Source organism: Lissotriton helveticus, chromosome 7, assembly GCF_964261635.1.
Source record: "Lissotriton helveticus chromosome 7, aLisHel1.1, whole genome shotgun sequence".
Lineage (NCBI taxonomy): Eukaryota > Metazoa > Chordata > Amphibia > Caudata > Salamandridae > Lissotriton > Lissotriton helveticus.
Window position 1 is genome coordinate 205,895,530 of NC_136068.1, and position 144,179 is coordinate 206,039,708.

The 144,179-nt window shown below is 45.0% G+C and overlaps 1 protein-coding gene across 4 annotated transcripts; it reads right to left on the reverse strand.

Moving 5' to 3' along the window:
• Positions 1-43,563: 43,563 nt before the first annotated feature.
• TP53RK (TP53 regulating kinase) lies at positions 43,564-80,278 on the reverse strand. 4 transcript variants are annotated; one of them, XM_078651953.1, is made up of 3 exons: positions 80,189-80,278; positions 58,433-58,685; positions 43,564-44,341 (listed from the first exon to the last, which is right to left on the reverse strand). In XM_078651953.1, exons 2-3 carry the CDS (start codon positions 58,665-58,667, stop codon positions 43,863-43,865), a joined length of 714 nt encoding a protein of 237 aa, XP_078508079.1. In that variant the 5' UTR covers positions 58,668-58,685; positions 80,189-80,278; the 3' UTR covers positions 43,564-43,862. The 4 variants fall into 4 exon arrangements, with proteins under 4 accessions (XP_078508079.1, XP_078508078.1, XP_078508077.1 ...); XM_078651952.1 differs by having other exon boundaries at positions 80,193-80,266; XM_078651951.1 differs by lacking the exon at positions 80,189-80,278 and adding an exon at positions 80,160-80,178.
• Positions 80,279-144,179: the final 63,901 nt, after the last annotated feature.

A 144,179-nucleotide genomic window follows, 5' to 3' on the forward strand; every position in this document is an offset into this window, starting at 1 on the left:
TTCGACTGCGACAGAGCGGTGGTGGGTACAATATGATGAGTTCTAGCAACCCAGCTCTGGTGGCAGTCAGAAAACCCTAGATGCGCCAGCCAACAAAGAAGTTATGAGCTGGGAGCTGGGGCCGTCCAGCAGACCCTATAGAGGCATTTCATTAAATGTTGGAGGTGTCAATTCAAAATGTACCAGATTTTTGGGTGGTCGGGCAAAGTGGTGGGCGGTGGGTCAGGGGGCCCCCTCCATGTACTTTGCAGGGGGGCCCCCTCAGGTTTCGTTACGCCACTGCACAGCACACATACTCTCCAGTACTTTTACCTCCATGCATTGGGCCATGACAGACACACATGCAGCCTGTGTGCACTGTTCAATACTGGACCTTTTCTGTATTGTACTAGGGTGTGCTGTTTGCAAACACACACACTGCCAGCACACACTCATCATGTGCAAGCTGCACAACACTTCACCTTTCATGTATTGTACTTCACTCAAGCACACATCTATCCCGCACATGCTTCCATTGCGCATGCACTGCACAGCATTACATATTTCATGTAATGTATTCCTCAGAGGTATACATACAGCACATGCACTAATCCCACATGTACTGCTCTATCCCTGTACTGTACCCTTCCCGGGAACACATACATCCAGTGTAGAGCCGCCACTCCTGCGCTGCGCAGCACTTCACATCTACCTGATATCGGCCCAGGGTGAGCTAAGCAGCAGGGGAACTTTTCAAAAGGTGAGTGAGCCCATAGGCCTTACTCCAGTGACACAGGCTAACAAGCATTTGGGTAGCCCAATAGGAACTTATAAGTGTTTAGCCATGCAACAGTTGATGTTGTTGCACCAAGGATATTGTGCTGGATAACTAAACACTTATAAGGTCCCAAAGGCGAGACCTATTGGCTAAGCCACTGCTTGTTTTATAAGGTTGCACTGCTGCCCATGCTTTAAAAAATGTATGGTTACACAAACCTGTACGAAAGGGCAGTCTAAAATGTGACAGTTTCTTATACTGTAATGCATTTCTTCTTTTTACGACGAGCGGAAATGGAAATCATTTCATGAAAATATTGTTAAAATTGGACAACGGAAAAAGAATTTCTTCTCAAGGCCCATGACTGCAACTGAGTAGAAATGCCTGGCGCCCTGTATTAATCTCCCTGCAATGCTAGAGTAAGCTTACAGGATTGTGGACTCTTAGATTTCATTAATTTTCCAACATGAAAATATCATCAAATTGAGAGCCTAGGGCCTGGCGTCTAAATCCCCACACACATGATTGAAGACCGCAGGTAGAAATGCCAGCACCCCGCGCGCTTTGTTACTCTGCACAAACATTCCAGGGCACACACAACTCATGCTGGGAAGTTAACCATGGCTTGTACGCTATTTCTCTGTCGCTTTTAATTTTGAGTGCGACTGTGGTTTTCTTTGAGGTTTTATCTGAATGGCGCGGCTCTACCTTGTTTGAAAGTAAATTGATGCTCTCAAAGCCAATTCATTTTACGTTTGAGATCACAATTTCAACAGCACGGAGTCTGTATCTTTGTAAACATTTTTTTTTTGCTTTTGGCAATCATGTTTAAGTTGAGCCTGCTGGGTAGCTGGCAGGAAGTGTTTCTACTGCCCAGCATGTGACTCACTGGTCCCGCTTGAAAGAATTGCATAAGAGACATGTACTGGCAACTAATTTTGACAAGTGCAGAACTTCACGCTATATTGGAAAATTCACGGCAGACACAGATTTAAGATTTTTCTGAAGTCTGATTGAAAACCTATTTTTATGCAAGGCTTCCATAGGATGTTTTCTGATGTAGCAACAGCTGATAACGCAACTGGTTATCCACTGTTGCAACATGCAAGCTGGCCTTCCAGGCCATGCTGACAGGGTTCCCTGAGAGCCCGTCAACACTGTGCTGGTTGTCTACTTTGACTGAAAGCAGAAAGCACAGCTGCCGGAGTGGAAAGGAAGGCATAGATGGTGGTGCGGGTTGGTTAAGGATGGCAGGTAATGTATTTTTTTCGCATTTGGGAGCTTGAGAGGCCATATTGTGTATGTTATGTTATGTTATGTTATTTATATTTTTATAGCGCACAGCTGCCCCAGCAAAGGGGCGTCCTGGCGCTTTGACAGGCACTATAACATAACACACAATAAAAGAAAGGGGCAACTATTCGGACACGGGAAACAAGAAGGTTTTAATCGCCTGCCTAAAGGCGAGCAGGTCTCCCTCATTGCCCATCTATATTTCTATAGGATGCTGTGCTTGTCACTGTATTAAAAAAGTACTGAAAATTCCTGTTACTCCCTGTAGCTGACCAAAGAAGCCAGAACTGGCAAAGTCAACATGCATGTGTGTATATGGTATTTCTATAGCACAAATGTAACCAAAAGGCAGCGGTGTGCTGACAAAGTCAACAGTGGCGGCTGGTGCGATTTTAAAGTGGTGAGGCGTAAAACTTGTGGTGGAGCGCACTGTGGCAAGAGTGCATAGCGCGCGAGCCTGAATGACTTAAGGGGGTCAGAGGGTCCTACCCTGGAACATCTTTGAAAAAAAGAGTAGGCAAATGGTGCATTTTCAAGCAAATTTGAGAAAGCAAGAAGATTAATAAAGCCAATGTGAAAGTGCCAATCCTGTATCAGGGCCTTCCGCTCCAAAACAGATTGAAGAGAGCTTATGTACCTACTGCACATTCTGTTAACCTGAGTGCTTGTTGAACCCTCTCTGCCCTCTCACCCCGATCTCTTGCTCATGGCTAGTCCACCGTCTACTTTTTCTTTATGCTCTAATTTCACAATAGAGCAGGCCTTCACCGACTGTAAACAAAGTACGTCAAATTCCTTTTCTAATCTCATTTTACATTGTAAAGCACCCTGCAATCTTACTCATCTTGAAAACTTTGCAATTCTTGCACATGGGAGAAGATGTGACCTAGCTATAGGTGCTGAATAGGCAACTGGGGAACCAAGTATGAATCCAACCCCAGTTCAGCAGCTTGTTATTGTGGGCAAATTATGTAAACCTCCCCGTGCCTGAAAACTTGTAACAGCTGGTATGCAGGATTATGCTTTTCAGAGGTGCGTGCCAGCAGAGCGGGGCCGAGCTTCAGAAACATAACTTTTCTTGTAGATAGAATTCTCTTTCTATCTACCAGAATAGTTGTTTCTGAAGCTAGGACCTAGCTGCTCTGCTGGCACGCACCTCTGAAAAGCATACACACACACGCTGAGTACCAGCAGGGACCAGCTTCACAAACATAACTTTTCTTGTACATAGAATTTCTATCTACAAGAAGTTATGTTTCTGAAGCTAGGCCCTGCTGGCACGCAGCGTGTATGCTTTTCAGCGGTGCGCAGCGTGCCAGCAGAGAAGGGCCTATCTTCAGAAACATTACTTTTCTTGTAGATGGAAATGATGCAGGCACTCACCTCTAGGGTGCGTGCTAGCAGGGCCCAGCTCCAGAACATTTCTGAGTTTCTGCATCAGTCTGCGTTCCCGCTATATAAACACTAACACTCTTTGAAGTGCAGAGTCACTCTGCACTTCAAAGAGTGTTAATTTTTGCCTACTTGCAACTATTCTATGACCCTGCTCTGACCCTCACAGCAGGCTCAGAGAATAGCTACAAGTATACAACAAAGGTCCTGTTAAAAAAATTACACTGCAACAGAAAGCAATTACAGACAAAACTGAAAGCACTCAGCAGGTGCAAAAGTTCAATCTTATCATTAGTAACCATTCCCTGTAGTGCTTCCTGAGGGGCCCCCTCAGAGTTCAGTTGCCTACTTGCAACTATTCTATGACCCTGCTCCGACCCTCACAGCAGGCTCAGAGAATAGCTACAAGTAGGCCACAAAGGTCCTGTGAAAAAAAATTGCACTGCAACAGAAAGCAAATTACAGATAAGGAAGCAGGTGCCAGCCAGACTGGAAGTTTAAATTCAGTGACACATTAATCAACCCCAAATTAATTCATGTCAGTTGATGCAGGGCAGGTGTGCTTGCTTTTTTTCACCCCCATAATCTACAGTGATAAACCAACCAGAGAGTGGCAGTGATGTACCAGAGGGTGGCAGGGGTGTACCAGAGGGTGGCAGTGGTGAAACAGACGGTGCTGTGAACCTGTGATGATGAACCAGATGTAGAAACAACATAGTCGCGGCCGTTGCGAGCCGACAAGTAAGTTCGCAATTGCGAACTGGTACACAACCCTCGCGAACTGGCAGAAATCCTTGCGAACACAAAAAAAACCCAAAAAATCCGCAAATTCGCGAGAGTTCGCGGATTTTGCGGATTGCGAATCCGTAAATACGCAAGTTCGCGGATTGCCAATTCGCAAAATCCACCCATGCTTATTCACAACTGCACACACACACAAACACATCCATTCACAACACTCACTACCAAACATTTATATATACACTTTCGCATGCACCAAACATTAATTTAATTTTAAACACACACTTACCTGCAGCTCTGCCTCGGAGGCCCCAGGAGGCTTGGGACGGCTGCCTTTCAGTGGGATGCAGCAGCCCCTACGTCATCACAGAGTGGGATGGGGTCAGTGAGACTGCTGACCACACCCCACTCTGTGATGAAGGGTCACTGATTGACACTCGGCCCTGGGCGCTTCAGGGCTTAAAATTGAAGTGTCCAGGTGCGAGGTAATGAGTGACACTTCCCCTTGTCACTAAGGGGAGGATCTCAGGGACCTTTGCTGAGCTGAGGTGGTCACGCCCACAGGAGCTGTGATTTCCTCAGCCCTGCAAAGTTCAGCTCAGGCAGCCAGGAGCCTGCGCATTTAGCGCATGTCTGGCTCCTGGCTGCTTGAGCTGTAAATAAAGTGTCTGTCAGGCTGACCTTTGTTCAGCCTGCTAGACACTGTTTGTGAGGGGCAAAAGTGTAGAAGGGTGTGGCCCCTCAGCCCCAATGGACCGGCTGCGTCTGAGTGACACTACTGGTGTAGCCCACTGTCCAGGAAACGTTAGACTGACTTAATCTGCCACAGCGTACAGCTGGGGTATATGTAAGAGTATTTACTTCAACAAGCAGCTCTATTGATTTTTCAGTTCATTCTATAATTAGCTGCTGGGGGCATTCTTCTTCTTCTCCTACTTGATATCGCCGCAACTGTTGTCCTGCCTTGGCGCCCTAGCACCCAGCACCCTCACCGTGACCAAGGACTACAAGTCCCGACGGGACCTGCAGCTGGAAGCCGACGCCGCCCACGTTGATCCTGCGCCCGGTGGCGCATAAGAAGCAGCGAGGGCTCCGGTGGAGCGGGAGCCCTTAGCTGCTGGGGCATTCTTCTTCTTCTCCTACCTGAAATCGCCGCAACTGTTGTCCTGCCTTGGCGCCCTAGCGCCCAGCACCCTCTCCACGACCAAGGACTACAAGTCCCGGCGGGACCTGCGGCCGGAAGCCGACGCCACCCGCGTTGATCCTGCGCCCGGTGGCGCATAAGGAGCAGCGAGGGCTCCGGTGGAGCGGGAGCCCTTAGCTGTTGGGGACATTCTTCTTCTTCTCCAACCTGAAATCGCCGCAACTGTTGTCCTGCCTTGGCACCCTAGCGCCCAGCACCTTCACCGCGACCAAGGACTACAAGTCCCGGTGGGACCTGCGGCCGGAAGCCGACGCTGCACACGTTGATCCTGCGCCCGGTGGCGCATAAGAAGCAGCGAGGACTCCCGCGTCGCGGGATGTGCGCGGGCGGCGCCGGGAGAAGCCCGGGACAAGGGCGGGGCCGTCTGCTGCCGTCAGAGGCCAAAGGAGGCCGGGCTGGGCCCATCCCTTAACATCCCATCCACGACCTGGAACTATACTGTTCAGATATCCTTAATACCGTGGGGACTGGCCTAATAAAATGTCTACTGGCCACACTGGATAAGCGCTGCATGGGACACAGTTATAAGTATGAGCAAAAGAAAGAAGTCTCACGCTGAGAGCAAGGGTTTACATGATTTACAAACCGGGGGTCAATCATCATTACTTTCATATTTGGTGGGAGCCATGGGTGTGTTAGAAAAGCAGATAACTAATGTGGAAGAGACCCTAGGGAAAGAGCCAGAAAACCTGGATGTAAAACCCACAACACACACACAATCGCAGGATGTACCCTTGAGAGAAAACAACACCCAGGCTAGAGTAAAAAATGGGTGTGTACAACAGCCGTTAATGGTGATTGAAGCGAGTTCTTCTGATGAAGAAGTAGAGGCTCAACCCCCGAATAAACGCTCCAAGAATCCCGTAACCTTTGAGGGTGGCGATAATAACTTAATTACAAATACTAGCACCATCTATATAAGCCCCCCGAAGGAGCCTCTTAACAGAAAAAGGTCCAAGGTGAAACATTCTGTGGTACAAATGGCCGCACGCAGAAATAATAAAAATCCTGGTAAAACTAACCATGCTCCGCAAACAGAGCGTAATATCACCGCAATTGAAAATCTCCTGAAGGGTTTAGATAGCCTTCGTAGCACCCTGGTCGAGGCCTTACAGTCCTTGGCCAATAGAGTAACTAGCTTGGAGGAAACGGTCAAAGGGAGTAATCATATAATAAAAACAGATAAAGTTAATCAGGCCGGACCAGGCACCGATATGAAAAACACACGCAATTCACACCCTATTGCCAATCCACCCCTGGTAAATCCAACATTTCCTCCAGGGGACCCAATGAAAATTAACCATAGATCCAAGAACCGTAGAACTCCATCATCATTACACTCCAATCCACTAAATCCATTAACTTCGGGACCTGCCCACAACGTTTTGGAAAGACCCGTCTCTATCTTAAATGGCCAAACCAACCAGAACACCATGGTCATGAAGGATCGCTTAGATTTACCCCCTGCCGCCACCCCTTATGTGGTGGTACTGGCTAATCTGCCTATATTAGTACAGGCAAAGCATGAAAGCTGGATGGAACTCAGAAACAAATCCCTACACTGGTTGGGCAATCAAACTGGGCTAAAAAATGAACTGTTCAGCCGCTTTAAAATGGCAAGAAGGGTAGCGTGGGTGGGTAGGGAAAATAAGACCTCCCCCGGTGATTGCATTGTCTTAACCTTTAGTGATCCCAGACTTGTCCACGACATTCTATTCCGTGCTACATATACCCCCACACATCATAATTCTATAAGCATCAACCCACTGGGGGCTTTCTACCCCCATATCAACTCATAGGCGGGACCCCTAAATACTATCAGAGTAGTACTTCACAAGCCACACATATACAAAGGTGGAATATCCCATTATTAAATTGTTATGAGGTCCTATCAGGCATGGACGACCAGGATTGATAGGGGAAGAACAGAAAGGTGGAGCAAACCCATGAGTTGATCAATTCGCCACCAATAGAACAACATTGGGAACAGGGGCTGGGCCTTATAATGACCCCAGAGATAAACATTACTGATTACGCTCCGCCCGACTCAACCGAGACTACTGACCGAAACAAAATGCTCACATATAACAAAATTGAAAACCAAAGCACAAAGACGTAAGGTAGCACCCCTGTCAATAATAGGACTACCATCTATCGAGGGCATTAAAGATGGCGTCATTACTGAGATTGGGGCTAGGGCCCCGCAAAAGAGCTGAAACCCAACAACAATATTTTATGTTGGAACGTTGCAGGGCTGGCAGATAAAATAACTCACCCCCCCATGGCTGGATAATGTAACCAAGTATAGTATACTCTGCCTCCAGGAAGCATGGTCTATAAACAACCTACATATTTTGGGTTACCAAACTTTTAATACATTGGCAACCGCTAGCATACAAGGCAGAAATAAGGGGGGGTTGTGCACATATATCTCAACTACGGGCGGGATTAAAGTAGTCAAGTTTTTTACAATGGAGTATTACCAAATCATACTAATTAACTGGGGAGAAATAAAAAATATGACATTAGTAAATTTCTATAACAATATTCCGACATTATTATTGGAAACTGTTATAAATAACCTCATGTCGAACTTACTTAATTTGGAGGAACAGATGGCTGGAGAGATGGTCCTGCTGTGGGTAGGCGATTTTAATTGCACCTTATGCCCTCTTGGTGCCGCCGGTATCTGTGATTTAGGAGATAATAAGGAGGATGATCCAACCCACTTCACCCACTCTAAATTGGGGGATTTGTTAAACAACTTGATCTTCCACTTTAATTTGTCATATGCAATTGAATTATGCTCACCTACCATACCTTTCCAGCCCACCTTCAATGGGAGAGGGTGCAATTCGATTATCGATTTCACCCTCTTACCTTCGAGGTACTCGGGGCTAGTACTAACCTGGGGAATACTCAATACCACCCTTAGTGATCATTATCCAATTGCGATTGCCATAAAACTCAAGGTCATCGAACAAAAATCGATGAATAATCCACCATACAATCCACCAATAAGGCTGGCTAGCAGAAATGGATATTGTATCAAATGGGATAAAGTGGAGCCTGTTGCTTTCCTTCAAATCCTAGTTAAAAATACCTACGAGGATATACAAATCTGCCTCTTGGAAAAAGAGGAACCCCACATAGTTATTGATTCCTTTATTAAAATCTTAGCGGAATCAAAAACATTGTTAACTAGGGGTATACCACCAGGGTACGAATAAAGGCCACGGCTGGTTTGACGAGGGTTGCACCAAGGCACTAACTACCCTGAAAAATGCCTTATATGCCTCCCCGAGATCCACTGAACTAATTAAGCGAGCCAGAAAATCCTACTGTACCACCTTAACCAGAAGGAAAAAACAATTAAAGAAAGAGGCATGGCTGGCACTCCACGAAGCATCTCTAAGAAAAGATAACATAGCTTTTTGAAAAGCGGTGAACGCTCCGTTCCTACAAAGTAAAGAAGCTGATGTAATTGACCTTGTAATTACAGGAGAAACCTGGGTCAAACACTTTAAAGGTCTATATGACAAGGTTAATGTAGCGGAGCCTGGAACTACAATTGAAAATGATTTAGGCGATACTGCCGTATACAATCCACCTAGTGCTTTTCCTTTGGGCATCGTATTTGAATGCGAGGAGGTTATCACGGCAATAAAAGAAAGCCCCTCAGGAAAAGCACCCGGCCCGGATTGTGTTCCCATAGATGATTACAAATCTGAGCTTGACCTATGGGCACCCTTCTCACAAATGTATTAAACTCCTCCAACAGCTCTGGATTTATTCCAACCTGGCCAGAGGCAATCGTGGTACCGATTTTTAAAAAAGGGGACAGGAACGATCCCACCTGTTACCGCCCGATATCGCTACTCGATGCATTGATGAAGGTGGCCGGGCGGATAATTTTCAACAGGATCCAGGAATGGGCGGAGGAACATGATGTCATCTCTAATTTACAATATGGCTTCCAGGCGGGCAAAGGTACAATGGAACAGGGCCTCAACTTGGCTCTAGTAATAGCCAAATATACGCAGGCAAAAAAGGAAACCTCTTTGTTACCTTTGTGGACTTAAGCTCCGCCTTTGATTGTGTGGACCATGAGAGGCTATGGTTGATACTTAGCGACATTGGCATACACACACAAATTCTTTTATTCATTAAAGAACTTTATAGGGGCCATGCGCCAGAGTCTGATACGGTAGGAAGGGCGAGTGCTCAGAGAAGTTTGAGATGCGAAGAGGTGTGAGACAGGGGTGCATTTTGGCACCCCTGCTTTTCACCCTATATATTAATTCCATTGGCCAACATCTTAGTGAAATCCAGCATGATCACCCAATAATAAGGGGGATACCAGTACCAATACTCTTATACGCGGATGACACCGCAATAATGTCTCGGACCAGGGTTGGCCTGCAAAGGGCTGTAGTTAAATTTACTGACTACATGAGGGGCAGAGGTCTAAAAGTAAATGTCTCTAAAACTTACACTATGTCCTGTGGAACTAGGACTAGAAGTACATCGTGCCCAATTTTCCTGGATGGGAACAAAATCGAGAGCACCGACAGATTTTCCTACCTAGGAATTAACTTTGATAGAAAGGGCACATGGCAGGCAGCTGTGACTGCAAGGTATCTAGCTTTCTCTAGGGCCACAGGAGCATTGACCAACTTTGCTGAAAAACTGGGAGGCAGACCGGTTGGAGAACTTCTACAGATATATAAATCAAAATGTGTATCCACCGGCACTTATGGAGCAGGTCTCTGGGGGATTGAACATGCAGAAAATATTCAACTTTGTGAGAACCAATATATTCGCTATTTATTAGCAGCCCCCAAATCTATAGCCACTTATGCTTCTCACAATGAAGTGGGCCTCCCATATATTTCTGATATTATTAAAACCTCCCCCATACTACTGTGGCACAAAGTATGGGTAACACCTGAGACAAGTTTAAATAGAGACGTCATCAAAGACTGCCTTAAGTTAGATAGAGTGGCCAAGATAAAATGGTTTAACTACATAGAACAAATGCTCACTGACATTAGGCAACCGGAATTATTTGCAAACCCTGCAAGCATGGAAGCCGTGCCTAGAAACACACTGAAAAAATTGGCCCTTGAGCATTTAGATAATAAAAGGTGGCTTCGAGAAAAATCAAAATGCACAGTTATTGAGAATCAGCTAATTACCATCAGCAGCGGGGTTCAGCAGTATTTATTACTGGAACCAAGCTCCTTTGCTCGCATGCTGTTGACCCGCTTCCGCACGGACACTTTTTACAAATTGGTTACCTTCCCACTATGTAATGATTGGACAAGGGAAAGAGTAATCTGTCCGTGTGATGACACCTCATATCAATCTAATATACACTGTGTATTGTTTTGCAAGTTTTATCTGACCCCGAGGGCGAGATTCTTGAAACCTATATTAAAGGCCTGGGGCTTATGCTCCTACAGAGTGGCCGTATCCTCTTATTTAAAACTTGTTATAAGGTTCAGGAACACGATGTAATACATATGGCCACTGCCTTCCATTAGGATCAGAATAATCCTGGAAAGTCTGTATATAGTGTATAAAGAGATTGTTATCATCTTAGACTTAACATATATATATAAATGTCTAACCTCTTTACCTTTGATACTGGCTATATAAATTGTACCGAGTGGAGTAACTCTTGGAAACAACCGGCCTTGTATGAATTGTATTATAGCACCTCTTCCTTCTTTTATATTATCAAACTAGCAGCCCGCCCTGACATTGTCCGGGGGCAATGAGGCTTCTGGGCCAACCGCCCGCCCAGGCCCTGGCCCGCACCGGGCCCCGCCCTAGCCGGTACTAATGCCAATGAGCTCTATCATTGACTTCAAAGAGCACAGCTAGGAAAAAACATTGCCACTATATGCAGCAAATCTAAGCTGACAGGATAAAGCGGGGAAAAAAGCGCGCGCAGCTCGCGGGTCGCTCTGACGCAGTGTCCTGGAATGGCGGGTCGGGACTGCAGTGCGCGCCTCAATCGCCCCACATGCCTATTCACTTGTGTTTGAAGCCGCCGTTCTTCAGGGCAAACCTCCTGCCCCTCCCCCTCCCGCCCCGACATTTTACGTGTCCCTTTGCCTTACCTGAGCCGCCACTCCTCCCCGCGTTCCTGACTTCACCGCCGCTCCTCACCGCTCGTCACCGCTCCTCCCCGCCTGTCCGCCGCTCCTCCTCGTCATCACGCACGTCGCGGCCAGCACTACGTCGCAGCCGGCGCTACTTCCAGGGGACTACTTTTTTTTTAAGTTACATTTTTAAATTTACGTTTAATTTTTATTTTATATAGCCTATGTCCATCTGCACACCCTGAAAATTTCAACGATGTATCGGGTGTGTGGATTGGCACTGTGGTTCCCGAGTTTACCTGGCTCAAAGGTTTGTGTTCTCTCTTTATAATAGTAGTATAGATTTTACCTGTATAAATCTTTTTTTTAACGTGTTTTTAAATGAATGCTTTTATGATTTTGTATTTTTAAATCGAATAAAGCTAAATTGAACTGAAATGCGACTGGGGTTTCTGCTTTTAAAATGCATAGGAGCTAGGGTGTTTTTGGTTGGAGAATGACAAAGAGAAAAAAGTTTATAATTTAAGCAAGCATGTCAAAAGGTCATGATTGATGTAATGCTTTTTCAATTGGTGTGTGCCCCAGGAAGAATGTATTTATTCAACACTGTCAAACATTCACAGGGAGATCGCTGACTGCATATACTGTGTCGAACTTAGTTATGGTTTGTTTTCATGAAGTTTTATTAAATCGGTTTAGCAATTATATAAAATATATCAAAATATTTGTATTGTCTAATGTTAATTTTTCATATTGAAAAATATTTTGTTGGCTGCATGCCTAGCAGAACTTATAAATAATTAATTACACGTTGGCTTCTTTGTGCAAATCAGAGTGAGTATGGCTTCTTGCAAACTTATCCCATATTGCTTCCTCTTGATTCATAAAATGCACGTGATTTCGGAGTAGAAAAATATTATATGTGTGCCTATTTCTATCATTTAACCTGGTGTCTTAGTCATATACATAACAAAACATACAGACTTTTGTTATTGAACATTAGTAACCTTTGGTCAATTAAAATGTATTTCGCCAGTTCCATAAAGTTTTTATTTTTTTAACTTCACCATATTGCAAAGCTGGTACAGAAATGGCACACGACTCCCTTCACCCAACTTTAAAAAGTACATTTTGCAGATGAAAAGCGAGCAAATCCAAACTTTTGCATGGAAATTTTCCAGCAAAAACTCCTTTGTGGGATTTCTCAAGCAGAATTTTGGCAAAGGCACAAACTGTCACCAAAATAAAATCTGCCAGGCTGTGCCACGGTTTTACATTTTTCATGAAAATACAAACGCATGTAGGGCTGAAACATGTTGATATGTGGCCTCAGAAAAGTCCTAGATTAAAAAATTGTGAAAGAATTTCCATTATACCTCCTCATTCACAGCTGTCTTTAAGTACACAGGGTCTCAGTTGTGTAAGTCAGCGGTCAAGTCAAAGATGTCATGTTTGCAGAAAATAGCCAGAATGTCTGCCCACGACCACTGTGTGTCATCAGTGATGCTGTGTTTTCTATCACAACGTGATCTGGTCCATGCAACTTACTATTTTATTTTTTTAAGTTCTAGTTATTATGGTTTGACTGGTGCTTTGACACCGTATAAAGGATTTAAATGACAGCTCAGAATACACTATACTTTACAACTGGAACTTAGGGGTCCATTACGATGTCGGGCGGATTGCCTCCGCCAGGCTGGCGGTGGCCACCGCCGGCCTGGCAGAGGCAATCCGCCCAACATCGCAAGCCAAAATCCCCCCCCCCCCCCGCCATATTAGGATGGCGGGGGGTATGGCGGCGGTGAAAAACACCGCCTGCCTGTTTACCGCCCCGGTCGCCTTGCGGCCGGGGCGGAAAACGAGTAATATGGTGGCGGTGTCTGTTAGACACCGCCCGCCATATTACTATGTGCATTTTTCAATGCCTTTCCGTGGCGGCAATGCCCCACGGAAAGGCATGCAGTGTTCACTCTGGGGGCCTCCTGAGGGCCCCCAGAGTGAAGGCCAAAGGGGGGTGGCACACGGGGGAGTACCTGTGGTACCCCCTGCATTTACATGATCGAAGCGGCAGGCACCGTGCGGTGCCTGCCGCTTCGATCATTTAAATGTGTGCATTTTTTTTTAACATTATGGCGGGCGGTGCAGTGAGCACCGCCCGCCACAATGTTAAATTGAGGAATGCGCCCGCCACTGTGGCGGGCGCATCCTAATACCAATGTCGAGACCCCCGCACTTTAGGCGGGCGGTCACGATAGCCGATAGGGTGGCGGGCGGGCAAAGCATAGTGTTTGAGTACTTTGTACAAATATTTTACTACAACAGCTTAAACACCATATATTGTAAGGAGAAAGTAAGCTCGTATAATACAGCAACGAACTAGCACATTCAGACAAACTTAGTAGTTTAATGGTTGAGAAATAATAACCAGAAAAGAATATATAATGAATGTAATCACGTGCAGAACAGCAACTGAATGTCAAGGGCCTACACCCCTTGCTAGGCGAACACCACCCACAATTACGAAAGCCCCAAATCTTTGAGTCTGGTTTGATAACAACTTGACCTTTGATACTCAAATTTAGAAAGTGTTGACATCCTACCTTCTCCTTTCCCAAACTTTATGCAACATCTTTCCTTTCATTGGTAAAGAGAAGTGGCATAGCAAGGGGGGGCGGTGGTGGCAGTCTGCATCGGGCAGCACAAGTTTTGGGGGCAGCAGCACCCCTCATCCCCCACCTTTTCTATGCTTTTGCGGCAATCACAAGAATATCGCCAGCACCCCCTACCCCCCATCACCCCGCTCTTATGGCTGCCGCAGGGTGGCGAAGGCAGTGACATCCAAGGGTGGCAAAGTGGCTAGCTACGCCACTGGCCCAAAAACAACTAAAAATACTACAGAGCAACCAATACATTGCTGTTTGCTTAGTTTTTGGTCCATAGACGTATGACCATGCATCGGTGGCTCATTGTGCGCTACACAGTTGCCAGTGGCGTAGCAGGGGGAGGGTAGACCACCCAGGGCAGCACCAATTTTGGGGGCAAGGGCCATCTTGCTCTCTTACCTGCTGTCTCAGTGGTGGCAAGTGACCCCCCACCTACATTGCGACCGTCGTGGGGCGGCAATCGCCACCGATTGTCGCTAGCAAAACCCTGTTCTTCAATGGGCCGCCACGGGTGGCAAAAGCAGGGACCGACACGGGTGGTCATAGGGCTAGCTACGCCACTGATGTTGCCAATCAAACAGAGGATCCATCCTATACAGCTGTTTCAATGCAACAGGCTGTTTCACACACTGAAGTTTCTTTCTAATCATTGTTCGGTATACCTGGTCTTTTTTTTAAACTCTGGATCTCACGCCCTGATGAAGACCCAATGATTCAAGAAAGCAAGCTGTGGAGGGAAATCCTTCAGAGTCTTGAGATCCTGACTCTTGAATGCTGTGCCGCTTCAGCTTTAGTAATTTCTTAATATGCTTTTTACCAAAAAGAAATCACACTGAAGACATTCCATTTCTATTAACCTGTTCTCTGCCACATTATTTTTTTCTCTTGTTGTTTCAGTTACCTGTCTCTGTGCGAGTGGTTTCTATTTTCATTTTTAGCCCCGTGATACCTTCGGGAACTGTGCACTTTCTAAATAAATGTAATAATACCTGTTTTGCTATGAGAGACTATATTAAAAGAAATATACTACATACGAATCTTACTGTGGTCTCCAGAAAGCCCACAAAATAGTGTTAAGCAGGATGGAGCATTCACAGATTGGTTTAAGTGAAGCAGGGACCTGGCGAAGGACTGAGGACTCTTTTGTGTTTAATGATGTGTTAAGTGCTGTGGGCTCCAGTGAAGGAAAGTGCATTTCTCTGCAGTCCTCAAACAGTTTTTCTGCAGATGATTAACGGCAGCACATTATGGCGCTGAGTCCCCCGTGAGGAACTGAGGATTCCCTTGTGACCAACAAGAAACTGAACTCCCTACAGGTCACAAAAGATGCCGAGTTGCCACACATGGCGATGTTTCATTTAGGGAATAGTTTCCCTTTTGTGGCCTATCTAACGCTTCTTTCCTCAGTCATGGGGAGGACTTCTCTAATGCTCTTGCTTTTTTGGGGGCACCACCGATGGTCTTAACACTACAGCAGATGAGCAGAATCAGATTTTTATGAGTGCAATAGCGTCAAGATCTTGGATGAGGGCATATACGGACGTTGCACTAGAAACTACAGTCCTGCAGTTCAGATAAATAGCTTTGATGTGAAGTGTAGGAGATAGACAACTAGGTTGAGATGAGGTGGCGTCTAGTCTCAAGGTAGTTGTGGAAATTTGCCTTTTAATGAGCACACCAGTGCAGGGGTCACCCTTCTCTGTCAACGAGTCCAAAGACCAACAAAATAGAGATTTGCACTGAAGCTGGAATTCAAATAACAGGTTCATTAATCACTCATGAGTGGGACCATGTCCACACAGCACTCTCAAGTGCTGGAGGAAGTAGTACATTGAAGTCACAGAACACAGGCCTTATATACAGCTTTTTCTGCACTGGTAAGCATGTGGATACAAATAGAAGGTACAGGCCTACACAGGAATAATTACAGACAAACATGGGCAGATGGGAGATCACTTAGTCAGCAAAGTGGGAGGGGAACAGAACTGTTTACAACAGCAGAAAATGATTGACAGTTGAGTCTGAGCCCAGGTGTTCTGGCAGCTACAAACTCTTAGCATGCACATTGCTTTTAGCTGAGTTAGGAAGTCAACTAAAATAGACAGTACAGGCAGGGTGAAATGACGAAAGAATTATGAAGGAAACCTAAATGGATACCACAGCTAAAATGGCTGCAGCTTATGCCAAGTAAACTATTACACGTGTTCCACATAGTGGTAAAAGAATATGTTGGGATGTGTGATCCCTGAGTATTTAGGTCTGTGTTGTGCTATAGAGGTAAAGTGCATGGAAGAAACCTCTGACTCATTGGACTTGGTGTGCATGTCGGGCTCTTCAAGAACAGTTGTGTTGAGTGGAGTGTAATGGGACATTAATAGACCAGTACCTAGGATGGGACGGCTTTGTTTGAGAAAGGTGACTAATGAGCTTTCAAGACTTTGTATCACCTTATGCAGATGATATACCTTTGGTTTGATATCACGCAGGTCATTTTGGGAAGTGAATTAGTAGGTTTGAGCTCTGGTCAGTAGAAAGTGATTTTAATGAAGTATGAGGCGAATAATTGCCACTCACATGTGAATCATATCTAGGGGCGATTGAGTCCCTCTGGAAGAGATAGTAAGTGTACTTTTGCTTTGATGCAGCGGAAGTGGACCATGAGGTTCATTGAAAATGGAGGATACGTCAAGGAGAGATGGTGGCAACTGGAAGGGCTATGTGCTCCTTGGCAGTAATTCAGTCTGTGTGACTGTAGGAGTAATTTTATTACTGGTTATGGTCTTGTCTACCTTAATTTATGCTGTCTGGTTTCATCCACAAAAGGAACTTTAGGTGATATTGTGAAGATTGGGCAGTGGAGTAGGGCAAGGTAGTGATTTTGTAGTCCATAGATATGCTAGGCATGGTAGCAGTGTAAACATACCTGGCAGTTGTAGAAATGTTTAGGGCATTCAAGAAATGAAACAACATGGCGAAGACATGGAGTTTGTTTTTGAGGACACCGTCATGAACTCATTTTCATACAGGGTGATGTGAAGCTCATTTTCTGGTTATGATGACTGGAGATAGGAAACTTACTTCCCTTAACGTGCTTTTATGTTTTGTAAAGTTAAGAAAAAGCATAGTGTGTCAGTGATGGAGGATATGTCCTTCATAAAAAGAAAACAGCTTCTCAGCATTAATGGAGCTCTATCTAAGGCTATGGTGTTTGTCACTGATTAAAGTTTCTGAGTTTGCCATCAGGGCTCGCTGTCTGTGATATTTGAACACGCCAGTGGAGAATGGCATAAGTGAGGTGTTGTTAGATGTATCCTGGAGTCTGATCTATTATGAAGCTGACTTTACTTTAGGTTTAGTAGGTATAATGAGATCACCCAAAAATTGATAGGCTATTGATCTTGAGAAGCAAATATGCACCAGCTGCAATAACCAACTGTGGGTTATCGCTTCATACAGACAGAATAGGCAGTAATAAAATATTACGCCATAGCTTGCACATCAGTATGACCACAAATTCGTTGGAAAGTCATTCTTGACGCAAAACCATCACGAGTGTCACACTTATTTGCAAAATCACCGTTAAATGTATTACAATCACTTGGCAATGCTAAATCACATTAAGGTACACAATGACTCTTCATTTGGATTCAATAGGTGTGTGCAAACACTTTTAAGAGTACAAATATTCCTCTATTCCATAGTACAGATTCTTCTTTTCACCATCTATGAACGACAATACAAGGCACTCTTTAGGAAGACTGACTATACACCCAATAGCCAGTAGCTAGTAATGAAACTGAATCAGTAACAGCCGGTGCAGGTAAGAGTGGTGGTGCAGTGGGGTGTGATCTGGGCGGGCTGTGGGGGGAGTCGACAGACGACAACGAGGGAAAATAAAATTTGAAAAAAGAAAACCACTTACCTTGCGCTTGCCGCGTCGCCGACAGGGCCTGCAACGGAATTACTTTTCAAGTATACGCTGGGGAAGGGGTGGAGGAGTGAGGGGGGGCTTACACTAACAAACTGAAGAGCAAAGGAGGTTGAAAGAAAGTGTTTGGTTTTGGTGTAGATGGCGTGCTCTGGCAGACATCTAAAGCTATCGGCAACCTGGCCTAAAAACGTGCCACTGCTAGAGTGAAGGCAGTGCTTTCTAAACATAGGAATCATTCTTTGATCGACATTTCTAGATCTCTTTTGCACTTTGTTTACATCTGAACTAAAAAAAATCCTCTAGGATTTTTCACATCTTTGCATCCATGGACTCACTGCGCGTTTCATGCACTTTGATTAGCATGCACCTAACTCTATTGATCTTGTCATATTGCTTTCAGTGAATGCTGTGCTTGCGTAGTTCCTTTGTCATCATTTTGCTCATGTTACTGCTTAGGTGTAGTTCTGCTGCTTTTTGATGAGCACCTCTCAATTTTAATAGTTAATTGCTCTTCTTTTTATAATGCCCTCTGTAATGCCCTCTGTATCCTGCATAATCATTTTTTTCAAATCCTAAAACAGTTTTTTTTAAATGTTTCATGGTCTGTATATTTCTTATTTTCAAATATGTTTTTACCTATTTTCCAATGTTCTTCTCAGGCTCAAAAATAAGATTGAGTGATTCTGAGCAAAGTGCTTAATGGCCCTGTGCCTAAAATTGTAAATTTGTGTTTTATCATGTAAAGAAGTATATTTTTGGTTCTTGAGCCCATAAGGCGCACAGGCGATGGTGCCACTGCCTCACATGCCATATGGTTCTGTGCCTAAAGGTTGTTCTCCCACTACAATAAATGGTCTCGGTGAAACGCTTTTTGGAGCCAAGTTTGGGTTACGTGAGGGAAACTGGTTGATGTGAAGGCTGGGTGTACGCAGAATAAATGACCTTCCGGGTGCAGTGTTTAATTGGGAGATCTGGCATAAACTGGGGTTTCAATTGGATTATGCATGAATACATTTACTGTTGCATGTTGTATATTCATACTCTGTTTTAACAACAAGCCTGTCCTAATAAAGTGCCTTTTCTGCTCCAACAGACTTGTGGGTGTAGTTTTGTATTGCACTGATGAAATGGCTCCACTTTTTTCGTTGCCGATATTTTGGCAGAAATCTCCATAGACACCAGAGGTTGTTGTTTATAGTAAGGAGTGTGCTAGGGTGTGAGAAGGAGCCACAACACAACTTTTTTATTGTATTTATTTTTTTATCCAGACTCCCAGAGAGATGAAATAAAAAACATTCTCGATGTCATCGTCCAAGCAGAAATACACTAACTCCGAGGCAGACACTTCTTTAACCCGCCCCATTCAAAATTAATATAACCAGTTATTTCGTTTTTGTCAAAGAATACTTCACATAAAATTAAAAGATATCATTGATTTATTAATTGTACATTTAGTTCTGCGTAGCGAATTCTGCGTAGAGATTTTGTAGGGTTTAATTTAACGTCTCACGTTCCCCTTACTCGAATCCTAGGGATAGAGCGGCACCTGGCGTTCAGTCTGTGCCTTCCTGTTTTGAAATGGGACACTTTCTAATTTCGATAATGTTTCGAGAAACATGTACTTCTGCAGAGTAATTTGCCCAAACAAGTTAATTTTGGGTTAACCATCAGGCAACCAACCAGGCGTCCTGGACTTGACAGGGCCAGCTGTCTCAGCAGATTTCAGGAAATTAAGCTCATGTCCCGGTATTTAGAGAGGGTCGGCTGAAAACGGAGGAATGTATCTTTCTTTTTATGTCTTGCAAAGCAGGGATGGTTAGAAGCTATTCAATTAAAAAAAGCAATTTAATTAACAGGCATGGTACTGGTTTTAAAAATGGCATTTTTATTTATGTTCCTACTGACTTTTCTGTAATTCTCTGCTAAGGAGCAGTCAATCTGTGCTCTGGTTTGAAGTAAAATTGTAGTACTTCTTCTACATTTGGGCAATATCCATTTTTTTGGCTTTAACATTTTGGTCGCCCTATTTAATCCTCAAGTCGAGCCAAGACTGAATAGAGCTTCTTTATATGTCTTTAGTAGTGTAAATGCCAAAAAATGTGATTCAGATTTTAACATATGATGCTCATACTGATTCACATTAATTAATTCTTAAAATAAAACACTTTTGCCTTCATTAATAACTGCCCAGTTCATTCTGATAACTGCTGTTGCTGCACATATCTCAATTATTCGTTTTAAGATAAACAACAACAGTGGAACCTGCCGATATTTATAGGGGAAAATAGCCGATACTGACCAGAAAATGTAGGTTTTGATTAGGTAAACATCAAAATCTGCCTGTTATTCCCTAGAATATTTTATTTTGGGGGGGTGTTTTATAAACCGCCTTGCGGTAGCCTTAAAATGCTTTATGACAGAACACATTGAGGCGAGTTAAGGACTGTGATCTTGGATGGCCTGTGCAAATCAGCGAGCTGCAATTATAAATTCATCTGACAGAAGTCCTAGACCTCGATGGTGATAGAGATTGTGAAGCCTTGGATAGCATTAAAGGAGTCTAAGGAGCCTGGGGTGATGTTGCTAGTGTATGCAAGCGTGCCCATCCAGGCGAGAGTCTGGGTGACCTTGCTAGTGTTAGCAAGCAACCATGACCATCCAGGCGAGAGTCTGAGGTAACCTTGCTAGGGTAAGCAAGCGTGACCATCCAGGCGAGAGTCTGGGTGGCCTTGCTAGGGTAAGCAAGCGTGAACATCGAGGAGAGAGTCCCGGATGACCTTGCTAGTGTAAGCAAGCGTGACCATCCAGGCGAGAGCCTGGGTGACCTTGCTAGGGTAAGCAAGATTGACCATCCAAGCAAGAGTCAGGAGTGACCTTGCTAGTGTTAGCAAGCAACCATGACCATCCAGGCGAGAGTCTGAGGTAATCTTGCTAGGGTAAGCAAGCATGACCATCCAGGCGAGAGTCTGGGTGGCCTTGCTAGGGTAAGCAAGCATGACCATCCAGACAAGAGTCCGGGGTGACCTTGCTAGGGTAAGCAAGCGTGACCATCCAGGAGAGAGTCTGGGGTGGTCTTTCTAGGGTAAGCAAGCGTGACCATCCAGGCGAGAGTTTGGGGTTACCTTGCTAGGATTAGCAAGTGTGAACATCCAGGAGAGAGTCCGGTGTGACCTTGCTAGGGTGAGCAAGCAAGACCATCCAGGCGAGAGTGCGGGGTGACCTTGCTAGGGTAAGCAAGCGTGACCATCCAGGAGAGAGTCTGGGGTGGTCTTTCTAGGGTAAGCAAGCGTGACCATCCAGGCGAGAGTCTGGGGTGACCTTGCTAGGATAAGCAAGCGTGAACATCCAGGAGAGAGTCAAGAATTACCTTTCTAGGGTAAGCAAGCGTGACTCTCCAGGCGAGAGTCTGGGGTGACCTTGCTAGGGTAAGCAAGCATGACCATCCAAGTGAGAGTCCGGAGTGACCTTGCTAGGGTGAGTAAGCATGACCATCCAGGCTAGAGTCTGAACCTGACCATTGAGGTGAGGAGACATTGAGGCTGGTGCAGGGATTGGACTAGCCATAGGTTTACTAGAAGATGTGAATTTTTTTTTTTATCACATTTTAGGAAACAGGGGCAGATGTATCAAATGATTTTTGTCGCAAATGCTGCGATTCGCAAAATAGCAGCGTTTGTGACATAAAAATCGGAAAATGCGATGTATTATTGAAATCGCATTGCATCGCATTTAAGGAATCGCAAATTGCGATTCCTTAAATGTTATGTATGAAGCATCCAAGTTGTGCGATTCCTAATTAAGAAATCGCAAATTACCACCAACTTGATGTTGGTGGTAATTTGTGATTTCTTTCACAAATGCACTTTTTGCCATTTGTGAAGGTGCCATGTGGCGCACATACATGCCCTTAGGGAATGTATGTGCACCATATGCGCACACATGTAAATTTCAGGGGTGCATCAGGGTGTCCTTATGACAACCTTGCACCCTTGAAATTATTCTCAATTTGCGATTAGCAAATTGAGAATAACTTCCCATTCATTCCTATGGGCCTCCTGGCCCATAGAAATGAATGAGAAATTATTCCTTAATTGCAAATTCGCAATTTGCTATTCGCAAATAAGGAATATTAAGAAATCGCTAAAAAATAGTGATTTTTAGATACATACCATTTTGCAATTCTCAAATAGCGATTCTCAAAAAATCTCTATTTGAGAATCGCAAATAGGTATTTTGATACATCTGCCCCATAGTGACTTGAAAATAAGACAGACAGACTTGTAGATTGTCAACTCCATCACTGTTGACCACTCCAGGGACTTCCAAGCCAGCCTGATTTGGCCATAATGTTTGAAGACAAATAGAACAGTTGCAGGAAGCTTCTGGACACTGGAACTTACAGAGCGATTTGTAGGTGAGAACAGCATAGAACCCATTACAATAGTGCGAGAGATACCCACCACTAAAATTAGTGCAATCTTTTAAGAGAAATAGGGCCTGGTAAAACACCTCTTACAAGACATAGGTGGTGGAAAGCCGATTTAAGACCAGTGTTTATTCGGACTGTGATGGAGAGATCGCTGTCAAATACCATAGGATTAAGGGATTTTTCTATTGAAAATTGGGGAGTCTCCAGTTAATCTGGACAGGACAAAAAGAGAGGATCTGGGTTGACAGGTCACATGAGCAGGGTTTCTGTTTTCTTAGCATTGAAGCAGAACCATTTTTTACATCCATAGTGTAACTTATTTTGGGAAATATGACAACTTTTTAAGTTTACCAAAATAACCTTCTTGCTTCAGGTGGAGCGAGCTGTTTTCACCATATGCAAATTGTAGGCACACTCATGAGAATCCAGTGTGTTGGCAAGGTATTCCATTTGGCTCTGACAAAAGCTAATGTATACTCACTGGATTATGCCCTGCATGGAATGCAGTCAGATGGATTTTTGGATTTATTATTGCAGCAACCTCCTACCTGGGTTTGACAAAGATTTCCTGTGACCCATTTGTCCATCATCGTGATATTTGGATTGCAAGAGAAAATTGAGGGCATAAAGCTTAGTTCCAACTTTAGTTTACATGTGTGCTAGGATATCCACAAGCAATTTAAGGGGGAGTGAGAGTTAGTAAGCAATTGAGTGTTGGTCTCGGGTTCAAATTGCTCCTTGAAAGTGCATTGCCCTTAGATCAAAGGCTTGTTAGTTTGTACAAAACTGACTTACAATGAGGAAGTTGACTAAACTATGGTATGGCCAAGATGACCGTTAGATGCCTTTTATTGTGTGGCTGAGGGATCATGAAGAACAATAAGTCATGGCTGTGTCCTCCTGTGTATGTTGGGACAGTGACCAATTGGAAGAACCAGTAGAATAAACGCCTTCAACAAAGTTCGAACTGTCTGAGTTTGATAAGTCATCTGCCCAAATATGCAGGTAGCCAATTAAAAAAAGCACCATCTGAGATGGAAAGCATGTTGTGTGTACAGCAGGTATTTGATGGAATTATAAGATGGACCAAGTTTCTCTTTCAGAATGATTGTGTTACGATAAACCATGGCCCCCGCGCCATCAATTTCTCACTTCCAAGTCTAGTCAGTATATTACAATTTACAGAAGATTAATAGAAGGAGGTTGATAATAGCAGGTAAAAACATAAAGTTGGGTTGCAATAATGTCCAAAAAATGAAAAGAATTATTTAGGATTGGATTTTGGAAAACAGCATCAAGGAGTGTGTTATATCCTACTTACTAGTATAACATGTACTCTAGCCCTGCTGCCTCTAGCTGCTCAGCCAGGGGCTGGCTGGAGTCTAGATTGATGTAACCTGAACTAGAGACTGGATAAAGAAGATTTAAATATAGATCCTGGCTCATGGTGTTTTACTACATAGGACACAACAGAGTGTGTCCAATGAATCTCGGAGGAAAAAATGGAAACCATGTTCAATATTAGGGAAGGTGCTGGAAGTAATATTGGGGGAATCCCAGAAGCTGCAAAGGTTAAGGAATTGAGGAGGGAAGTAAATGGATGAGGGGAGGATTAAGAGGAGACATTTAAATATGCTATGTCTCATGAAAGTCTCGTCTGCATTGATTGACATTTTCTCGCAAACTAAGAAGGGGGAATGCAGATGAAACACTGAGTCCAGGCTCAATAGGAAAAGGCATGGTTAGAACTCTTCAGTGTTTTCAGTAACATCACTAATGGATCTGTTGGCAACAACGTGCCACATGTTTATAGAAAAGTGTGCAATAGAGTAAAACAAAATCTACAATTCCTGCAGTGTAATTTTATCTGGAATAAGGAGGGAATATTTTAAGGGGTAAACATCTGGCCACAGCTCAATTCTTTGCAGTGTGTTACCACCAGACTCTCCCTTTTCCATATCTGGGATTCTCAAATGACTTGCAGCACAAAAGGATTCTTTGTAAGAAGGCACAAGCCTCATGCTTTATTAATGTTAATGGAGATGGAATTGGCTTGTGATTCTCTCTGAACAGTTGTGAATACTGGGACAGAGGCCTGAACGGAAGAGCAGTCATTCCAGCTTTCTCATTCACAATGTGCTGGCACTGTAATGCCTGTCCTTTAAAGAGACAGGATTTACAATGGCATTGCGCCAGAATATCAACCAGAAAATAGAGTGGGGCTAAAATCATATAGGCTTAAGTACAGAGAACTAAATTATCATGAAGGAAATGATATATAGGTAAGTATAGGTTTACTATAATTATCTTCACATCTACGTGAACGATTATATACACATCTTCTAGGTACATAGATGTGGAGTTAAGAATAGTGAATCTATACTTACCTATATACACTTACCTATTCAATATTTTGGTTACAGGATATTTTTTCAATACCAGAAGAAGTGTCAGACTGGGAATGTGACACCGAAGAGAGCATCACCAGTTGGTTGGGGCACCATCTGCACCATCTGATGTCCCCAGCCTGCACAGCCATAGGGTAAGCTCGAAAATATTAACAACTTACATTTTGCGAATGTTTACCACCTGGTCTTGGTAAGTGCTAAACATATCATGGTTTGGGACAGCAGAAAGGGATACAAAGCATTTGCGCATACCACTGAGAGCCCCAAGGAAGGGATGTCGCTTTGGCAGGGAATATCCTTCGAATTGCAAGTGTGCTTTACAGTTCATAATGGTAATTAAGATTGAGAAACACTTGTGCTTTGTGAATTGGGACACTGCATTTGCAAAGTCGATAGCATTTGCCTTTGTAAATACAAAGGGGCATATTTTGATGTCCCTATCGCCACCATGACATCACTTTTTCTGACGTTGTGGAGGCGATAGAGGCTTCGCCTATGTTACATGGCAGCGTTAGGCTACTAAACGTAGATTAACGCAACCTTGTAAATAAGGCACCCTTTCATGCTATACTTAGTGTGAAAGGGACGGAGCATGGGTGTTGTGGTTTGCGTTCCACAGCAACCCCCATTGATTTTGATGCTGCCCCATATTTACGAGGGTGGCATAAATATGGGGCAGCGCCAAACTTAAGACTGGCGCAACGAGAAGAAATGTTTAATTTCTCCTCGTTTTTGCTGTTTCCATGTGTGCTACGTTGTGCAGCACACAAAGAACCAACAAAAGGCTACTGATTGTTTATGTGCAGGAAGGTGTCCATTCCTGCACATAAACAATCATTAAAAAAATGACTTTTTCCAACTTCTATGTGTGCTGCATTAAGCAGCACACATAGAAGTGACAAAACGCCATTTCAGATTGTTTATGTGCAGGAAGGGACACCTTCCTGCACATAAACATTCTTCCCCTTTTTAATTTATTGTACCTAGTGGTTATAAGTATACTTGCGCACGCTGTTTTTAAAAAGTTATGTTTTTTATGCAAACATTTTAATTAATCATGCAATAAACAATTTTCCCCTGCAATACAGGCACCCTTGCACTATGGTGCAAGGGTGTCTGCGTTGGCACTCGGTGGCTAAATTAGTGCCAGTGCAGAGGGAAATGCAGGGCTGCACTGTATCCTTGTACATACGGTGTAGTCCTGCATTCCAGAAGTGGTGGAGTGCGGCATTAAGCCAAGAAGGCTAATGCTGAGCTCTGATACTTCCTCCTCAATATGTTCCCCAAGTTTTGTACATCAGGTCCGGATATAGTGATAGTCACATTATCTTTGAGTAAATGTTGCATGCGCTCCCACACACACCCAGTTATTGGTGAGTTCGAGGACTACTAGTCAAGTTTCTAATGGGTCACTCAAGAAAAACCCTTCTCTGGTTTCCCCTTTCCTTATCCAACTGCACATTTTAAGAACCTGTGATGCATGAATAAAAATTAAGATTAAGTTATATAAATATATATAATGTTTTGTGAGCTGTCTTGTAACAAATAACAATGCAAAATAAAACGAACATTTTATTCGATGTGTCCCTCTTTTTAAGTCAGCAATTCGCAGGACACAAGCTTAATAAACCATAGGACTGTCCACTTACTATAATCTGAGATGAAGCCTGTTACCCACAACCATGCTGCAGCGACTTCCAGGCAAGTCCATGTTGTATGCGCAATATTACCCTTGGGCTATAAACTAACCTATCGCTCACCAGATTTTGCAAAAAAATCTTTTAATTGGCTAGATGAATTAGCGGCCCCTTGAGCCCCTCTAGTTGAGAAAGTGTTAAGTCAAGGACATTTTATTAAACGCGCACAGTTACCTAACGACCCTATTGTTAAAGATCTAATTCTTTACATGAATTTATTCAGCTATTTTTGGGGTGTGAAAGGTGCCACTCTTAGCCCCGGATTACTCTAAATTACATTTTCCACTTGCCCAATGGAATTAAGAAGTGTAATAATCTTCCAATTGCTGGTGAGATATTTTTCTTATCATGTTTGAGGTTTGTTCTAAGTTTACCATTGCAACAAAATACCATATTGACTACTTTTGATCACAATTAGAAAAGCATCAATCCAAATAAATGTAAAGAAATGCTGGAAAAGTACATTACAGAGAATCCGGGTCTCAACATTCTAAACTCCTCTGACATTAGCTTAAAACCTTACATTAATCTAAGGCTGCCGTTTATACCCAGCCCAGATGACAGGAAGGGTGTCAACCTTGGCACGACTTGCCAGTCCATTCATTGGCAGATGCCCTGCCTCCCAGTGAGGTAATCACTGACGTAGATCCTGAGCGTGACAACAACAGAGTACCCTCTACCCTGATCTCTGATTGAAAACTTCAGTTCCATCAAGCTGACCTCAATTCCAGAATCCCTAGTTGGTTTTATTTGTGACTCTCACACATCATATTGGTGTTATGCTTCATAATCAGGTCTCATCGTGGTGCCTAAATACCAGGATGGGCTCAACCACATTTCAAGGAGAACTTAAGATATCTATTCCGATGGCGGTCTAAAGATTGTCAAATAAAAATACCTTGGGTGAACTCTGGCATCCCTTTATTTAGGGGCCCCTGGTATGGTTAAAAAACTGCATGGATGTTATGCTTTGGGTATAATGTTCCTACACCCGGATTACTGTCAACATGTTTCAGCCCTCGAACAACAGGCCACTTAGAGTCCGGCGATTTCATCAAGTCTAATACTAGTAGCCTACTCTGAATCGTCACTATGCCCTGCATTCCTTGCGCTATTAGTCAGGGCTCTCTAAGACAAAACCAGACAAACAACAAAAACACAGAGGCTTACTTGCCGGTCATTGAAGCATATATAAATGTCCAAAGGCTAACTAACGTCACCCCTCAATAGGACAGGCCCGAGAGCACACCCCTTTAGTCACACTTACATTAAGGATGCAGTGCCTCCGTTCCACCTACTTTCACTCTTCTCTGTCCTTCTTTCCCACTAGGGATTCTGGAATTGAGGTAAGCAGGAAAAAATAGGGTTTTCACCCAGAGATAAGGGTGCAGGGCACTCCGTGGTTGTCATGGTGGTATCTTGTGATCCACTTTGATTTAAAAGAAACCTCTCCCCCCCAAGGGAGTGTTTAACGGTCCTTAGACATTGTGAAAGACAGTAGGTCCTCAGGGGTCAGAACTAAAGGACATGGGGTTGTGGCCACTGAAAAGGAGTTATAGTGGGTAGATGGAGCTTGAGTGAATAGTCAGTTTGCCAGTTGGTGCCTGGAGTAGAGAGAAAGAACCCTAAGTAGGACACTGGGATGTGCTACACATTTCACTTAGAAATTGTCTCTCTGAGAAGCAGGCTGCAGAGAACTCTGCTCTAGCAGACTCCTGGTTGGAATTATGTGGGTAGTGCAGAGAACTCTGCTCTAGCAGACTCCTGGTTGGAATTATGTGGGCATTGCAGAGAACTCTGCTCTAGCAGACTCCTGGTTGGAATTATGTGGGTAGTGCAGAGAACTCTGCTCTAGCAGACTCCTGGTTGGAATTATGTGGGCATTGCAGAGAACTCTGCTCTAGCAGACTCCTGGTTGGCACAATGTTGTTGTGCCACTTTTGAGGCAGAGGACCTTGGACCCTCTCAGAAATCTATCAAGTGCAACACTGAACTTGTTAAACGTAAATATTGCAAATCCTGATTTCACTACAGGATTTAATTTTTCAAATTTGAGTCCACTCACAAAGTCCTCAATGGAACCTCCAGGGTGAGACACTCCAAGAGAAACAAACCCATTATCACTGTATCTGCTCTATTAGTCTCGCATCCCACCTCCGCTCAATAATCAATAATTAATTTTTACAGTAATAGGAAAGTTTGTGTGTATCAGCTAATAGGTGATTGCAGAATTCAAGCATCAACTTTATGCTCCTAGTTTCTATATACTTCTGTGTAAAGAGTAAAGCATTGATCCATGGTGGAGTGTACGTTTTAGGTCGAGCATTTGAGACCTCTTGTATATACTTTAGTATAAACTTATATGTGTATGTACTTTGTGGGCTCTGGAGATCAGCCCTGGGACTTGTCTGCTTCCGCTTAGAGACTTTTTTTCTGTTCAACTGCCTCTATTTCACTATCTTGATAGAAAACGACCAGTAGAGATCAGTAAAATACCAGAATTTCTTTCTGCTTGTTCAACTGCCTCTATTTAAATGTCTTGTTAGAAAACGACCAATAGACGTCATTAAAATACCAGAATTGCTTTCTGCTGAGGGACTTTCTTTTTTTTCTTTTTCTGGCAACTGCCTCTATTTAACTTTCTTGATAGAAAACGACAAGCAGAGGTCAGTAAAATACCAGAATCACTTTAGCATTCTCTGGACTCCAGTCCAGAGAAATTATCTTCCACAAGCACCCGTAGACAATAATATTTTTTTCAAATCTTGTATTTTCAGTGTTATGACCACTGAAGGCACTAATTTTATATTAGAAACAGAGCTTTGGTCTATACCATTTCCCGCTAAAAAGCAATATTTCTCTCCATGTGTTCTCATACCTGGAGAGTCACGCAGTTTGGTGCTTACTTTCCCTCCATGTTACAGAACAGTAGATGTTTCAGCACCCAGGTTAATGTGCTGCATAGCTAAATACATATAAGGTTCCAAAGGCGAGACCGATTGCATTGCACACGCTTGTTTTAAAACTACTTGTTCTACCAGAATAAAATCCTTAACCTCAATTCACTCCTGCAGCTCGGTAAGAATGATTCTAGAAAATTCCTTTGACCCAACATCAGTTAGGCTTATGAGCCTATAATTCTTTGGGTGTGAGAATTTCCTTTCTTAAAAATTGGTTTAATTAAAGCCCCTTTCAAGCTATCTGGAACCTTCCCCTAGTCGCAATACTGCTAAAAGTTAGTTCGAAAACCATGACCAATAATCAATATTTGATTTAATTATAACTGCCAGGAGGTAATCAGGACCAGCTGCTCTAGTCAACATAAGGGACAAAACAACCTATTTGATGTGATTCAGTGTAAAGAGTTTCCATATATTATTTTCACAGTCATTTCTATTGGGTGGGTGACCATTATACCCTTTTCTATATGTTTCCACCAGATGAATACCCACTTATCCTTAGGGACAATACAGCTTATTCTATATGTATCATCCACAATACCAGTTTGATCTATTTTCTAGAATTTTCTGGAATCTTTTGCCTCTATTACAGATAACATGGTTTCCATTTGTTTCTTAAAATATTCTCTAATTTTAAAATCAATCAGGGATTTATATTCGCAAAACAATACTTATAATTATTTCTCCTACAATTTCAATTGCCTCCCTATCCTCAACTTAATATTTATTAATTGGCATTGGTTATCAAACCATGGTTGAGGGTTCCTTTTTCATTCTGAGGTCCGTGTACACCTTTTAGTATCACTACCCAGATCTACTACTAGACACTTCACTTGCTTATACCATTTATTTAAATGGTAAGTGCTTCCTCCTACAGCCATACATTTACTATTCAGCTGAAATAGGAAAAGATGATTTATCTGTTCTTCAATTTGAATCACCAATCTTTTAGAGCATTCCACTCGTAGTGGGAGAGATACTATTTGATGACTCCTTACCCTAAGTCGAGTGACATACTTAGTGGAAAGTTGTCACTATTCCCCTCATAGAGTACACTAAATCCCTTTACCAATACAAATTACGAAATATATAATCAATTGGACACAATTGCGTTCAACAATTTAAGGTTTCGGGCAGTCTGATTACCAGCCATTAAGACAGATCTACTCAAGATTGAACGTGTGTTAAGCATTTCAGAGCATCAACATGGACAATAAGTAATTGACACGACTCGAGAAATTAAACAACAATTTATAAAAAATTGTGTGTATTTTTATCTTAATTTAGACAACAAAAGGAACAGATTAGCTTACATATAACTGGAGTTATACATTTCTGAAGCAATATTAAATCAGTGCAGTTAAATACATGAAAAAGATAACATTGGGGTCAACGACATAAACCCCTAGTGACAATCAGCCACTTGCAAGTCGAGCTATGTGGTACACTTACAGGGTTAAGGTCTTGCGGGTCCCAGAACCAGGCCAAAAAAATCAGAGCTACCTAGCCTTTGGGGTCCAGGTGCAGAATTGTCCTGGCTGTCCATGGTGCTGAATGGGAGCTGTGCTAGTTCTGATTTTACCACTTACACAGTGCTGCATGGAACAGAATGAAAAAACACAACAGATACACAGCTGGTGATGTTGAATGATAGTTGCGGTGTTCCTTATAGATGCAGCATAGAGTGTGGGGGTTGGTTACCAGATTGGTGACCAACAAGCCTTGGCAATGGTCAGCACAGCAAAAAAGTTATGGAACGTTATTGGGTCTGGGGGAGTGGCGTAGCGTCCTCAAACTTCGGGGCACGTGAGACTACAACTTCCATAATGCACTGGAACACCTGAATTTGGGCCATCCCAAGGACCCACCAATGGCCAGCGATTCTTTGAATCCGGTGAGTGTTTTTACCTGCAGTTTGCAGGGAACTAGCCCAGGTGAGTCTGAGGGTGCTTCTGGCTTCCACAGGGGTCCCTCTTTTTGGGCGTGCCGAGTTTTAGCCAAGGACGAGGGTTGTTCATGCAGTTTCAAATTTGTTGCCACAGGGACAGAGTATGCCTCTTTAGCTTTGGTGCTGTGGGCAAAGTCCTATTGTGGGTGACAAGGGTCTCCCCTTGGTCCTTCCTTGATGCAAGTTGTTCAAATCTCAGGTTCTGTGTCAGGGAGGTCAGGGTGCCCTGGGTCTGGTGCACTAGCACTATGCAGATTTTACCTGGGAGCACCAGTCTCCCAACTCAGACTATGAAAATACAGAATATTGAAGCAAGGAACTTAATGGATCTACACAGTCACATCACTCCACCATATTTAGTGGCTTCTCTGAGTCTTGTGCTTCTCCTTCAAGGCGCTCTGCACTGCCACAGGGCCACCCAAGGCGAAGGTCATAATTATCCGAGGGAAGATTCAACAAGAAATGCCGAACAGAAGCATGTCCTCAAGACTGCCATCCCAAAAGACCAACACTCACTTAAAGAAGGTATGCATCAGTGTAACGCCCTTCTCTGCTCTGACAGCAACACTCTTGAACTCACTCAAGGTAGGAGAAACTGCAATTTTAATGGGACAGTTTAATCATGGTTGAGAAGAAAACCGGTGTTATAAAACAGTATACACCCAATGCCTAATAAAAATACTGAAAAAGAAAATAATAAAAAAATACAAAGTTTTGCTTTATGTGTGCAATGTTTTTCTCTGCTTCGAGTGGCACAATTCGGGAAAAAAATGCTAAAAAAATGCAGCTGCCAAATGGCATGATAAAGGAGGGGAAAGGGACAGATGTTGCGAAACAAAAAAAACACTTAAAATTAAAAAAGGGAAAGACCAAAGTGCTTTTAAGAAAATCAGTGATATTTAGGCAGGAAGTATAAAAGAAATGGGTAAAAAGTGGGTTGGGTCACAGTGGAGCATGAGCCGCTGAAAAACGTTGCAAAATTCAAAATTGGAAAGACTAATTTTATGTATTCCAAAATCAAGATGTTCTCTTTGAGACTTTCACACACATCAGATCATGTAAAATAGAATTAAGAGAGTGCTTGTGCATGATTATAGCAGCTCGATGCATTAACTGCACAACACATATGGCATTTCAGAGAAAACCGCAGGGCACTTGTGATCACAGCGTGTCCATACGATGGATGTTGTCGAGGCTTCGGTGAATGCTGGAACCTGTGTGGACTGTGCATAAAAACATACTGCATTATTGCCAGCATATGTTTAGATTAGGGCCACTGACAACGTGGTTTTGCAGCCACTGCATTTTCCGCATAATTATGGGTTGGCCGCATTTGCCATATAATCCATCACCTGCTCCATGAGAAAAAAATATCTTTATTTACAGATCAAAATGTATTAAAAACTCAGCAACACGTGTTGCTTCATGGAGAAAAAGCCTTCGCCAAGCTTAACTGGTCACTTTCTTTTTCTTACAGCTGTATTTGGGTGTTAAAGTGGTACTAACGAAGTAAAACTTTTCCCAAAACAGAATCCATGTGCTTACAAAGGACAAAATAATGAAATAAGACTATGACAAAATGTGGCACATTAAGCTGCATAATTTACCTTATCTCGCTGCACAACATAAGTCAACACTGCCGCATAATTTTCCCCTTACTGCTGAGTAATTCCAGTGGCCCTGGTATAGATATAAAATGGATGTATGATTTAACCACTACTCCCTAAACCCCGAATTCCTTAGCCACGATGGCTAAACCACGATCAATCCCAAACCACTTCTTTTTTTATTACGAGTTCCTAAACCACGAAAAAATATTTACATTGCCCATTACACATTTCTTTTAAATCATAATATTTGACATTTTTTGTAAAATAAATCGAATAATTGATTAATTTAAACAGTGTATTTGTGGGGGGGAGACCCCCCACCATCCCTTTTTTCTGAGGCCAGAGCATTCCCATTAACGCTGTGCCCCCCCCCCACCTTGCTACAAAGCCGGCAGGATGAAAGCTGACTGCATGACCCCGTGCTCCTCAGAGCCTGCCTGCCTGGGGCCGCAGTGCAGAGTGAATCATGCCAGGGGTCAAAGAGGTTGTCAGGTTAGGAGGTGCGAAGGGGAGTGACCTACCATGCAGTGTTTCTCTTGAGCAAGGATTTTTGTGAATGGGGAATTTCAGGCCTTGGCAGTCTTAGATCGTTCGTTGCTTAGAATAGTCGTGGTTCTGGAAAGTCGTTGTGAAGGATTCTTCGTAGTTCGGACTTCGTGATTCAGGTAACTCTTGATTAAAACTTCGTGGTTAAGGTTGTTTCCCATATAAAATAAATCCCTGCTGCCCATATGTAGTGAATCAGCCAGTCTAGTGGTCTGATGGTCTGTGATGACCCTCGATCACCACCATTGTGTACTGACTTTAGTGTGCTATGTTACTTTAGCTTTAATGTAGGATGGTCTGGCATTAGAATAATCTTGCCAAAGAATAGAAGGTATGGGATGTCGAGGTGCAGAGTTGTTGGTGATGGTGCACACATGTGCTCCATAGTGGATACTGAGGGATTAAGTGCATAGTGTTATTTGAGTTAGGTGAATTATGACTCTAGCCTATTGGCTTTGACGTGGTCTAATATCATTCTGCTTTCCAAGTAGTAGAGGCCTATGCTTGAGCAACTCCATATTCTAAACTGCAGCCCTCTTCTGAGCCTCTGTAGGTGAGAGGTTATATTTTAGATTACATGCGTTGTCCACCAGTAGTGAACCAGACTGGATCAGTTCTTATCACGAAGAATGTACTCTCTTCGTGCCGAGTCATAGCAAAACGCTTGGCCAGCTGCTTGTTGTGCTCTTGGTACGAGGTGGTACAGGAATCCAGTGAGAACTGTAGGCGGAGTTAGCTCGAAACTTCGATGGAGAGCTGCATTCTATATTAGAGAAAGGGGGTCCGAGAGAGGGAGAGATGCTGAGATGCTGGTCTGGTGGTTTGGCGGTCTGATGATACATCACGGTGCAGACGAGCAGTCGTGTTTGTGTAACAGAGAGCCCTAACCCAACCAGAGAGGGAAAGAGAGACGGACCCTTCTTCAGATGACAAGACGCCTAAGATTATGGTGAGGTGTTATTGTATCTAACTATGTCTTTTATTTTCAGGCTCTATGTATACGTTGATGATTGCTACTAATGTTTACTGTGATGTTTAGTTATTTCTTTCTATTGTCATCCTATTATCATGTAATAAAGAAACCCTAGAGCATATCATTTGTTTGTATTCCTTGTGAGGGAAGGTCGGGACCCTTTTTTTTACCAAGTACTTACAGAGGGATGGGCGATTCCCCTCTAATGGGTAATTGTTGAAACAGGAGGGAAATCGGCTCCCATCAGGGATGTCTAAATTCTAATTATTCTATCCAATACATTGCTAGGAGGAGCATGCGTTGTGTACCCTCTCGGATGGGGAGGTGTTGTGACTTGTTATTTGCGAGCTCCTTGGCAATGGTCTTATATGTTGTCAGTGTTTATTCCTTTCTTGGGTAAGTATTGTGAAATGTGGTGTCTTTCTGGATCCTGAGAAAGGATGTGGAAAGTAATGGCCTGGTGACTGACAGAAGCACCAAAACATACAGAGAAGTAGGTCATTACAACATATCAAATCTACGCACAAAGATGATTCTTCGACTTTCCTGCAGCTGGTCTACAGTAGGTTCCGTTTTAGGTCAAGCATAGCGTTGCAGCGCATGCGCTGCACACTTGCGAGGCATGCTGTATTAGGGTATGTTTTACAAGTGGAGTGGAAGCCCCGCCCATATTTTTCATTGGCTGGCGTCATCCTTGGTAAATGCTGGCTTTCCATTGATAATCAGGCTTCGCGCAATGGCAAAAGCCTGTTTTTTACTCTTTATATATATTTTTTCTTTTGTGGAGAAAAGGCCATTCTGACAAAATTGCTTCTTTGTTTTATTAAATGGGGTTGTTATAATGAAGGAAAGACCACTGCTACGAAAGTGTATTCATACTCACAATTTATAGCATATCTGATTAGCGCCAATAGCACCGTTACAACTCCCTGCTGCATTAATTGTGCATAGCTTGTTTTACACAAGCTGACAAGGAGTCTTAAGTCCAAGTGTAATGCTTAAAATAGCTAGTGTCATTTTATGTTGGGTTTTTCATAAGCTGAACAAATCAGTGCTTATCACAGAGAGCAGAAGATGGACAGGGGTTTCTTACCCCAGCCACGCAACACAGCCTTGTGGTAACGAGCCGGAATATTGTCTGATGCTATGCTAACATAAAAATGCAAGTTTAAAATGTTGCAGAAATTCAAGGGGTTACGCAAAGGAATCAGTTTGAACTAAGACGTTAAAACATCTCTCCATTCCCTGACTTTGTACTTTACCTGTAGTACAGGTGTCAGCTCTTTTTCTGTCAAATTTCAGAGACAGAAGCAGTGTTGATTTTTTTTATTTGTTAACCGAATAATCGAGTACCAATATGTCTGAAACAAGGAACCAGACGTGTCTTCCTTCAAAGCAGTGATGGTTTTAAATTAAACAAAGCTCACAAATATGTTACAGCTATCTTATTATGCTTTGGATGGCTCTGCTTGTCCCCGGGATACATTTTTAAAAGATAACTTAAAACAAAGCTGAAAGGAAAGAAGAACACTATATAAAATCAAGTATAAAATCAAGTAAATAAAACCAAAATCTTAGAAACTGCCTTGTAACTGCTGACTTCTTCACGGCCCACTGGTTCAGTCACAAGGTGGGAAATAAACTGGGGTTGGCAGACGCCACCACTCAGTTTGGTGCAGTTTTTACGATCGAGTCATGGAACTGTGAATCTAATCCTGGTTTTATCACTTTACTTAAATATGCCGCCACTAAACAGCGTTATAAATAAGGTTTCTCAGAGCCCAAGACACAAGCAATCCTTTGGCCGTCCCATTAGAATCACTGCCACCCCAGCTGTGGTCTAGCTGGGAACTGAAGACACAGGACACGTTTTTAACCACACGTTCCCAGCTTGGCCATATTGTTTGCTCTCTATCAATCGTTTTTAGGTCGAGCCTAGCGCTGCTCACTCAGCGAGGCATGCAGTAGTCGAGTATGCTGTGGAAGCCTCGCCTTCTCTCCGTCCATATTTTTGATTGGCTGGGGTCATTGTCCTTTGTAAATGCTGACTTCTGATAATGAGGCTTGTTAGCACCTCCTTGTTACCGCCCTGTCGCCATTTTACCTCCCATGAAGACTGGATAGTTTACTTGTGGCGTTACACAGTCTCCTTCATAAGTCGGTAAGCACTATTTTTTTTTATTTGCAGCGCGGTCCGCTTTCAGCTTAGCAGCCGTGATTGTTTATTTAATTAATTTGCCACATGGGCCGAAAGGGAGCATTTCTACTCACTAATCTAACAAGCATTTGCAATGCAATAGGTCTCGCATTTACGAGAGTTTGAGCTATTGACATTGCAAATAACAATGCCTTTTATTTTTGTTTTCGTTTTTAAAACAAATAAAAGATATTGTCATTTACAATGCCAATAGCTTAAACTTGCATAAATGTGAGACCTATTGCATTGCAAATGCTTGTTGATATCCATGTAAGGGTGAAATAAGGAAGGTAAAAATATGAAGTAGTGTGTCATAACCCTCCGAATAATCAGTCTCCTGCTTTTCTTTTTTTTCTTTCATGTTTTATTTAATTTCTAGAAGTCACAGAAAGAGACAGAATTAACAGCAGGGTAGATCAACTGCATACATTTCCTATCTACAATGAGACTGAGTAAAAGCAGAAGGAGCTGCATGCCTGGAACTCCAAGCAGCAATCCTAGACCGCTCCTGGACTAATGAAATCCGACCAAACTGTATTTTATGGCACACCGCGACCACAGAAAATCCACATGATCCTTATCAATACAGATGCTTCAGAAGGATGATGAAAATACGAAGCTGATGCATGTGTTACAGCAATGCAGTTTCCAAAATATACAGTTTATATTATTCTACAAGTGACTATTTTAAGTATTGTGCTAATAATGAATGTACAATCTTTTCCCACAAAAGAGCATACTTTTGTTACTTGTACTTTGCCTAGTTATTGTGGGGTCACTAGGGCAAACACCTAGATATTTATACACCACTTAATCTATAGACTTTTGCAGTGGATAATCTGTGCTGGTGATTGTAGGTGGTGGGCACCGACCCTCATTATTCACCACCAGCTCTTATTTTTTATCATCAGATTGTGACAGTACTTCCTAACAAATGAGCTACCCTTTCAGCTTTCTCCCACTCACACAGGATACTTTTATTCAATTTACCAATCTGGAGGTTACACACAAACGTTCTGTTTGAGGACATTCAGTTTCCCTTAGTCTCTTAATTTCTGTGGTTTTTATATCCTGGGGCTAAAATGTTTTATGTCTGGCTTTAAAATATGTACATGAGTGGACTTTGGCTTCACTTTGAGGAGTATTAATCTCTCATCTCATGCTCTTTGGCATGTCATTCAGCCTTCAAAGAGGTGTGTACATTAGAATGAATTCCAGACTATTTTACATCTGTAAACTTCATTCAATCGCCACACTGTGTGTCACATTCAATTATTTATCTTCTATACCCATTCTATACAGAAAGGCTTGCTACTTCTCCCTGCACTGGCAAAGCCAACATGATCTGACGGATTTTGTATACTGTAAATTGGTGCTTTTTGATAACTCGTATTGTTTTTATATTGGTGAATGTAAGATTGTTAATGCTTTTAAGATACCTGTTATCGAATAAAGCTATGATTGATTGATTGAAGAAAGGCTTGCTACTTCTCCCTGCACTGGCAAAGCCAACAGGTAGGATTTTAATATGATAAACTGCATTTATCTATGCCGGTGTGATCGTGCTTTTGTGTGAAGTAACACATATTGACTTTGCCAATGCTTGTTTTCCCTTCATTTGGTACAGATCACACATAAGCCTTAACTTTTTTTTTTTTTTTTTTTTTAAAGAGTGGACTAATTTCATCTCCTTTTTCCTCCACATTTTGGAGATTACAAACTTACCAATGGCCTGTGACTTACATTGGAGGAAACTGAGAAAAAACCCAAGATTAAGCAAAATTCTGTTATTTGTTTTAACAATTAGAAACTTTTATTGCCAGAAAGCATGTGTATTTTTTTTTAAAGTGGCATCTATAAACGATTTGTGTGAATAGAATGCCCTCTTACCGGCCTTCTGAAATTTTTGCTTCACTGGTTTTCGACTTAATGTGGCTGTGGGCCTGCTAATCAGACCCACAGCCTGCTGTTCTCTCTCTAAATTCACATACATGTACTATAGGTACATCACCAATTTGGTACTGGACACCTTGTCAGCCCCTGTACCATGCACTATAGGTGCTCAGGGCATAGGTGCATCCAAGGCCTACCAGGGACTGCAGCATATCCTTTGCCACACCTGGCTGGTACTTAAATCGACACAACTGGCTGATCACCCAGCTGGGGCAAGGTGGTGTAATCACCCCTTGCTTAGATATAGTATACCTATATCTAAACCTATATCTGGACACATATATACCCATCAGTCACTCCTATGGCAGGCCTTAACAATCCTGGAGGCAGAGTGCTTGGTTTTATGTGAGATGGTGCTCTAGCATGAGCTGAGCCTGTCTGCAGTGGTCGGAACCATTTCCGTACTGCTGTTCCAGTGATACTGCCATACCATATACTCTTAAGTGCATTATAATCCTCGCGGTTATTGCTAACTTTGGTTTGGCTTTATCAAAACATGTCGTGTTTGGTGTCATACACTTTGGAATACTACCCCCTCGCCAGTCTTGGCGACGGGGGTAGCTTTCCACCCTTCTAGAGGGAGAAGACATGTTACTTTACTTAAAACGCGGTTAATCCTAACCAGAGCCTCAGCATCACAAAATGGATGCTGCTGCCCCGACACAAGTCTGACCTCCTGCTGCTGACCGAAACTTGGCAGGGGAGGCCTGGACAAAGGGTTTCCTGTCACAGGGAGGTGTTACACCACCCCAGACAGGAGATAGTGGATTGGAGCAGGGAGGGTTGAAAGAAACTAGACACTGCCTGGGGCGCACAAGGTGTCCCAAGCAAAATCCAGTCAAGCCGGTTCTGGGGTACTCCAGCCCCAGTCCTGGCGCGAAACTGGACAAAGGAAAGGTGTAACCACCCCCTTCCTGGGTCCAACCCATAGGAGGGACCTAGCAGGTAATCCAGCCCCTTGATTTGGAATAAAGGTAGGAGCTGTGCAGATGCACTTCAGATTATCCTGACTGAAATTTATGAAACGAAACTCTGGACCCTTCGACATCCCACTCGACGTGGAAGACTGAAGAATCTCCCTTGTGGTCAAGGAGTGACCACCCTGTGCAAACAGGCACCATCCAGCACCTCACCGTTTGCTTTGTTGCAGTTCCCGCCGGAACTCGAGCGACAGATATAGACAAGACCCAGCGTTCCTGCCTTCCAATAGCCCGATCCACTGTCTATGCAAAGCTGAGACCCGTGGAGGCGACCTGAAGCGTGGGGCCGGCCATCTTGGAAAAACTACGAAGCGCTGACCGTGCAGCTCCCGAGGCTCCCTCGAAGCTGTGCATTGGAGTTTGAGAAGCTCCAGCCCCAAGCAGCTTTTGCACCGAAGCTCACCCCTCCACACTCATCGAGTGCTGCGTGGGGCCCTTTTGCATTTTCCTGCTCGACGCGCTGGTCCGGTCGTTTGCCCGTTGGCTAGTGGCCCCAGTACCGACGAACCTTTGAATTTGCTCTGCTAGTCTGGTTGCTCCAGACTGGCCCTCGCTCCCCTGAAAAGGAGCACCCACTCTGACCTTGCTGGTCCGAGTAAGAAGCGATCTTCGAATCCTGCGTGGGTTGCACTTGCCAAGGCTTGTTAACTCCGATCCGGAAGCTGACACCGCCGACAGCGAGAGCCTTCGTGGGACAGCTCGTGATCCACTCCAGGACATCCTCGGTGCCCCAGAGTCCACGTGGCAACGGAGACAAGCTTCACGACAACCACCTGATTGCGCCCGACATCGCCTGGTTCCTTCCTGGTTCCTTCCTGGTCACTGGCTAGTGACCCAGACTCTGTACCCTCTGCTTTCAGGTACTCTACATCTTCGATCCACCCTTGGATCGCACCGGACACTTCTCTTCTGGACGCCTGCAGCATCTTCATCTCCAGGCACCCTAGATCTTCGTGACGAAACCCGACACGCTTTTGCACCTGCTTCCTGTGGGTGAGGTAACTCTTGAACGCCGGTGCTCCTGTAGTGGTTTACACCTCTAGTGTCTAAGTCTAAAGTTTTGTCCTTCTAGTCCAGTCGGAAGACTCCTAAAACTGTAACTCGATAACTTTTACACACCATTGACTTTGCATTGGTGCATGCGTGCACTTTAAGCGCTGCACCCGAATCCCACGGGCTACTCCCGTCCTAACTGCTGTTAGTCCAGTGTAGTCCCAGCGATTCCCAGGGCCCTAGGCCTTACCACTGATCGAATAGTGTTACTTATACCACTTTTTTGATATATGGTTTGAGTGGCCACCGGCCTCATCCATAATTTTGCAACTTTCATATGTTATATTGTGCTTTTGTTTTGCTTGTGCTTCTTTACTCATAAAGAGTATTGGGGATTATTCTGAGAATAAATACATATATTTTTATAACATATAACTTGTGTGGTGTCCTTTCATTTGATATTACAGGATTGCGTATGGTAAAACAGCTTGCTTCACATGCCCTCTTGAGTTAAGTCTTTAAGGCTGCTTAGTCCATGCTACCCATAGGATAGCTTGTCTATAAGGTGGACTTACAACCATCACCATAAGGGATTGTTTGGACTGATACAAGATGCCCACAGAATTGTGGACATCATACATCAGGCCAACTTCTCACACCACTGTTTAATTTTTGTAAGTGGTGGTTATTTCCTATGTTTATAGTTTCTACCTACTTGCCCGTTGTGCTGCTAGAGATAGGTGTGAAATCCACAGGTGAATAAACAAAGCTAAACATTTCTGGAAACAATATAACATTCTGAATTCTGCAAGGGGTAATTTGTGTAGCTTGTTAAGTTTTTTTTCTCAAATGAACTAATTGTTGAAATCAGAAAATAGTGAGTGTAAACGGGGAAAAAGAGAAATGGGAGAAGAGGTTTACATTTTTTACTTTTTGAAAGTCGGTTCATCTACAAAAGCAATGCACCGTTAAGTCCACCAGAGTTTCCAGTCACAGTGAAACATAGCTTTGGTACTTGTTCAAAAACAATTGATACTCTGCGGCAGCAACGGGTATGTGCCTAACAATGATAAATTATTGTCGCCACACCATGCATAACTTGAGAATGAAAAATGTAATACATCATGGGTATCAAGAAACACTGAATTCTGAATTACCCATAATGTCAGGTGATTTAAGGGATTTTTTGCAAAATGCTTTTGTGGACTTACAATTAGATGTCGGGAAGTTTGAGAAAATTGATAGCTAACAGTCAATGTCCTATCATCTTCATACTGCAATTGATTTCCTCTTGCACTCATTCTAGAAGAAATACTGCAGCTGTTCACATGCATGACTGTAAGACAGTTCCTTCTTCGCCTTAACAAATTTATGTACCCATGGTTCTCACATACAGGCTTCCATGTTTGCACCTTTGTGGAAAAGGAGGCCAACAGGTAGGAGCTTCGGTCATCATCAAGTAAATTAAGGGCCATACATCATAAGCGTTTCCCATCATGATTACTAAGATCTCACCACCAAAGAAAGCTTTGATTTATGGTTTTTGATAGTGACAATTCCTTCCTGCGTTCTTGCTTCGAATACAGTATTCTAAAGAAGCGTGTCCCCCTCAATGACCAGAACGCCCCGTAACAGAGTTAAAATATATATATATTTTTTAAAAGGCTGAGTTCTATTTAAAATGCTGCAGCTCACACAAGTAGTTGTTTTGTTTTGGTGCAGCAACTCCTTCTGTCGCACCAGGTAATGATGCGAGTCATCGTCTCTGGAACTACCTACTTCGGTCTCAAGTTATACCTTTCCAGAAACTCTGGCAACACCACGCTTTCTTTGAGGCGCTGCGGCTTCAGTTCGCTTTGCAAGACAGCACAAACAAATACAATAACATGAAGTGCAAGTGGCTACAACCAGAGTAGTTAGAAAAATTCATAACCATTATTGCAAAAACATACAGATTGAATTTATTAGAATATGTACATTGTAACTAAATACGTAATTTTCCCAATTAACTTTTCCACCAGCTTCACAGCACTGGGTGGTCAGTAAACCTAATTGAGCCCTTCGTGTTCTTTAGGTGATGGGCAATGCCACAATAGCACGTTTACAAGTGCGCTGGTGAGAAAAGGCGATTGTCCGTTAAGGCGCACAATCATGGGGTGCAATTGTATGGGTGTAAAAATTACAGCTTGTCACTTGAGTAGCCTGAACTGTATTATATTCGCAAAAGAATGATGATGAACAGCAAATAATCGAATAGACTTATGATGGGTTGGAGATTTTACATTCCTTTTGTAATTATTGAAAATATTAATCTCAGGTTCTTTAATATGTTAGTAATGTGTCCAATCTTTTATTGGATTGAATTTCTTTTTTTTTTTATGTAAAACTTACAAAAATGTAGAAGTACAAAACAATTAAAGGTGTTAATACACATTAATTCAGACCCATGCACAGGTGTGTTTTTTTTTCAAATACGGAGTCTTTAGTCCGGTAGACTGGCACATCACTGATTTTGAGTATTTCATCATATGCTAATTCTACGTAAAGGTCTTCAAAGTGAAATCTCTTAGCTCTTGACAAACATCTCCAAACTAAGGGACCTTCATCTAAATCTGTAAGGAAAGAGGTCTAGCAATGCAAGGGAGAGAATTAAAACAACACATACTTTTCACTAGATGGATCATACTTATGTTTTTGACAAATTATATTCCGATGTTTTGTGCATGCTGAGCTGGATATTCTGTGGTCCCCAACTGCTTGCAAGAAAAAATTGCAATGTTTATTTACCACAGGAGAAGTTTATTGCATATGGATAGTAGGCAGTAATGGTGGCAGACAGTATGGTATTACATCAACCCATTCTAAGCAGACATCCCTGAAGAACAGACTAAAAGAAATATTAAGATTTCAATACTACCTTTGAACAATGTGGTCAGAAAGATGAACTTCGATTGTGGTAGACATTATATCAAAACCTGAAAGGTTTAAGCACTGCAAAATGTAAATGAAAAATGTTGGCCAATATTTAACAAAAGTAGAATCAGAAACCTGTTTTGAGAAGAAGGATTCTTGGTTTGTTATCCAATCATTGATCTTTTTCTTCCTCTTAGGCGAACTTCATCCAGTTTCTTAATAACTGGCCCAGACTTTTTAGATGTAGCCGAGTAGCTCTTTAGAAGCGCCGCAAAAAGATCCTCTGTATTGGGATGTGTACTGAGGAATGCTTTCTCCAAGACATACAGGTCAACACCTTTATCTTCTGGAAGTGCAGAGATGGAACTCAGTCCAAAATCTATTAACACTATGTCCAGGGCTTCTGCTGGTGATCGTAATAGCATATTAGACGTTGTTAAGTCTCCATGAACAACATCTTCATCGTGCATACGTGCCAAAATCTGGCCTATGCGCTCAGTGAGGGGGTAGAGTTTTGCAGTATCATTTTCAGAACGTTGCAGGGTAGTAACATGATCCCGGATAGTGGTTGAATGTACAATATCCTCAAGGTATATACAGTTGGAGACATAGTCTACAAAGTAGACCACTGGAGCAGAAATACCTGAGAAGAAATACACATCTGTTACTTCAGAAAGCATATTAGAATTTAACATTGTCAACCATGTTTCAAATATAGAGCCCAACAGTTAGAGATTTCTATACTAAAGAGGTATGCAATTGTACTGACTGCTTAGGCAGCTGACTGCCTCTGCTCAGCTGTTCAACATTCACAAATTATGTGCGCTTATCAGTGTCTTATTCAAGGTAAAAAAATAATAATTGAAGATACAGTAATTATGCCAGGCTGCTCTCTCTCAAGAACGAGGTGGTGAGCTTTTGGGAGGGACTATTAGGCCGCAGGATTAACGTACCCCCCACCCTGATGCTCATGGGCTATGATGGCTGTATTGGCCTGGATACCACAGAGAAATATTTTTTATTTATTGGCACAGCTGTGTTTAGGATAATAATCACAGCAAGATGCAAGATGGAAGGATTCCCCCCCCCCATCTTTTAAATATGGTTAGCACTACTCTTGGGTATATATAATCAAGATGCCACATTATAAGCGGGTAGGGAGGTTAGACAACTCGGGCGGGCAATTTGGTCACCTATCGTAAGGTGGAGAAAGAATGTGGGATGCCCCGATCGGGTAAGAAGTGGCGGCCTATAGGAGGTACCCTAGACCATGCGTATATCAACTCAATGTATGTAATTACGAAATGCTATTGTCTGGTTTTTTATCTGACTGTTTTATTATGCATTTATAGTATTTATAATATTTATGATATTTTTCCCTTTATTCCCTTTATTACTATTTAGAAGTGCCAGCTTTGTATATTTTTTCAGGCCTAATTTATTGCTTTATTTCGTATGTAAGACCTTTATATGTACTGTAATTGGATTTCTATGCGTATATGATAAAAAAAATGTTTAAAAAACAGTGTACTTCTCGAAAGATCCTCGTTGGCGCCAGGTGTTTCCAAGACCCTGTTCTGATGTATCCAGTTTAAGTTCCCTCCTACATGAAGATAGCTTTTTGAGAGGACTGGCTTAGTTCCTTCATAAGTAAAGGTCATTGGTCATTCCCTGGAATCAATGCTTTACTTCAAAGGCACTCCCTTTTGATCAAGTTATATTCCTAGTTGCAGCTCTCCGACACCGGGAAAATAATTGATTGATCTTTGATGCTCAATGTCTCCAATCCAAAAAGGCCACCATAAACTAGGTAACACTACCTCAATTCTGATTGCATAGCCAGGTTACATTATTCAGCATAAATTGTTTATGCAAAGGGAATGTTTTCATCTTCATTAAATATTTGTAAAATTTTATATTTAAAGATTCAGAAAATGCACTACAGCAATTATGTGACACCCAAAATCAATCAACGGATTCTTTACAACGGAATAATTAATTCAATAAGTTACTGCAAAGAAAACGTCAAGAAATTGCTTTTTTGCCTATCTTTAGTTTAATGATCACAGAGCACTTTGAAAACGATATAACAAGAATAAAAAGTGCTGAGCGTGCCGATGGCCACATCAGTATCGGTCACTATTACCAGCAGCATGGCTCTAGTGTTGCTAGGTAAGTGATTTGACCAAAACATAAACTACAGAGAACAAAGAGCAGTCATCTAAGAAGTTCCTGTGAGGACACAGAATGTACCTGCTAAGAGGTTTTCAAGGTGACAATTAGCGAAAGGACCTGTGCCAAATTACAAATATGCACTGTGTCATATATAAATGTATAAATTAATGTTTATGCACCCACATCATCTGTAGATAAGTGAAGTACCTGAGTGCCCTCTAAACACAAGTGTCTAGGGCTATGTGTGAAAGAGGCAATCGGGACTAATTAAGGTGTTGTAAGGGGCTCTAAAAGTCAGAAAGGAGGGACTGAGGGCCTTTCACCGGTCACGGTTATTGCCTGAAAAACAGCAAAGGTGCTTTGTGTAGATCTGAACTGGAAGGATGGTCTGCGGGCTGACTGAGGTGCCCTTCATGGCTAAATGAAAAGTGCTTATGAAGAAGCTCTGATAGACTTTGGTGGCTGGCAGAATGGAGCCAAACACTGTGAGAGATTGTCGAGGGGCTGCAAGTCTAGGAGAAGGTCTGTGAGGGTCAACAGACAGGTTGTGAGGGCTAAGTTAGGTATAGGTAATTCAAGTCCAAATAACTGTTTTTATTTTTCTCTGAAGACCAGCAGATCCTGATTTGAGTGGGCTTTCAATGGCAGATCAGGGGCAGGACAAGCATATGTTATGTTATGTTATGGGTTTGTTGAGCGCGACAGCTGCCCCAGCAACGGGGCGTCCTGGCGCTAAGAACCAAGGCATAACCTACTAGAGGGAATGGGGGGGCAGAAGCTTACATTAACGGAAACAGGTGAGTTTTGACTGCTTTGCAAAAGGCGGACAAGTTATCAAGGCAGCGGATGTGAAGGGGGAGGGAGTTCCAGAGTTTGGCTCCCCGAAGTCTGAAGGAGCGGCCTCCAACACGACATGAATTTCGTGCGGGGGACCACTACTAAGTGTTGACCCCGGGAGCGAAGATTGCGTGAAGGGGTATAGGGTGTGAGAAGCGGACGAAGGAGTTGAGAAGCGGACGAAGGAGTTCGGGGCCATCCGTTTTGAGGATTTTAAAAGCAGTAATGAGAGCCTTAAATTGGATGCGGGCTTCCACAGGGAGCCAGTGGAGCCTATGAATTGTGGCTCTAGCAGAGCATTTTCTAGGTAGGCCAACTATTGCCCTAGCCGCTGAATTCTGGATTCGCTGAAGCCTAGCTGTCTCAGCTTTATTCGCGCCTAGCAGCAAGACGCTTGCATAGTCCAACCGGGAAAGGATGGTAGATTGGACTATGAGCTGTCGAGTTTTAGGGTCGAAGAACCCTAGAATGGGATTAAGGCTTCTCAGCAGCCCAATACATGTAGCTGCTACTCTTTTAGTATGGGTTTGGTAGTTCAGCGCAGAGTCCAACCATACTCCTAGATTCTTAACCAGAGATTTAGGAGGAGGAGTGGGGCCTAACAGGGGGGGCCACCACTGGTCATTCCAACAGCTGGGGTTCTTACCCAGGAACAGCACCTCGGTCTTCCCCGCATTCAGTTGCAGGTAGTTAGTCGTCATCCACTGGGCAACGGCGGCCAGTCCGTCCCTAAATCTTGTGGCAGGTGTTGAGGGGGCCTCAGTGAGGGTGATTACCAGCTGTGTGTCGTCTGCGTATGACACCAGCGTGAGGTCCCATTCTTTAGCAATAGCCGCAAGAGGCTGCATGTACAGGTTGAAGAGGGAAGGACTTAGGGCAGAGCCCTGTGGAACTCCTTGGCCGATAGAGTGGGCTTGGGAGGTGAAGGGGGTTGCTGAGACACGGAAGGATCTATTCATCAAGAATGAACGGAACCATTCAAGGGCCAGATCACAGATCCCAATGTTTTGCAAAGCCAATAGATCTGGACTATGCAAGAGATATTGGCTTTGACAATATGTTTTAGCCATGTTGTTCACAAGCTTGGCTGCTGTTCAGCATGGCTAAAGGTTAGTGGTGTAAGGGAGTGTGGCATAGAGTGGAGTGTCATAAAGTAAAGTGTCGGGAGTGGAGTGTTATAGAGTGGCGTAGCGAGTCGAGTAGTGGTGTAGAATTGAGAAACATGACGTGCAGTGTCTTGGAGTGGCGTAGAGTGCAATGGCATATAGTGTTGTGGCGGATCATGAAGGGATTAGAGATGTTGTAGCGTGGAAGGGCATAGAATGGAGTAGAGTGTCTTGGGGTAGAGTCATGTAGAGCAGAAAGAAGTAGCGTAGAGGGTGTTGCGTAGAGTATGCAGTTGTGAAGTAGAGTGGTGTAGAGCGGAGTAGATTGTCATAGAGCTGAGTTGCATAAAGTGTAGTAGTGTAGTAGAGTGGAATGGCATAGAGAGAAGTAGAGTAGAGAGGCATAGAGTTAAGTAGTGTATCATTGAATAGAATGGAGTAAAGTGGAGTGTCAGAATGGAGTGGAGTAGAGTTTAATGGAGTAGAGCATCAGAGTGTAGTGTCTAGAGTCTGCTGGCGTGAAGTGGCGTAAAGTATACTGGTGCAGAGTAGATTGGCATAGAGTGCTGTGGTGTAGAGTGCAATTTCTTTTAGTAAAGTGGTGCAGAGTAGATTGTTTGAGAGTACAGTGAAGTGGTGCGGTGTAAAGTTAAGTCATGTAGGATAGAGTGTAGAGCTGTATAGTTATGTTATGTTATGTTATTAACAACTTATAAAGCGCACGGTCACCCGTAGGTTTCATGGCACTGACAGTAGAGTGGCTTAGAGTGCAGTGGCATGGGCAGCAGTGGTGCAGAGTGGAATAGAGTGGTGTAGAGTGCAGTAATGCAGTGCAGTGGGGTATGTTGTAGTAGAGTAGAATGTAGTGGCGTAGAGTGCAGTGGCGCAGAGTTGAGTAATGCAGTGACAGACAGCAGTGGTATAGAGTGAGGTGGTGCAGAGTAGCACGGAGGTAAGTGGCTAAGAATGCAGTCTGGCAGAGGAGTGTCTTAGAGTGCAGTGGCATAGAGTGCAGTAAAGTAGAGTGCTGTAGCTAGCAGTGGCGAACAGTACAGTGGTGCAGAGTAGAATAGAGTGGCGCAGAGAGCAGCGATGTAGAGCGCAATGATGTAGAGTGGTATAGTGTGTAGAGGCATAGAGTGCAGTGACGTACAGTAGAATGTTGCAGAGTAGAGTATAGTGGTGTAGAGTGCACTGATTTTGAGTAAAGTGATGTAGAGTACATTGGGTAGAGTGCAGGGGTTTAGACAGCAGTGCTGTAGAGTGGCGCATCGGAGAGTACAATGGCATACAGTAGACTGTTTCAGAGTTGATTGAAGTAGTGTAGAGTGAACTGGTGCAGGGTAGAGTGGAGCGGTATAAAGTAGAGGTGTATAGTGCACTGGTGTAGAGTGGAGTGGTGCAGAGTAGAGTGGAGTGGCCTAGACTGGAGTGGTGTAGAGCGCAGTGGTGCGTATTGAAGCAGACTGCACTGGCACAGTTTAGAGTGGTGCAGTGTAGATAGGTGGGGAGTGAAGTGGTGTAGAGTGCAGTGATGCACAGTAGATTAGAGTGGCGTAGAGTGCAGTGGTGTAGAGTGCCGTAGAGTGGTGAAGTGGCATTGAGTGCCGTGCTATAGAGTGCAAGGGTGCAGAGTAGAGCGGCATAGAGTTCAGTGGCAGAGAGTACAGTGTTGCAGAGTAGAGCATTGTATAGTGCAGTGATGTAGAGCACAGTGGCTTTGAGTAGAGTGTTGCAGAGTTTAGTGGCATATAGTGCAGTGATGTAGAATGTTTGGGGTTTTGAGTAAAGTGGTGTGGCATACATTGGCGAAGAGTGCAGCAGTGTAGAGTGCAGCAGTTGACAGTGGAGTGGCGTAGAGTAGAACAGAGTAGCGTAGAGTGCAGTAGCATAGATTGCTTCAGTGAAGCAGCGTAGAATGCAGTGGCATAAAGCAGCGTGCCGTAGTCCAGAGAGATTAAAGTGACTTACAGTGGACCGGAGTAGAGTGCAGTGACGTAAATTGGAGTGATGCATAGTAGAGTGGCACTGAGTGTGGTAGTGTACAGTGCATTGGCATAGAGTGCAGTACAGTGGAATAGAATGCAGCTGTGCAGAGTAGAGATGCGCAAAGTTCAGTGCAAGAGAGTGCAGTGTTGCAGAGCAGAATGGCGTGGCACAGAGTGGAGCAGTACAGGGTAGAGTGCAGTGGTGTACAGTGGAGTGAAGCAGAGTAGAGTGGCATAGAGTATAGTGACGTAGAGAGCACTGGCATGGACTGGAGTAAAGTGGTGCAGAATAGAGTGCAGTGGTGTGGATGCAGTCGCACAGAGCAGAGTTCAGTAGAGTTCATTGGCATAGAGTGCAGTGTTTCAGAATAGACTGTTGCAGAGGGCAGTGGTATATAGTAGAATGGCGTAATGATCAGCATAAAGTGGAGTGGTGTACAGTATAGTGGTGCAGAGTATTGTGGCACAGAGAGCAGTGGTGTAGAGTACAGAGGTGCAGAGTAGAGCAGAATGGCATAGACGAGTGGCAAAGAGTGGAGTGGTGCAGCATAGACTGCATTGGCATAGAGTGGAGTGACGCCGAGAAGATTGTTTCAGAGTAGAGTGTAGTGATGTAGAATGGAATGGTGCTTGGTAGAGTGGAGTGATGAAGGGTACAGTGCAGTGGTGCAGAGTAGATTAGAGTGGCGTATACTCTAACAAATACTCTAAAATTTCTAGTACACAATTCCATATGTATACAATGTTCACTTTAGCAGGGCACATTACTTACGGCCCTGTCCAAATACATTTCTCTCAGGGGGCTTGCATTAAAAAAAGGTTGAAGACCACTATTCTATACAGACAAAAGAGAGGGAAACAAAAGTTAGATTAAGTTAATCATCGGACTCAATGTGCCTCAGGTTATCGGGGTGGAGGGAGTAGGATGAAAAAATAAACATCAGGGGAAAATGTGCAGAATGGTCAGTGAGACGACCTAACAGAGAGGAAAGTACCTAAACAAAGTGCAGAGGAGATGAACATGATCAATGAGAAAGGCAAACGCAAAATAGGACTGTATTTCTCACAGCACTTTCAAATAACATGCCGGAACCAGGCTTTAACAAACAGCATCCTCTACCAGGAGCCATCACACCAAACGTAGTCAAATAATCAAAGAGTAACTGGGGCATATGTAGAGTAATATAAAACAGAACCATATATCCAAGATCTAAGAATTCTGGAGACTATGGTGCTACTCTAAGGAAGCTTTGACAACATTCTACCATAAATGATTACATGTCTTATTCTAGCTCTGTAGCATTCCATGGTACGAGGTTGAATGATATAGTACAGACCCTTGGACTAGTTTAAAATGTCTGTCTCCTAAGCACAAAGTTATTAATGTTACTTAAAGAGATGAAACACGTCTGAGACCAAGGGCCATATGTATCATAGTTCCGTTTTGCGAATTCTAAATAGCGATTTTTAAGGAATCGCTATTTAGAATTCGCAAAACGGTATGTATGAAAAAAAAATCGAATTCTTTTTGCGATTCCTTAATCTTCTTTATTTGCGAATTCGCAAGTTGCGAATTCGCAAATAAGGAATAATTTCCCAATCGTAAATGCATTTCATTTTGCGATTCGCAATTTGCGAATCACAAAATGAGATTGATTTCAAGGGTGCAGGGGTGTCTCAAGGACACCCTGCTGCACCCCTGAAATCAGCATGTGTGTGCATATGGCGCACATACATGCCCTATGGGCATGTATGTGCGTCACATGCCACATTAAAAAATGCCAATTTGTTCATTTTTAAAAGAAATCGCAAATTACCACCAATTGAAAGTTGGTGGTAAATTGCGATTTCTTAAGCTAAAATCGCAATTGAAAATTGCATCATACATAGCATTTAAGGAATCGCTTAACTTAAATGCTATAGCAAAATAAGGTATCGCACATTTTTGCGATTCCTTATGATGCGATTTTTACATACATAGCAAAAAATGCTAAACAGCCTTTTGCGATTCGCAAAGGCCGGAATTCGCCGAATTCCGGCCTTTGCGAATCCAAAAAGGCTTGATACATATGGCCCCAAGATCTGCCATAGCCAATTTTCCATCAAAAGGATCATAGAGAAGAACTCAAAAATTGGAACTGAGAGAAGTATTGATTGCTTGATCTAAATAATCCAGTAGAAATGTGCTGGGACAAAGATGGTGGTTTATAACTAAGGGTACAGACATGCTACTTCATAGCTAAGTGTACACACATGCTTTAGAATGTCTACACAGCTCTGCTCCTACCAATGTCCTCTGGACCCTTTCTTGATGGTGACATGCTGTTGATAATTGATGGTCAGCTCTTGACTCTCCACTTAAAAACTTTCACATTAGGACCCTTGACCTGCTACCCAAAGTTCTCTCACACAGCTTGACTCCAACTACTGCTTCACCTCCCTACATTCAATGGTTTCTCTACAATGTAAGGCAAAGGGTTGCATTCTTCCTGGTCACAATCAATGAAGAAAAAACCCTTTGGTAAAATGCTGCAGTTTCTGCAAAGATAATCGAACAAAGTAGGGGTAGCCAAATAAGCCTCTATATGAACCTGGGCAACATCAAAGACAACAAGCATTTACAATGCAGTAGGTCTCGCATTTGCTAGAGTTAGAGCTATTAGCGTTGTAAATGACAATGTCTTTTACCTATGAATGAAACATCACGAAATACATTTAAAAAGTAAAACGTTGTATAGATTTCCAGTGCAAACTGAAGGTAGATTTACAATGGTGTAAGCTGTAGTCTTAACATGTGTAATAAAGAAAGAATGGAGACGGGGAGGATTAAAGTATGCTTGGGATATACGCGCTTAGACTTATTTGCTCTATTAGTCAGATATACTTTTTTTTATATACAGATCAATTACAATCACTATGCTTCGAGAAGCTACGTTACTCGTCCCGTACCACGGAATTGAATGGATGTGCACTTATTACGTACTCTCTTGCAACCAAGGCCTCAGAGTACCTGATGGTGCCCTGTGTGTTGCTGCCTTTCCGTGACAAAAGACACTGATAAGTTGCATTCCTAATTTTGCTACGCCTGTGGCATATCCTAGTTTTTCGTCTTAAAAATCTGGTCACGTTACCAAACTCCACATCACCTCCACTGTTTTATGGTATCCTGCTAGCCTGTGAAATGTTCTCCCTCCTCTCCTAAAGTGCCCCCTTCAATTAGGTTTGTGGATTTAGGGTCCAGCTTCTAAATAATCTTCTCCGCCACTGTGGCACCCATTTCCCCCTCAACAAGTCTCAATCCGATCCCCACTGCTTAATATATCACTCATCCTTGCCCTATGGTGTCACTTCATTTCCCTTTGTCGTTCCATAACACTTTACGGAATCCTATTTTCTTATAATGTAACTCTCGCCTCCAGTGCGTCGCCACACCCTACCTCGTTGGTGCCCTCTTTTGTTTTCGTCTCCTTCGCTTAATCTCTTACCTGCTCACTCTCCAACAGCACCATCCTCACAAGTGCACGCTCACCCGGTACAGTACTGCAACCGATGAGCCAGTCATTCAAAGGCACCGGAAGCAAAAGAGGCGGAAATGGAAAAAGTAAAGAGTCACGGTTCTTTGTCCGCCTTCTTAGGGTGGGCAGCGCTGTTGATTGAAATTGGGGACCGGGCAGCATTACCCTGATATATAATAATTTTAAGAGTTACTATTCATTGCTGAGGTATATAAACAGTGACATGTTTTTATATTATGAAAATTTTAAAGCTTTTTATAGTGGCATTAAAAATCTAAATGAAACAATTTGCCGACTTGCTATGATATTTTATAAATATCCTTAGTTGGATGTATTTATCTGATTGCTTAATCTTAGAGACTGTTTCAATTGAATCTTTACTATCCATTTCTTTCTATTGTGTACGTTGTATGCACTCTTTAGTGGCGATAGTGTCAGTCTATATTTAGACACCCGGAGCTGCAGACGATGTGCAGCCCCAGCCCAGCCTGTCCAGCCTGCATGCGCAGAATGAGCCAGCTTTGGGGTCTTCGGCAGAGCCACTGCAGGAACGGGAGACGGGATGGGGAACCAAGGGGTGGGTGGGCTCTGGAAAGGGACAAACCAGCACGCGCCTTGCGCTTTAAGTTAAAAAAAAATGAGATGGGAGAGGTGGAGGCAGCAAGAGGAGGGGCCCTGCGGCTGTTTCCCTTGCGGGAGCGAGCAGGAACCCTAAGTTACATCTCGCTCCCCCAAGGTAATCACCCAACGCGCATGCGTTGCATTCAAAGCAATGTAATGCGTGCACGTTTTTGACTGAAAAACTGGATTGATTGCTAAAGGTCTTTTTCCTAGGCAACGCATGCGCTCTGCGTAGCGAGACCTAAAAAAAAGGTTGCCCATAGAGATTTTTAGTTAAATACTTTTGCTGCTACTGCAATAAAGGCACTGCTCACTATTTATTGGGAACTATATTTTAAAAACATTTTCTTATTTAGTAATCATTTTCTTTGAAGGATCCTATCACATCATCTTGATACAAGGAGATATTAATTTCAATGTCAACATTTATTGTGTGTGTACAACAGTAGCCTGAATGACAGAAATCATTATGATATCGTCCTTGTATTTGCTGAAACCTATTTCCACACATTAACGTTTACACGCTATAGAGTTTTCTCTGTTCACCAGCATGCTAGTGCGAAGGCTTGTGGTCATTTGAACAGAAAATGTGTGTCTGTAATTGATAGTGCGCTACCACATCACGCTTTAGTAATATTTCATTAAATGTGAGAGTTTTTAAATATGAACAGAGTAACATTCCAGCTACCCCCGATGACAATGCTTTTAGTGAACTAAGAGGCAAATCAGGGGTCATGTGTACCCTATATGTGGAATCGATTTTTATTATACATAGATCAAAAGCTGAGTCTGTTTAGACAAACAAAACTTTTTTTTGTACAGCAGACATCTTGAACTCACATATTTGAAGGTGCTTTCCTATGCAATAATGAAAAAAAGGAAACTGAGAAATAAAATATTTACCAGGATCACACACTTTGAGGGGAGTTTATGGGTCAACAGCATTACATTTAGGTCGAGTAGAATATTAAAGTTACTAGATCTGCAGGCCTAGTAATATTTTTCTGATTTTTCAAGGTCTGGCAGGAAATTAATATCACCGGGGAGTAATTGAAGTCCCAAAGGGCTCATTGCCGCGTTTTGATTACTCTGTCCACAATGGAGAGACAGGCACCAGTCCTTAGACAAATTCAGCACAAAAGGCACTGTTATTATAGAAACATGAGACCTAGGACTAACAGACCTCAATGTAATCCGAAAAACATTAGTCCTGCCAAAGTGAGCTTAAATGTCACCAAATCTGAACCGGTAAAGAATACCACTACAGGGATGTGGAATTCCTATAGCCTGATGACCAGATCATATTGTTTGGGGTCAAGGGCAACAAGTTTTTATGTGTATTTTGTCCTTGGGACAAGTAGTCCCAACCCCGATCAGCGCAAACCCTTAAGCTGCCAGTTTGCAGTACCACATTATGGATCAGGGAAGGGCACTGCCTGCAGTTAAGGTAATATTTTCGTCCATATGTTAATGCTGTTCAAACTTGTATTTATGTTTCGTTAATTGAAAGCCTTTATTATTAGTGTGAGCGCTCTAAGTAAATGGTGTAAGCTCTGACTCCACTATGACAGTGGTTCCAGTATAAAAATGTGTACACACATTTTCAGAGTTTAGCACTATGAGGCTATGTACAATGCTCCCAGAATGCTCTCTGATTTGATGCAAATATTTGCAAAAGCTTGAAAGCAAGATTGAAGATTATTTGCTTTCAAAATAAAATGTTGACAAAAAAATTAAGCAAATACAAGGAAATGATGGACGGAGCGCTGAAACCTTTCAGACACTGGATTCAAGCTAGCCTGACTGAAGAGGGCTGTTAGCCTGAAACCAGTCCCAGGATGCTTGTTTCTGGTCCAGGGAAGACATGAGTTGGCAGTTTGGGTTGGACTGTTCCCAGGAGGCACAGGGTCAAGACTGATTTGCATATAGCTGTGTCTGAACGGGGGTAGCGAAGTGAGCTAAAGAACAATGATGGATTCAACCCAGATCTGTGACTGGGGCTGAGTCTCTAAAAAGTGTCAGCGCTCCGTCCATCATCTCCTTGTGTTTGATCAAAAAAATTAAAGCACGAAAAAAACATTTTGATAAACTACTGTAAAATTTCAGGTACCATTTCTTTGCAGCATCATTTAGTTACATGTGTTGATGTATGCTAGTTTTTCCCAAAAATATTCATAATGGAAAATCAGTTTAACCAGTTTCAATAAGATTATGCTAAACAGAAATAAATAAGCACTGGCAAAGCCAGTACATCTGAAATTGGTGGTCAGCTTTTCAGTTTTATCAATGTGTGACTTGTTTTGGAGTGGTTAATTGGGCCCCTAATTTGGTCTGGCGTTAACCATGACCTTCTACCTTGTGCCCCAGTATGTAGCTCTGCGGAAATGTGGCAACATAGGGGGATTGCAAGTATTCAAACACTACTATGGTATGAGCCCGGCATAATCAGAGAGGCTATATAAGAGCTCTTATATAATGAGATTGCTACCATACATCGTCGCCGCACTACATGGCACCAAAGGGACAAGTGTTTTTTGTTACAGGACAAGCAGATTTATGAAGCAACCTGCCCCATGGACAAGTAGATATTTTATTAAATTCCACACCCCTGTTTAATATTACCGGGTTACACCAAAACTAACACTGCATGTTTTTTAATTAGGCTTTCCCAAATGAGCTGAATACCCACGTGTTTAAATGGATTGAAGCAATAACAGCACGCAAAATTATCTGGTGCAGTACTTAAGGGTAGCTGTTGCTCTCCCTATGAAGACAATTAGCACATTCTCCTACCATTTACAGACAGACATTTGGCACTCTTACGTGAAGGTGTACTATGGCATCAAAAGCTATGGTGATATATTCTGAAGGCAGCTGACTGTCTGGAGTATCAAAGTGTCACCATCCCAAAGAAAGAGGTGGTCAGGAGTAAATATTAACTTTGTGACCAGCTATGACTTGTTTGCTAATGTCAGATGTTGTTTTTACTGAAGCTCTTTACAGTCTACTGCTTTCTGGCTAATGTTGTTCGGGTGTTGACATCCTGTTATTTAGGTAAAGGCTGGTGTCAGAGTAAACCTATAGGATTTAAGAACAATCCTCATCGTTCACTTCCTTAACAGAATCGTGGCTTATCTGTTATCTAGTAAAATCAATACTACAAACTAAATTTTATAATTCCAGTTAATTGCATCAAGCGCACATTGATTCCTCCTGCACGTTTGAAATGCTATTGATCTGGAAGAGGAAAACGGTCCAACTAAATCAACTTATTTTAAAAGATATTATGAATTTACATGACGTCATTAAAATCCCCTGGCTATCCTATGTTAGACAGACTTTTATTTCTCTGCGTTTGGTGGTCTTTGTGACACCCCAACTCTTAACGAATCCTTCTCTAAATCGATACTGAAAGACCTTTTTAGGGCTAAAAGTACACAAGATAGATGAGAAAGAGATAAAGGGACAATAATGGCATATCATGCCTTACCCCCTGTGTTGTATGGCCCTTTTTCCTACCTTGCCTTTGTAGAGAACTTCCAGCACCGTTAGATCTTGAAAAGATTTCGCTTAAATTACGCCCCTTTAATGTTGGGCTATCCGCCATACACATATTCATTTAACCATCTTTCTGTGTGTCCTTGTGATGGTAAGTCAAAACAATCAACTTCACATATTTTATTTTATTGTTCTCTATATGTGGCAGTGAAGAAGGTGTTTATCGTGTCATTATTGAGAAAATTCAGACTGTGAAACTCTTCTGCAACATTGTTAGTCCTTCAACAATTAGAAACACCATATGTATGTTTTGTGACTACAACATTTTTACAGGAAGCCATAAAAAACAGAGGCAGGGCTACTCTAATAATGGCCTAACCCAGGAAATGTGCACACAGTTAGCAACAAACTAATGGTAAATGTATAGCCCAGTTAAATATGAACTTTGAGCTATACCATCTGATGGTCGGAATTTGCTTGCTTATATGGAGCATTCTCATAATGATATGTGATCACTGACAGCTGAAGTTAAAAAGGAGAACCCAGGTTACCTATTTCAACCTTAAACTATAATTTTTTCTATTAGGGCATTCTAGATTATCCAGGCTTTTGTATTCTGCTACAGCAATAATTTTAAAGAATTGTAGTATATATTCTGATTTTAAATAATTGTGGCAAAATGCATTTTTATGTAATTCCCTTGTATAATATAGTACAGGTCGTATCGTATTATTATTATTATATGTAACTAAATTATTTTATAAACTTTATGCGGATTGATAGTACTGTAGCTAAAAGTATGTTTAAGAAGTTACATTTCATTTTCTTTTATTCATCTTTATTGCAAAATAATAACGTTTGCAATTGATTGCACGTTTGAAATAATAAAAAGAACATTTCTTCGGTCAGTACTTTCAATTAAGGTAAAGTAATGAGATTTGCACCCTTCATTTTAACAAAAAAATAATCAGAATTTTAGAAATCACTGTCCCACCTGCTTTCCTGCATCTAAGGATAGAGCGGACCTCTTGGGATGTCCTTTTGTGGGTCAACTTCTCATCCAGAACAGGGTGTCGGTAAGCTTTTGGAAATCTTTCTTTCACAACAGTCGCTTGCCCCAGGAAGGTGCCCTTGTAGATACGAGCTTCAGCTCCTTGCTTAACAAGGTTTAAAGTTTTTAGAAAACTGCACGTCCTCTGTCGAGCACACTTTTCTACGTCTCCCTCCATCAGTGATGTGAAGGTAGCCTAAAACAAATAAGACGGTTTTCAGATTAAACTCTAACCAAAATAATGAGTTGGTGACAAGAGCAAATATAAGCATTTTATCTTATAACATCACAGTTTTCCAGCATCCTTCCAACGCGACCACGTCTTTTTGTCATGCAAGCCATACCAACAAGTTTTTTTAACAGACTCATTTAAACATTTCAAGAGTTTAACATCAGTTCAGCAATCATATGACCAAGCCATAGCTATGCTATGAAAATTAACAATGTTCATGTAAATGTGACCTGAAATTTTGGATTTTAGAAGGGCCTGACATTTTCTACATCCCTTTACTTTCTATTGTTTTGCAATGTGTCTATTAGCATGAAAGTAGCTTTGAGGGCAAAATACTCACCATCTATATTTTCTTTTGATAGTGTGGGTCTCTGCATCGAAGTTAAAACGTAATGTAATGCGTGTCAGGCCCAACGCAGTTCATCAGATTACAGGCTATGGTTTGTTGGTGCTGAGCACCAAAATCCATTTTAGAACACTGGGACTTATGCACAGGAAATTTTCAGAGATTAGGATAACAAAAAAATATCTGTGTTTGAGACTGTGCTCTTTGTTGATCTCACTACACAGGCTCAAACATACGTTTGTGTGCCTAATTAGAAGAGGCGGTAGTGGTGTGTCTGCTTTGGGTGCATGGTACCTTGGAATGCTTCAGAAAAATGGCTGACTCTGCTGGGCCCAGCCCTACCAGTAAGCAGGAGAACCACAGAAACGTTGTCCCACTCAAGTCAGACAGTGTGAAAGGTAATGCTGCCTAACTGGGCCCAGTAGTTACAGACAGTCTCCTGGATCCGGATCTTTGGCTTGAGTTACTCTTTAAAGGATCAGGGAAGAACTTTAGAGATGTTACACAGTCACACTGTACAACAGGCTTCCACTCAGTTAAGTCTGTTAATTGCAGTTGTTTTAACGGCAGAAACACGTCTGAAGCCAGGAAGCCAATCTATCAAATAGACCGAGCTGGAAAGAACCAGCTTGAGTAATAAAGTAATTTAGTGCAGAAATCTAGAAGAAAGGTGACTGATTAGAGGGATCAGCCAATGTCTCTGGAGCAGCGAGAACGTCCTCTGGAAACATCCATACTACTATCAGAGCTGCACAGGTCTGACAGATCACCCTACTGGTACTCCCCCTTAATGAGCCCTCCTTCCTCTACTAAACCCTGTTCTTGTGCCCAGACCAATTGAAATTTTGAGGCTTCGCAGTGCACTACATATAGGGTTCATGTTATGCTGCTCGTGGCCCAAGCAGTCCTTTCACCTTCCACCCGCTTTGCTTGTCTTCCTCATCACTCTCGAGCCCCCGCTTCAACCTAAAATATTAAGTATATGAAAAAGTGATGGTTAGAATGCTTGAATTAACCTCAGCCACTGGCTATTACTAGGGTTGCATACCACTCCATTGTTATTTTGCACACCATGCCACCGCAGATTGAACCTTGCCATGTGCAAATCAGTCATGACCCTGCTCCAATGGGAACAGTCCAGCCTGAAATGCAGGCAAGGTCAACATTGAACCGTTAAACAGAAGCAACATAGGGCCGGTTTCGCCCTCGTTATGGCTCATTTATACGATGGGTTTAGCAAGAGTTTTTTCCTTTAAGGGGTTATTTAGAAACTTGCATGTTGTGTATTCTGTGGTATCCTCTGGCCAGGACATTCTATTTTTGGCAGTTCGATCTTGGCTGGCAAGAGGGGATCACGTTCCAGAAGGCTGCTCTCAATAAAGACTTTCTCTATTCATCTCCGCTGTCAACATTACGTTCTTCACCACATTTTGATGACATTTTGCCAGTCAAGCAGCCTATGAGGTGATTGGCTGACCCAACCAACTCCCTACTTTGTCTGTGCCTCTGGACTAATGGTCAGAGCCGTTTAGGTGTCTATTATACATGTGCTTCATATGCGATTACACAAGGAGTATTTCTGTATGAAATTTATGCCGCACTGAAAATTGATTTAGGGCGACTGGATGCAAGAACTCTTACCTAGTTTCGACCATGGGCACTCGCAACCATTTTTCCAGGGGCGACAAAGTTTGGTCTGTGATGTGATGGAGAAGCACATTGATACCAGCAGGGTGGCGGTCAGGCGCTGGTGGGGGGTGGGAAACAGCAGTAAGCTGGGTGTAGGGAAAGCAAAGCATATACATCTATTGTATGAATTGCACAATGTGAAACCAAAAACTTGAGATTAGTCCTGACTTCTCCACTTAACTAAATTGTGTGATCCTGGGCAACTGTTTTATGTCACATTCCCTCCTTTTTCAGTATCACATATGAGGATCTTGAAATACAGGACTTCAGGGTGTGTACTGTACACAAAGTCTCCTGGGTTTGATTTAATAAACCATAATGTTGTTCATGTATAATATAAACCCAGCCAACCCAAAGAGGGCACATAACAACTGACTGGCCTATTAGTTAATGTTTAGCAATGTTGCCAGGATAGGGAGGAGAATGCACATTTCTAAATTCAAGTCTGAAAACTATCACTTTAAATACAAACACTTCTCAATGCACTGATATAATCTGATGTACTAAAGTCAGGGGTGTGGAATTAAATAAAATATCTACTTGTCCATGGGGCAGGTTGCTTCATAAATCAACTTGTCCTGTAACAAAATCCTCTTGCCCCTTTGGTGCCATGTCGTGCGGCAACAAATTATGGCAGCAATCTCATTACATAAGAGCTCTGATATAGCCTCTCTGATTATGCCAGGGCTCATACCATACTAGTGTTTGAATACTTGCAATCCTCTTATTTTGCCACGTTTCCGCAGATCTACATACTGGGCTGAAGGTAGCGGTACGCAATAGTTCCAGGGTTAGAATGCCCTTCTGAGTCTGTGCAAACCTACTAACTTGCATGTTTTAAGGGTTTTCAACAACTCCTCTCTAATCTTTTCCCATACTGAGAAATGTTGGAAATGTACTCCTGACAGATGTAAACCTTCTTCCAGAGGTGGGAAAAAAGTCGTTGGAGGGAACGTAAACTTGCAAATTATTTTCGCATGAGCAAATCTACACATACAATTTGATCATGCTAAAATGCAGTTCATAAATATTTTCTAGGAGTACTATTTCTCGTCCTACGTCTGTAATTTCTTGGGAATTCACAAAACCGTATAGCTGCACTTAATGCAAGGACATATGCCATGGGTGCACTTCTGAGACTTTCTTTAATAATTGGACCCCTAATTTGGTCTGGCGTTGCCCATGACCATTTGCGTTTATTAAAATTCTGTCTCGCTCTCTCTGTGTATCTGCTGGCTTCACTGTGAGTAACAGCATTCTCCTTTTTCACAAGGAGCATATCGGCACACAAAGTAGTTTGGTTCAGTACCAGTAACTACTGTGGCAGTGTGTGCTTTTTGAGAGCAAAAACATGTTTTGCTTTTGCCAATGTTTCTTATAATGGTGAGGGCCGGACAGCTCCCACACAAATAAGGTTTTACAAAAACCATGGCAAACCAAGTCACACATAGACATAACTAAAAAGCTGACCACCAATTTCAGACCTACTGGCTTTGCCAATGCGTGTTTATTTTGTTTCCCATAATCTTACGGAAACTGGTTACCCTGATTTTCAATTATGAATATTTTTAGGAAATACTAGCCTGCATCAACACATGTTACTAAATGATGCTGCAAAGAAAGGGTGCCTGAAATTTTACAGTAGTTTAGTGGAAAAAAAATTGCTGCTTTCATTTTTTCATGAACATTTTATTTTGAAAGCAAAGAATAATCAATCTTGCTTTCAAGCTTCTGCAAATATTTTCATCAAATAAGAGAGTATTCCGGGAGCATTATACATAGCCTCATATTGCTAAACTTTGAAAACGTGTGAACACATTTTTTACTGGAACCACTGTCAGTAGTGCAGTCAGACCTTAAAACATTTACTTAGAGCGCTCACACTAATAAAAAAGGCTTTCAATTAATTAGCCATAAATACAAATATGAACAGCATCAATATATGTAAAAAAAAAAGATTTTCTTAACTGCAGACAGTTGATCCAAAATGTGGTACTGCAAACTGGCAGCCAAAGGGTTTGTGCTGCAGGGGGTTGGGCCTATTAGTCCCAAGGAGAAAATGCACATGAAAATGTGCTGCCCTTAACCCCAAACAATATGTCCTGGGCGTCGGGCTATAGGAATCCCACATCTGTGTAAGGTGAAACTGTTCTGCATGTTAATGGTATACTGTTTTTGAATTTTGAACAGGCTTTTATCATATTTTACATATTTGGTGCAAGCTGTCTTTAAAAATAGTTGTTTCTAAATTTAAGTTTTGCAGGACAACCTAGTTACTTCCTTTCTTTAACTTAAATCAACATTTAAATAAATGCTTGCCTGTTTATTCAACATCTTTTTAATGTTAGTGTTGAGTTGAATAAACAGTATACCAATGCTGCTGACCATGGGGCTCGCACGTAAAGTTCAGGAGGAGCGCATGCTTTGAGTATCACTGGTTTAACAGTCACAAGAAGCTACGAGCGCGAGGCAGCCTCGAGCTATGAACTGTTCTCCAGTTGCAATATCCGCCACAAAGCGATCGCAAGGTCTGCGCCTCTACAGAACAAGGTTAGCACGCCTCTGTCCACGAAATCGGCCACAAATTCATTTTAAGGCTAGCATGCACAAAGCAAACCAGTTGTTTTCTGTGTGGGATTACTTGCGGAGTCCTCCACAGCACACCATCGCCTACCATGTGATATTAGAGGAAAGTGCCTTACTTCTTGTGGGTTTTCCTTTCTGCTTTTATGGAACAAGAGGGGATGCGTTATGATTGGTCTAGCAATGTTTTTTGCCTTTTACGGGACATTTAGAACCATGTGTTATTGTGTGTTCAATGCTGTCCTCTGGAGTGGAGATTCTATTCTTGACAGTGGATCTTGGCTGGCAAGAGTGGATCACGCACCCGGAGGCTGCTTTTAATAAAGACTATCTTTATTCATCTCCACTGTTAACATTGAGTTCTTCACCACACTCATCAGCTACGTATAGCTTGGTTCCAATGTTATAGTGTGCACAAGACCCACGTCTGGGCTTACCGGTCCCACATAGGGTGACACACTAAAGTATTAAAAAAAAGTGATGGATGGAATGCTTGAATTAATCTCAGACACTGGTAACAACTTGGTCCGCATTCCAGCCCATCGTTATTTCACACACCATGCCACCTCAGTTTGGACCCAGCCATTTGCAAACCAGTCTTGACCCTGCTCCAATGGGAACAGTCCAGCTCGAACTACGAGGCTAGGTACTCCCTGATTTTTTCAATATTTAAATAAAACCACAGATTTTTTTGTATAAACAAGACTTTTTCAGTTCTCTACATTTTTTGGTATGATTATATATACTGCAGCTTCTTTTACATTCTAATTTTTCAAAACAATCCCACCTCCCCAAACATAAAAGTGGTATCACTGATGGGAAAGGATTAACCATATTGCTATAATAGGCAGGAATATGTTTGTAAAGAAAGGGGTACCCCTGACGGTAGTTCCTAAATCAGGGTGCATCAATTACTTGATATCAAAAACAATTTAGGAACATAAAAATTATTTTAGCGGACCAGAGAAGCATACACAAATTAGCATACCATAATAGGCAGGATGAACAGCTTTTACCTATACAATTTTGAAACGTCCAAAAAGGGGAATTTGTATAAAAATGATAGGCAGTTTACTGTACAAGTTCTTATTATTTTTCAGACATAACATTCTGCACATAAGATACTCTGTTGGTACATGTATTTAACTGTATTTCTATCACGCACACTGCAAAACTGAATTGTTCAGTACAATGGGGGTAATATTTAACCAAGATTAACCATTATGGTAAGGACTATATGTGCCAAATGTGCAAGGTGAGGTAGGCACCCAGTGGGGTAGGTTTTTTCCCCCATACTGGTGCCAATGGATTACGAGATGCAATTAAGGCTGTGGGTTTTCCCGTTAACCTACGCTCTCAGCCGTGAGAACACTTTCCACAAACTCTGGATAAATATTTGAAAGGAAAAAAAGCCCAGTGGACCAATGAAACTAGTTTGTAATAGATTCAGTTGGCATATGGGTTTTAGACTATATATGTTGAGAGGGAAAACATATAAATTCTACTGGTGAAACACAATTAGTAAGTGAAACTGAGAGAGCGCAAATTGAGAAAAATTGTAGAAGTGCACCATATTTACAAGCACGTTGCATTATTCTAGTAAAAGTATATATATAAGAGTGTAGAACATATAGAGTGCAAGTATAGAAGAGTGCCTAATTTGAATAATAAGACATATCTGTGTGAATAGCTAATATAGAAGTGTGTAGTGATGTTAGAATGATGTTAAAGTCTCATGTTATGTGGCAGTATGAATAAGAAATGTAATTCGGTAAACCATGAAATGTGTAGGCCACATGGCAATTCACAGAGAATGAATAGTGCTGCTACACTGTCACGAGAGATGGACTTTAATATTGTTATAATCTGATGTATTACTAAACATAGAACTGAAATATATGTTTTATAGAAGTGTTTTACTTATTTAGTGTGGTAGTTAGAATACTGTTTAAACAGAGAAATTAATGTCTGCAGGATGTATAGGCCGTTTCGTGTAATCCAGATAGGCCTGAAAAGACAAAGTCATTCCTTTTGATTTGTATGTGCTCGTTGAAAGGTCGTGCTAGGCACTAACTGTGATTCCTGGTACATGTTTTACGACCTAAAGATATGATGGAGGTCGGAATTTGGGGCCTATAGCAGAAGTGTCTATTTGCAGGTGCGAGGAGCTCTAATCAGTATGGTGATGAATAGGCTCTTGTTCAGAGGATCCATGCACAGGCCTGTAGGAGGTTTCAGGAATTTCCTGGGGGTACTGTCTTGCAGGAGAGAAGCCTGGGAAGCAAGGTCAACTTTAACGAAGGGTCCAGAGGAGTACCAGCATGGAATTTGCCGCCAGAACCGACACCACGTGAGGGGCGTCCCGAGGGGCGTTTCAATTGGAAATGTGATTTTGTATTAGGGACAGCACCCTGGGGTGGAGTTAGGACAGAGGGTCTGAGGAGCCTAAGAGAGCGGATGGGTAGGCAGATAGGTAGACTGCAAGAAATCAATTCGACTCAGAGACTAAGGGAAGTGTGTGATCTTCTTTGGAAGTCACCACTGCTGACACCTTTTTAGGTTAAGATCTGTTAAGTAGGGATGTTACTTAGTCTAGTGTAGGGACAGTCTAATCTGAACTTTTCCTTTCTGTAAATGACTCTCAAGTTGCAGATCATAGCTATTCTTGCAACTCTGTTAACATTTGAATTGGCTTTAGTAATATTCTTTGGAAGATTAAGAGCATTTAGAGAATATTTGTTTATATTAGTACCTGTGTATCTTTTGAATCTTATGCTGAGAATTTTGTATCTTCAGCTGTTTTTGGCTTTACAATAAACTTTTAAAACTTATTCTTCATAAGTGGTTCTTTAGAGTGGTTTAAGTTCCTATTTGATTGATCTAGTAGTGGGTTGCCTTTTACTCAATGACAGGTACCAACGATTCAGTCGACCTGAGCTGGGATCTGGTAAGATAACAATCAGACCAGAAATCCCGCGTTAACAGTTGGTAGCAGAGGATGGTTATCTTCTTGAGGAAGGTAACCTAGACTAGGTTAGTTTACCCCAAGGCCCCTAGAGATCGAGAGGTGGCCTGCCGAAGAAGGTGCTGACGGCGCGAAAGAAAAGCAGCAGTATCGAACGGGAGTGAGTATAACAAGGGTCATGCGTGGACAGATTGCGGTGTTTTGTGTTGTATTTGTATTGTAATGTCATGCGGAGTTGAATGCCTGTAGTGTGAATGTGAGAAGGTTGTGAGCGCGCGCAACCTGATAAAAATCTTAAGTTCGGGGTAGAGCTTAAGTGGTTCGGGTGTATCGAACACCCAGAGTAATTGTCGACCAGAGTAAGGAGGTCATGAGGTACCATTGACCGCCGCAGAACCGAGATAGGGGGAGTGTAAGAGTGAGTGTGTGATTAACGGACGCAGGTCGAAAGTTACTGTGTGTAATTAACCTATCAGAGAAGGCGATTGTCTGGACGTACACGGAAAGACTTTTCGTTGGTTAAGGTGACAATTACAGTTAGGCTGTGGACGTACAGCCAAGAAAAGTGATCGCTTGGTCGGAAGTAATCATTTTTCAGAGTATGAATGGGACGCATGCATGACCGCGAAGACGAGCTGAGAAAGGAGGGGAACTGCTGCGAAGGGGGACGAGTGACATCGGCAAGAGCCGCGCTGAGATAGGGCGGTTAGTGAGGAGCCGCGACGTGATAGGGCGGTTGGTGTGACGTCAGCAGAAGCCGCGCAGTGATAGGGCAGCTAGCGAGAACAGTGCTGAGATTGGTGGATTGTCGTCAGGAAGTAAACAAACCGGAGAAAATAGAAATTTGTAGATTTGAACATGAAGTGTTTTAAATGTTTGAGGAATATGTTTAAGAGAAAAAGGAGAGAGTCTTATTACGGGGAAGAGGCACCGCCAGAGGGTACACCGGCTCAATATATGGCAGCGAATGTTGGTTTGCACACTATATTGTGGATTGGGGATTGGAGCAAGCTTACGGAAGGGAATGAAGAACTGCCGTTCCCAAAGTATGGGACGTTTAAGTTAGAGGTGTTACATTGGTTGAAAGCAACCATGTCCTCATTGAAACCTCCGCCTAGACCGACACAGTTTGAGGCCCTTAACGCATGGATTAGGGCGGCGCACGACAGGAATCTGAATAGGCGCCAAGAAAGGCTGACACGATCGGTAAGAGCAGTGCGAGATTCCAAATGGGATGAGGACGCCAAGAGGTGGAGGGTACAGACAATTGAGGTAGATAAGTTGTACCCAGTGAGAGAAGTGGCAGGAGAGAAGAGGTTTATGGACGAGGATGAAGAGAGCGAGTCGGAGGACAATCTAATAAATAGATTGTTGATAGATAGACCACCTCCAGACAATAGGGAGACGGAAGGTGCGGGGCTCCCAAAGGAAGACAGGGTTGGCATAGAAGGGTATAGGCCACTCCCTATAGCGGATTGGGTACCTATCAAAGATGGAGAGTCACCTCAACCTGATACAGTACAGAGAGTGGTTGGAAGGATTGCAGTGCAGAAGATGCCAACATCTGAGAGAGTTGAGTCTTATGAATTACCAGATGCTCTACAAGTACCCGTTACCATAGGACCTATACGGTCGATTTACCACCCAGAGAAGGGGAGAGAGGAAGAACAGGTACAGCTAGATAGAGAAAGAGTTGAGATGGAAAGGAGGAAAAACACGACAAATGCCTGGAGGCAATTGCCAGGAACAGTAACGTGGAACACCCCATTAGATTCAGCAGTGGGTCCCGTAATAGAACAGGGGGGTCAAAGAGGACCGATGGACCTGAGGGGACCACGGCCGAAAACCTATACAGAGCTAAGAGCAGACTTGAGAGAATGGGATGGGTCCACAGAAACACCAAGCAACAGGTCCAGAGCAGAGGCCGAATGGGGAAGTCGAGGCAACGGGACAGTGTCTCACTGCGGGGCAAGTGAAAGCAGTCAGGAGCGTGAGGGTCAAAGTCAGGAGAATAGAGGAGTTATGCGTCATATAGACGGTAGGGATGGACAGGAACCAAATGGAAGAAGTACGGAATGTGGAGAGATGTCTCGTCTCTTTGAAAAAGGTGGAGACCAAATGGTACTGGAGTATAGGGAAAGGTTTAGGTGCACTCATCACGCACCCAATGAGAATATACAGCACTGGAGTCGTGGGAACAGTGAAGGGTCTTGCCATGCGTCGAGTGCTCAGAGACCTCAGACAAATGGGGATGAAATGGGGAATAATGGGATGTCTTGCCAACCACCTAGAGAAACCAGCCAGGACGGGGAATGTGGGACTATGAGAGGCAATGGGATGTTTCATCATCCACCCAGAGAGGACGGAATGGCATGGGATCTGGAGAGGTGGGAGCATGGGAAAACTCCCCATAACTCGCCTAAACCTAGACGTAGGACTAGGAGCTGGGATGAGAGAGATGTGAATGGACCCCCTAGAGCTGGTGTACTGAAAGCTGCAGTAAAAGCCAAAAGACTTGATGTCACCAGCTTAAAATCTGATTTGGGTGAGATCATAGATGGTACACTGCCTTTAGAAAGGATTGATTTATACGAGCAAGATGAACTGCTGTTCATAGCAAAGGATGTTACTCGAAAGGCAAGAGCAACTCATGAGAAACTGTCTGAACTGGCAGACAAGTATAGGGTAGATTTGTCCAGAACGAAGACATTGCAGAGTAACCATAGGTTACAATATACAGATCAGGACTTAGACGAAAAGAGGACAACTGGATTGAGAACACACATAAGGGAACTGATAGCAGGAATAAGAGCATGGAGAGATCTGGACAAATGGGAGGAGAGGTGGTCCAAAAGGGGTATTGTTAGACGAAGCACGAGTGTGATGACTCCGGAGGGAAGGCTAATGCGGATGGAGGCATTCCCTTTGCGAGAAGTATCGAATGGGAATTATGTACACGTGCCCTGGAGTAGAGGAGATTTGGCTGCATTTACCAACTCATTTCCGAAGTTAAGGGACAATCCAGTTGAGTGGTATAAGCAGGTAGAAAGGTTTGTGAAAATCTCAAAGGTATTGTGGATTGATTTGAACACCTTATTTGACATCGTTGTCCCAGGAGATTTGTGGATAGCATGCAAGGTTAGTGTTGAATGGCCAACTGCAGAACCAGAAAGGAATGCTCAGACTAATGGACCGTCAGAGACGGTAATGCAAAAGTATGAAAGGGTAATAACTTGGCTGAAAGATAAGGTGCCACCACAAGACATAGATTGGGTAAAAATAGACCGAACAAGACAGGAGCCAAAGGAGACAGTTCATGAGTTTTATGAAAGATTGTTGAAAACATTCAAACAATACAGTGGGCTTGATGTAATGGACCCCAAAGATATAGGACAGTTTGTATCAAAGTTTGTTTTGGGATTGAGACCTGATATTTGTTTGATGATTCAGCAACATTTAATTTGCTGGCAGAACAGACCACTGGATGAGATTTTGCGGTATGCGAGATATTGCAGTGATGAGATAGATTCCAAGACAAAGAAACTAAAAGAAAAGCTGATGGTGGTACAGATGCAGTCAGCCGGAAAGGGCGGACAGCAAAAGCAGGGAATGGGGACAATGGGACGGAAGTCGAATGGTCAGAATAAGGATAATGAGGAAAACCAGAGACCTAGAATAGACTTTGCCACGTTAAAGAAAACGACAAAGTGCCACCAGTGTCACCATGTGGGACATTGGAGACGCGAGTGCCCTTATAACCCTGAAAACGGAGAACTAGAGTTAGAGGAGGAAGTTCAAGAGGTTCCAGTTCAAGGGGTGACAGTTCCAAGAGGCAAGGTGGCCAAAGGGGGGACTTCGGCTCCGCGAGCTCAGTTTCCACAGCCACCAAAGATTGCGACAGGGGGAAAGACCTATAAGCAAATGCCTCTTTTCATTGAGGAATAAAATTGCTACTACATTGATCCATTGACAGGACAACGTGTGAGCAGAGAAGAGGACTGTACCCTCGGGGCAGTTCTAGAAGTGGACCAAAGAGGACCGTTTGTTGAGGCTGAAGTGGCAGGGTGTCCCACCACGTTCTTGGTGGATACCGGAGCTACTCGATCAACTTTGAGATCAGCAATGGTTCCGGACCTACCAATGTCGGGGGAAACAATTCAGGTGGTAGGAGTCGCAAATAGAAGAATGACTAGCCCTTTGACAGAACCAGTGTCAGTGAAAATAGGGAATTACACAAATGAACATCAGTTTGTGGTATGTGATTCTAGTCCTGTGTGTCTGCTAGGGAGAGATTTATTGTGCAAACTGAACTGCACCATATACTGCACACCTCAGGGCGTGGAGGTGCAGACTGCGGACGATGATGCTACTTTTAAGATTGCCAATTCGAGAACGTGTATAGAATTGTATCCTACTCTGACTGTGGAAGACCTTCCTTGGGACTTAAGAGATGCTGTTTCATCTGAGGTATGGGATTTTACTGGGGAAGAGATAGGACTGATCAAGGGGGTAGAACCAGTGAAAATCATGGTAAAACCAAATGCTGAATATCCGAGAACGCCTCAGTATAAATTGTCCCAGGAGACGATTGCCGGAATAAAACCTGTGATTGATTCCATGATTCAACAGGGAATACTGAAAGAAATTGTGGGCAGTCCATGTAACTTCCCGATTATGGGTTTGCAGAAACCTAGTGGGAAGTTCAGGATAGTACAGGATCTTCGAAAGATTAACAGCATTGTTGTTTCATGTTGTCCAGTGGTACCGAATCCATCAGTGATACTGTTTCAGATACCATTCCAAGCTGAGTGGTTTACAGTGATAGACCTTTGTCAAGCCTTCTTTTCAATTCCCTTAGATGAAGAAAGCCAGTATCTTTTCGCGTTCAAAATGGAGAGTCGCGTCTTAACATGGTGTCGAATCCCACAGGGGTTCACAGATAGCCCTTCAATTTTCAACCAGCTGTTGAAGAAGAACCTTGAAAGTCTAGTACTGCCACAGAATTCGGTTCTGGTCCAGTACATAGACGACCTACTTGTTGCGTCAGGAACAGAGGAAGCTTGTAAGGAAGACACCATTGCTTTGCTGAATCATTTAGCTGAAAATGGACACAAGGTATCCCCGAACAAATTGCAGTACTGTCTGACAGAAGTGCAGTACTTGGGTCACCGGATAGAGAAGGGGAAGCGCAAGGTGTCGCCAGACAGAATAGAGGCAATCATGAAGATGAATGCCCCTACGACACAGAGAGAAGTTAGGATGTTCTTAGGAATTGTTGGTTATTGCCGACAGTGGATAGCTAACTTTTCACTGAAAGCAAAACCTTTACAAAAACTGACGCACAAGGAGGTGAGTGATCCGGTACCATGGGACAACGATTGTTTGATGGCGTTCTTGCAGCTGAGAGAGGACTTGTGTCGTGCTCCGGCTTTGGGAATGCCAGACTATGAGAAACCATTCTCATTGTACTGCTGTGAAAGAGAGGGATGTGCGTTATCAGTGTTGGTACAGGTACATGGGAATGCCCGAAGACCAGTTGCATACTTTTCGGCTACTTTAGATCCGGTAGCCGCAGCGTTGCCCGGATGTCTCAAATCCGTTGCTGCAACAGGTGTCAGCATTGAGAGGTGTGAGAACATTGTGATGGGACACCAATTAGTGGTGTATGTACCGCATTCTGTGGAACTGTTAATGACTAGGACCAAGACGCAGCACTTGACCAATAGTAGGCTCACGCGCTATGAGCAAGTTATTCTTGCTGCAGAGAACGTGACCCTTAAGAGGTGCTCTGTCTTGAATCCTGCTACACTGATGCCACTTCCAAATGACATAGAAGGCGAAGAATGTGAAGATCACGATTGCCTTGATGTGACTGAACTATGCACGAAGCCCAGACCAGATATTGTGGATGAGCCATTGATCGACCCTGATGAAATTTATTTTGTTGATGGCTCATGTTTAAGAGACGATACTGGTCGGTTGAGAGCAGCTTATGCTGTTTGCACCATTACTGGAGTTGTGGAAGCCGCTTGCCTGGAAGGAGTACACTCCGCTCAGGTAGCAGAAATCATTGCATTGACACGCGCCTGTATAGCAGGTAGCAAAAAGAGAGTCACCATTTATACCGATAGCCAATATGGTTTCGGTGTAGTTCATGATTTCGGGCAGTTGTGGTCTCAGAGGGGTTACATGACTTCCTCTGGTTCGCCAATCAGAAACGGGGAATTTGTACGACTGCTGTTAGAAGCATTACAGGGTCCAGCTGAAATCGCAGTAGTCAAGTGCGTAGCCCACACTAAAAATACAGATTTTGTGTCACAAGGAAATAGATATGCAGACGAAGTTGCCCGCTACTGTGCGGAGCAAGGGTACACTTTCACGGAGGTGGAAGTAGGTGGGGCTAAGGAAAAGACAGAATTAAACATGATGTTAGAGACCGTTGATACTTGGGAAGATTTGAAACAAATGCAAGACAATGCACCTGAGTCTGAGAAAAGGTCCTGGGAAACAGCAGGTTGTGTGAAAAGTGAAATGGACTTTTGGGTTTCAGCAGATGGAAGAGCAGTGTTACCGGAAGAATTAGTGAGCCCAATGGCACGACAGATACATGGTCCAACACACTTGGGAAGGGATGCCATGCTGAGGGTATTTAGGCAGACTTGGTATTGTCCTAAGTTTAGGATTGCAGCAGAAGCAGTCTGTGGGAGATGTGTTACATGTCAGCAACTGAACGTAGGGAAAAGAACACCAGTTACCATGAGTCACATTGGGAGGTCTGGGGGGCCTTTCAACAGAATGCAATTAGATTTCATTGAGATGCCAAGAGTCAACCGCCTCAGGTATGTTTTGGTGGTTGTATGCATATTTTCCAGATGGGTCGAAGCATACCCTACACGTAGGTGCGATACACTCACAGTAGCAAAGTTGTTACTTAGAGAGTTGATCCCGCGCTACGGGGTGCCAGGTTCTCTGGAATCTGATCGAGGAACACATTTTAACAATGAAATTGTGAAGATGCTCTGCTGTGCATTGAACATTGATCAGAAGTTACACTGTAGCTATCGACCAGAGGCTTCTGGTATCGTGGAGCAGATAAACGGGACATTGAAGTGCTGAATTGCCAAAGTGTGTTCATCCACTTCCTTAAGTTGGCCTGATGCTCTGCCTTTAGTGCTTATGAGCATGTGTAGTACACCCGACAGGAGGACAGGTCTCTCTCCTCACGAGGTGCTGATGGGGAGGGCGATGAGACTTCCAACTGTCCCAACAACTGCTTTGCTGAATATTACAGATGACCTGATCCTGGACTACTGCAAAGGACTGTCTGACGCCATTCATTCTGTGTCCTTCCAGGTGCAGGCTGCTGAGGTCCCATCTTCCAGAGATCTGTGCCACGACCTGTGCCCAGGAGATTGGGTCCTGGTGAAGAAGCATGTCCGGAAAAATTGCCTAGACGTGCGTTGGAGAGGACCTTTCCAGGTTATCTTAACAACGAATACTGCTGTGAAGTGTGGAGGATTGCCAAATTGGATCCACGCTTCCCACACCCGAAGAGTTCCAGCACCCCTGGAAGAAACAGCTCCTCTCGCAGATGAGAATCCAGCTGAAGACAGCGAACCATTAGAGGGGATCAGTCAAGCTGTGGGGGTGTCTGAAGAAGTTGGGAGCGTTACAGATCCGGAAGAAGGAGGACAGGACGGCAGTGAAACTGAAACCGCTACAGAAGGAAAAAGTTGCTGTGAATGCGACTCAGAAACAGATCAAGTCCAGAGTGATCAAGGACCGAGTGAAAGGGCGAGAGATAGGAGAATAAGATGTGGAGCAGCTACTTGGCCCGAAGGAAGAAGAAGGTCAAGCTTGAAGCCAGCTCGAGAGGAAACTCTTGCTCCTATATCTGAAGACTCGGATCTGGACGAAGGTGCACAGGGCCAAGAACAGGAAGGTCCAAGGAGATCAAGGAGAGTGCGAGTGCCTTGCAGAAGATACTCTACTCCTGAGTGGACCTACCTTGCTACAGATGTCCGAAGCACGCAGAACCGGGAGGGTGAGGGAAGTGACCCTGATCAGAATTGACCCCATCATCACGGTGGACATAAAGTTGCTGATACCAGGAGTGGAGGTCGAAGGGTTGCTGACACTCAACATCGTCTATCCTCCTCTCCTGAGCGGAATAAGAGACTTGGTTCTAAATAAAGTAGAGTTCCCACCTTGCAGTTCAAGGACTCCAATACTTGAGGAGCTCCTTCTTCGCTTGGAGTTATTAGAATGTGTGATGATAGTCGTTGGAACACGCATAATTTCGGATTGCTAAGAGACTTTGCTAAAAGACTTTGCTAAAGACTTTTGTGTAAAGCTGTGTAAAGAGAAACTTCGCTAAAGATTTGAAGAGACCTTTTGAAAAGAATTTTGAAGCTGTGTGTTGCAGTAAAGTTCAAAGACTGATTTGCGGAGGAAATTTGTCAGCTTCTAGGTGTGGTTCGTGAAGAGACATTGTGCAAAGAAAAAAGACATTGAAAAGAAGGTAAAGACTTTGTGCTGAAACGAAAACCAGAGCTACACTGTTTTGAGATCATGGAGACTGGCAACCCGAACCGCAGGACAAAGTGCATAGTAGGCACACTTTTAGTGGGAGTGATTTTTCTTATAGTTTTAGTAGTTACTATATCATATGTAGTGGGACATGAAAATGAAGCAAAAGCAAGACAAGAAGCAGAAAGAGTATCGACACAAAGGCCTACTACTGTTGGACAAAGGGGGAAAAACACAGAGAAAGAAAAGGTTTTGTTAGATGCTGAGATTAAGAGATTACATGCAGATGAGTCCAAGGGGAACTTCAAATCAAATGCTTATGCCAAATTGCTTTATGAATATATTGATGCCATGGAGGCGAAGAACTGCTATGTCTGCATGCAGTTGCCAGCCTCCGTAGATGAGGGCATCAGGTATCATCATCTTCCATTGACCTATGGAATATCATGTAGTTTGTTGTTGAGCATATTTTATGAACGTGAGGGGTTCGAGTATTACTTCTCGAACTTTGACTCGGTGTTGCCAGAGGTGCCAAATTATAAACACCTCAATAAATGGGATTATTACAAGAGTGAAGACAGGTTACAGAAATGTTTCCTTCCATGGAGAACATTAGATACTTCACATGCCCGAAGAAACAATTTGACTTGTAAAGTGTCCGAAATTGAGAAAAAGTTTATAGGGCAGGTGGATGATCGATACAGAAGACAAAAGATCCTAAAAGCTTCAGGACAGTGGAAAACAGATTGGACCCAGGAAGAAAGGGAACACCAAAGGAAGGGTAGCAATGGTCCAATAGCTTTAGACCGAGAGAAAAGGGGGAAATTGTGTATACACAGAAGTCAAACATATTATGAGAATGTGTTTGTGGGAGAAGTCAGTTGTGAACATGCTTTCCAATTGGAGTACTACTCAGGACTTCTTGAAGGAGATGCAGGTAATCCCAAATGTATATTTTGTATGTGGAAGAAATGCATATGTGAAACTACCAGATAATTGGTACGGATCATGCTATTTGGCAATTGTCTTCCCCAAAATATACCATGCTGAGGATTTAGAATCTAAAAAGGGAGGGAAACAAGCTAGAGACAGAAGAGATGTCAGTACTGAGGAGGTAGTTGGAGATGTATTTGGTGCTGCATTCCCTCTTTTGGGATTGGTACTGAATGACATCAAGATCAGAAGGTTGGCAACAGTTGTAGATAGGTTATCCGCCAGTACTGCTAGATCCCTAATGCTGGTGGAGGGAGAGATGCAATCGATAAGGGCAATGGTTCTTCAGAATCGACTTGCTCTAGATGTTCTGTTAGCCAAAGAGGGCGGAGTCTGTAAGGCTTTGAAGGTCCAGGAATGTTGCACTTACATTCCAGACAATTCAAAACCTCTAGAAAAGTACATACGAAACATTACTGAAATACACCATGAGATAGAAGATTTGACCAAGATAAATGTGTGGGAGAAAGTAGGTCAAGGAATGGGTAAAGTTGGAGGTTGGTTTGCCAACCTAGGAAAGAGTATCATTTGGTACAAATTGAAACCCATCATCATAATAGTGATTTGTGTGATCACTTTGTGGGGATTGGTGCGACTGTACAAATGGTATAGAGCAAACAGGTTGCAGAGATCTATGAGAGAACAAGAGAGAAGACTGACTGCGATGCAGGATACCCAGTACAGGAGTCTGAAGGCTCTAGAGACAATGAAACGAGGGGGTGTTGCAACGACTTCAGTCTGAAAGATTCACATCTTGGGATGGTGTTGTAATGGTGATGACTACTAAAAGTCATCAAAGGGGGGACTGAGAGAGCGCCAATTGAGAAAAATTGTAGAAGTGCACCATATTTACAAGCACGTTGCATTATTCTAGTAAAAGTATATATATAAGAGTGTAGAACATATAGAGTGCAAGTATAGAAGAGTGCCTAATTTGAATAATAAGACATATCTGTGTACATAGCTAATATAGAAGTGTGTAGTGATGTTAGAATGATGTTAAAGTCTCATGTTATGTGGCAGTATGAATAAGAAATGTAATTCGGTAAACCATGAAATGTGTAGGCCACATGGCAATTCACAGAGAATGAATAGTGCTGCTACACTGTCACGAGAGATGGACTTTAATATTGTTATAATCTGATGTATTACTAAACATAGAACTGAAATATATGTTTTATAGAAGTGTTTTACTTATTTAGTGTGGTAGTTAGAATACTGTTTAAACAGAGAAATTAATGTCTGCAGGATGTATAGGCCGTTTCGTGTAATCCAGATAGGCCTGAAAAGACAAAGTCATTCCTTTTGATTTGTATGTGCTCGTTGAAAGAAAGTCGTGCTAGGCACTAACTGTGATTCCTGGTACATGTTTTACGACCTAAAGATATGATGGAGGTCGGAATTTGGGGCCCATAGCAGAAGTGTCTATTTGCAGGTGCGAGGAGCTCTAATCAGTATGGTGATGAATAGGCTCTTGTTCAGAGGATCCATGCACAGGCCTGTAGGAGGTTTCAGGAATTTCCTGGGGGTACTGTCTTGCAGGAGAGAAGCCTGGGGAGCAAGGTCAACTTTAACGAAGGGTCCAAAGGAGTACCAGCATGGAATTTGCCGCCAGAACCGACACCACGTGAGGGGCGTCCCGAGGGGCGTTTCAATTGGAAATGTGATTTTGTATTAGGGACAGCACCATGGGGTGGAGTTAGGACAGAGGGTCTGAGGAGCCTAAGAGAGCGGATGGGTAGGCAAATAGGTAGACTGCAAGAAATCAATTTGACTCAGAGACTAAGGGAAGTGTGTGATCTTCTTTGGAAGTCACCACTGCTGACACCTTTTTAGGTTAAGATCTGTTAAGTAGGGATGTCACTTAGTCTAGTGTAGGGACAGTCTAATCTGAACTTTTCCTTTCTGTAAATGACTCTCAAGTTGCAGATCATAGCTATTCTTGCAACTCTGTTAACATTTGAATTGGCTTTAGTAATATTCTTTGGAAGATTAAGAGCATTTAGAGAATATTTGTTTATATTAGTACCTGTGTATCTTTTGAATCTTATGCTGAGAATTTTGTATCTTCAGCTGTTTTTGGCTTTACAATAAACTTTTAAAACTTATTCTTCGTAAGTGGTTCTTTAGAGTGGTTTAAGTTCCTATTTGATTGATCTAGTAGTGGGTTGCCTTTTACTCAATGACAGGTACCAACGATTCAGTCGACCTGAGCTGGGATCTGGTAAGATAACAATCAGACCAGAAATCCCGCGTTAACAAAACCAACAGACCATTGACTAGTTTCACGAGGCAGCTGGTGTTTTCTCTGCAGCAGTTCACCTTATGTTCAAAACCTCATAACGTTAAATGGTTCTGGAAGGAAATCTCTGTAATGTTTACAAACAGTAACTCTCACTAGTGCTGCGATGGTCTAGCAGAGTGCAGTAGGCTGGTAGAGCAAAGGCACAAAGAGGAGGTACATCAAGGTAGACACCATGCACACAGTATTTTCACAGGGTGGACGCTCTCTACCCTGCGAAGAAGTTGGGCAACACTAAAATATACTGGAGTTTGTCCCGGTGTAAGTGTCAGACACCAGGACACATTCAGCGGCATCTGCATGTTGTCTGCTTTAGTTCTGAGCAGCAACGGCATGCAGCAAGGGGGCTTTGTTATTTTAAATTCCAGGAGGCCCAAAACAAAGGCCGAAGTTAAGGGCCCATCGAGCCTCTTTAAGTTCAAGTATTCTGGCTGGGAAATATCTGGAACCTCACACATAGATGCAACGGAAGGAAAACAAAGGCACACAGCTTATCACTTCACAGGTAGTTGAGAGGCATGACTTTGATCAGTCCCTGTATATAAGTAATATGCATGCACTATAAGAACGTCAGGTGTGTTGGCCTGCCCCAGTATTCAAATACCACTATTTATTTTACAGCTCTAATTATCCCATTGCACGATGGTGTCAGAGCGCTTTACATCACACATAAACATTACACATTGACAATACATCATACAAGTGTGTAAATCAATGTACTGGGTGTGTTAAATAAGACACTAAGAATTATAATGTGCAGGAGTCACATATCCTTCATAGCTCACTGTGCTATATTAGAAGGATTGCAATTTATGAACTGCCAATAACAAAAAGATCTGTGTTAAAACCAGTAACCATTTACCTATCTACATAGAATAAACATCTGTTGTCTGATATGTTATGCTTTGCAAGAGACACATTAAACCTCTATACTTCTTTGATTAAAGAATGGGACTAAACAAAACAAAGATCACTCCAGCAAATGAGTTAACTTCCAGAGTTTTTCATTATTATTATTCCCTGAGATCTCCTGGGCACAAAAATACCTCTGCAGCAGGTGTGTTAACCCCAAAAGATATTTTAAAATACAGACTTTGCAACTATTTGAACAGAACAGATTTACTACCACATATCTCCGTGTTGCCAATTTCATTGTTGCAAAGTGTTTTTTTATGTATAGGTTGAGGCATAGATTTTGCGTCAGGGTTGCGTCACTTTTTGGGTACAAACTCGACGCAAAATCTCATAATGAGCTTAAATGTTCTTTTGATAAACCTGCTCAACATGTGTGAGGATCTGATGTCACTTCTTGTGATGCCATGGGTTGTGATGCCACATGCAGTGAAGTCACACACCATGATGTCACTTGCATTCTGCCTAACTTGATTGGTACCCCAATTCTTTTTTTTAAGGAATGTGCCCTGGAGTAAGTAAACAAAACGTGTTAATGGACCGGTGGAACCACAATTTCTACAATTCAGAAATCGAGCACTTGATCCATTACATGATCTAGCAAGCGTGTAATGCACGGGAGGCACAGGGTCAGCCTGACGTGCTTGGACGTCTTGCATACTCGAACTCTCAACCTCATGCATGAAAGGCGGGAACTTTGCTGCTGAGCTAGCCTCAAACTATTCAAAATTACGCGCTCTCTTCTGAATAAACCGGTAAGTAATAACCACTGTTTCTTTCCGCTAGGGGTCGCTCTTGTAATGATAATTGAAACCATGCATTCCCTTCTTTTTGCCGTGCTGACGTTTTCTTAACAGGGCGTAGCTTAAATATCTACTCCTAAGAAACAACACTACATTTGAGCGCAGTCCTCGAGTGACCCACATATTTGAATATTAAAAGAAGCCTGTCTCCATTCCGCTTTGCAGATTATAAACAGAGTACAGTGCGAACAAGCAGTGCTTCGTTAACATTATTCCTTCCTCGGCCAGAATCTCAAACTCGATTCATAGAGTAATTCCAAATCATAAGCTGTAGATGTAGATGCATAACAAAAAAAGCCTTACGTCGCGCGTTTACCATTATCAAAACTGTTCACTGTACAGTACCTACAGAGAAAAGCACATTCCCAGAGCTGAAAGAGAAAGCACGCCGCTGCCTGAGACCTGCGTTGCTTGAACTCAAGAGCTGAAATGTCTTTTCCGTAGAGGACGTACAATAAACACGAAAACAAGGAGTAGCCATCTTGGAATTTAAAGATATTGATGTAATAACCAGGTACTTACAGAAAATATACAAATACAATAATTTAAAAGCCTCATCGTAATCTTTGCAAACAATTTAACTTGTAAAATCAAGTGCTGTCTCTTAATAAGCGCAAAATACAAAATACGTTTATAATGAATTTTAGAAATCGTAAAGTAGTATATGGATACTGAATTTTTGTTCCATGAAACACAATTTGAACGTGCTCCTTTTAATTCTAAGTTTAGTTCTAGATTGTTTTACCTTCGTTAAAGGAAATCAATTTCAAAGATGGATACCCTATCTACAATACAAAGAATATAATCGGACGGTCGAGGTTTTTTTGCAGCGCAGGCTCGGATTGGCTGATGTCTCGCTGTCTCCCATTGTTTGTTGCTAAAAAGGCACGCACCCTTGACTTCGCTCATTGGGCCTCACGTGTAGTCACAGGCCTCTCCGGAATTGATGATAAACAACTTCACTTTCTACTGTCTCTGCTACCCGTTCTGTGAGCACTGTCAGCACCGAGGTTCTAAAATATAATAAGATCTACCAAATGATTCATTTGATTGATAAGAATGTGAGGCTAATTGACGGATGAGAGGATGTGTCTGACGGCTAGAATGCCGACTTTGGAGCTAGGGAAACCAAGGTTCGTACCGCGGGGTCGCGTCCGCATCCTGTGATTGTGGGCAAATCACTTAATCTCCCGTGCCTACCGAGAAAAAAATAAAGAATGTGTCCTGGTGAAACGTAACCGATGCTCAAGCAAAGCGATCCTATACCTTGGGGTCGAGTTGGCGCTATATAAATCTGCAACAAAAAAAACAAGCATTGACATAGCCAAAAGGTTGCGCCTTTGGGATCTTATTAGTGTTGTGGAGCAGTGTGACTTCTGTGTAGCATGTTAAAAAATTATAATAAAGAAGACTGGCCACATAATTCTGTAGGAATGTGCATGCACTTAAGTATGCTGAATAGTTCCCACTTTGAAATGTTGTTACTTGGCGGATGCACATCCTGAAAGCTACTGCAACCTTAAAAGGAATCCTAATTATTGAAGTGTATCCAGCTTTTTATCGATCCAATACAACATGGCTTTCTCTTTGGTGTGCTCTTGAACGTACCATAGGGGTTTATAATTAGAGTATCACGATGTTTGAAACATATGACTGCAAGAATTTTCAGGAAAAGGAAACAACGCAGGACAAAAAGAGCTCTAGAAACGCACAGTTGAGAAAATAGATCTGAAAATGCGAGCTTTCAAATGTTTCTAGGTGGCAACATGAGGTAACAACTTCCCAGGAGACGAAAGGGCAAAGGGCCATTCCATAGTGCCACACCCTGTGAAGGTAGTTTTTTTAATGACTGTTCAGACTGTTTCTTGTAAATTTACAACAAAAAGCAGGGAACCTTAAAACTGACCGTTCAACTGGCAATTTTCACTTAAAACAACAATGCACCCTTATTCGGTTCACCTTGATTAAATGTAAACTGAAGATCGTTTAACTCTGTATATACATGCCTTCTTTTGAATAACCCGGGATAGGCTCTGGTTCCGAGAATTTGATAAATGTTTATTGTACTGTATACTGTGAATGCGGAGTGTGTAAATTCAACTGTACAAAACCGAATTACGCTGACATAATCCCATGCATAAGTAATAAACGTTTGACGTAATCTTCATGCTGGTAGCTGGTTTTGAATTTAGAAACAGTAACTGTATTTTACCCCAGATCATATTTATAGCATCCAACAAGCTCACACACCGATTAGTTGTCAATAAGAGGGAGACTGGTAGGTTAATGTTCGTTCTCAACTTAGGTTCATGCACCTGCTGCACAAACTTTTTTTTTTTTGAAGAATTTTTATTGAAAATTAACAACAACAATAACAGGTTACACAAGGCAAGAGAGAAACAGGAATACAGTCATGGGTCCATGTACTGGGCGCTTCAGCAATGTAGCATACATAACACAGTCACGATGTATCGTGGGGGGGCAGCGAGGAAACCAATAGCAGTACAGGTTAATTAATAGTCGGAATGTCAATCAGGGGGACAAGGTATCATCGGGAAACAAATCTTGTGGGGGGGTGCATATATTGCCACGATATGTGTTCCATTGTGACCAGATTCTGCCCCACTTCTTGGGCCGTTCACGCGACAGATAGACAGTCTTCTCGCGAAACATGCACCAGTCCACATTCTCTGCCCACAATGTTACAGTCGGAGGCCATGGGGAACCCCAGAGCTGTGCAATGTCTCTTTTGGCGATCATATTACCAAGGGACGCCCAGGTAATCTGTGCCGTATTGTAGTCATTGGGCTCCCAAACATTCAGGAGGCAGCGCCTGGCCTCGGGCAGTAGCGCCACCCCAGTGACCCTCTCCATGACGACATTCACACGAGACCAAAACTCGACCACCTCTGGGCATTCCCATAAAATGTGGAAAAAGGTACCAGTCATACCGCAGAGAAAATGGGGTCGGGAGGGTCAAAAGGGCATATTTAACGACCAAGGCAACTTGGGCCCCTATAACAGCTAGCAAAACAAACGAAAGTAACCTGGTCAAGATTACTGTGAGTGTGCCATGTTGAGTCTAGAACCATAAATCCATTAATGACATTGCAGTGATAGCACTGGGCTAGAAAAAATTCCCATCAGCCCACCCATCTGGTGGAGTATCGTCACGTGGGAGATGTATCATAAATCCAATTCTTAATCAAGGCACCTGGTAATGATGCAAAGATGGATTTTGCAGATATAATCTTAGACCACAGTGCTTCACTGGTGATGCCAATGGAGTGCAGTGCAAATGAAAAGTGGAAGTGAAGATAAAATTGACTCGAAGGACCAAAAATCAATTTATTAAGTATGGTACTAGGGTCAAATCTAAAAGCAAAGCCCAATAGTTTTAAATAATAACTATGTCAAGGCATGGTGTATTAAGGTCGACATGTTTCAGCTAGATGGACAACTGGTCCTAGCTTTCTTCAGGACCTGGTGAATACTGCGACTGCAAACTTGAGTAAAATAAATTAACAATGATAGTGAATATGTACACTCATAAATGGATAAATCCTACCAGTTACTCTGAGCCCAGATGTATACTGGTGATAATCCAATCATGCCGTCTTTCCTAAAACAAGAAAAAAGTGTACAACTAAATAAAGTGTATAATGGTATCAAAAAAGCACCAGACAAACAACAGGCACACAAACAGTACGGTAGAGAAAGTCTCTCCGTTACTCAGTAGTTATGAATTACTACTGGTTTGATGTGTTTAAATCACAAATAGTCAAAATTACTAGACTTACCCAGCGTTCTGTGGGAAAGTGCCTCACCTCACCCGGTCACCCACTCGGGAATAAGGAGGCCCCGCTCTGTCAGAATGGAAAAAGATTTAAGGACCTCAGAGAAATATCAGGGGTACTATAGTCCAATTGGTCACATATTTCCAATATTCTACTAACAAAATCTAATTGTGAAAAGGAGATTCAACCTCGAATGAACACATGGTGCAAACCATGCTGGGTGGTCAAAGATGCAGCCCAAACTAAATAAACTATATGAAATAATTAGTTGTGGCTTGAAAAAACAATGCACAAGAGTGCCAAAACAATAAGCACAACTATGTTGAAAAGAGAGGGCAAGGTACTTGGCTAGGGCCTGAACTGAGCATCCTACCTGTCCGTCGGTACCTCTACACCAACATCCGAGAGGGAGTGGAGGTAACTGACGGTTGGGCGCGCTCGTCTTTTATACCCGAGTCAATTGATTGATGAGGTACAGCTGTCAAAAATTAGCTAGTGGATTTGTTATAAATGGTTAACGATCGCGCTGTTTTTTTAGAGCGCGCTCGCGCCATATGAGAACACTATATACTGAGCGCATGCGTAATGCAATTTAGTTCAAAAGCCTTGAAATAAAGATGCGCTGTTGGTAGGGCGCGCTTGTGCCAACAAAGACGCTTTATTGTATGCGCATGCGCAATGGAATTAAAGCGTCTGGGAGCTTACTGCGCAGAATCCTTCACAAATGGAGACAGTGTTCGCGGCGCGCGTCTGCGCCGTGTTGTAAGAATGTTGGAGTTAGCGTCTCTTATACAAATATGCTGTTTCAGGTCTCATTGGATATTAGCACACCAGGAAACAAATTTGAATTGTAGAGTTGATTATATATGCGCTGTCTGGGAGACATGATATTGTAAAAATCCACAATAATATATGTATGTGTTATGCAACATCACTTCTTAAAGAATTGTATGATGCAGAAAAAACTAACATGGTGGACACACTAGTTGCACACTCTTAATAGAGGACAGACCAATTAGATGTTCATGCATATTTATCATGCAGAATAATAACCTTGAGACATCAGACAGGAAAGGATGTCAGCTTGTTAAGAGAGGAGTATGAGAACTGGTTCAACTATGTGGTGAATGATATGGTGTTCTCAAAAACTCACTCAGTCAGATAACTGGACATTGATGAATGCACAGTTTGTTTATAGTGATGTCCAAGGTATATCATCATTAAGTCCCTGAACATGGCTTCTAAGAAGGAAAATCCATTTCTGTTCCTTCTTAAATAGGAACTTTGATATATCACTGATGTGGGGAGGGATATAGGGCTGCTCCAGAATTAGCCACTTCATTTCCTCAGCTGAGTGTCTAGCCTCCAGGAAATGGTTCGTGAGTTTGGTGGCCTGTTTACGACACCTGATGGTACTCTTGTGTTCCCCAATCCTCAATTTAATTTTGCGGGTAGTATGGCCGATATATCGTAGGGAGCATGGGCAGGTAATCATATAAATAACGTTGTCAGTGTTACAATTCGTGTGTTTCTTGAGGACCCACGTTCTGCCTGTTCCTATATCGACTGTCTTAGTTTTAGCCGTCTGAGCGCAAACACTGCATGATCCACACGGATAGTGACCAGAAACCGGTGGGAGATCCCATAAATTTCCTGAACTAACAGTGTTGAAAGTCCGAGGCCTGGTATGGACAAGGGTATCTCGCAGGCTTGGTGCTCTTTTGAATGCAAAAAGAGGCGCGGGGATGTTAGCATTAGTGGTATTGAGAATACCCCAATGTTTGCGAACTGTTTTTTGGATGGTATTTGACAATGCATTAAATGTGCTAACAAACGTGAGTCTTTCCATTGGTGGTTTAGCTGGCCGTCTTTCAATCAATGCCTCACGATTATTATTTGATGGGACTCATCTCTCACCGGATTCTTGGAGGCTCAACTCTTCCTGTCGTCGCTGGAGCACCGTTTTCATCCACAGCTTGCCGGACCCGCTGCACGGGTCCCGCTGCGCCCGTGGTCCCTGGGAGGCGTCTGAAGGGGAACTAAAGACTCTTGACCCCTGTGTCCATCGGCAGGGCTGCGAGCAGCCGAGCAGGGACTCCAGTGCCCAGGAGTCCCTGCGTGCAACACCTGTGGCCGCTCTCCCTGCCAGCCTCGCCCCCTGACAAAGGCTAAAGCTGCTCTCTCTCCCCTTCCCAGCGGGACTCATCTCTCACCGGATTCTTGGAGGCTCAACTCTTCCTGTCGTCGCTGGAGCACCTTTTTCATCCACAGCTTGCCGGACCCGCTGCGCGGGTCCCGCTGCGCCCGTGGTCCCTGGGAGGCGTCTGAAGGGGAACTAAAGACTCTTGACCCCTGTGTCCACCGGCAGGGCTGCGAGCAGCCGAGCAGGGACTCCATTGCCCAGGAGTCCCTGCGTGCAACACCTGTGGCCGCTCTCCCTGCCGGCCACGCCCCCTGACAAAGGCTAAAGCTGCTCTCTCTCCCCTTCCCAGCGGGACTCATCTCTCACCGGATTCTTGGAGGCTCAACTCTTCCTGTCGTCGCTGGAGCACCGTTTTCATCCACAGCTTGCCGGACCCGCTGCGCGGGTCCCGCTGCGCCCGTGGTCCCTGGGAGGCGTCTGAAGGGGAACTAAAGACTCTTGACCCCTGTGTCCACCGGCAGGGCTGCGAGCAGCCGAGCAGGGACTCCATTGCCCAGGAGTCCCTGCGTGCAACACCTGTGGCCGCTCTCCCTGCCGGCCACGCCCCCTGACAAAGGCTAAAGCTGCTCTCTCTCCCCTTCCCAGCGGGACTCATCTCTCACCGGATTCTTGGAGGCTCAACTCTTCCTGTCGTCGCTGGAGCACCGTTTTCATCCACAGCTTGCCGGACCCGCTGCGAGGGTCCCGCTGCGCCCGTGGTCCCTGGGAGGTGTCTGAAGGGGAACTAAAGACTCTTGACCCCTGTGTCCACCGGCAGGGCTGCGAGCAGCCGAGCAGGGACTCCATTGCCCAGGAGTCCCTGCGTGCAACACCTGTGGCCGCTCTCCCTGCCGGCCACGCCCCCTGACAAAGGCTAAAGCTGCTCTCTCTCCCCTTCCCAGCGGGACTCATCTCTCACCGGATTCTTGGAGGCTCAACTCTTCCTGTCGTCGCTGGAGCACCGTTTTCATCCACAGCTTGCCGGACCCGCTGCGCGGGTCTCGCTGCGCCCGTGGTCCCTGGGAGGCGTCTGAAGGGGAACTAAGGACTCTTGACCCCTGTGTCCACCGGCAGGGCTGCGAGCAGCCGAGCAGGGACTCCATTGCCCAGGAGTCCCTGCGTGCAACACCTGTGGCCGCTCTCCCTGCCGGCCACGCCCCCTGACAAAGGCTAAAGCTGCTCTCTCTCCCCTTCCCAGCGGGACTCATCTCTCACCGGATTCTTGGAGGCTCAACTCTTCCTGTCGTCGCTGGAGCACCGTTTTCATCCACAGCTTGCCGGACCCGCTGCGCGGGTCCCGCTGCGCCCGTGGTCCCTGGGAGGCGTCTGAAGGGGAACTAAAGACTCTTGACCCCTGTGTCCACCGGCAGGGCTGCGAGCAGCCGAGCAGGGACTCCATTGCCCAGGAGTCCCTGCGTGCAACACCTGTGGCCGCTCTCCCTGCCGGCCACGCCCCCTGACAAAGGCTAAAGCTGCTCTCTCTCCCTTTCCCAGCGGGACTCATCTCTCACCGGATTCTTGGAGGCTCAACTCTTCCTGTCGTCGCTGGAGCACCGTTTTCATCCACAGCTTGCCGGACCCGCTGCGCGGGTCCCGCTGCGCCCGTGGTCCCTGGGAGGCGTCTGAAGGGGAACTAAAGACTCTTGACCCCTGTGTCCACCGGCAGGGCTGCGAGCAGCCGAGCAGGGACTCCATTGCCCAGGAGTCCCTGCGTGCAACACCTGTGGCTGCTCTCCCTGCCGGCCACGCCCCCTGACAAAGGCTAAAGCTGCTCTCTTCCCAGCGGGACTCATCTCTCACCGGATTCTTGGAGGCTCAACTCTTCCTGTCGTCGCTGGAGCACCGTTTTCATCCACAGCTTGCCGGACCCGCTGCGCGGGTCTCGCTGCGCCCGTGGTCCCTGGGAGGCGTCTGAAGGGGAACTAAAGACTCTTGACCCCTGTGTCCACCGGCAGGGCTGCGAGCAGCCGAGCAGGGACTCCATTGCCCAGGAGTCCCTGCGTGCAACACCTGTGGCCGCTCTCCCTGCCGGCCACGCCCCCTGACAAAGGCTAAAGCTGCTCTCTCTCCCCTTCCCAGCGGGACTCATCTCTCACCGGATTCTTGGAGGCTCAACTCTTCCTGTCGTCGCTGGAGCACCGTTTTCATCCACAGCTTGCCGGACCCGCTGCGCGGGTCCCGCTGCGCCCGTGGTCCCTGGGAGGCGTCTGAAGGGGAACTAAAGACTCTTGACCCCTGTGTCCACCGGCAGGGCTGCGAGCAGCCGAGCAGGGACTCCATTGCCCAGGAGTCCCTGCGTGCAACACCTGTGGCCGCTCTCCCTGCCGGCCACGCCCCCTGACAAAGGCTAAAGCTGCTCTCTCTCCCCTTCCCAGCGGGACTCATCTCTCACCGGATTCTTGGAGGCTCAACTCTTCCTGTCGTCGCCGGAGCACCGATTTCATCCACAGCTTGCCGGACCCGCTGCGCGGGTCCCGCTGCGCCCGTGGTCCCTGGGAGGCATCTGAAGGGGAACTAAAGACTCTTGACCCCTGTGTCCACCGGCAGGGCTGCGAGCAGCCGAGCAGGGACTCCATTGCCCAGGAGTCCCTGCGTGCAACACCTGTGGCCGCTCTCCCTGCCGGCCACGCCCCCTGACAAAGGCTAAAGCTGCTCTCTCTCCCCTTCCCAGCGGGACTCATCTCTCACCAGATTCTTGGAGGCTCAACTCTTCCTGTCGTCGCCGGAGCACCGATTTCATCCACAGCTTGCCGGACCCGCTGCGCGGGTCCCGCTGCGCCCGTGGTCCCTGGGAGGCGTCTGAAGGGGAACTAAAGACTCTTGACCCCTGTGTCCACCGGCAGGGCTGCGAGCAGCCGAGCAGGGACTCCATTGCCCAGGAGTCCCTGCGTGCAACACCTGTGGCCGCTCTCCCTGCCGGCCACGCCCCCTGACAAAGGCTAAAGCTGCTCTCTCTCCCCTTCCCAGCGGGACTCATCTCTCACCGGATTCTTGGAGGCTCAACTCTTCCTGTCGTCGCTGGAGCACCGTTTTCATCCACAGCTTGCCGGACCCGCTGCGAGGGTCCCGCTGCGCCCGTGGTCCCTGGGAGGTGTCTAAAGGGGAACTAAAGACTCTTGACCCCTGTGTCCACCGGCAGGGCTGCGAGCAGCCGAGCAGGGTTTCCATTGCCCAGGAGTCCCTGCGTGCAACACCTGTGGCCGCTCTCCCTGCCGGCCACGCCCCCTGACAAAGGCTAAAGCTGCTCTCTCTCCCCTTCCCAGCGGGACTCATCTCTCACCGGATTCTTGGAGGCTCAACTCTTCCTGTCGTCGCTGGAGCACCGTTTTCATCCACAGCTTGCCGGACCCGCTGCGCGGGTCTCGCTGCGCCCGTGGTCCCTGGGAGGCGTCTGAAGGGGAACTAAGGACTCTTGACCCCTGTGTCCACCGGCAGGGCTGCGAGCAGCCGAGCAGGGACTCCATTGCCCAGGAGTCCCTGCGTGCAACACCTGTGGCCGCTCTCCCTGCCGGCCACGCCCCCTGACAAAGGCTAAAGCTGCTCTCTCTCCCCTTCCCAGCGGGACTCATCTCTCACCGGATTCTTGGAGGCTCAACTCTTCCTGTCGTCGCTGGAGCACCGTTTTCATCCACAGCTTGCCGGACCCGCTGCGCGGGTCCCGCTGCGCCCGTGGTCCCTGGGAGGCGTCTGAAGGGGAACTAAAGACTCTTGACCCCTGTGTCCACCGGCAGGGCTGCGAGCAGCCGAGCAGGGACTCCATTGCCCAGGAGTCCCTGCGTGCAACACCTGTGGCCGCTCTCCCTGCCGGCCACGCCCCCTGACAAAGGCTAAAGCTGCTCTCTTCCCAGCGGGACTCATCTCTCACCGGATTCTTGGAGGCTCAACTCTTCCTGTCGTCGCTGGAGCACCGTTTTCATCCACAGCTTGCCGGACCCGCTGCGCGGGTCTCGCTGCGCCCGTGGTCCCTGGGAGGCGTCTGAAGGGGAACTAAAGACTCTTGACCCCTGTGTCCACCGGCAGGGCTGCGAGCAGCCGAGCAGGGACTCCATTGCCCAGGAGTCCCTGCGTGCAACACCTGTGGCCGCTCTCCCTGCCGGCCACGCCCCCTGACAAAGGCTAAAGCTGCTCTCTCTCCCCTTCCCAGCGGGACTCATCTCTCACCGGATTCTTGGAGGCTCAACTCTTCCTGTCGTCGCTGGAGCACCGTTTTCATCCACAGCTTGCCGGACCCGCTGCGCGGGTCCCGCTGCGCCCGTGGTCCCTGGGAGGCGTCTGAAGGGGAACTAAAGACTCTTGACCCCTGTGTCCACCGGCAGGGCTGCGAGCAGCCGAGCAGGGACTCCATTGCCCAGGAGTCCCTGCGTGCAACACCTGTGGCCGCTCTCCCTGCCGGCCACGCCCCCTGACAAAGGCTAAAGCTGCTCTCTCTCCCCTTCCCAGCGGGACTCATCTCTCACCGGATTCTTGGAGGCTCAACTCTTCCTGTCGTCGCCGGAGCACCGATTTCATCCACAGCTTGCCGGACCTGCGCCCGTGGTCCCTGGGAGGCGTCTGAAGGGGAACTAAAGACTCTTGACCCCTGTGTCCACCGGCAGGGCTGCGAGCAGCCGAGCAGGGACTCCATTGCCCAGGAGTCCCTGCGTGCAACACCTGTGGCCGCTCTCCCTGCCGGCCACGCCCCCTGACAAAGGCTAAAGCTGCTCTCTCTCCCCTTCCCAGCGGGACTCATCTCTCACCGGATTCTTGGAGGCTCAACTCTTCCTGTCGTCGCCGGAGCACCGATTTCATCCACAGCTTGCCGGACCCGCTGCGCAGGTCCCGCTGCGCCCGTGGTCCCTGGGAGGCGTCTGAAGGGGAACTAAAGACTCTTGACCCCTGTGTCCACCGGCAGGGCTGCGAGCAGCCGAGCAGGGACTCCATTGCCCAGGAGTCCCTGCGTGCAACACCTGTGGCCGCTCTCCCTGCCGGCCACGCCCCCTGACAAAGGCTAAAGCTGCTCTCTCTCCCCTTCCCAGCGGGACTCATCTCTCACCGGATTCTTGGAGGCTCAACTCTTCCTGTCGTCGCTGGAGCACCGTTTTCATCCACAGCTTGCCGGACCCGCTGCGCGGGTCCCGCTGCGCCCGTGGTCCCTGGGAGGCGTCTGAAGGGGAACTAAAGACTCTTGACCCCTGTGTCCACCGGCAGGGCTGCGAGCAGGGACTCCATTGCCCAGGAGTCCCTGCGTGCAACACCTGTGGCCGCTCTCCCTGCCGGCCACGCCCCCTGACAAAGGCTAAAGCTGCTCTCTATCCCCTTCCCAGCGGGACTCATCTCTCACCGGATTCTTGGAGGCTCAACTCTTCCTGTCGTCGCTGGAGCACCGTTTTCATCCACAGCTTGCCGGACCCGCTGCGTGGGTCCCGCTGCGCCCGTGGTCCCTGGGAGGAGTCTGAAGGGGAACTAAAGACTCTTGACCCCTGTGTCCACCGGCAGGGATGCGAGCAGCCGAGCAGGGACTCCATTGCCCAGGAGTCCCTGCGTGCAACACCTGTGGCCGCTCTCCCTGCCGGCCACGCCCCCTGCCCTGACCTAGCTCTACTTTAGCGGGCAGTCTATCCGCTGCGCGGTAGCGCCCGGGGCGAAGACCGGGCAAAGAGCGGGCCGTTTGAGGCCGTTCGAGTACGGAGAGGACTGGACTGGCCCAACCCCCTGTGCCTTTCCCTCTGGCTCTTGGTCTATATCTTTGTTTAATTATTGTCCACTAGAGGTGTTTCTTATCTCGCTAGTTATGTGTTCCCGGGCAACACGTAGTAGGGCCACTAAGGGTGGGCTGCAAACAAATGGCCCAATGGATGACTTTATTACCCGTACTAACTTAGCCATTGACCAAGAAATAACTAAATTACAGACCCGTGTCTCTTTAGACTTGGCCGCTGCTAGGAAATTGTCACTGGACTTTGCAAATTCAAAAAAATCCTCCTTGGGGCACATAGCAACTGCTGTAACTCCGGAGCGTCCGACCATCCCGCATTGCATAATTACGCAGGCAGATGTTCACAATAGCCCAACCACACCCACTTCACCTCTATTCTTGTCTCTCGCTTCTCTATCTGATAACCAGAACCTATCTTCCGCCACTCCCAGCCAGCCAACCACTAATTCCCCCTCCTTGCTGACTTTTGGGTTACCTGTATCTAATAACACTAAAGGTAAATTACCCAAAAGGAAACGCAATTCTAGTTCTGCTTACTCTCGTAAAAAATCTAAAATTGCTGTGGCATATCAGTTCAATGTGGGAAGTACACTTGTGACCAATGCTGTAGGAGGTAGTGCCTCTCCGACTGTGGGACTCACAGAGGTAGCTGAAGAGGTTTTACTTCTGTATCTGCCAACACAATTGCTAAGGGTGATGGTAAACAGTCTGAGGGACACGAAGTTGGGGATGGGGAATTTATAGGTTTGGTTTGGGAAACACTAAAGAAGCTTCTTTCTCCCCTAGACTGTTGGAGATGGAGAAGAGTATTATAGCCCTGGCTACACTTGGCTTGCGTGGATTAGAACACCATGGTCTCTTAGAGAAAGATTTAACCCCACATGCCGTCCAATCACCATCCTCAGTACCCGCTGTAGTACGGCCAGTTCCCAAACCACGAACATTAGGTGTGGATCGGCAAATTAATGACCCTATATCTACACAACCAAAGCTCCCCATCACACAACCTCCTGTAAATTCCATTGCTAGCGCTCCCTTAAGGCCCATTGCCAACAAAGCTGTTCACCATCCAACTCAGGGCCCACGTAGTAAGAACAATTTTCGAGGGGGTTACATTGATCTCCCTCCGGAGGCTAATGAGTATGTGGTAGTGTTGACGGGGGTTCCGCAGCTTGGAAATGACCAGCACGAGACTGACTGGTCTTTGAAGAACAATACCATGCATTGGCTCAATGTGAATAGACCGATCTCAAACGGTCGGAGAAGCAGAGTCCTAATGGTCCGTCGAGTTCCATGGGTGGGTCCCTCATGGAAATCTAGCCCGGGGGACTGTATAGTGGTAACATTTGAGGATCCATATACGGCGCACCACATTTGCTCTTGGGCTACTGATGGCGAAGGTTCACCTATTATACCAAGGCCGCTGTCTTTTTTCTACCCCCCGCGCAGCACGCATATGCAGGATGGCGATTGGTCCCTGGTACGCCATCGGCCACGGAGGGGGCTCTCAAATAAAGATAAAGATCGAGATCTATCGAGACGCTGGCTAGGGCTCCCTAATACGAATAGGTTCGGCTGTCTCGAGGATGTTGATCGACGCCCAAGGCCACCTGCTTCTCCAGTGCCTAAAAAGGCCCTTTCATGTATGGGGTCCTCTAATCATCTATCTTTGTTGCCTGATTCTGTGGTCACCAATCCTACCACATTTAAACAACCTATGTTATTTCCCCCGCAAATAGAGGGGGCTTCGAACGCCACAAATAAATTAGGAACCCAAGCTGCAGCTCAGGACCTAGATGTTATTTCTATGATCTTAGTGTCACCACATCGTATGGCCCCACCAGATGGCATGCGTCCCAATGTAACCAGGGCCGTTTTCCGATCCCAGAAGGAGCCCCCCCAAAGACATAATGTCGCTGATGTAACGGCGTCAGGAATTGAGCCAGATCCCGTTACATTAGCCAGGTCGCTGAGAGAAGTTACCCCCGATAGAAACCAGATAAAGATCCTAAGTTGGAATGTGGCAGGGCTTTCTCGTAACTTTGAGAACCCAGAGTGGAATTCTTTTTTGGATCCTTTTAGCATCTGCCTTTTGCAGGAAACTTGGTGCCTAGAACCTAGACACAGGGTAGGCTTTACTACCTACTTCGTTCCAGCCACCCAACAACCAGGTAGTAAAGGTCGCCCGTCTGGCGGCCTTCTTATTTGGGTTAGTATTGCTCTAGGTCTTAGTGTTAATTATAAACTCACCCAATCCCCCGATCTGCAGAGACTAACCATACAGTGCCAGGGGGGTAGGAAGTTAGAAGTGTTCAACCTCTACCTGAGGGGGGCCAAAGGAGGGGTATCAATGTTATGTTCATTAGGTCTAAAAAGTGAACTTGAATCCTGTAAGATTGACTCTTATGTAATCCTTGCTGGTGACTTTAACTGCTGCTATGAGCCCTTGGCAAGTGAGGACATACTAGATAATTGGGAAGATGACACAAGGAGAGGTATCCCTACGCTCGCCTTGGACCCAATCCAAAAATGGACGCAGAGTGCAATTGACATCAATTCTCTCTGCATGGAACACGCCCTGAGAGCAACAAATGGGCGTTCCAAATCTGATCTAAGGGGAGCGCACACCTATAATAGGCTGGGTCACACTTCCAGAATAGACTATATTATGCTGAATTACAACCTATGGCCATTCCACCGAGATATGGAAGTTATTTCTTCTTGTGATAGCGATCATAACCCCTTGTCTCTAACTATTATTCCACCGTGGCAGGTCGGGAACCAGGTCAAGGTTGCCCATGCATGGAAATCATCCCACGAACTTGTTCCCTCCAATTGTGGCAGGCGACTAAAATGGGCCAAAGTAGTAGCGGATGAGGGTAGGATGGAACAAGCGAAGATTATAATGGCAGCTATGAGGTCGAGCTTAGATGCTCTGGAAAACACCGACTGTACTGCCCTAGCGTCCTTTACAGAAACCATCTCGGCCCTTAGTGAGCTGTTTATTATTCCGCAAAACAGGGTAGGGGTCGGGATGAGAAGTGTCTCTAAGGCGAGAGACAAATGGTACTCTGCAGAATGTCGGGTCGCCAAAACGGATCTCATTCTTGCTGTGAAATCCAAAGACCCTGGGGAAATTAGACTTGCCAGAAAATTATATAAAAAAACTATAGTCTTGGCCAAGGAAGCCCATGATTCCATCTTTTGGAGTGACCTAATGAAGGCGAGTGCTAAGAAAGACTCTAAGGGGTTTTGGGATTTGTTGAGAGCTAGGGATAAGCCCAACGAGGTACAATTGACCTGTAACATCTCAGCGGAGGCTTGGTTTGTCCACTTTTCGAAGCTATATTCTATCCCCTTAGCTTTACAATCTAGCACGGATTCCCCACCTAGATTGCCGGTTTCCACTGCAATTACTGATTACCCCTTTAGTGCCAACGAAGTAGAAGGGGCAATTAGGTCCCTTGTTACAAATAAAGCTGTTGGCCCGGATGGCATTCCTGGCGATCTGTTGAAGGAAAACGTACACGAGTGGAGTAGACTAATTGCCTCACTCCTGAATGAGGCTGTTTTGGGAGGCTGCCTACCTGACTCTTGGAGGGGTGCTGAGGTCGTCCCGATTTTTAAGAAGGGTTGTCGGGACGACCCAGCTAACTACCGACCAATCAGTCTGCTCGATTCAACACAAAAGGTAGCAGGCAAAGTAATCTTAGGCAGAATCCTACATTGGGTTGAAGACAATCAGATACTATCAGATTTTCAGGCGGGATTTAGATCAGGGACAGGTACAATCGAGCAGACATTTCGCTTTTTAATGTTGTATTGGAAAGTGGTCGTATTGGGCAAGGGCAGCTTGTATTTAATTTTCATCGACTTACGAACTGCCTTTGACCTGGTCCCACGAGCCCATTTGTGGAATGTCCTGGAAGGGTTGGGTATCCCCCCGTACCTGTTGGCTCTGCTTATTAAGTTCCATGAGCATAATTTTGCTCAGATTAGGTGGGGTGATCAGGGGCAAAAAACATCTCGAATTCCTGTAGATAGGGGTGTCCGCCAGGGTTGTGTCCTAGCTCCCACTCTGTTTTCACTCTACGTAAACGGAGTGGTTGAGCATCTTCTTCAAAAACCATCAGATGCACCCTCCCTGGCTGGTAGGAAAATCCCCACGCTCCTATTTGCAGACGACACCCTCCTAATCTCTAAGACTCCTGCTGGCATTCAAAGGTTGCTTTCTAGTTTTAAGGACTTTTGTGACACCAGGGGCCTAGCTATTAATATAAACAAAACCAAATTCCTTGTTCTAAACCCTCCCAGGAAATCTGTTATCCCTCCTGTCCTAGATTCTGTGCCCCTTGATAGGGTTAAGGAGTTTGACTATTTGGGCAAAAGAATCTGTGACTCGATGAACTGGAAGGCCCACCACCAAAAAAAAATTCTGATTCATAAGAGGGTCACAGGGGCCCTGCTAAAAGAACAACGCGCCTCATCCCTCAAACCTATTGGGGCGCTTCTGGACATATACAGGGCAAGGGTGGTGAGCGATGCATTGTATGGTGCGGAATTGTGGGGTGTGCAGAGAGTTAATACTTTAACTTGCCTCGAAAACAATTTTCATAAGGATCTTATGAAATTGCCACATAGTACCCCCACACTCCCTCTCTTGCTTGATGCAGGCACACGCCCAATAGGTGAGCAAGCTAGGCTACGACCTCTCTTATTATGGGCCCGGATATGGAATGTTCCAGAATTATGCAGCTATGCTGATGCCCTAAGAGAACTCCTTGCCCTACTGGTTGGCATAAGGTCGGCTGGCTTAGGGAAGTCAAGCGGCTTCTCTATGAAATGGGTCTAGGAGATGCCTGGGTAAACAGAACAGCCCCTTCAAAGCAGCTGCTTAAGAAATTATATTGGGCTTGGGCGACTAATGAGAGAATGAGCAACTCCAATCTCTGTAGATCTGCTGTAGAGTTTCTAGCTATTAAGGAGATCCCTTATAGAGAACCCTACCTGGACTTGATCCATAATCCATGGGACAGATCACTGTATTTTAGATTCAGGGTGGGAGTTCTTCCATTAGGGCAGCTAACCTCTAGTTGGAAGCCACTGTTGCAAACCACACCATTTTGCCCTTTCTGTGAACTAAAGGTGGAGTCCATGGCCCGTCTGTTGTTTGAGTGTCCCGCATATGTAGTTCCCAGGTCCAGATGGCTGACTCCATTATGCAGGAGCCTTGGCACTAGATCGCATCTGGAGGCTCTACGTATATTACGATCGGATGCTCGTCCTTTGTTCGCCTGTTGTATGGCTAAATTTCTGGGTTGGATTTGGCGGTTGAGAACTGCTAAGAAACTCTTGCTCCAGTAAAATGTTCTGGTGGTATTTGTATCCAATCTGATTTTATGTTAAGCTAATAGTGTATTTTATGGCTTACTATCGTTTTGTAGATTTTATACAATGTGTATTGTTAGATCTTCATGCATTTTTAGTATTGTTGTATTGTAATGCTTTTATGATATGTAAAGATATCGAAATAAAGCTATTCAAATCAAATTATTCGATGCACGTTTCCATGCTCTTTTTACAAGATGTTTAGGATATTGACGATCCTGAAGTTGGGTGGCTAATACAGTGGCATGTTTGTTGAACAAATCCCTTGATGAACAATTCCTCCTAACTCGGAGGAATTGACCTACCGGGAGATTTTCCCTTAAGGAGCGTGGGTGGTGACTATTGAAAAGTAAAAGTGAGTTCCTCGCCATTGGTTTCGTGAAAAGCTCACTTTGAAGCCCACCAGCTTCTGGAAAAATTGATAAATCCAGGAAGGAAAGTCTCTCATGACTGTACTCTAGTGTAAAGTTAAGATGTTGATTACACTTGTTGAGCCATAGGTGGAATGCCTGAATCTCTATGACGGAGCCCCGCCATACCACCAGAACATCATCTATATACCTCTTCCATAGCACCAGATGGTCAAAAAATGGGTTGCTATGGTTGAGGATATGATTTTGCTCAAATTGGTGCATATAGAGGTTGGCGAGGCTCGGGGCGAAAACACTTCCCATAGAGGTCCCGGAGATTTGAAGGAACAGTTGGTCTTCAAATTTGAAGAAATTTTTCTTCATAGCCAGTTCTGCACAAGATAAGATGAAATTGACAGGGGTAATGCTGTCAAGGTCTTCCGCCGACAACAGACTTCTGATGGTATCCAGTGTGTCTTGCTGGGGTATACAGGTGTAGAGCGACTCCACATCGAAGCTGACCAACAGATCAGTCTCTACATTGTATTCTATGGTTGGTAAAAGTCTGAGAACATCCGCTGTATCCTCAAGATATGTCGGCATTTTCTTGACTAGTGGTCTACGAAAAAAATCCACAAAAGTGGAGAGAGGTTCCAAAAGGGAACCAATCCCTGAAATTATGGGACGTCCTGGTGGTGGTCTAGTGGCTTTGTGAATTTTGGGTAGACAGTAAAAACCCGGGATGATGGGTTTCTCTGTCACCAGGAACCTAGCTTCTTGTGGTGTAATCCAACCCTCAGTATTACCTTCATCCACTAAAGTTCTAATTTCAGTAAGTAGATGCGGAGTAGGATCTTCAGTCAGGCGTTGATAGAATTTGTCATTATCTAATTGTCTCAGGCATTCCTGTCGGTATTGGGTCAGATCCATAATCACAGTGGCTCCCCCTTTATCCGCAGATTTTATAATGATAGAGGGATCTTGCGAGAGACTTTTGAGGGCCTGTTGTTCTGTTTTAGAAAAATTGTGGAAAATCCGTCGATCAGTATCCTGCAATTGTGCGACATCATGTCTGACTGCCTGTTCAAAGGTGGTGACATGAGAAGGAACCTGGTGACTCAAAGGAGTAAAAGTGGATATTGGACGTAATCCTGTGTTAGTAGGTATAACGTCTCCAGATTGAGAGTTCTCAGTTCTATCTTTGAAAAAGAAAAAAATACGTACTTTACGAAAGAACTTCTCAAGTTCCGTTCTCATGAGAAATGGATCTCCTAGGTTGGTAGGCACAAAGCCTAAGCCCTTTCCAAGGACTGTTTGTTCAACAGTTGTCAGAGCTTGGGAACTCAAGTTGACTATCAAGTTCCGCTCGTCTCTGCACTGGTGCTCTGTTGAGCTGCTTTCCTGCTCCGGGTGTTGGGGAATGTCTGATCGGCCTCCCACTGTACAGTCTGTGATCCTCTTCTTCTGCCTCGGTTTTGCCCCCGGCCTCGCCCTAAAAAAGACTGGTCCGGGAAAAACTGGGTATACTGATATGGATTCAGCTGTTGTGCAAATGGTGGTGGTGGTTGGAAACCCCATGGGCCCGGTGGCCACCAAGGACCGGGATTTTGATAGTTACCTAGATGTTGGTTATACATACCACCTCTCTGACGGCCCCCTCTTTTGAATGGTCGTTGTTGTTGACCACCCCCTCTGGGATAGGTACCGGTATGGCTAGGTGACACTGAATCACTGGAATCAGAGCCAGAAGATGAATAATTAGAGCCATACTGTTTTCCTTTACTATTGAAACTTGGAGCTACATAGTCATTACTAGTGTATGGATAAACCTTTACTAAGGAGAAACGTTCTAGGTCTTTCTTGAACTTATCCATTTTGCTAGTTAAGATGTTGTCTTTGTAGTCTTTATTAGCTTTATTCGTTTCGTCAAGGCGTTTCTTGAATAAAGTATTACACGTGGCTTTTATCTGACCTTCAAGTATCTGGATGTCAATAAGGATAGCATCAGCTAACCTCTTGGCCGTGCTGATAATCAATATCAGCCAGTCTCGTGTACATCGCCACGCTATAAGGGACCAGTCACGAATAATAACCTTGAGACATCAGACAGGAAAAGATGTCAGCTTGTTAAGAGAGGAGTATGAGAACTGGTTCAACTATCCATATACAGAAATGGATTTTCCTTCTTAGAAGCCATGTTCAGGGACTTAATGATGATATACCTTGGACATCACTATAAACAAACTGTGCATTCATCAATGTCCAGTTATCTGACTGAGTGAGTTTTTGAGAACACCATATCATTCACCACATAGTTGAACCAGTTCTCATACTCCTCTCTTAACAAGCTGACATCTTTTCCTGTCTGATGTCTCAAGGTTATTATTCTGCATGATAAATATGCATGAACATCTAATTGGTCTGTCCTCTATTAAGAGTGTGCAACTAGTGTGTCCACCATGTTAGTTTTTTCTGCATCATACAATTCTTTAAGAAGTGATGTTGCATAACACATACATATATTATTGTGGATTTTTACAATATCATGTCTCCCAGACAGCGCATATATAATCAACTCTACAATTCAAATTTGTTTCCTGGTGTGCTAATATCCAATGAGACCTGAAACAGCATATTTGTATAAGAGACGCTAACTCCAACATTCTTACAACACGGCGCAGACGCGCGCCGCGAACACTGTCTCCATTTGTGAAGGATTCTGCGCAGTAAGCTCCCAGACGCTTTAATTCCATTGCGCATGCGCATACAATAAAGCGTCTTTGTTGGCACAAGCGCGCCCTACCAACAGCGCATCTTTATTTCAAGGCTTTTGAACTAAATTGCATTACGCATGCGCTCAGTATATAGTGTTCTCATATGGCGCGAGCGCGCTCTAAAAAAACAGCGCGATCGTTAACCATTTATAACAAATCCACTAGCTAATTTTTGACAGCTGTACCTCATCAATCAATTGACTCGGGTATAAAAGACGAGCGCGCCCAACCGTCAGTTACCTCCACTCCCTCTCGGATGTTGGTGTAGAGGTACCGACGGACAGGTAGGATGCTCCATTCAGGCCCTAGCCAAGTACCTTGCCCTCTCTTTTCAACATAGTTGTGCTTATTGTTTTGGCACTCTTGTGCATTGTTTTTTCAAGCCACAACTAATTATTTCATATAGTTTATTTAGTTTGGGCTGCATCTTTGACCACCCAGCATGGTTTGCACCATGTGTTCATTCGAGGTTGAATCTCCTTTTCACAATTAGATTTTGTTAGTAGAATATTGGAAATATGTGACCAATTGGACTATAGTACCCCTGATATTTCTCTGAGGTCCTTAAATCTTTTTCCATTCTGACAGAGCGGGGCCTCCTTATTCCCGAGTGGGTGACCGGGTGAGGTGAGGCACTTTCCCACAGAACGCTGGGTAAGTCTAGTAATTTTGACTATTTGTGATTTAAACACATCAATCCAGTAGTAATTCATAACTACTGAGTAACGGAGAGACTTTCTCTACCGTACTGTTTGTGTGCCTGTTGTTTGTCTGGTGCTTTTTTGATACCATTATACACTTTATTTAGTTGTACACTTTTTTCTTGTTTTAGGAAAGACGGCATGATTGGATTATCACCAGTATACATCTGGGCTCAGAGTAACTGGTAGGATTTATCCATTTATGAGTGTACATATTCACTATCATTGTAAATTTATTTTACTCAAGTTTGCAGTCGCAGTATTCACCAGGTCCTGAAGAAAGCTAGGACCAGTTGTCCATCTAGCTGAAACATGTCGACTTTAATACACCATGCCTTGACATAGTTATTATTTAAAACTATTGGGCTTTGCTTTTAGATTTGACCCTAGTACCATACTTAATAAATTGATTTTGGCCCTTCGAGTCAATTTTATCTTCACTTCCACTTTTCATTTGCACTGCACTCCATTGGCATCACCAGTGAAGCACTGTGGTCTAAGATTATATCTGCAAAATCCATCTTTGCATCATTACCAGGTGCCTTGATTAAGAATTGGATTTATGATACATCTCCCACGTGACGATACTCCACCAGATGGGTGGGCTGATGGGAATTTTTTCTAGCCCAGTGCTATCACTGCAATTTCATTAATGGATTTATGGTTCTAGACTCAACATGGCACACTCACAGTAATCTTGACCAGGTTACTTTCGTTTGTTTTGCTACCAGTCATACCGCAGCCACGCTTACACAAATCATCAGAAGAGAAACCCATGCGCACCAGACCCGGGCCAGTGGCATACACACGGTGGAGGATCTTAAGTTGAACGAATCTAAGGCATGCGGGTATGGCAATTTCTTTTAGCGAGGACAGGGCGGACTGCCAGTCCTCATCATCTAATTCTAGACCGCCGGCAATCCACGAGGCCCTAAGGCGCACAAACAGGTCAGCCCTGTTATAGATCAGCTTCTTGTAAATTAATGAAATGGTGCTGTCGGGCACATATCCATCCAGAATACGATCCTCAAGGGGTGAGGATTCAGGGATATCTGTACCCACCGCGAAGACCGACAGGAGGGCATGTCGGACCTGGGCGTACCTGAAAAATTCTCTGTCTCCAAGTTCATACTCCGTCTGAAGCGCCTCGAAGGTCTTGACAGCGCCTTTAGACCAAAGATCCCCCACCTTAGTGATTCCAATCATATCCCATTTGTCAAATCCTTTCATTCGCCATAAATTACCCAGACATTCAGAGTCATACAAGGGGGTCGCGCGAGTGAGTCTATCCTTCCATCCCAAGGCCGCAGACGCATCGTGCCACACACGTACCGCGACTTTAGTGGGTCCAGTCAGTGTTTTACAGAGCCCCCTGGAATACAGCGCCCTATTGAAGTTCCCCCCGGCAGAAGGTGTTTATCCATTGCGAAGGCAGGGGCGGGACCGGGACCCTACGTTGCGTGATTAACCGCACTCAATTGGGAGGCCCAGTAATAGCGCCTGATGTCGGGAAGGGCGATGCCTCCGTCATACCACGGAAGCGTGAGTTTAGACAGAGCAACGCGTGCACGGCCATCCCAAATCAGTTGCCGTTGTAGACTCTCCACCTCCCGAAAATAACGAGAGGGAATGGGGTCAAACGAGTTCTGGAGCGCGCACAAAAATCTAGGCAGCGACATCATTTTAAAGAGAGCCGCACGACCAAGTGGTGACAGTGGCAAATGACGCCAACGTGTAACATCCAGCTTCAGCTGTTGAAGAGGGGGCAGCAAGTTGCGCTCATAGCGAACGGTGGGGTCCAAGGAGACATATATCCCTTCCCCAAGTACTTAAAACCGGTCTCCATTACTTGAATCGGAAATCTACGGGCCAATGGGGGGAGACCACCAGCCAAAACATAGACACAGGATTTAGTCCAATTAATAACGAGACCCGAGTTTTTCCCAAAGGAGGTAAGAACGTCAAAGAGCACGTTCAAGGATTTATGAGGGGAAGTTAGATATAGGAGAATGTCATCTGCGTATAGCGAGACACGATCCTCGAAATCGGGAGCCCACCGAATGCCCTTTATAGAAGGCTCCCAACGGAGCCACGCCGCCAACGGTTCCAATGCGAGGGCGAAGAGCAATGGAGACAGCGGGCAACCCTGCCAAGTACCGTGTCCGAGTGCGAAAACACCGGACGCCTTCCCGTTAACCACCACCTGGGCAAGGGGCATCTCATAAAGAAGCTTCACCCAAGCAATGAACACGGGGCCGAATCCAAATTTTGAGAGGGCCGCCCAAAGATAGGGCCATTCGATAGTGTTGAAAGCCATAGTAGCATCGAGGGAAGCTAAAATGGCCGACTCAGTGAGAGTCCCAGCCCTCGCGAGAACTCCATGGAGTCTCCGAAGATTAAGGGCGGTGTTCCAATGAGGAATGAACCCTGACTGATCCGGATGGATCAAGTCCCCGATCACCTTAATCAGATGATTAGCTAACAATTTAGCTAGAATTTTGGGTTCGGCGTTAAGCAAAGATATAGGTCTATACGAGGCACAACGATCCCGTGGCTTACCCTCCTTGTGAATTACCACAATAGTGGCGAGTCGCTGATCAGCGGGAAGGGAACCCGAGTCCAGGGCCTCAAGGAACATATCCTTCAAGTGGGGCGCCATCTTGTCGGGTCGCAGTTTATAAAGCTCGATGGGTAATCCATTGGGGCCCATTGCTTTGCCGGAGCGGAGGGAACGTATAGCCCCCGCTACTTCGTCCACCGTAAGGGGTGCATCCATGAGGTCTCTGTCATCTTTGGAAAGACAGGGCAACGCAATGTCACGAAGCAACAACCAGGAGTCTTGCTCGTCCCTACCGCAGACAGAGGCGTACACCGTCTGAAAGTGATCAACAAAACACTCAACAATCCCAACAGGGTCGGTGACACACTCCTCATCCAGCCTCATAATCACAGGGACAACACGATTCACTCTTTCTTTCTTGTCCAGCCATGCAACCAATTTACCGGCCTTGTCACCCACATCATACAACCTGCCCTGTTGCTCCCTGTTCATCACCTTAGCTGCGTCAGTGACGACGGACATGTATTCGGCCTGTTTCAGATTGAGAGAATGCATTTTGAAAGTCTGGTCGGAAACAACAAGGCGTACTTGAGGCCCAAGTCCTGTAGCCGTCTTTTGACACCCTGGAATCCCATTCTCTGCCTCTGAACGAACGGGGTAAAGTCCGGGTAAAAGTTCACGGTGGAATTCTCGAATTTCACAGGGCCCTTGTCCCCAGAGGCTTGCAGGATGACATCTCTATCCCTGAAATGGAATAGCCTAGCAATGATAGGTCTCAGGGGGGCACCCGGCTGGACCTTACCGCCAGGGATTCGATGTGCACGCTCGACCGCAAAGAATTTAGTAAGTCCGGCGGGAGCGAGATAGTTGAAAACCAGATCCTCCACCAGGAGGTCGGTTGCAGATGCCTCAGGATTTTCAGGGACCCCAATAATGCGCACGTTGTTGCGACGGGACCTGTTTTCATAGTCCTCCAGACGACGGGCCAGCACATCCCGGGAAGAACGCAGATTCCCGATCTCGGTCTGAACATCCGTTACATCAGCGGTCAGGCTGGAAGTCTTCAGATCGAGCGCCTTGACCCTCTCGTTAGTCTTTGCCAGGTCCGCTCTTATCAGCGTAACATCCATGGCCACCGTGTCGATTTTGGAGGCAAGAGCCTCATATTGCTGCCCCATGGAGGCCTCCATACTGGTGATAGCGCTCATTACATCTTGCAGCGACACTCCTGGTGTCGTACCGGAGGCAGCCTTAGGGTCATCAGGCATGCGGCCAATGCTACTGGGGGATCCCTTCAATTGGGAGTAGTGATCCATGATGTTCGTCTGGGTCTGTCCCCCTCGGTGAGGCGTCTTGATCTTACGTCTCTCCGTCTCAGGTCTGGCGGCCATATTGGAGAAAGGACCCCGTAGGGGCCCGCGCGACCTGGTGAAAATGGCCGGCCGGGCTGCGGTCAAAGACAGTGAAACCGGCCAAAATCAATGTAAATGCCGATAGTGCAGAGCAACAGGCGAGGCGCCAGTAGGACACACCACTGTGGGGGAGAACCAGGCAGGGCCAAGGGTAGAACCAAGCAGCGTTTCGGCCGATCCTCGCCGGGAGTAGGAAAGCTAAACTGAAAGTTAGGCAGGGGACCTCTGGAGGAGAGACCCCTCCGGCCGTTGTTGTTCAACTACACCCCGGCTGGCAAAGTAACCAAGACCCCGGTCTTGCGGGCCGCAAAGGTCGAGACGGCGTAGAAGTGGATCCCAACTTCCGATCTCAATTCTTCGAAGAATGTTAGGATCAGCAAGAGTTTGTCTTCAAAAGTCCATCTTCAAAATCAGGATGCAGGAAGGATATGTGCGAAGGGTGGCGCGGGTCTCGGGAGCCCTCTGCTCACACGACCATCTTGGATGCCCACGAAGCTCCTCCTCCCTGCTGCACAAACTTTTATTTGCGCGAAACATCACAGTTACTTTTACTGAAGGTTTCTTTGACAGTGTGAAGTGTGAACCGCTTAAGCATCTCGAACTTTAAGTGCTGTTCAATGAATACAAACTAAATGAATTACTCAAGCCTTAAGGTTATTTTCCAAACCTGGCTTCAAACTTCAAAGGTTGGGGTGAAGGAGGGGGGTAGGTAGTACGTCTGTGTGCCGAGTGTTGAGTCGAATGTTGCTGATGCCAGCTAAACCCGTTGCGGAGTTCGGAGGGCCAGTTAACCAGCATTTCTAAAATATGATGTGCGCATTTTATAAGAATACCGATTTGAACACCCCTGCTTCCACCTCATACCCCTATTAGCTATCTATGCCTAAGTTTGTATGGAGTACCCTTCGCCCAATGTGGAGAACAGAAGTGCAAATTGGGTGTAAGTTTCAAATATTGGAGCGCAGTTTAACTCAGATGTCTCAAACCACGGTCTTTATTTGATGAAAGCCTGACACTTTGCACGCACTGTCAAACACAGACATTCAGGCATCTTACAATAAGCTTCATGTGTCTCAATTTAGGAACCCTAGTTTCATGAGAAAATGATGAAATAAATAGACAACGAGGAACATTTTTTAAATATTAGGAAATTCAAGGGGGGTCTGGCGTAGCAGTCAAATAGTGTGGAAATTATGAGGAGAAACAGGGACGAATTAAAAGAAGACCCTTTCGACCACATTTAGAATATCAATAACAATAGCCTTATCTATTCTTCAAACAAGCTTGATCTAATTAATTACAACTTTTACTTAGATTCCCTGCTGACGTGTTTAAGCAGTCTGCCTCAGTTTCACACACCCTAGATCTTATTACTCTAGCTCGTTTTCTCACCTACGGATGTAGACTTGCTGCCAAACCCACTAGGTCGCATTGCTAGGGTGAGAGCCTCAAACCTTTGAGAACAGTCACGATCTCAAATACTTTAAGTCCTACTTAGAGTCTGCGTGTTTAATATCTTGAAGCTCAGCTTCAGTCTTAGCCAACTTCTGGCTTAAAACACTCAAATTGTACTTAGGAACCATCTGTGATCTCTGCATTGGACAAAGTCCTGCTGTGTATTCTGGTACTTACCCAGTCTCTGGCTCGATCTCACCTTTCTGCGTAGTGACTACTCACGATGTGCCTCCTACAAGCATGTCAACTCGAGTAGGGCAGTGCAGGATTGTGTCAGGGGCATGGGGTGGGAGCGGGGTTTACATTGTGTTGTGCAGCAATAACGCCTCAATCTGGCATTAGGGGAGGGGGGGTCACATTCAGCGATGCACATTTACGATATCCTAGCAATGCGCTCTCCTCTCGCAGTGTTAGGAAACCAAGGTCACTAGCGACAAAATACAGTACGTTTTGTATAGAATGTCGAAAGCACTGGAAAGCAAAAGAATAGTGCACTTACACGTTTACAAGAAGGAAGAAATACTGCAAGATGTGCTAAATTATGCACAAATTCAAAATAAATATAGATATGCGTTCAGGTTAGCACATATTAGTTCTGAATCGTTGATCTCCAATATATCAAAGAAACGTAAAACAATCTGAAATGCCAGCTTATACACATGTCTACACTGCCAGTGTTACCAACTGCATGTGAGTGTATTTCCCATCAGTGAAAGGGATGTAGTTGGACATCTGCTCCTACGGTCTCATGGAAATACCACATCCTCCGACAGGGAGAGTTGTTGGAAGGAAAACAAGCCAGCGAGTGGTGCGCGCGTGCTGTAGGGAATGCGGCTGCCCTCGTGCCCGCCGCTGCACGCTTAAGTGAAAGCTAATTAGAAACCTGATCCTGAACAGATGGCACCCTGCGTGCTCCCAAGAACCCTAGGCCATGGGAGTAAACGTTTTTGGGAAAGGCGGGATGTGCACCCGTCTTTGGCCATTTGTGTGCTTTCAGTTATTGAAAGCCACACGCAAAGGCCATTGGGATGTGTGGGAGGAGACACACCCACACGGAGAAGACTCTTGGAAGTCTGAAGTGATTCCAAGAGCCCTCTCCTAGAGCAGTGCAGGCACACTGGGGCTAGGAGAGACCTAAAAACAAACATTGAGCCTGTGAAAGGAATGCAAAGTACCCAAGTGGAAATAATAAGGCATGACTGTAAGTAAACAAAGTGAAATAAATTGACGGAAAAGAGAATGAAAGCCGGAAATAAAGGCAGCAAAGAGAAGAAAAAGAAAATTCCGATGGGCTTAAAAGATTTTTTTTTATTTTTTAAAAGAAGTGTAGGAAGAGAAAAGCTCAGGAGAAAGAAAATGCTTTGAGAAGTTATTTTTAAATAATAAAGTGATTCACAAATCTTCATTAGCGTACGACTCACTATTATGCAGGAGTTGCAAGAGTTAAAGATTCTCTTATTAGCAAGAAAAGCTCATGAGACAGAAAATGCTTTGGAAGTTATTTTTAAATAATTAAACGATTCACAAATCTTTATTAGCATACGATGCACTATTGTGCAGGAGTTGCAAGAGTGAAAGATTCTGTTATTAGCACCAACCAAATACACATAACGGCGAAGTGCACCCCTTTCATATGGGACACCTTCATCCAGGCTTTCGTTTTAAAGCTGCAGCATATTACAAACTTTGATTTTTTGTTTGTCTTTCAGAATTTTAAATACACACTCAGAAATTGCGCTAAGCAAACATTGGTAGCCAAAACATCAAGGCTTACATGTATCAAGCTATTTTGTGTTCACAAACGGGCCTATTTTAGAATCGGCTCTTTTGCGAACACCAAAAAGTATTTTTACATGTATCAAAATCTATTTTGCGATTAGGTATCCTGTTACTGAATCGCAAAATGGGTTTGAGATACGCTACTAGGAAGGGGCATATTTAGGACGGCCCTTCCTAATACCGGTTCGATCAGTATGTAGGAATGTTTTGTGACTGAAATGCAGTTGCAAAACATTTGCATTTTACCACCTACTTCAAGTAGGTGGTAACCCATTCGCAAATGGGAAGGCCTACTCTTGAACAAAATTAAACGAAAACTTAATTTTTGTTTATGAAACGCATCCCATTTTCCTTTAAGGAAAACAGGCTGCATTTAAAACAAAAAAAAGATTGCTTTATTTAAAAACAATCACAGACATGGTGATCTTTGTTTTTTGACAATATAACTTGAGGATGACGTATCCACCTCTTCTGTTCTTTTGAGCATTACCTCTTCACTCCCTTCGTGTATTACTTTGAGTGACTCCAGCAGGCCACCATCCCCGTGATTTTAGCCACTCCTAGGGGGACGCAAATTGCAATCTACCTCATCAATATTAATGAGGTAGAGCGATTTGCGACCGGCTAGGAATCGCTATATGAAACTCTTTGAGTTTCATACATTGTAAATTGCGATTACCTAATTTCGATACTCAGAAATTCGCAATAAGGTATTCGCAATATACAATTTTGATACATGTAGCCCCAGGTTTGGTGGGAGGTGTAACACGTGACATGGAGTAAATGGTGACAGGAGTAAAACCCATAGACCAGGTTGAGATCTCGGTAAGTAAGCAAGAACTAACAACAATGTCTCAACAGGTGTCAATGAGGAAGGCAAATATACATGCTTGTACAAGACATTACAAAAGGACAGAGGGAGACTCGTGGTAGGTTTTTTGGAAAGTGCTCATGGCATTATGTATTTAAAGTAACAATTTATACAGGACAGTTATATCAGCACTGTGGTTATAAATTGCAAAGACAGCCCAAAAGGACTTGGTGCACTATAGTGCTCGTGACATACAGAGAGGTGACGGCGCAAGTGACAAGTGAGAGAGCAGCGAAAGGCTCAATGTGACAAGGTGAAAAAAATATATATGTATGAGAATATATGGTTCATCAAGAAAAATTATTTACAATGATTGGCCATGGTTTAGACATTTATGTGAACCATGGTTGAGTGCGCGCCGTGAATTGCGCTGATTGGTTGGTCAAAAAAAACTTACCACTAGTCTCCCTCTGTCCTTTTGTAATGTCTTGTACATGCATGTATATTTGCCTTCCTCATTGACACCTTTTGAGACGTTGTTAGTTCTTGCACACGTGGCATGCTACTTTATCAGACATTTATGTCCATTTAATGAGTGCATGTCCATTGTGCTGTAAAGTACACACTTAACAATGAATGGATGTGCTTCTAATGGGTCTTTAGTAGCATCCCCGATGGGCACTCTGCTATGGGTTTCTTATTCAAGAACTCCACATCACTCAATAAAGTTTTTCACTCTTCTTTATTCTCATATACGAAAAATCTTCATCTCATGAAATTATTTTTTTCTCTCTCATTCCATTTGATTTTTCATTTTAACATTGACATTGCTGCTAATTACTCCAATGCATTTCGGGCGAATTAAAGCCCTTCCTCAGGGAGCATCACTGTCAGATTCAAAACAAGACATTTATGCATATAAGTAATGCCTTCGTTCATGTCTCAAAACATAGTATGCATCCAAATCAGTGTCTCAGTGTGTCTCACATGTGTGTAATCATGCCGGAACGATGGTGCTCGTGAAAAGTGTGTGTGCCAATGTGCCGACGGTGAAAAACGCAACGGAAAAAACGTACATGTCTCATTCGTTGCGACAATCTCTTCAAATCTATGGGAAAAAAGTAAATAAATATACCAGCAAATGAACCTAGTCTCGAAAAAAATTAAACGTTGGTTTCAAGAACCAAACTTACATATCGTAGTGTCTTCTGACGCTACTCATGCGGTGAATTCACTGGAATGCACTTAGCATTTCCGTGTGTTGCCGATGAGACTATGTATGATTGGCTATTGTCGGAGACACGTGATGGCTCTACGCAGTCGGGCTAGAGAACAGACTTATCCGAAACAACAGTGGTATCGGAAAGTCAAAAAACAGACTACGAAACGTAAACGTGAAATGTCTCGAATGTTAATAAAATAAACCGGAAAAAATAATGTCGTGCGATTTTCAAAATTGATAAATCTGGCGCGCTATGTGTGTTTTGATCAGTAATGTAATACATGATAGATGTAACAAAAAACAGGCATGTGCCATATTGGACAAAGGTTACAGACAAACTAGTAAACAACCATACAGAGTTAGTCTTAATTACAGGTAACAAGATAATTCAATTCGATCGTTAAGACCATTCGGGCGACTTGAGCACAGTCTTTGTATCCAAACATTCTCACGTTGCAGGAGGTATTTATTGTTATCTCTTCCTTCTTTTTTCTCGATGCACTCCAGGATCATACATTTCAGTTGCGATATATTATGATGTTCTTCCAAGAAATGAGTGGCTATTGATGATTTGGTGTTACCAGTACGAATGTTGGTTTTGTGCTCTGTAATACGTGTCTTAATTTTTCTTTCAGTTTTTCCCACGTATACTTTCCCACATGGGCATTTCAATAAGTAAATAACATTTGTCGTGTCACAAGTAGCAGTCACTCTAAGCTTGATGTTGTGACTCTTCATGGGATGTGTTATGGTACATCCCTGTATGATATTATTGCAACTTCCACAGTTTAGGCAAGGTCTAGTACCCTTATAGATTACAATTGGTTTGGGTTCCTGTATAAGAATTTCACCCATATTTTTTCCTCTTGTGTAAGCAAATAGTGGAGGAGCAGAAAAGATTGAGTTGAAATCTGGTTCTAAGTCTAGAATTGGCCAATGCTTTTTAATAATCTTCTTGTATTTGAAACTTTGTTTTGAGAATTTGGAAACAGTTACCACTCTATTGTGGTCAACTTTTTTGTATTCCTTCTGTGGAGAAGTGTGGCTCACTGGTTAGAAGCGGCAGACCCTGGAGCAGAGGTCGGTCCGGGACCAGGGTTCAATTCCCGACGCGGCAGGGTCTTGGGTCAATGTCCGCGGACTCGATAATTCTCGCTTAGGTGCCTACGCTAACCATGGGTCCCACTCTGCAACTCTGGGCAATAGCTTGCTTAATCTCCACAACGGCCCCAGCAACGCCGGGGATGCCTGGCTTCACCTTGGGGTGCCCTCTCACAGGGAAAGCCAGGACGGGTTCCCCAGCGGTATACAGCGCCAGGACGCCACGTAACGAGGTAACAGTGCGCTTTACAAGTATACATACATTACATTACAGTAAATCGTTCCTAGTTATCTTCTCTACTTGTTTTTGGCTTCCTCAATTATCTGTAAAGGCTATCCTCTATTTAAGATTCTTGTGCCCATTTCATCTATCAATTTGGTAGCCTTCGTCGGGTCCGATGTGATTCTCTTAACTCTGGTCATTTGAGAAAAAGGGAGGTGCGACTTGAGTGATGCTTGATGGAAGCTATTGTAGTGTAGCATATTATTTCTATCTGTAGGTTTCCGATATATATCAGTTTTTAATCCAGTTGAATGCGATCATCCTGAGAATTTAGTTCTGTAAGAGCTGCCTCTAATCTTGCTCTAGAGTTTTTCCACATTATAAAGATATCATCAATATACCTTACAATTAATTTGATGTTGTTTCGCCATTCAGGTTCTGAAAGTATGTATTTCGACTTGTATTCCTTCATGAAAATGTTAGCGTACACCGGGGCTGCGCTATTGCCCATGGATGTGCCCACGAGTTGTTGATACCACTTATCTTTGTATCTGAAGTAGCTCTGATAAAGAATGAATAACATAAGTTCCATGAGGAAAGTTTTCATTGCTGGTTCCAGATCCGTATGTAGTATAGCTTGTTCTACTGCCTCTATCCTGATGAATGTGGAATTGAGGTATATAATGCTTTGGCGTCAGCTGTACATAAAATTATGTGTTCACCTTGTTCGATTGTTACTGATTGCAATTTTATCAAAAAATTAGTTGAGTCCTTTATGTATGTTTGCATATTTCTTACTGTTGGTTGGAGATGTTTGTCCAAGAATTGCCCGATAGGTTCATGTAAACTGCCACATGTGGAGACAATGGGTCTTAAGGGGGGATCTCTTAAGTTCTTGTGTATTTTCGGGATCATGTAAAATACTGGACTTTTGGGATTCTGCTTCGTGAGAAAGTTTTTTGTTCTCTCATTGATGGTTCCTGCTTCATAAGCTTTATTGATGATTTCTGTTAGAGCTTTTGAGTATTTACCGGTTGGATTCTCCTCTAGTCTCATGTATGTGTTGGAGTCTGATATATGATCCATAACTTTAGATTCGTACATAGACATGTTCATCACTACTAAGGCTCCACCCTTATCAGCTTTTGTGCATAAAATTTCTTGGTTGTTTGCCAATCTTTTCAAGGTGTCTAAGTCCTTTTGTGTCATGTTTTTTGCTGTGGTAGGTTTAAAACTCAATTTCGTCAGGTCTTGTTTTACCAGCTTTTCAAATAAATCAAGGGTTTTGTGACTGCTTGGTGCTTGAAAAGTACTCATAGGTCTCAATCCCAACAATTGATCAGGTTCACGTATTCCTGGGTTGGGTATAACATTATCAAAGAAATGCCTAAGCCTTAGTTTCCTTATGAGCTTAAAAAAGCTAACGTCTAGTTCAAGAGCATCTGTATCTGTAGTGGGAACAAAAGAGGTCCCCTTTTGTAACACATTTGTCTCATAGGTAGATAAGTTATAATCAGAGATGTTAATCACTAATTGTCCTTCAGTAGTGTTTTCTTTTTCTCTTTGTCCTTCTTTGGAATTGTGGTGCTTCTCATGTTGGGATGTTCCTTTTCCTTCTCCTTTTCCCCTCCTGGGTCTCCTTTTTAGGGCTCGGGCCTACGTCACCACGAAGTGGGGCGGGGCTTCCGAGCTCTTATGTATTAGAAAAAAAAAAGAATTCTGAAAGGGGTCCGGGCTGCCACATTCCAGAAAGCGCGCGTTTTTTGCGTGTGGTATTTTGCCATGTGCATGGTAATTGGTCCAGGCAAGGCTGTGTTTAAGTAAGGCAGCACACCATAGGACTTAGGAATTTGTCAATGTCCACTTCCTGCATAAAGTGTTCGGACACGCGCAGAAGAATACATAAATCATCAATTACCAGCTGTCCGAGGTGCCGGTAATTGAAGGCAGATGGTGCTGGGAGCGTGTGCACTGCTGTGTTTTTTTTCCCTTCAGCTCTGTGTGCGCGCATGAACAGCCGGCCAGCAATGTAGAGAATCACATGCATCAGATCTGGTTTTTTTAAACAATTGCGATCGCGAAAGTGATCTCTTTCTGTGCTGCTTGTTTAAACAATTGCGATCGCAAAAGTGATGCTTTCTGTGCTGCTTGTTTAAACAATTGCGATCGTGAAAGTGATGCTTTCTGTGCTGCTTGTTTTTCGTATGTAATCTTGTTCTTCTACGAACTCGATGGTAGCAGAGTATCCCATCCTCACCCTCTAGGTCACTTCATTAATTTTCCACGAGTCCGCCGTGTCTGGTGGCGAGTGCAGAGTGGTAGTGCAGAGTGGTAGTGCAGAGTGGTAGTGCAGAGTGGTAGTGCAGTTTGGTAGTGCAGAGTGGTAGTGCAGAGTGCAGAGTGGTAGTGCAGAGCGGTAGTGCAGAGTGGTAGTGCAGAGTGGTAGTGCTGAGTGCAGAGTGGTAGTGCAGAGCGGTAGTGCAGAGTGGTAGTGCAGAGTGGTAGTGCAGAGTGCAGAGTGGTAGTGCAGAGTGGTAGTGCAGAGTGGTAGTGCAGAGTGCAGAGTGGTAGTGCAGAGTGCAGAGTGGTAGTGCAGAGTGGTAGTGCAGAGTGCAGAGTGGTAGTGCAGAGTGCAGAGTGGTAGTGCAGAGTGCAGAGTGGTAGTGCAGAGTGCAGAGTGGTAGTGCAGAGTGGTAGTGCAGAGTGAGAGTGTGAGTGGTAGTGCAGAGTAGTAGTGCAGAGTACAGAGTGAGAGTGCAGAGTGCAGTTTGGTAGTGCAGAGTGCAGATTGGTAGTGCAGAGTGCAGATTGGTAGTGCAGAGTGCAGAGTGGTATTGCAGAGTGCAGAGTGGTAGTGCAGAGTGGTAGTGCAGAGTGGTAGTGCAGAGTGGTAGTGCAGAGTGGTAGTGCAGAGTGGTAGTGCAGAGTGCAGTTTGAGAGTGCAGAGTGCAGAGTGGTAGTGCAGAGTGCAGAGTGGTAGTGCAGAGTGGTAGTGCAGAGTGGTAGTGCAGAGTGGTAGGGCAGAGTGGTAGTGCAGAGTGCAGAGTGGTAGTGCAGAGTGGTAGTGCAGAGTGGTAGTGCAGAGTGGTAGTGCAGAGTGGTAGTGCAGAGTGGTAGTGCAGAGTGCAGAGTGCAGAGTGGTAGTGCAGAGTGGTAGTGCAGAGTGCAGAGTGGTAGTGCAGAGTGGCAGTGCAGAGTGGTAGTGCAGAGGACAGAGTGGTAGTGCAGAGTGGTAGTGCAGAGTGCAGAGTGGTAGTGAAGAGTGCAGAGTGGTAGTGCAGAGTGAGAGTGCAGAGTGGTAGTGCAGAGTGCAGAGTGGTAGTGCAGAGTGCAGAGTGAGAGTGCAGAGTGGTAGTGCAGAGTGAGAGTGCAGATTGAGAGTGCGAGTGGTAGTGCAGAGTGGTAGTGCAGAGTGCAGAGTGGTAGTACAGAGTGCAGAGTGGTAGTGCAGAGTGCAGAGTGGTAGTGCAGAGTGCAGAGTGGTAGTGCAGAGTTGTAGTGCAGAGTGCAGAGTGGTAGTGCAGAGTGGTAGTGCAGAGTGCAGAGTGGTAGTGCAGAGTGCAGAGTGGTAGTGCAGAGTGGTAGTGCAGAGTGGTAGTGCAGAGTGCAGATTGGTAGTGCAGAGTGCAGAGTGGTAGTGCAGAGTGCAGAGTGGTAGTGCAGAGTGCAGAGTGGTAGTGCAGAGTGCAGAGTGGTAGTGCAGAGTGGTAGTGCAGAGTGCAGAGTGGTAGTGCAGAGTGCAGAGTGAGAGTGGTAGTGCTGAGTGCAGATTGGTAGTGCAGAGTGCAGATTGGTAGTGCAGAGTGGTAGTGCAAAGTGCAGAGTGGTAGTGCAGAGTGGTAGTGCAAAGTGCAGAGTGGTAGTGCAGAGTGGGAGTACAGAGTGCAGAGTGGTAGTGCAGAGTGCAGAGTGGTAGTGCAGAGTGCAGAGTGGTAGTGCAGAGTGCAGAGTGGTAGTGCAGAGTGCAGAGTGGTAGTGCAGAGTGCAGAGTGGTAGTGCAGAGTGGTAGTGCAGAGTGATAGTGCAGAGTGGTAGTGCAGAGTGGTAGTGCAGAGTGGTAGTGCAGAGTGGTAGTGCAGAGTGGTAGTGCAGAGTGGTAGTGCAGAGTGGTAGTGCAGAGTGCAGATTGAGAGTGCAGAGTGGTAGTGCAGAGTGCAGAGTGGTAGCGCAGAGTGCAGAGTGGTAGTGCAGAGTGCAGTTTGAGAGTGCGAGTGGTAGTGCAGAGTGCAGATTGGTAGTGCAGAGTGCAGATTGGTAGTTCAGAGTGGTAGTGCAGAGTGCAGATTGGTAGTGCAGAGTGGTAGTGCAGAGTGCAGATTGAGAGTGCAGAGTGCAGATTGAGAGTGCAGAGTGGTAGTGCAGAGTGATAGTGCAGAGTGCAGATTGGTAGTGCAGAGTGGTAGTGCAGAGTGCAGATTGAGAGTGCAGAGTGCAGTGTGGTAGTGCAGAGTGCAGAGTGGGAGTGCAGAGTGCAGAGTGGTAGTGCAGAGTGGTAGTGCAGAGTGCAGAGTGGTAGTGCAGAGTGGTAGTGCAGAGTGCAGATTGGTAGTTCAGAGTGCAGATTGGTAGTGCAGAGTGCAGAGTGCAGATTGGTAGTGCAGAGTGCAGAGTGGTAGTGCAGAGCGCAGAGTGGTAGTGCAGAGCGCAGAGTGGTAGTGCAGAGCGCAGAGTGGTAGTGCAGAGCGCAGAGTGGTAGTGCAGAGCGCAGAGTGGTAGTGCAGAGCGCAGAGTGGTAGTGCAGAGTGCAGAGTGGTAGCGCAGAGTGCAGAGTGGTAGTGCAGAGTGCAGAGTGCAGTTTGAGAGTGCGAGTGGTAGTGCAGAGTGCAGATTGGTAGTGCAGAGTGCAGATTGGTAATGCAGAGTGCAGATTGGTAGTTCAGAGTGGTAGTGCAGAGTGCAGATTGGTAGTGCAGAGTGATAGTGCAGAGTGCAGATTGAGAGTGCAGAGTGCAGATTGAGAGTGCAGAGTGGTAGTGCAGAGTGCAGAGTGGTAGTGCAGATTGGTAGTGCAGAGTGGTAGTGCAGAGTGCAGATTGAGAGTGCAGAGTGCAGTGTGGTAGTGCAGAGTGGTAGTGCAGAGTGGTAGTGCAGAGTGGTAGTGCAGAGTGCAGATTGGTAGTGCAGAGTGCAGATTGGTAGTGCATAGTGCAGAGTGGTAGTGCAGAGCGCAGAGTGGTAGTGCAGAGCGCAGAGTGGTAGTGCAGAGCGCAGAGTGGTAGTGCAGAGCACAGAGTGGTAGTGCAGAGCGCAGAGTGGTAGTGCAGAGCGCAGAGTGGTAGTGCAGAGCGCAGAGTGGTAGTGCAGAGCGAGAGTGCAGATTGAGAGTGCGAGTGGTAGTGCAGAGTGCAGATTGGTAGTGCAGAGTGCAGAGTGGTAGTGCAGAGGGGTAGTGCAGAGTGCAGAGTGGTAGTGCAGAGTGGTAGTGCAGAGTGCAGAGTGGTAGTGCAGAGTGGTAGTGCAGAGTGCAGAGTGGTAGTGCAGAGTGGTAGTGCAGAGTGCAGAGTGGTAGTGCAGAGTACAGAGTGGTAGTGCAGAGTGCAGAGTGGTAGTGCAGAGTGCAGATTGGTAGTGCAGAGTGCAGATTGGTAGTGCAGAGTGCAGATTGAGAGTGCAGAGTGCAGATTGAGAGTGCAGAGTGCAGATTGGTAGTGCAGAGTGTAGAGTGGTAGTGCAGAGTGCCTAAAACACATTGCCATTTACAATGCCATTATCTCTAACTTAAAACAAACCCGAGCCCTAATGCATTCCTAATGCTTGTTCTGCCTGGCCTTGATCTAAAAAAGCACTTGTGGTAGCTGTTGCGTCTGTTGGCAATTCTGTGCTCTGTGGTATTGTCTGAGGTCTTGATGTTACTAGAGTACTCTTTAATTGTGATCTATTAGAGGTGTCACTTCCTGATGACGAAGTGTCAGTTTGCTGGGTATATGGGCGATTTCTTCGTTTTTGGGCGTATACCTCCGCCCATGTATAGACCTCTCCAAGTTTAAAATCGAGGATGTCCCTCTTAAACTTTCTGATCTTCCTCTCATTTATTTCACGAGAATGTTTTAAGATTTGTTTGTTTATTTCCTCTAAAGTTTTTGTTAATTCCTCTTCCGACATCATCTCACTCAGTTCTTTTGACGCTTCAGCTATTTCCTTGACTAGGTCTTCGAAGATGCTTGATAGTTCCTCTATGATCAATAAGATCAGATCTAAAGAGCATTTGTTTACGATGGCATACCATCTTTCTTGAAGCCGTTTAGAATTTTTACAGAGGGATGTCTTTAAGGCAATACGTAATCCACGGGGAATGCGCTGCGATCGATGATATTTAATAAGTGTACTGGCGTGGAGTTTTTGGTTAACTTCCCTTTTGAATAAATATATTAGTTGCCTGATGTATTGTTCCTTTGTCCGTTTGGTGGATGCCTGGGTGATCTCGTCCTGAATTAGTGCGTAGATCCTGGATGCCTCGTCTTCCTTAAATGCAAAGGTATCTGCCCTGGCATCTGTACTTTTTCAATCTCTTCCTATGACATGTTTCTCCCCTTGTTTTTTGCAACAAGTTTTTTATTTCGGCGTGCTACCTATCCTAGTGGGCGGTTTTGAATTTACGAAGTAAGATTATGTTGGATGTTGGCGCACAGCCTGAGGTTTTTGTTATGTCAGAGTTAATGTTTGTTAGAATTTTGTTAGAATTTTTTGAGTGCTCCTCGGGTGGGGTCTTCCGTCCACGACGCTTACTTGAAACATGAATGGATGTGCTTCTAATGGGTCATTAGTAGCATCCCCGATGGGCACTCTGCTATGGGTTTCTTATTCAAGAATTCCACATCACTCAATAAAGTTTTTCACTCTTCTTTATTCTCATATACGAAAAATCTTCATCTCATGAAATTTTTTTTCCTCTCTCATTCCATTTGATTTTTCATTTTAATATTGACATTGCTGCTAATTACTCCAATGCATTTCGGGCGAATTAAAGCCTTTCCTCAGGGAGCATCACTGTCAGATTCAAAACAAGACATATAAGTAATGCCTTCGTTCATGTCTCGAAACAAAACATAGTATACATCCAAAACAGTGTCTCAGTGTGTCAGACGTGTGTAATCATGCCGGAACGATGGTGCTCGTGAAAAGTGTTTGTGCCAATGTGCCGACGGTGAAAAACGCAACGGAAAAAACTTACATGTCTTATTCGTTGCGACAATCTCTTCAAATCTACGGTGTACGCTAACATTTTCATGAAGGAATACGAGGAGAAATACATACTTTCAGAACCTGAATGGCGAAACAACAACAAATTAATTGTAAGGTATATTGATGATATCTTTATAATGTGGAAAAACTCTAGAGCAAGATTAGAGGCAGCTCTTACAAAACTAAATTCTCAGGATGATCGCATTCAACTCACTTGGGATATCCAAAAAAGTGTAACATTTCTAGATGTGGAAGCAACTTTTACTGAAAATGGATTAGAAACTGATGTATATCGGAAACCTACAGATAGAAATAATATGCTACACTACAAGAGCTTCCATCAAGCATCACTCAAGTCGCATCTCCCTTTTTCTCAAATGACCAGTTAAGAGAATCACATCGGACCCGACGAAGGTTACCAAAAGGATAGATGAAATGGGCTATTTTTAAATAGAGGATACCCTTTACAGATAATTGAGGAAGCCAAAAAACAAGTAGAGAAGATAACAAGGAACGATTTACTGAAGGAACACAAAAAAGTGGACCACAATAGAGTGGTAACTGTTTCCAAATTCTCAACACAAAGTTTCAAATACAAGAAGATTATTAAAAAGCATTGGGCAATTCTAGACTTAGAACCAGATTTCAACTCAATCTTTTCTGCTCCTCCACTATTTGCTTACACAAGAGGAAAAAATATGGGTGAAATTCTTAAACAGGAACCCATACCAATTGTAATCTATAGGGTACTAGACCTTGCCTAAACCACGGAGGTTGCAATAATATCATACAGGGATGTACCATAACACATCCCATGAAGGGTCACAACATCAAGCTTAGAGTGTCTGCTACTTGTGACACGACAAATGTTATTTACTTATTGAAATGCCCATGTGGGAAAATATACGTGGGAAAAACTGAAAGAAAAATTAAGACACGTATTACAGAGATCAAAACCAACATTCATACTGGTAACACCAAATCATCAATAGCCACTCATTTCTTGGAAGAACATCATAATATATCGCAACGGAAATTTATGATCCTGGAGTGCATCGAGCAAAAAGAAGGAAGAGATAACAATAAATACCTCCTGCAATGTGAGAATGTTTGGATACAAAGACTGTGCTCAAGTCTCCCGAATGGTCTTAACGAACAAATTGAATTATCTTGTTACCTGTAATTAAGACTAACTCTGTATGGTCGTTTACTAGTTTGTTTTTTGTTACATCTATCATGTATTACATTACTGATCAAAACACACATAGCGTGCCAGATTTATCAATTTTGAAAATCGCACGACATTATTATTTTTTCCGGTTTATTTTATTAACATTCGAGACATTTCACGTTTACGTTTCATAGTCTGTTTTTTTACTTTCTGATACCACTGTTGTTTCGGATAAGTCTGTTCTCTAGCCCGACTGCGTAGAGCCATCACGTGTCTCCGACATTAGCCAATCATACATAATCTCATCAGCAACACACAGAAATGCTAAGTGCATTCCAGTGAATTCACCGCACGAGTAGCGTTGGAAGATACTACGATATGTAAGTTTGGTTCTTGAAACCAACGTTGAATTTTTTTCGAGACTAGGTTCATGTGCTGGTATCTTTATTTACTTTTTTCCCATGGATTTGAAGAGATTGTCGCAACGAATAAGACATGTACGTTTTTTCCGTTGCGTTTTTCACCGTCGGCACATTGGCACAAACACTTTTCACGAGCACCATCTTTCCGGCATGATTACACACATGTGTAACACACTGAGACACTGATTTGGATGCATAGTATGTTTTGTTTTGAGACATGAACGAAGGCATTACTTATATGCATAAATGTCTTGTTTTGAATCTGACAGTGATGCACCCTGAGGAAGGGCTTTAATTCGCCCGAAATGCATTGGAGTAATTAGCACCAATGTCAATGTTAAAATGAAAAATCAAATTGAATGAGAGAGAAAACAATAATTTCATGAGATGAAGATTTTTCGTATATGAGAATAAAGAAGAGTGAAAAACTTTATTGAGTGATGTGGAGTTCTTGAATAAGAAACCCATAGCAGAGTGCCCATCGGGGATGCTACTAATGACCCATTAGAAGCACATCCATTCATGTTTCAAGTAAGCGTCGTGGATGGAAGACAACAAAACACTATTCTGCCACCTCCTCTACCATCCGCCTGGCAACACCTCTGCATTCGGAGAACCCTTGTCCGACCTAATAACTCACTGTTCACTCCAGGACACCAACAACTTAACTCTAGTTGACCTCAACCTTCACTGGAATGAGGAATGAGGAAAAAACTTGCTGATCCAAACCCTGAACGAGCTTCTACACAACAACAACCTTACCCAACTCTGCGCAGAGGAAACGCACAACTGAGGATGAACCCGGGATGCCATTATTGCCCAACCAGACACAGTCACAATCCACCACATCCTGCCCGATGACTGGTCCGACCACCACATCATCTTATTCCGCATTAACCAAATGATCCAAGGCCAGCCCCCTATGCAGGACCCCCCTCACTGGGTGAGAAATCTAACTCAAACTCCCCTGGCTGACTTGAGGGAAAGGGTAAGCTCTCTCCTTCCCATCTCCACAGAGGATCTCACCACAACAGAACTCACCTCTCACTACAACACAACTATGACTGACATTCTTGACGAAACAGTGACATTGAAACAAAAAAGAGTCAGAAACACCCCATCTAGATCCAGATTTAACACAGACATAAACTCTGAAAGAAGACAACTAAGAGCCGCAGAAATCAATCAATCAAGACATTTGTAAAGCACGCTCCTTACCGGTGAGGGTCTCAAGGAACTGGGGGCGGGGGGGTCTGCCGTAGTCCAGTCTGCTGCTGACGAGGGCCTGGGTGACCGTTCTTCTTGTGTCGGTGGGGATCCACCTGTAGATCTCTTGGAGCATGTGGAGGGTGTTGAAACATGAGGATGAGATGGCGTTGATGCTGCTCCCAGGGTCGGCCACCAGGAGTCGTCCCAGGCAGACGAGGTTGAGCCGAGGATGAGGACCTCCGTCTTGTCCCAGTTCAGCTTCAGGCGGCTGTTCTTCATCCATTCGGCGATGGCTTTCATTCCTTTGTGGAGGTTGGTTTTCATTCCTTTGAGGTGGTGAGAGGGTCCTTGGTGAGCGAGAGGATCAGTTGTGTGTCGTCGGCATAAGAGATGATGTTGAGGTTGTCAGTCTGGCGACGTGGGCGAGCGGGGCCATGTAGATGTTGAACAACGTCGGGTTGAGGGAGGATCCTTGGGGTACGCCCCAAATGATCTTGGTGGCTTCGGATCGGAAAGGGGAAATGTGGATGCACTGCATTCTGCCGGAGAGGAAGGAGGTGGTCCAGTCCAGTGCTTTGCCTTGGATTCCTGCATCGTGGAAGCGAGTGCGTAGGGTGCGGTGGAGACTGTGTCGAGAGCGGCAGGAAGGTCCAGGAGGAGGAGGGCCGCGGTCTCGCCGTTGTCCAGCAGGGCCCTGATGTCATCGGTGGCGGCGATGAGGGCAGTTTCGGTGCTGTAGTTGCTGTGGAATCCGGACTGGGACGGGTCCAGGATGTTGTTCTTGAGGTAGCGGGTCAGCTGTTTGTTGACAGTTTTCTCAATGACCTTCGCCGGAAACGGGAGCAGGGAGATGGGCCGGAAGTTCTTGAGGTCCTTTGGGTCTGCTTTGGGTTTCTTGAGCAGGGCGTTGCTTTTGGCGTGCTTCCAGCTCCCCGGGAAGGTCGCAGTCTCGAATGAGATGTTGATGGCTTTGCGGAGGTGGGGTGCGATGGCGGTGCTGACTTTGTTAAAGATGTGGTGAGGGCACGGGTCTGATGGGGAGCCGGAGTGGATGGTGCTCATGATTTTGATGGTGTTGTCGTTGTTGATGTTGGTCCAGGTGAGTAGGGGGCCGCCGTGGGTGGTGGCCATGAGATCTGAGGTGTTATTGGCTGCCGTGGTAGACTAGTTGTTGAAGCAGTTATGGATGTCTGCGAATTTGCGGTGGAAGAAGGAGGCCAGGGAGTTGCACAGGTCTTGCGAAGGTGGGATGTTGTTGGTGCTGGAGCTGGGGTTGGAGAGTTCCTTCATAATGTTGAAGAGCTCTTTGCTGCTGTGTGTGTTGTTGTCGAGGTGGTCCTTGAAGGAGGTCTTTTTGGCGGATCTGATGAGGTGGTGATGTTGGCACATGGCGTTCTTGTGGGCTGCTTGGTTCTCTGGTGTTCGTGGGCCATTTCTTCTCCAGCTTTTGGCAGTTTTGCTTGCAGGTCTGGAGGTCCGTGGTGAACCAGCTGGCAGTCTTGTTGGTGTTGGAACAGAAGGGTCCGTGGGTACGCTTCGGGCGGCCTGGAAGCAGGAGTGGGCACGTCCGGTGTTGAGTGCGTGGAGAGTGCTGGCATCGTAGCGGAGACGGATGCCATGGCGTTCGTGGAGGCCAGGGGTTCGGCGCTGGGTGCGGTCCAGGCGCGAACGGGCGCAGATGGGTGTGCCGCTGGCGTGCCCACGCAACTGCTGCCATAAGAAGGAGAGGTGGGAGGGATAAGGCAGCTGGGAGGGGGAGCGTATGAATAGGAGCGGGGGGTTGGGATGCAGCGGCGGGAAAGCTGGACCGGCGAAGGATACAGAAGGCAGAAACGGGCACAACAAGGCAGGTGGTATGAAAGGAGGAGAAAAACAAGCACAAATAAACAATAACAATAACAGAACCGGGCACAACAAGCAGGGGGCAAGCACAAATAAACAATAACAATAAAAGAAACGGGCACAACAAGCAGGGGGAATGAAAGGAGGAGAAAAACGAGCACAGATAAACAATAACAAAAACAGGCAAAAACAGGCAAAAAAGCAAGTAAGCAAACCTAGGGCCTACCACTGGCCACCATGGATGAGGCGCAGGTGGTAGCCTGCGGGTGGAGGCAGGCCTCGAACTTTCAGCAGCAGCTGGGCTCAGGACACGGGCACAGACCGGTGGAGCTAAGCGGCGTGGGGAGCGCACTGCCTGGAAACAGAAAGACTCTGGCTGAACAACCCGTCCACAATTCTCCGAGACCAACTGAAATCAGTATGCAGGAAGTACAAAAAACACATCAAGAATGAAAAGACTTCCTTCTTTCCCAATACTTTAGACAACACAAAAAATAAGCACAAGGAACTCTTCAACCTTATTAGGCAACAAACTTCCAAACCCCCTGCACCCTCAGTTCAGGCCTCCAAAGACCTGTGTGAGAACTTCGCCAACTTCTACAATGACAAAATCACCAAGATTAAGCTCTCCCGTCGACGAAAACCGCAGCCCCCCCTTACAGGAGCTACCAACCTCTTAGACACCCACCAATTAGGTTTCAGAAATGGCTATAGCACAGCAACAGCGATCCTCAATGTCATCAATGATATACACAAGTCACTCAATAGCGGCCAATGCTCCCTACTCATACTCCTGAACTTATCGACTGCCTTCGACACGGTTGACTCATTAAGGTATTTCAAGAAAGGGTAGGTGCAGAAGAGGTGGTCTTAAACTGGTTCTCCTTTCTCCAGAACCGCACCCAAAGAATAAAAATCAAAAACTTCTCGTCAGACCTACACCCCGTCAGCAGGGGTGTCCTTCAAGGATCAGTTCTTTCCCCTCAACTGTTCAACATCTACATGGAACCCCTCACCACTATTCTCAAAAACACAAACATCCCCTTCCACCTCTATGCTGCCGACACCCAGATCTATCTTGAAACCTCCTCAAATGATGACATTCGTAGACTTAACGACACTCTAAAATTAGTCCAACACTGGCTATTTCTAAACCACCTAAAACTCAACAAAGACAAAACGGAAATCCTACACATCTCCAACAAAAAGGAGAACCCCAAAATCGTAGAATGGCTAAAAGCGATTGATGCTCTAAACGGCAATCTCACCCTGGCGGACTCCGTAAAATCGCTGGGAATCACCCTGGACCCAAAACTAGACATGGCCAAACACATCAAGAACACCGGAAAGAGTTTCTTCCTTAGCCAGAAGCTGCTCAACAAAATAAAACCCTTCATCCTGCCCAGTGACCTTAAACAAGTTAATCAATCCCTGGTGCTGTCTAGACTAGACTACGGGAATGCTTTCCTCACTGGTACTGCAAAATCCCACTTAGTCCCTCTCAGATCAACTCTCAATGCAGCAGCCAGAATGGTCACCGGAGTAAAGAAGTATGAACACATCTCACCCGCACTCAGAGAGCTAAAATGGCTCCCAATTGAAATGCGTGCCAATTTCAGAACGGCTTGCCTCACACACAAAGCTCTGCACACAGGAAAACCAACCTACCTGGCCTCCAAACTCAAGAAGGCTGGTCAGACAATGAGCCTCAGGAATTCCAACACTGTACTCCTCATCCCTCTGAAAACCTGCAAACAAAAAACTGTTTCCCGATCCTTCTTTGGAAATGCGCCCAAAATCTGGAACTCCATCCCAGTCCATATCAGGACTACCCCCTCCTTTATACAATTCAAAACGCAGCTCAAAGACCTCTTCCTCAACCGTTCTCTCCCGAATGGATAGCTGCTGCCGAAAAGCTCAAGCTTGCACTTTGCAGGACTCAGGCACTTTGTCATTAAGACTTCTACCTCATCCCCATCCTGACTCCTCCCGTTATCCCTCCCCTCCCTAAAGCAGGCTCAGAAGAACTGTGCGACTCGCTGGCCACTTTCTTCCACCGCAAGATCGCTGACAACAGCTTCAACACCACGACCACCCCAACTACACCAGAACTCACGGCGAACATCACCCACACCATCCGCCTAACCTCCTGGGCTAACGTCACCATCGACGAGACACGCAAGGTCATGAACTCCATCCACTCAGGTTCCCCGTCAGACCCGTGCCCACACCACATATTCAACAAAGCATACGCAGCCATCGCACCCCAACTACGAAAGGTCATCAACACCTCCTTCGAGACAGCGAGATTCCCGGAAAGCTGGAAACACGCCGAAATCAGCGCCCTCCTTAAGAAGCCCAAGGCGGACCCCAAGGACCTCAAAAACGTGCGACCCATCTCCCTACTCCCGTTCCAGGCGAAGGTCATCGAAAAAATAGTCAGCATACAACTGGCCCGCCACCTCGAAGACAACAACATCCTAGACCCCTCCCAGTCCGGTTTCAGATGAAACCACAGCACCGAGGCAGCCCTCTGCGCCGCCACAGACGACATCAGGCGCCAACTAGACAATGGCGAAACCTCAGCCCTCATCCTCCTGGACCTGTCAGCCGCCTTTGACACAGTCTGCCACTGCACTCTAATGACACGCCTCCAATAAGCCAGGATCCAAGAGAAGGCCCTCGACTGGACCACGTCCTTCCTCTCCGGCAGAACACAGAGCGTCCGCCTCCCTCCCTTCCGATCCGCAGCCACTGACATCATCTGCGGCGTCCCCCAAGGCTCATCCCTCAACCAGACGCTTTTCAACGTCTACATGGCCCCCCTCGCACAAGTGGCCTGCCAACACGACCTAAACGTCATCTCCTACACCGACGACACCCAGCTTATCCTTTCCCTCACCAAAGACCCTCGCATCGCCAAAACCAACCTCCGCGAGGGAATGAAAGCCGTCGCCGACTGGGTGAGGAGCAGCCGTCTGAAGGTGAACTCGGACAAGACGGAGGTCCTCATCCTCGGACCCACCCCCTCAGCCTGGGACGACTCCTGGTGGCCGACCACGCTGGGTACACCACCAACATCGACTGACCACGCAGGCAACCTAGGGTTCGTCCTCGACTCATCCCTCTCCATGTCCAAACAGGTCAGCGCCGTCTCCTCCTCCTGCTACAACACCCTCCGCATGCTCCGCAGGATCTACAAGTGGATCCCCAACGAAACTAGAAGTACAGTGACACAGGCCCTCGTCAGCAGAAGTCTGGACTACGGCAACGCACTCTACGCAGGAATCCCAGCCAAACACCTGCGCCGACTACAACGCATCCAAAACGCCTCCGTCCGACTGTCCCCCGCCACAGCCACGTCACACCCCACCTGAGAGACCTACACTGGCTCCCCGTTGACAAGAGGATCACCTTCAAGCTCCTCACCCTCACACACAAAGCTCTCCACAACACCGGATCAGCCTACCTGAACAGCAGACTCAGCTTCCACACCCTCACCCGCCAGCTCTGCTCCGCCAGCCTCACCTTTGCCTCCATCCCCCGCATCCAACGAACAATCTTTCTCCTACCTCACCGCCAAGACCTGGAACACCCTCCCAACCCACCTTCGGCAGACCCAAGACCTTCTCACCTTCAGAAGACTCCTCAAGACCTGGCTCTTCGAGCAGTAGCAGTAGCAGCACCCTCTCCCCCCCCACCCTCAGCTCCTTGAGACCCTCACAGGTATGTTGTGCGCTCTACAAATACTCTGATTGAATGTGCTCAATATTGCGATTTTCTATGTCTTCCTTGCTTTCAATGCTGTTCAGCGTGCCAAGACTTCCAATGCGCCATAATTCACTATGTACACGACTGCCAAACTCTGTGTTTTTCCCCCATGTTGTAAAGCGCTCCGATACCTTAGGGTCTGGCCAGCGCTATATGAAACTCCTCAATAAATATAAATAAATAAACAGTCTCTGTGTTAAAACAGTAACTTATGTACCTATCTACATAAAATAAAAAATCTGTCATCTATATGTGACTTGAAGTGCCTTGCAGAAGACATAATAGCCCTCTATGTTACTTTGAGTCAAAAATATGACTAGGCAAACAGATCTCTCCAACGAATATATTAACCACAAGAGTTATCTTACCAATATTATTATTCCCTGAGATTTACTGGACACACAAAGTTCTCTGCAGGAGGTGCTATAAACCCATAATGTATTTTAAAATGCAGCCGTTGCAGCCAATTAGGCCAGAGCAGATTTGGTATCATGTTTCTTCTTGTTGCCAATTTATTTGTGGCAGAGTTAGAAAAAAAATGTATAAGTTCAAGCCTAGATTTACTTACATTTGTATCACGGTTGCAGAACATTTTTTTTTGCAGTCCCAACACAAAATCTGTTTGGGGATTTACAAAGCAACACAAATCCCAGTTTGCGTGGCTTTGTAAAAGATACGTAATAACATAACATGTGTATTTGTAAAGCACATGTTCACCTGTAAGCATCTTGGCGCTGAATAACAGATGTTTATTATTGCCCAACTCAATGTTACTCATTTTATTGACCTCAGATGGATGAAAGACTGAGTGGACCCACTGGGATTTGAAGCTGTGACTGTGAGGTCAAACACAGGCTCCTGCAGTAGACACATTAGTCCACCTTGCTCTACCTTTTATCAGGTAAGTTTTGCATTGGTGGTGCAAGGGCGCGCCCATGTATTAACCAATATATTTTGATACAAACTCACATTTACTAACATTCGCATACATGGGCTTGTGCTAAAATGGTGCACCTACCTAATGGTGGCATGACAAGGAGAGCTAGATTTATTTTTCCTTGTTATTACCTGCTTTCTGCAGCACATATACAGAGAAGAAATAGCCTGCATTGGTTCTAGGCTGCCACAAGTGTGCCAGCGCTAGGAGAGACCAGAACTACACCATATCTTTGAAAATATGGCGCTGTTTTGCTCTCCCCATTTCACGTATCGCAGTGCAGCAACGTCACTTGCTGCGCTGCTTTGCAGAAAATCTTTGTAAATCTGTGACACAGCGGTCACACTGCTTTTCATGTCTCCACCCCCTTTTCATTGCCACACTTTTACCCCCAATTTATGTGTTCCTAGAGTAAAGATTTTCCAATTCCAACACTGCTGTAAGGCTTACACACAGGGCAGTAACACTGGCAAACTGTTTCAAGCATGCCTCACATCCACCCTTGATTGTTCCCAGCACAGTCCGCACCAGAAGCCCAAAAGTAATCAGCACATTTGGGCTGTTAATTCCTTCAAACAGGTAACTCAAGTTACAGGCTTACTTACTGATCACCTTTCCTTTGTTAATGCTTGTATTGTGCTTAAATATATTCATGATAAACATGCTAAACATATGTGTGAAGTCTTAAGATCTGATGTCACTTCTTGTGAGGTCATGGATGGGGATGCTACATGTGATGTGGCACACTGTGATGTCACACAACAGGATATCACATGCATACTGTCTCGATTATTCGTCCCACTTCTTTTTGTAAAATAGTTTGTAAGGACTTGTAGCTTGGATGCTTGCATTTTTGCCAACCAATCTTTTGCATTCTGGACATGTTGTCTCCCCATATGATGTGTTGGCCTAAAAGGCATTTCAAACAATTTGAAAGTGGGACACACTTATCACAGCCTATATAAAATAACGTGTTTCTAAGCATATTTCAGAAGTGAATAATCACATATTAGGAAAAACTTTTCACTTTTGCAACTCTGGACTTTCAACCATGCCTTATTAGGTTTTTCATGTACTTTTTTGGCAGCAATGTATACATGCAGTTACCTTTTTGTTACCCAAATCTTAATTGGGGAAACATAGACATAAGATACCAGGTATTATAAACAATATTACAGGGAACACATGTGTTGTCAGAAGCCAATAGAATGCTTAAGTTGCATTGCCTGTTCTGTCATATTAGAGCATCAAAGGCAGCCTGAGTCATTATGCCGCCCATCTCCCCGGATCTAAGTAGTGAATACTATTACCAGTAGTTGCACTACAGTTGAGAAACACAGCATGACTGGTCAGGTTAGAGCATCACTTCTCAGGCTCTTATCTAAGCTTATCCCTGGCTCAGCAACGCACTGATGGCTGTTTTGATCAATGGATTCTAAAAGGCCTCTGATTCAGTAGCAGCTCTGCTTTACCATCAGGCATTGCAATGGCATGAAAAAAATCTGTGTGTTGTAGTTCCTCCACAATAGCTTTCTGCCTGACCCAACCCTCTTTTCTCAGATGCTATGTTAAAAAAAATGTCCTTATCTGATAGAGACTACTAGCCGCAGATTCCTAACAGTAGAATATTCCCCAGGCAGAGGACTGGATCCAGAACCTATTGGTGAGCAGTACCACTGCGCGCCGGTATGTGGGGTTGTTTGGCTCCACATGGCGTCGTAGGTGTCATGGTGATGTGGTGACGTGTGGTGCCTATATAGGGACCACTCCAATCAGCTAATGTCAGTTCTTTTCTTTCCTCCGCAGTAAGCTCTAATCCAGAGAAAGCTACCCCCAATCACTTTTTGACTGATCATTTCTGAACTTTTTGTCATAGATTTTTTTTAAACTTTGTCTCCTGGGCGAGGTTTCCACCACAAAGGCAGGTTTTAAACCATGTGTCACCTGTCACAGACGGATTTCAGTGACAGACCTGTACTTGGTTTGGCTTTGGTGCCCGAACCGCGATCACAATGCCAAGACATGCAAGGATTGCTGCGCCATGCACCCTGAAGCATTGAGGTTGCAATCCCTTAAGCTCCTCACCGCCCGACGCTGATTGACCCCACGACGTTCCAGATCTTGGTCGGGAGGAAGGTCCCGAGATCGTTTGCTCAGCCATACGAGGCAATCATCGTCCTACTCCAAATTATCGGGTATGTCGCCCAAGAAAAAGAAAAAAGAAGTCAGAGGGTCTTCCACTTTGCCGTGCAATTCTTTTCGGACGAGTCATGGGGTCATCAGCAATTGAGACCTAGCTCTATGGTGGAGCCTGGGCCGTCTCTGCTCTACCCCAAGTTTCCAGGAGCTGGAGCGACCCCCGCCCAACTCAAAGACTTTTATGAGGCCATGCACCTCATTTTTGGGTAGCCAGTCGCCTCTAGAGCGCCCTCGGGCCCCAAGGTTCTGCTATTGGCCCCTACTGATCTCCTGCCAGCAGGTTTGCCCTTCACGCCAGTCAGGCCCAAGGGATCCAGTGACAAATCAAGAGTGGTGCCAGTCGAGCAACTTCGATCAATGCCGGCGCCCACTCCAGTGCCACTGACACCCAGAGGTGGCACCCCACTATCATCATTCCTGACTCCGATACTCCGTTAGAAGTGTGTCGCCCGTCGCCAACCGGTGGCAGATTCCCATATTGAAGCCAGTGCCTTGTTCCAATGACAGGCCTGTATTGGGTGATGATTGATAGAGGTCTGTGAACACTTATGGGTATCAGCAATTAGAAGATCCAGAGGACACCTGGTATGAAGATCTGGCAGATGCCAGTGGACTGGACTCCTTCCCAGACACTGGCCTGGTTTCTCCCCCCTACCATGGCTTCAGAGGAGGGTGCTTCATTCGCAGTGGTGGTGCGGAGGGGCGGCTGAGGTCCGGGACCTTACTCTACCCTCCGTGGCAGTCCAGACAAATGTCTTGACAGAGGTGCTTCAGCCAGGAGTTGCCCCCACTGAACAATTACTCCCATTTAATAGAGGCCTTACTGGCGTCCTACTTGGGCCGGGTCCAAGCCCCAGCAGGGGCTCCTGTGCATAGGACAATTGTCCACCACCATGGCCCCGCCCCAGCGCACCCAGTTTCCTCACCCAGCACCCCACTCCGGAGAGCTTGGTGGTCCAGGCCTCTACCTCCAAAATTAACTCCAACGCATTCCCTAGCACTCCACTGGATGGGAACTCCAGGAAGAGGAAATTCTTGTCTGCCAGCATGGCATTGCAGTCTGGGAACACAGCGTGCTTCTTGGGCCAATACTCCCATGCAATCTGGGACTTGATGCGCAAGTTCTGCTCATGGTCTCAGAGGAGACTGAGCCATAATCTCTCAAACAATTGCTGAAGGGACGAATGCAGCCAAAATTACCATAAGAAGTGGGCTTGACACAACAGACTCGCTGGGCAAAGTGATTTAATCATCGGTGGCTCTTAGGCACCACGCCTGGTGGAGAGGCGCTGGCTTTTTTGGTGATGTCCTGGCCTCTCTCATGGACATGCCCTTTGATGGCTTCCGTCTGTTCTGAGAGACGACAGACCCAGCGCTAGAGCGCTTAGTGGACAACAGGGCTACTGCCATGTCCTCGGGCCTTTCCATGGCCCCTCACCATCCCCAGTCCACTTTCCTCTCATTTCGTAGCCACGGAAAGGGCTTTGAACCACGTCTCTACACTCCCAGCCACCATGGCCAACAAGATTCACGATATTTTCATGGCAGAGTATGTGGTTCCCACATATCATGTGACAGGTAGCCCGAAGTCAGGTCAGTCGACCACCTCCTACCAGCAGCCACAACCTCCAAACCCCTTTAGTTTGTCCTCCAAGCCTCATGGGCATCCAGTGGTAGGCAGGTTACGACATCTCCTGCACCACTCGAGGTCAATAACATTCGACAGTTGGGTTTTGCAGCTCGTATACAAGGGCTACTCCCTCCCCTTTGTGACCACCCCTTCACCCACCTCTCCATGCTCCATCAGGAAGTGTTGGCTTTCTTGACCAAGAGAGCTGTAGAGAGGGTGTCAGTATCAGAAGTAGGTTGTGGTTGCTATTCCCGCTACTTTCTGGTGACCAAGAATAACAAAGGCCTTTATCCTACTCTAGACTTAAACCTTCTAAATCTCTTCCTGAAAACGAAGAAATTCAGGATGCTCACACTTGTGCAAGTCCAGTCTGCCCTGGACCTGGGGTACTGGGGTACTGGATGGTAGCGTTGGACTTGCAGGATACATATTTCCAAATGCCTGTGCTGCTGCACACAGATGTTACCTGTGGTTCACGGTGGGCCAAGAGCACTTTTAGTTTGCCGTGCTCACCTTCAGCCATACCAGTGCCCCTCAGGTTTTCACCCAAGTGGTGTTGGTGCATGCAGCAAACCTCATGAGGTCAGGGCGTCAAGTCTCCCCACCTCAATGATTGGCTGTTGAAGGCAGGCTCGCCACAGCTAGTTGTCTCTCACCTCCAGACTATGGTGAATCTTCTGCACTCACTGAGGTTCACTATCAACTTGCCGAAGTCACACCTGACTCCCTCTCCGATGGTCCTTTTTACCTGATACAGTGCAGTTTTGGCCTATCCACTGGAGCAGCGAGTCCAGGATATTCATGCTATGCTACAGATTTGTCAGTCAATATCCCTGATTTTGGGGAGATTGACTCAGGTTGTTGGGCCAAATGGCTTCCTGCATCCTGCTTGTAACATAGACATGTTGGCATATGTGGGCTCTGCAGTGAGATCTGAAGTTCCAATAGGTACAGCATCGAGTAACTCTCTCCGACATGATCCAGATCTCAAAGTGAACTGCAAAAGCTGTGCAGTGGTGGCTGACGAACCACGATTGGGTTAGTAGCAGACCCATCTCCCTTCCCCAACCAAAGCTGACTGCTGGGACAGATGCATCACTCCTGGTCTGGGTCTAGCATCTGGAAGAGGTGGAGATTAGAGGACTCTGGTCTCTGGTAGGATCTGGGCTCCACGTCAATCTGTTAGAGCTTCGGGAGATCCAGTTGCGTTGAAAGCCTTTCTTCAATCAGGGGAAGGCTGGTACTGGTGTGCTAGAAATTGGGGATCTGGTGGGTAGAGGTATGCACCCTGTCCAAGCAGGCAACACAATCTTAGTCAGGGTAAGTCACAGACACACCCTACATTAACCTGTGCACACCTCCTGGTAGCTTGGCACAGAGCAGTCAGGCTTAACTTAAAGAGGCAATGTGTAAAGTATTGGTGCAACCCTTCAAACAGTAACACAGTGAAAACACCATAAAAATACTCCAATCCAAGTTAGAAAAATTAACTTACTTTTATAAATAAAACAAGAGCAAAACAACAAAAATCCAATAAGTAGAACTTGAGATATTAATTGTTAAAGAATAAACTGTAAAATAGAGCTTTGGAGATCCAGTTCCAGTTAAGTCCAGCTGAAGATTTACCGTCTCAAAAATAGTACAAAGAGTCCCATTTGCTGGGAAACAGGTCACCAGGAGCAAGGAGTGCATCGCTGGCAGTGGTCCGACAGGCACGAAGAGCCATCAGGCATCGCGGATGGATAGGCTGTAGCTTCGTGGTCATGTGCAGTGATACTTGCTGTGTGAAGAGACAAACTTGCAGCGGCTTGTGCTGATCCTTTGTGCAAACGACGCGGTTCTACAGTGAACAGGCGCATTCACAAAGAGCCCAAAAGCTTGATTTCAAAAGCCAAAAACACTTCCACTGGCCCAGGACCTCAGATGCACCTCTTGGGTGTCAGGAGCTTGTTAAAGAAGGGTCCAGGAGCTGTGGGGAGCCTCTTAAGTCCCTGAGGCTCAGATCAGGAGGCCAGCAGACTCACCCTTAGAGTTACTCTGTGGTCCTGGGTTCCAAGTCCAGTTCTTCCTCTCTAGGCAAGAGCACAGCAGGGAAGCACAGCAAGGCAGCATTTCTTCCAGAGCAGTAGCCCAGCAGAGTGACTGCAGACTGCAGACAGCACATCAGTCCTTATTCTTGGTCAAGTAGCCACTGGTCCAGAAGTGTACTTTCGTCATGGTGTCAGGGTATTATCCAGTTGTGGCTTTGAAGTGAGAGATACTTCAAAGAAGGGTCTTTGAAGTGACTAGAGGTCTTCCCTTCCTGCCCTGACTCCAGACTCACTACATTGGGGTATGCAGCCCTTTGTGTCTGGACAGGACACAGCCAATTCAGGTGTAAGTGTGAAGCTGTGCCCAGCTCCTTCCTCCCATCTCCCAGGATGGCCCATCAAGTCACATCTAAGCTCCCTTTGTGTGGGGCTGTGTAGAGGGAATACACAAAGCCCTGCTGTCACCCAACCCAGACTGAACAGAGACAGGCAGCAGGCACCAAATGGCTAAAATAAGAAAATGCCAGCTTTCTAAAAGGGGCATTTTCAGAATTACAAATTAAAATCCGACTTCCTCATAAGTTGTGATTTTTAATTGTGATTCCAGAGACACCAGACTTGGGGGTCTTATCGCTTCCCAATTGAAAATTACACTTATGAATTGTAATAAGGTAACCCCAACTTTATCCTGTTGGAGAGATAGGCATTGCAATAGAGAAAAAAGATTTTGGGAGTTTTTACTACCAAGACATGTAAAACCTTAAAGTACATGTCCTTCCTTTTAAATACATTGCACCCTGCCCTGTCGGTTATAAAGGTCCTACCTTAGGAGTAACTTACATATATAAAAGGGAAGGTTTGGGCCTGGCAAAAGGGTTGTTTTGCCAAGTTGAGATGGCAATGTATACTTCTCACACAGGCTCTGCAGTGGCAGGCATCTAGTAACATTTAATTTACAGGCCTTGGGCACAAGGGGCACCACTTTACTTGTGATGTATAAGTTAAATTAATTATGCCAGTTGGGGATGAACCAATGCTGCAATGTTTAGGGGCAAGAGCACAGGCCCTTTAGCACTGGTTAGCAGTGGTAAAGTGCACAGAGGCCTAAAGCCAGCAAAAATTAGGTCAGAAAAGTGGTGGAGGTAGACAAAAAGTGGAGGTGAAGACCACCCTAGGGTTTTCAGGTCTAGCAAGGTGTTCACAGACCACACCACCACCATGTGGTATTGTAAAAAACAGGGCTGGGTGGGGTCGTGGACCCTCTGTCTAGAGGCTTTGCATCTGTGAACATGGCTGGAGCACCAGGGCATATCCATAGTGGCTATGCACCTGGTGGGCTCTTTGAACCTCAGAGCGGACAAACTCAGCCGTTGATGCCCAGCGGATCACAGATGGCATCTCCATCCGCTGGTGGCACAAGGTCTCTTCCAAGAGTGGGGGGATCCTTGGTTCGATCCTACACCAAGAGCGCGCACTATCAGCAGTTTCCAAGGCTGCTCGCGCTCTGAGATGCTTACTGTCTCGAGTGGAGCTCTGGCCTCCTACATGCCTTTCTGGCACTACTACCCCTGTCCAGAGGTCTCAAGAATTCAGGAACGACCAGGCCCAAGTCATTTCAATTAAATTATTTCTTTATTTTGGTCGTTCAATCCATAAAAGCAGCACACCAATAATTAAAAACACTTATGTGAATAAAATAAAATGTACATACCAATAATTTTTTTTTTACAAATCATGACAACATGAAATATTTGTTGCAATGATTTCTGGTAGCATGTAGCGTGAGAGAACGAGATGCAATGAATAAATGGGTTTTAGACACATCCAATGGTTAGAACTTATTCTGTTAGCCCAAAAGGTCTTTAGGACATATCCTTGTCTCTCTCTGTCGATTTAGTTGTTCAAATTCTCCATGCCCACAATAATTCTCTAGAGAATGGAAACACAATGTATTTGTTTATGTCACATTCTGCCCTTTTCTCAGTAGTGGGATATACCCAATAGCTTGCATACCGGTATTATCCACCTCCTTCGGGGTAGGACATAGACTGAGCAGAAGAAAATAAAGTGATCATCCGTGTCTGGTACCCTTGGGTGAAATGAACAGTTAAAGGATGGCAATTCTTTCTTATCCCATTTACTTGTGAAAGAATCCAAAGGCTAAAGACCAAATCTAAACTTCATGTAGAGACTTTTAAGTTTTAACAGGCAGATCCTGTCCAAATATGACTCAAAACTAAAATAACATTTAAACAGTAGAATTTTCAGTAATGCTGCCCATTTTTTGTTCATTCTAAAGTCACTGCTTCATAGAATCCCAGAAGGCTTACTTCAATTTGGTAAGAATACCTTTCTTGAGATTAGATGTGGCGCTCCACATTTTCACAATCTTAATGCCTTCACTCAGATGTTTGATTTTATTCAACCACTGGACACATACTCGTTTGTCAATATTAATCAATTTCACCAATCTTTCCCTATATGTAACCAGTTCCGGGGTAGACCACAGGCCCACCTAGTATGTCAGAGGTCAGAGGACACGAGCTGTTGAGCATGAGCATTGGTCCTCTAATCAGGCTGCCTCTTCAGGAGGATCTTCTGTCGCAGCAACAGCAGGGCAGGTTTCTTCACCCGACCTGAAAACTCTTCGCCTTCATGAATGGAGATTGAGCGGTGACAGTTGACAGCGTTCGACCTTCCGCCCAAAGTCCGCAATGTTATCCTGGCAGGCAGGCATCCCTCCACTATGACGGTATAAGCCTGCCGTTGGAGCAAGTTTGTTGCACGGCATACAGATAAACATGTTGTCCCTCTATCTGCACCACAGGTTCTTTTATTCATTCTTACCTTAGGCCAGCAGGGCTTTGCTTTGGGGATGTTAACAGGTTATCATTCTGCCATTTCGATGGTTTCCAGATCAGCCATCCCTTTTCAAATTCCCTATTATGCATAAGTTCCTGAAAGGACTCCAGCACATGTTCCCACTTGCTCCTTTCATTATGCCCCAGTGGGACCTCAACCTGGTTCTCACATTTCTGATGTGCGCTCCCTTTGAGCCACTTCACAACTGTTCACTCAGGCTTCTGACATCAAAACGACCTTCCTCATGGCAATAACATCTGCCTGGATGGTCAGTAAGTTACTGGCACTGTCTGCAAATCCCCCATACTTTACCTTCTACCCAGACAAATTGGTCCTTTGAACTTGAGCATCCTTCTTACCGAAGGTAGTAACTCCTTTCCATGTATGCCAGTCCATCCCTCTACCTACCTTTTAAACTCCACCTCACTCCTCTAAAGAAGAAGAGAGACACCACCGACTGGACTCTAAAGGAACGTTGTCATTCTACCTTCCGGGTGGATGATCAGTCTTTGTAGGGTATGTTGGGGCCAAGAAAGTTAAGGGAGTGCAGAAGCGTACCATCTCACGTTGGATAGTTCTCTGCATCAAAAGTTGCTATGCACTGGCAAAAAGCAACCCCCAGAGAGCTACGTGCTCACACTATCATAGCCAAGGCTGTGACCACTGCTTTAGCTTGCAGAGTTCCTATCCTGGATATCTGTGAGGCAGCAACGTGGACTTCTTTGCACAAATTTACAAAGCACTGCTGTCTGGACAGTCAGGTCCGGTGAGATGGTTACTTTTTTGCCTAATCCACATTGCTCTCCCACCTTCGGGGAGTTATTGCTTGGTTATCTATTCCAAGGTAAGGAATGTGCAACTAGAAGGCTATCAGATGAACAAGTTATTCACCTTTGGTAATGCTTTATCTGGTAGAGACTCTATCTAGCTGCAGATTCCTTACCAATCCTCCCTGCACTGCGAACAGATTGTAGTGTAAGGGAAGTACCCTTTAGGCCCCTAGCTTCGCCCACCAGTAGTTAGTGTTCCTCGTGGCCCCTCACAGAAAGAAACTAACATCAGTGCACAGGGGTGGCACCTATATTGGGTCCGCGCACATGCTTCTGTCACGGACAACGCCATGTCAGCCGAACGATACCACCTACCATTGCGCAGGGAATCTGCTCACGAAACGTTTCAGGATCCAGTCTGACGCCTGGGGAATATTCTAAGGTAAGGTATCTGCGGCTCAAAAGAGTCTCTACAAGATAAGGCATTACCAAAGGTAAGTAGCTGGTTCATCTCTGCTCACACAATGAGCTCGATCGGCTGCATCATAATCTAAAAGCTCCTCTATCGGCTTGCCGGTGTGAGCGATGTGTCACTTAGTGACAGCTATGGGTGGACAGTTAAGGAAGCTGCGGCAAGGCAGAAAAAGAAGATAGCATGCTCAGCTTTCTATACCACTGATTCGTGTGACAATTACCAATAATACAAGGGTTTTTTGTAAAATGCGCTATCCTAACATAAGATGTGTCGTACTTGACAGTGCTGCTAGATGGGTGTGGAATAGTCAGCAGTAGCAGAAAGACTGCTTATGCACAGAACCATTACTGTCATGGGTTACAGCTGCAGCAGTAAGGCAAACAAGGCTTTAACTAGGGTGTAAAGTTAAGTTATATACCAATTTCACGGGTAAAAAAAATAAAAAAATATGTTTGCCCTCTGCTTAGTGTATCTGAAGTCACTTCCACTTGCTTCTAGGGTTGTACAATGTCACTTCATATACTGCTGAATTTGAAAAAATATTGCTAGTAATGGGTTAATGACTAGCAAAAAGAACAGGTGTGAATCTTGAAACATCAAGTTATGCCCACCTTTTATTTTGTGTATATGTGTATTTGTATAGTGTGAAGCTCGCTGGAAGGTAGCATCACGCTGTGTTGGGTTAAAGGCAAAGATTCAATCAATAAGTGATTGGACGGTAAACAGATTCTGAGAGTGAAGTGAGCATTCATCTCTCCCCAGATTGAGGTAATGTTGGGCAAATTGGGTTGATATAGGCATATTGTTGTAGATCATGGATGCATAGATGGAGAGGACCTGTTGCATTTCATTTCCTTTTTTTGCACCTCTTGTCCTCCACTCTGATGGATTACTGCCTGCGGATGTGGTGAGCCACCGTAGACTGTGTGCTTGTCAGCCAAAGAGGTAGTATTGCTGGATGTGATGGCTCTGCAGATGATGCAACTAGTCGTAAAGATGATGCCGGTTGGCAAAGGAGTTAGTGAAGTTTATCAGAGTGTGGGGAATTTGGTCATATTTCTTCAGGATTCTGATGACGCATGTTGCAGTATGCAGGATGCCCCTTAAGGTACCCATTTTGGAGTTAGGAATACTATGGTGCAGGACATTATCCTATCCAAATTTGAGACTTTGAATGCTTAAATGACAATTCTGCAGTCATTTTGTGGGAGAAACAGTGTCACTTTCTTTAGAAAAACAGCTGGTACCGCCCATCATAGTTTTCTTCATGATTTGTTCCTTGAGGGTGAGTCCTTAGGGGTCTCCATGTAAAGGCTGAAGAAGGTGGGCGAAAAGATGGACCTCGGGATGCTAAGAAATATTTGCGACCCAGCTGCGTATATGTGAAAAAATTGGTCAGAAGAGATTGAGACCCTCAAGTTAGGGTTTGCTAAGAATATAAGAATGCAAAAAGACTAGTGTGACAAGCAGCCTTGCAAGACCAAGTTGATTGCATACAAACTAACATTTAATGCCTCACAGGAAGGTTTATCTTTCAGTCTCTTAATGCTGGGGCTTCAGTCTGCTGTACACACATGCTTATTACAATGAGCCACTGTAAAAAGGTATTTCTCAAATAAAAGATGAAGGCAACCTTTAAGAGATTTTTGAAGCATCTGCCCAGGCATTGGAGGCACTCCTGACAAAGTAACTTGGAGTTCTTAGTGCAAAAGTACAAACATTCAAGTAGTTATTCCTGGAGCACCTTCATTGTAGCATTCTTGCAGTCTTGGAGGCAACCGAAAGTCTTGTAATCTACTCAGGTCACTGGACAAAGGAGAAATAATAGCAATATTCAGTTAATAAGGTTGGCCTCCCTTTTAAAGTTCCACCTTTTTCCCATTTGCTAGAAATCTTACTGCTCCTTATCTTGTCTACCACGATTCACTCTTTTGAAATTTCTTTCTCCGCTAATTGATAGGAGTTTTATTTGTAAGGACATGACAATCACTCTATAAAACTTTTGCTGATGGTCTTCTTCTCTAATCAGTTCTTTCCCTTCTCTTTTGAAGTATTGGGTTCCTTGGACTCAGTTTTCTCTCGTCTGGTGCTGTTTCTGTTACAAGGACGAGGCAAAGAGGAGCCTTGATGACAACATATGTCAGTAAGTGCAGGTATATTTGAGGGAGAGAGTTTTGTAATCAAGTGGTTTCTTAACTGTCCGAGCCATGCCCTGGTGTGAACATAATAGAATAACACTATTCTCTGTATCTCTCTAACATCTTCGGTTCCGTCCGGCCCAGGTTCTCTAGATTCCCAGGAAGCCGCACTCACCAAATGGCTGGAGTCCGCCAGCGACAAGATCGCCCCTCTTAAGTCAATTAGAACTAAGCGCCCTCACGACGCACATCGCTGGTTTTCAGATAGCCTTAAAACCTTAAAGCTGGGACTTCGCCAAGCCGAGCGTCGCTGGCGTAGAAACTACGACCCTTCAGAAAAATCTCACTTCCTAAAATTATCCGGAGAATATAAACAGGCAATTTCAGCTGCCAAAACTGCCTACTTCTCCACAAAAATTCTCAACTCTGCGCAAAAATCCAAGGACATTTTTGCTATTGTGGAGGAGCTCTCACACCCGGACAGGGTGACCATCAAACCCCTCCCATCTCAGGTACTTTGCGACTCCCTTAACTGTTTCTTTATAGACAAAATCAGCAAAATCAAAAACAGTATCTCCTCTGGTCCCCCGGCGTTGTCCCTCCCGGTGGCTGCCCCCTTTCTTAATTCCCTCTCCTTGACCCAGCTCCCTTCTATACCCAAAGAAGACTTCCTCTCCCTTCTAAACAAAGTCTCATCTGGTTCCCCCACAGACTGCTGCCCCCCGGCGATTCTCCGGGTCGCTTTTTCGGCCTGCCCTGCCCCTCCACTAGCCCTCTTGAACAACTCTCTCCTGCTTGGTGTGGTCCCCAGTCAGTTCAAGAATGCCGAAGTGGTCCCCATATTAAAAAAAAACAACGCCGACCCCTCGGTATTGGGCAACTTCCGTCCCATCTCCCTTCTTCCTTACCTGAGTAAGGTACTTGAGACACATGTGACCAGCGTCCTCAGCTCCTTCATTGAGGACTCCAACTTTCTAGACTCCCAGCAAGCCGGGTTTAGACCTGCCCATTCGACAGAGGCGGTTATTCTCTCTGTCATGGAGGAACTCCGTAGAGGCGCTGACTCTAACACCAGTCAAGCCTTGGTGCTCTTAGATCTGTCGGCGGCCTTTGACACGGTCGACCATACCATCTTAGTCGACTGTGTCAAAGAGGCGGGCATTAGTGGGACGGCCCTTAACTGGGTTCGTTCCTTCCTGGCGGACCGCCACCAATCGGTCCGTCTTTCCCAGTTTACGGCAGGTAGGACGAGGGTCACCTGTGGCGTTCCACAGGGTTCGTCCCTGTCACCCCTTCTTTTTAACCTGTACCTTGATCCGCTCCCTCCGTTGCAGGAATGTCACTGCATTTAATTATGCAGATGACATTCAGCTCGTCTTCAATCTCGACTCCTCAGATGAAGCGGCTCAAGATTTCCAGTCCACCCTTTGCCATATCAGTAATTGGATGGGCGTTCATCATCTCAAACTTAATCCCGACAAGACGGAGCTCGTTCTTGTCGGAGGCCCATCCAATCCCTGGAACTCCACTTTCTGGCCCCTTTCCCTCTGTCCCCCCCCCTCCCTGCTGACAAAGTGAAAAGCCTGGGGGTTTACATCTCCCAGGACCTCTCAATGAAGCACCAGGTCAGTGCCACTGTGTCCTCCTGCTTTTTCCAGCTTAGGAAGATTCGGAAAATAGCCCACTTCCTGACCACTGAAGCCCTCACCTTAGCACTGTTGGCATTAGTCATCTCTCGGATCGACTACGCCAACGCTCTGTACGCTGGCATCCCACAATACCAAATTAATAGATTACAACTGATACAGAATCAGGCAGCTCGCCTGATTTATCACCAACCAAAACACCACCACGTCCGTCCCCTCCTTAAAGCCCTCCACTGGCTTCCAGTTTCAGAGCGCTGTAAGTTTAAACTGGGCTGCCTGACTCATAAATCTTTGGCCGGCATTGGTCCCTCCTTTATCTCCTCTCTCTTGCATCCTTATGCTCCCTCTAGGCACCTTCGCTCCTCTCATCTTGCGCTCCTTCACACTCCCCGTTTCAGACGCAAAAAACACGGAGGTCTCAGATTCTCTTTTTTGGCACCTTCATTCTGGAACTCTCTCCCGCTGGAACTGAGACTCTCTCCCTCCTACCTTCACTTTAGGTCTCTCCTAAAAACTCACCTCTTCCGTAGCATCTACACATAAGCCTTCCTCTCCCCGCCCTCTGCCTCTCACCAAACAAAGTGACCAGCGCCAAGAAACCGTCCGGTGAATGCCGCGCTTTATAAGTAATTTTTACATTACATTATATTACATCCAGGGAGGGACCTCAGCTTCGCCTAAACAATGGGTAAGAGGGAGCTGCAAATGTCAGTATGATTCCCATTTCGGCATGTTGCCCACTCATGGATGTCCCAAAGAAGTTTGGATGTTCGATGAAAGTGCTTCCTTCTGTAACCTCCTACCTTGGTGGTTCCTGTATTGTGGGGGGGGGGGTACAACCTTATCCCTGACTGTAAATGCTGTCTCTGCAGGGATTCTCCAGTCTTTTGTTACAGCTACCCAGTCCTATGGGCTTAACCATACTCAGTTATTAGTGGCCACCGCAATTCACACATTACTACAACCTTTATTCATGCATTCCCTTATAGGCGTGCATAAGTTGTGTTAGACCTCGCATAATTGGCGTAGGTTTCCCCTGTATTTTTGCCTTTGCCTTCTGTGTTTTTGCTGTGTGTTGGATTTCGTTTTGCTGGTCTAGATGCTTTGGGCACTTTGCCACTGCTGTACAGAGCCAAAGTACAAGTGCCCCATTTGTTAATTATTATTGTTATGGATTGGTGATTCCATGATTGGCATATTTGATTTACAAGTCAGTTCCTAATACAGTGCACTGTGTGTGCCCAAGGCCTGTAAATCAAATGCTGCTAGTGGGCCTGCAGCACTGATTGGGCCACCAACATAAGCTGTCTGTAAATGTAACTCAGGCCTGCTATGGCAGAGCCTGTGTGCAGTCTGGTCCTGCCATGGCGACCTGGCAAGTGCACCCACTTACCAGGCCCTAACTTTCCCTTTTCTTACATGTCAGTCACCCCTAAGGTAGGCCCAAGGTTATCCCTGTGGGCGGGGTGCAGTGTATGTGAAAGATAGGTCATGACCTGGTCTGTGTGGCATGTCCTGGTAGTGAAATATAGCCAATTTCGTTTTTCACTATTGCAAGGCTACCTGTTCCCATAGGATAGAATGGGGAGTTTGCTTATAACATCTTATAAACATAACTACCCCTGAGAAGAAGGTAGGAAAATATAGTTTAGTATGCCTGAGCTCAGAATGGTAGAATGCAACTTTTAGTAAGGGTGATTTTTACATTTTGTGTTTGAAAATACCAATTTAGAAAGTAGGTGTTTTCTTGCTTAGCCATCCAGTGTGCCTCTTCTAGGATGTGTATTGACTGTCTGGCTTTGGAGTGACAAGGGCTGGGGATGTACAGTGGCTCCAGAGTGTCTGGATGAGTCAGGGCTGGGCTGAATAGACCTGGGCAGTATTTAGAGTAGGGGGGGAGATTTCCTTTCACCTGAATGGGCCTGGTCTGCCTTCCACAATACTGTCTCCACCTCCTGCCAGGAAGTTGCACCAGCGAGGACAGAACTGATTTTGACTGAGCACAGGGCTTCTCTGCCACCAGAGAACAAAAGATTTTGCAGTAGAAATAACAGGGCCCAGACCTCAGAACTTCAGATCACTGTTGGATTACAAGAGGAACCTCTGCTAAGGAGAAGAGCTAGAGAAATTGGAGGAGGAGTACTGCCCCTTTGCTTTGTGCAGTCTGGGGTTGGACCTGCAGTGGTGATTTCTGCTAAGGAGATGAACTGTGTGTTTATCCTGCTTGAGAAAGTATATCCAAGGGCTTGAAGTGGAGCTTGTCCCCTGTTCAAGAGGTCGCAGGAACAGCAAAGACCTCACCATCCTTCTTGGCACCATCTCTGGTTCCGCTGGTTCCAGTTGTCACAGAAGAAAAGGGCAATCAACTCCATCACCGAGTCCGTCGCAGCATCCGTGTCATGAAGGCACCTCAGAGAGCCCCGCTTCGCAACACAACCCTGGTCTCACCGACTCCGTCAACAAGCCGCTGCTTGCACCGCATCCTGTGGGCACCGCACTCCTCACCGCTTCGCTACACACTGCACAGACGTCACCGACTCCGTCGCTGTCTGGCTCAACCATCAACCAGCTCCGTCGCCGCATGTTATCTGCCAGCACCGCA

What these genes read in the sequence shown, in the direction of transcription:
- TP53RK (XM_078651951.1), bottom strand. An exon ending in CCTTAGATGCAGGAAAGCAG is followed by an intron (nt 44,342 to 58,432) that starts GTGGGACAGTGA and finishes ATTTCTTCTCAG; the next exon opens with GTATTTCTGCTCCAGTGGTC.